At 40.3% G+C, this 144179-nt stretch overlaps 4 protein-coding genes, 1 long non-coding RNA gene and 1 other non-coding gene across 8 annotated transcripts in view; 2 read left to right on the top strand and 4 right to left on the bottom strand.

Moving 5' to 3' along the window:
- PCBD2 (pterin-4 alpha-carbinolamine dehydratase 2) overlaps nt 1–24267 on the bottom strand; it is a 54093-nt gene extending 29826 nt beyond the window's left edge. For all 3 annotated transcript variants that reach the window (XM_027076655.2, XM_027076654.2, XM_027076657.2), the window contains exons 1-2: nt 24042–24267; nt 20936–21067 (exon numbers count right to left, since the gene is read on the bottom strand). In XM_027076655.2, coding sequence (XP_026932456.1) covers nt 20936–21067; nt 24042–24125 — 216 coding nt within the window. In that variant the 5' untranslated portion in view covers nt 24126–24267. The remainder of the gene's footprint in view (nt 1–20935; nt 21068–24041) is intronic.
- A 204-nt stretch (nt 24268–24471) lies between these two features.
- On the top strand, nt 24472–30447 carry LOC128315236 (uncharacterized). The gene is made up of 4 exons (XR_008297805.1): nt 24472–24611; nt 24739–24845; nt 25400–25512; nt 28099–30447. It is a non-coding gene; the product is annotated as an uncharacterized LOC128315236 (long non-coding RNA).
- TXNDC15 (thioredoxin domain containing 15) lies at nt 28138–42669 on the bottom strand. The gene is made up of 5 exons (XM_053221177.1): nt 42201–42669; nt 36178–36671; nt 34009–34172; nt 31013–31143; nt 28138–28701 (listed from the first exon to the last, which is right to left on the bottom strand). The coding sequence occupies exons 1-5, from the start codon at nt 42652–42654 to the stop codon at nt 28505–28507; spliced, it is 1440 nt and encodes a 479-aa protein (XP_053077152.1). The 5' UTR covers nt 42655–42669; the 3' UTR covers nt 28138–28504.
- Nucleotides 42670–56012: 13343 nt separating this feature from the next.
- CA1H5orf24 (chromosome A1 C5orf24 homolog) lies at nt 56013–60568 on the bottom strand. Its single transcript, XM_053221187.1, has 2 exons — nt 60142–60568; nt 56013–58379 (listed from the first exon to the last, which is right to left on the bottom strand). Exons 1-2 carry the CDS (start codon nt 60566–60568, stop codon nt 58339–58341), a joined length of 468 nt encoding a protein of 155 aa, XP_053077162.1. The 3' UTR covers nt 56013–58338.
- On the bottom strand, nt 60141–143103 carry DDX46 (DEAD-box helicase 46). Its single transcript, XM_027076659.2, has 24 exons — nt 142923–143103; nt 138624–138809; nt 135947–136090; nt 130511–130607; nt 129262–129427; nt 127485–127636; nt 126582–126695; nt 125859–126024; nt 124376–124496; nt 123620–123795; nt 122555–122676; nt 120166–120244; nt 118300–118382; nt 107795–107959; nt 107123–107285; nt 93328–93521; nt 90985–91122; nt 90516–90665; nt 85892–86065; nt 84054–84272; nt 83603–83747; nt 76097–76170; nt 65900–74932; nt 60141–60571 (listed from the first exon to the last, which is right to left on the bottom strand). The coding sequence occupies exons 1-23, from the start codon at nt 142937–142939 to the stop codon at nt 74885–74887; spliced, it is 3093 nt and encodes a 1030-aa protein (XP_026932460.1). The 5' UTR covers nt 142940–143103; the 3' UTR covers nt 60141–60571; nt 65900–74884.
- LOC128311737 (U6 spliceosomal RNA) lies at nt 112013–112120 on the top strand. The gene has a single exon (XR_008290261.1). It is a non-coding gene; the product is annotated as a U6 spliceosomal RNA (small nuclear RNA).
- Nucleotides 143104–144179: the final 1076 nt, after the last annotated feature.

The raw sequence follows: 144179 nt of genomic DNA, 5'->3' as shown, positions 1-144179 counted from the left end.
GATCATGACCTGAGCTGAAATCAAGTGTGGGAAGCTTAGCCAACTGACCCACCCAGGTGCCCTTGAAAGCTTGCTGTTTAAAACAAATAGGACGATGGAAGAGACTTGCTCTCAAGCTTACATAGCAGAGTCATATTCGCAGACATTCAGAATTACAATTGCCCTTCTCTTCTACACATATGTATCCACAGCTGTATGGTCAGTAACTCAGAAAGCTGGAGTCTCCCAGTGGAGGACAAGTTTATCTTTTCTACCCAGAGAAGTAAAGTTGGCAAGTAAAGTTTTTAGCTGCTCTCTGCAGACCTATCTGGAAGTGACTTCCCTCTCCAGATAGAGGTTGACTTCCAATCTGTAGTCGACTTAGGGCAAATAACTGAATGATCAAGTATTATAAATTAATGCTATCAGGGCAAGGCATAGGAAACCATATAGCAATTTACAGATCAAAATCCAAACAGTAGTTGGCGCACCTGTGTGGCTCAATCGGTTGAGCATCCGACTTCGGCTCAGGTCATGATCTCAGTTCGTGAGTTCGAGCCCTGCGTCAGGCCCTGTGCTGACAGCTCAGAGCCTGGACCTGCTTCGGATTCTGTGTCTCCTTCTCTCTCTGCCCCTCCCCTGCTCATACTCTGTCTCTCTCACTCTCAAAAATGAGTAAATGTTAAAAAAAAATTTTTTTTAAATCCAAACAGTAGCTGGTTTCCCTTTTCTCCAAAATATGCAAAGAACATGTAGCCTCATTTAGGCCCTCCAAAATAGACATTTTTTTTTCCTAAACAAAGAAAGAGACTCAATTTTGAACTCAACAGCAGAGATGGTCATTCAAAGGTCTAAAACATTCCGAAACAGAAAGTCAATCCACATCTTGAATTATTCCGCAACCCTTCAAAATAACAGATTCAAGTGAGATAAGAACTTTGGCCTTAGGGCAGGAGCCTGGCCCTGGAAGGATGGCCTCCTTCCTCTGTTAAGTCTGAGCAGGTTCCTTCACTTCCTGGCTTTGACCATGACCAAACTGGGTTACAACACCTAACCCTGCAAGGCTGCTGAAAAGCTTCAATGTAACAATTTACATTATCTCACAGGTCTCTAACAGAAAGCGTCTACCACCTACTAGAAGCACAAATACTCCTTAGTTCATAAAATTTTTTGTGACTCTCCAAACTCACAAGGACAACTGATGTTGCTACATTTCAGGTAAATCATGCAACATTAAGAGCTACCTATTCAGGGGCACCTGGGTGGCTCAGCTGGTTAAGCGTCAGACTTTGGCTCAGGTCATGATCTCGCGGTTTGGGAGTTCAAGCCCGGAATTGGGCTCTGTGCTGACAGCTCAGAGCTGGGCACCTGCTTCGGAATCTGTGACTCCCTCTCTCTCTGCCCCTCTCCCACTCACGCTGTCACTTTAGATGTCTCTCAAAGGATAAATAAATGTTAAAAAAAAAAAAGTTACCTATACAGAATGAACTTAAAGCAACATTTTTCGTCTCATCAAAATTTGTGAAAATAATTCCTGGAAAATGTATCCAGTAAATTTTTAAACTTTCCTACCTACAACACCAGCAAGTTATTTTTTTTTAAGTCATCCAAAAGTGCTAGACCGGTAATCACAGAAAAGGGAAAAACAAAACAAAAAACATATCTGGGATTAAAAGAATTGTCTTGAGGGACACCTGGGGGGCTCAGTTGGTTGAGCGTCCGACTCGATTTTGGCTCAGGTCATGATCCCAGCATCATGAGATCAAGCCCCACATCAGACTCTGTGCTGAGCATGGAGCTTGCTTGAGATTTTCTCTCTTTCTCCCCTTCTGCCCCTCTTCCCGATCGCACACTCTCTTAAAAAAAAAAAGACTGTCTTGAAACAGAAATGAATGCCTAATCTATAGCAGGTGAACAGGCCTGTGGCAGTCTCCCAGTGTGATACTTTGTGAAAGCCTGGAAGAATTTACCAAGGGCCCTCAGGACAGCAAGATTCACAGAAGACAAAGTTATGGGTAGCTGAATCTGTGGAGCCAAAATTCTAAATGCTAACCTGTCTCTCATTATTGGAGGCAATTTGCTACAGATGCCACAAGTAGCCCATTTCTTTCTCTGATACTTCAAAACTGCAACCTGAACAACAACACAATCTTTGCTGTTTTTCTGGGAAGTGCACCATGGCATTAGAGTTCATCCCAGCTTACACAAATACTTAGTGGCCAAAAACACCAGTCACTGTTACGAACCATCTGTGTCCAAGACTAAGGAAATGAGGGAGGGGGAAAGTCCCTGGTGAGAAAGGATTTTAGGTAATAACCTGTAGGAGACAAAGAGATGAAAAATACAACTCTCTGGGGCTAAGGGCACTGCTAGGATCACCTATGGTGAACCCAATGAACGGATCTCATGTATTCCAAATACACCTAGATCTATCTAAGTTAAAACAAAAACAAAAACAAAACAAAACAAAAAAACCCTAGGTAACACTGGCCTGGGTACTGTGGGAAATGTACACAAGCACAACCAGAGTCTCTCCCCTCAAGGTGCTCCTATCCTAGACGGAGAGAGACAAAGGTGAGTAGCTACATTTCTCTGTTACATGATCTAATGTGAACTTAGTCACATGCTAATTCTGCCACTGGTTCCTTGTTAAGGTGAGCAAACCATTTCAGTCCCAAGCCCTGGTTGCCTCATCTCTTCTAGCTCTACCGTTCATGGATTCGACAACAAAACAAGGCTGAAAGAACACCACAAACAAGATAACCCAGGGGCTGAAATCAAAGTGGAAGAACAAACAAGAGACTAACGCCTATGGCTACAAAGATCTGTATAAGGCACATGAGCTCGCCTTCCTGTCCAGGCTGGCCTGCACCCCAATATTATCCAAGCCATCCTTACTACGGTCATGGATGACATCCATGCCACTTAATACAGTGGTCATCCTTTGGTATTACTTGGGAATCTCAGCAGAACTGATCCCTCTCTCCCTTTTAAAACATCATCTTCTTTAGGATTCTGTGATACAACACTGACCTGATTTTCTTCCTATTTCACTAATAATAATAAGTCTTTCTCAGTTTTCTGCCAGCTCCTCCTCTTCCCTCCAACTCCTAAAATGGACTGAGTCCTGAGCCCTCTTCTCACCTCACACCACAGTTTCTGCCTAAGTGGTCTCATCTATTACCCTGGCTTTTTTCCACACATACCTGAGACTCTCCAGTTACCCACAACCCAGACCTTTACTCTAAGTTCCTAACTCAGACATAAAACTATCTTCTTGAAGTCTCCCAGCAATTCACAATTAACAATGTTCAAACCAGAAATCTTGATCCCAGCACCCCCATCTCGTTCCCCTTCCACACTTCCCCAGCTTAATTAAGGCCACTTGTGACCACCCAGTTCCTCAGGTCCTAAATCTGGAAATCATTTTTAACACTCCCTACTCTTCTTCCTCACCACCCATCACCACCCCTCCAGAGTCACAGGATCCTGGGTTTTCTCTTTAGAAGAGCTGTGTGTGGCAGCCCTGGTTCCTGCTCATATAAGCTCCTAAATACAGCTCCAACCTCTATAGCATTCTGCTGGCCCTCTGTCACTGCCCCAGTCCACAGTCTCCTGCTGGGTCCACCTTAACAGTGAGATCTCACCTGGATGAATACACAGCCTCCTTACTATTCTCCTCCTGTCGTGTTTGCTTCCCACCCCTTTCCACTCCATCCTCTAAGTTCTCTCACTGGCCCTTTTAAGAAAAGGTCTCAATCCTTCGCCCACCTACCTACTTCCACTTCCAAAAGGAAGTCTTGCAATAGCCCTCACGCTTCCCGTAATACCTCACACTCGCCCCTCTAGTCCTCTCCCCTCCATCTTTGCATGCTACTATCATGGCGCACGTGCGTGTTGTTGCAGATGCTTTCAAGCGCCAGTGCCAAAAAGAGGCAAATGCTACCTTCTGATAAGACTGTGGTCCAAATTCATCACCCAGTTTCTCAGTGTGATGATGAAGGATAGTTATGCTGGTGATTTGAAATGAGTGATGACCACATCAATGGGAAAAGTGTGAACCTCACCAGCAGGTCAAATTGGTGAGGAGTGATCAAGCCTACAATTGATGTACAACACAAAGATCTACAAAAATGGCTGAATAACCTGCTCCCATCTCTTTGATTTCATTATACTGACAACCTCAGCCAGCATCATGGGTCATTAAGAATGAAGGGGGCGGGGGGGGGGGGCAGCGCCTGGGTGGCTCAGTCGGTTTAAGCGGCCGACTTCGGCTCAGGTCATGATCTCGAGGTCCGTGAGTTCCAGCCCCGCAGGCTCTGTGCTGACAGCTCAGAGCGTGGAGCCTGTTTCGGATTCTGTGTCTCCCTCTCTCTGACCCTCCCCTGTTCATGCTCTGTCTCTCCCTGTCTCAAAAATAAATAAAACGTTAAAAAAAAAAAAAAAAAAAGAATGAAGAGGGGCGCCTGGGTGGCTCAGTGAGTTGAGCGTCCGACTTCGGCTCAGGTCATGATCTCGCAGTCTGTGAGTTCGAGCCCCACGTCGGGCTCTGTGCTGACAGCTCAGAGCCTGGGGCCTGCTTCAGATTCTGTGTCTCCCTCTCTCTCTGCCCCTCCCCCACTCATGCTCTGTCTCTCTGTCAAAAATAAATAAACATTTAAAAAAAAAAAGAATCAAGAAGAAAACACAGGAGGGAAAATCCTGGGATCCTTTTCCCAGGAATATAATACAAGTGTGCAAATAAAATGCCTCAATGAACAAAGGGGGAAAAAAAAAGAAAGAAAATGTATCAGCTTCCTTAAAGAGACCTTCCATGATGGCTGTCCTCAAACTTAATTAGGTCTTAACCTTTATTCTTCCTCATAACATCTTTTCTATTGGAGAGGCAGCATCCATGCTAGCAAATGTTTTGAGACTGCCTGAGGTCAAATCGTAAATTCTAGTGCTTACTACCTGTGGAGTTTAGGGAAAGTCCCTCAATCTAAACCTCAGTTTCCTCATCTGCAAAATGAGGAACACAGTCTCTACTTCACAGGGTTTTGTAAAGATTAAGTGGATACATGTAGTGTCCTTATAACATAGTGCCTGGCCCAAGGTTTAAGCATTAAGCATTAGCTACTAGGATTTTCCTCCATGACACTTATCATACTTTGCAATTATATATTCATTGCTTTGTTTATGCTCTCCCTCCACTACTATATCTAGTATGCTCCATGAAAATGGGGACAAAATCTGCTCTGCTCACCAATGCACCCCCAGTGTCTAGCATAGTGCCTAGCCTACAGTAAGTGCATAGTAATTGCTTAGGAGTGCTATGTGCACAAGTGTCAGGAAAAACTTTCTAGAAGTGGGTGAGATGTGCACATACTGGGGTAGGATACGTGGGATGAAACAAAGGAGGGGAAGAACAGTTTAAACAAAGGTAGAAGAGAACTGAACCAAGATGCTGGGTGTCTTGGCTCCAGTTCGAGCATGGCCACTGTTTCGTGTTCCCTCCATCTGAACCTTGGTTTCCCCACTTCTTCAATGACGGGGATGACTAGGTGACCTCTCAGGTATCTTACAGTTCTAATCTCTAAAAGAGGAAAGAGGCCTTCGGCAGAGAAGTAGTGAGAGGTAAGTTTAGGGCCAGACTGTCAGCAGCTTTGAAAACCTGTGAGAAGATGATGTCTTGTAAGATATAACAGGAAGGAAACAGGATTTTCTGAGCAGAGACCAATTTAGTCACAACAAAGCAGCATGGAGAGCAATCAAAGCAGGAAGCACCTAGAAGTAAAAGGCTATTAGAAATCTCCTAAAGGGGACACCTGGGTGACTCAGTCAGTTGAGCATCCAACTCTTGATTTCAGCTCAGGTCATGATCTCACAGTTTGGTTTGTGAGTCGAGCTCCGTGCTGACAATGTGGACCCTACTTGGGATTCTCTCTCTCTTTCTCTCTCTCTCCGCCCCTATCCCACTCGTGCAGTCACTCTCTCTCTCAAAATAAACAAACTTGAAGGAAAGAAAGAGAGAAAGAAAGAAAGAAAGAAAGAAAGAAAGAAAGAAAGAAAGGGAAAAAGGAAAGAGGAAAAGAAAAGAGAAGAGAAGAGAAGAGAAGAGAAGAGAAGAGAAGAGAAGAGAAGAGAAAAGAAAAGAAAAGAAAAGAAAAGAAAAGAAAAGAAAAGAAAAGAAAAGAAAAGAAAAGAAAAGAAAAGAAAATCTCCTACAGGAACTCAAGGGGGAGACCAGGTGAACCCAGAGCAGAGCACAGTCTTGGTGAATGTCAATGAGTTCTTATTAAGTAATCACTAAGATAAACTCTTCAGTTACAGGTCTAGGTGCTTGAGACAAAGGTGGTACAAGCAAGTTGGAGAAAAGAAGGTTGAGTCTGCCTCAGATACTCCAAACCTGAAACAACACTAAACCCAGGGGAGACAGCACAAGGACCCACCTTTCCAATCTTCAGTCCAGCTCACTGAACCAAACTTAGGGCCCTCATTTCCCATCGCGCATTACAAATAAGATGTACCCTCTTTTCCCTGTCCTTGACCTATGCCGCCAGTTAACCCTCCCTTAGCTCCTTCCCTCAAAAAACCTATCAGACCTTTGTTTGTTTGTTTTGTTACCTGTTGACCACCTTCCTCCAATTCTCTCTTCCCTTGCTCTGATAACAGGTCTGATCTCTTTTTCTGTAAGTCCTTCTGTTTTTCAGATTCCACATATAAATGAGATCATACAGTATTTGTCTTTTTCTTATTTCACTCAGTATAATGCCCTCAGGTGGTAAAATTTCCCCATTTTTTATGATTGAATAATATTCTGCTGTAATATATACTTTTTTTTTATTTAGCTTAATTGGTTTGTCTACTTGGTTTGTCTTTTTTTTCCTTTGTTCATTTTGTTCCTTAAATTCCATGTATGAGTGAAATCATATGGTATCTCCTATGACTTACTTCACTTAGCATTATACTCCCTAGTACCATCCATGTTGTTGTAAATGCCAAGATTATGTCTGAATAATATTCCATTGTGTGTGGGTATGGGTGTGTGTGTGTGTGTGTGTGTATATACACATATACACACACATATATATGCATGTGTATATATACATGTGTGTGTATATGTGTATTATGTGTATATATATGTGTCTGTATATATACACACACAACACACATATACAGACATGTATATACCACATCTTTTTCATCCATTCATTTATGAGTGGATGCCTGGACTCCTTCTATAATTTGGCTATTTTAAATAATGCTTCAATAAACATAGGAGAGCAAAGATCCTTTCAAATTAGTGTTTCTGCATTCTTTGGGCAAATACCCAGTAATGCTATTACTGCATCATAGGGCAGTTCTATTTTTAATTTTTTGAGGAAAATCCATACTGTTTTCCACAGTGACTGCAACAGTCTGGTTCCCACCAGCAATGCAAGAAAGTTTCCCCTTCTCCATATCCTTGCCAACACGTGTTGTTTCTTGTGTTGTTGATTTTAACCATTATGATAGGTATGAGATGATATCTCATCATGGTTCTGAATTGTATTTTCCTAATGACGAGTGATGTTGAGCATCTTTTCATATGTCTGTTGGCCATCTGGATGTCTGCTTGGGAGAAATGTATGTTCATGTCTCCAGCCCATTTTTTAATTGGATTATTTGTTTTGGGGTGTTGAGATTTATAAGGTCTTTATGTATTTTGGATACTAACCCTTTTTTGGGTATATCATTTGCAAATATCTTCTCCCATTTAGTAGGTTGTCTTTTGGTTTTGGTGACTGTTTCCTCCACTGTGAAGCAGCTTTTTATTTTGATGAAATCCCAATAGTTTATCTTTGCTTTTATATGCCTTGCCTCAAGAGACATACCTAGAAAAATGTTGGGGCACCTGGGTGGCTCAGTCGGTTAAGTGTCTGACTTCACTTCAGGCCAGGATCTTGTGGTTCATGAGTTCAAGCCCCGCATCAGGCTCAGAGCCTGGAGCTTGTTTCAGATTCTGTATCTCCCTCTTTCTCTCTGTCCTTCCCCCATTCGCTGTCTCTCTCTCTCAAAAATAAACATTAAAAAAAAAAAAACTGTAGAAAAATGTTGCTTCGCAGCACTCTCAACAATAGCCAAATTATGGAAAGAGCCTAAATGTCCATCAACTGATGAATGGATAAAGAAATTGTGGTTTATATACACAATGGAGTACTATATGGCAATGAGAAAGAACGAAATATGGCCCTTTGTAGCAACGTGGATGGAACTGGAGAGTGTGATGCTAAAGTGAAATAAGCCATACAGAGAAAGACAGATACCATATGTTTTCACTTTTATGTGGATCCTGAGAAACTTAACAGAAACCCATGGAAGAGGAGAAGGAAAATAAATAAATAAATAAATAAATAAATAAATAAATAAATAAATAAATAAATAAGAGGTTAGAGTGGGAGAGAGCCAAAGCATAAGAGACTCTTAAAAACCGAGAACAGGGGCGCCTGGGTGGCGCAGTCGGTTAAGCGACCGACTTCAGCCAGGTCACGATCTCGCGGTCCGTGAGTTCGAGCCCCGCATCAGGCTCTGGGCTGATGGCTCGGAGCCTGGAGCCTGTTTCCGATTCTGTGTCTCCCTCTCTCTCTGCCCCTCCCCTGTTCATGCTCTGTCTCTCTCTGTCCCAAAAATAAATAAAAACGTTGGAAAAAAAAATTAAAAAAACAAAAACAAAAAAAAACCAAGAACAAACTGAGGGTTGATGGGGGGTGGGAGGGAGGGGAAGGTGGGTGATGGGTATTGAGGAGGGCACCTTTTGGGATGAACACTGCGTGTAGTATGGAAACCAATTTGACAATAAATTTCATATATTGAAAAAAAAATGTTGCTTCAGCCAATTTCAGAGAAATTACTGCCTGTGCTCTCTTCTAGGATTTTAATGGTTTCTGGTCTCACATTTAGGCCTTTAATCCATTTTTAGTTAATTTTTGTGTATGGTGAAAGAAAGCGGTCCAGTTTTCCCAACATCATTTGTTGAAGAAACTGGTTTTTTTCCCATTGGATATTCTTGCCTCTTTTGTCAAAGATTAAGTGACCATATAATCACATGGGTTTGTTTCTGGGCTTTCTATCCTGTTCCATTGATCTATGGGTCTGTTTTTATGCCAATACCATACTGTTTTAATTAGTACAGCTTTGTAGTAGAACTTGAAATCTGGAATTGTGATACCTTCAGCCTTTTTCAAGATTTTTTTTGACTAATCAGGGTCTTTTGTGGTTCCACACAAATTTTAGCATTATTTGTTCTAATTCTGTGGGAAAAATGCTGTTGTTTGTTTTGTTTTGTTTTAAATAAGCTCCATGCCCAGAGTGGGGCTTGAACTCATGACCCGGAGATGAAGAGTTTCATGTTCTACCAACTGAGCCAGCCAGGTGTCCCTAATGCTGCTGGGTCTTTTGATAGGGATTACATTAAATCTGTACATTGCTTTGGGTAGTATGGACATTTTAACAATATTTGTTCTTCCAATCCATGACTGTGGAATGTCTTTCCATTTGTTTGTGTCATCTTCAATTTCTTTCATCAGTGTTTTATAGCTTATATAGTACACGTCTTTCACTTCCTTGGTTAAGTATATTCCTAAGTATTTTATTATTTTTGGTGCAACTGCAAATGGGACTTTCTTAATCTCTCTGTTGCTTCATTTTTGGTGTATAGAAATACAAAAGATTTCTACACACTGATTTTGTATCATACGACCTTACTGAATTTATCAGTTCTAGCAATTTTTTGGTGGAATCTTCAGAGTTTTCTATATATAATACCACAACTTCTTTACCCATTCATCCGTCAATGGACACTTAGGTTGCTTCCGTGTCTTAGTTATTGTAAGTAATGGGGCTATGAACGTAGGGTTGCAGAGAGCTGAGTCAGTGTTTTCATTTCCTTTGGATATATTCCCAGAATATATGTTATTGGATCATATGGCAGTTCTATTTTTAATTTTTTGAGGATGCCCCACGCTATAAAGAGGCTACATCAACCTATCAGACTTTTAAGGACCAACTCAAAACTCCCCTTCTCCAGGCAGCCATGCTGGAGTATGCCTCCTTCAGTTCATTAGTACTTCACATTCTAGTGCCTGATCAACATTAAGAATTTGCAACTACATGGATGGAACTAGAAGGGATTATGCTAAGTGAAATTAGTCAGTCAGAGAAAGCAAAATATCATATGACTTCACTCATATGAGGACTTTAAGAGAACAGATGAACACAAGGGAAGGGAAGCAAAAATAATATAAAAACAGGGTGGGGGACAAAACAGAAGAGACTCTTAAATATGGAGAACAGAGGTTTGCTGGAGGGGTTGTGGGAGGGGGGATGAGCTAAATGGGTAAGGGGCATTAAGGAATCTACCCCTAATTGTTGCACTATATGCTAACTAACTTGGATGTAAATTTTTTTTAAAAATAAAATAAAATAAATAAAAAATAAAAATAGAAATAAATAAGATTTAAAAAAAAAGAATTTAAGATCAGCTATCTCACACAATTCAAATGTGCCACCTCCCCAACAAAACTGGAAGGTCCTGGGCGGCTGGCTAGCTCAGTTGATAGAGCATGCAACTCTTGATCTAAGGGTTGTGAGTTTGAGCCCTACAATGGGTGGAGAGACTGCTTAAAAATAAAATCTTTAGGGGCGCCTGGGTGGCTCAGTCAGTTGGGCATCTGACTTCAGCTCAGGTCATGATCTCACGGTCCATGAGTTCAAGCCCCACATCAGGCTCTGTGCTGTCAGTTCAGAGCCTGGAGCCTGCTTCGGATTCTGTGTCTCCCTCTCTCTCTGCCCCTCCCCTGCTCGTGCTCTCTCTCTCTCTCAAAAATAAACAAACATAAAAAAAAATTTAAAAATACAAAATATTGGGGCGCCTGGGTGGCTCAGTTGGTTAAGCATCCAACTTCAGCTCAGGTCATGATCTCACGGTTCGTGAGTTCAAGCCCCACGTCAGGCTCTGTGCTGACAGCTCAGAGCCTGGAGCCTGCTTCTGATTCTGTGTCTCCCTCTCTCTCTGCTCCTCCCCCACTCATGCTCTGTCTCCCTCCTTCAAAAATAAATTTTAAAACATTTTAAAAAATACAAAATATAAAATAAAATCTTTAGGGGGGCAGCTAGTGGCTCAGTTGACTAAGCGTCTGACTCTTGGTTTTGGCTCAGGTGGTGTTCTCAGGGTTTCATGAGTTTGAGTCCTGCATCGGGCTCTGCTCTGACAGTGCAGAGCCTGCTTGGTATATTCTCTCTCTCTCTCTCTCTCTCTCTCTGCCCTTCCCCTACACAACACTGTCTCTGTATCTCTCAAAATAAATAAACTTTAAAAAATTAAAAATAAAATAAAATCTTAAAAAAAACACACACAAAAAAAACTGGAAGGACTTCTGGGCAGAAACGGAATCATGTACTTCTTTTACACTGTCCTTCCACGCTCAGAGTGGAGCTAGTCCCTCAGTGGTTGCCAGCTCAAGACCTGGCTACATTCACTGATCCCACCACAGGTAGGCTCTGTGGCTCTTGGTGGGAAGACCATGTGGCTCCCTACCTGACCCTGACTGGGTCTGCTCCAAGTGCCCAGTATGTGTCCACAGCCAGGGCCGCAACGGCTGAGGACAGGGCATTTCAAATCAAACTGATGAATGATATGGTAGAAGGCCACAATCCTGTCTTGCTGGTTGAGAGCATAGGAGCAAACAGATTCATTAGTGGCGTTTGCTGTTTTGATAGGATTGACTTTAACGATACAATAAATGACCTCTGATTGCTCAACAGTGATTCCTGGGTTACTCTTAAACAAGTACAGCTTTGTTTGTTTTAGCTGGTGAATAGTGCCTTTCTCAGGGAAGTGTTGTCAAACCCATTTAAAGTAGAAAGTAATCCAACAGGTAGTCCTTGGAAAAAAGATATCTCCTAGGAAAAAATAAAAGTAAAAACAAAAACAACTTTCTGTATCACAGTAGGATCTAGAAATGTTGCTGCAGGAATCAGAGATGTGAGCTGACACCCACTGTGACATGACCCAGTATGACCAAAAGCAATCCCGCCATCTCAGTCAGCTCCAGGGTCCTTCTGTGAAATTCAATGGATTAGTTAAAATGGCCCATTCCAACCTGGATCAGAAGGGCAAGGCAATATGACGGTTAATTATCTGCAAAACATGGGAGACCATGTACTGGTCTGTTTTGTTTACGAGGGTATAGGAAAAAGAGCAGAACACAAAGAGCTTCAAGCCACGGAAGAGGCCCCTCACCCACCTGTCCACACTGGTGGGCTGAATCCCTCCTGAGGGCAGAGGGCAAGTGGTCACAGCACACCCCCAGCCACAGAAACAGGAGTGTGCCATTGTATTTGCTGCTACGGAGAGCTGACTAGCTGTTAAAGCCGCTCCTTCACACACCCCCAGATCCATTTTTGAAAAAGCTGAATTTAAGTTTCTATGTCACAGCCCTAATGCACCAAAACTCTGAAAGAACTCTTGCTTTGCAAACCTGAACACTGTTTTCAATGGGCTGCTATGCTCAAGAAAAACAGAAACAGAACAGAGCAAGACCAAAATACATTGAAGTTATTATTTAAGGCCTCCTTTAAATTATTTTCTGTAATTATTGAGCCAGCAGTCCATTGTTATTAATTCATATTCAACTTGTTTAAGCGGTCCCAGTAACACAGGCGGAAAACAAATGCCTCGGTAATTTCCTAACTTTTGAGTGTTATTTTCTTGTCAGTTAAATTTAAAGCAACCCATTTCTGACCACATTATACCAAGTTAATCTCATCTAAAGTGCTTCACAAACCCTAACAGCTACGCTAAGGTTTTATACTAATGAAAGCAATTTACATGAATGAAATTTATGTCAATGTATTTCATGAAAAATTTTTTATTTTATAATAATTATAGTAGTTATATGATAACATCTGTTGATATTCACAGTCTAAAGCTGGCAAAGATTTAAACCCACAACCTTTTCCATGCATCATGTACATTATCTGTGAAAAGCAATAAAAAAAGGCAATGAATGCATTAATCATACCAATATCATCTGCAAAGCATAAATCTGAAATACCTTTCACGTCAGCTCTAACTGCTTTTTATTTTTTACACACCTGATTTTACGCCATCTGTAAAAGGGCAAGACAAAGACTGCTGAGGAAATTATATTTCTTGGCTGTTTGACTTTCACAAAATACTCAGGCTAAGTTCTGTAAACAGAAGATTTACTATACGACGAAGAAAAGCGATGCAGTTAAAAGTCCATTTTTATTAAAAGGCGGTGTAGTGGGCACGGCATTTTCACACTGCACTGTGGTGTCACATTTGCATTTTTGACACCTGTTTTACATTTCCCCTTGTCTATTACATGTGTTTTTACAAATACACATCAGGTCTAAACTTAGTTTATGAGATAAACAGCAGAAGCAAAACTCCAAATGATACCATCTTAGGCTCGAATCTCCCTACCCTGAAGGGCACCAACCCTGGTGTCCCAGCCACCGCCTGACAACATCAGCATCATCCTGCCCCTGGCTCCCTGGAAACCCAGGAAAAACTCCAAAGCGAGCACTAACATGGAAATATCACACCGATATTTTAATTAGCTCCTCAAATGTTAGGTAAAGTTTGCTGAAATGTGTCTCTCCTCTCCATTCCAGTGGTAATGAAGGACACTTCCTCAGGTTTCTAGTCAGCTGTGGCTACAAAGCCTCTCAGTGGGCACAAGTTAAGCACAAGCTACTATGTGGGGTAAGCAGGTAGGTTTTCACTCTACCTGGCTCCCAGACACAAACATATTACCCTCTGTGTTAAAAGCAAAGGACACTCTCTAACCTACATGATGCCTCAGTCTCAGGAACATCCTCCTGGGAGTGTTTCCCTACTCTCAACAGGCAGAACAAGTATCCACCTTCAAGAGTGGTCAGATGTGACATTTATATTATTGCAGTGCTGACTCAGAACTTTGACGTGCACCAGGTTCTGGCTTATGATAATGAGCAACGCAACCTGAATTAATTTGTTCACACTGAGAACTGTTAAGATTTTCATTAACAGTTGTCTTTGTTCTGGTATCATCAAGCTTCTGACTTCACTAAGTGTTTCAAAATGTTAACCATGAGCCTATTATCAAAGTCCTCAATAAAACATTTTTATAAAGTAAGTTCAGCAACAGTAATTTTCAAGTGCTCTATGGCAAGAGCAAGCAGGCAGGAGCTCGGGGGCACAGGAAGGGGAACATTTTACAAACCCCAAACTCACATATGGTGCTTAGTGCAGCTGGATGCACGAAATGGGGTTCCCTGGCACCACCACTCTCACGGCCCAGGCCATTCAGAGGGGAGTGGCCCTCCCCACTCCCCACTCTCTTGATGGCAGCAGTCACAGCAACCAAATGTGATGAACGAGATGTCAAAGACGTGAGGCTTGGATCCTGCCTGCAAGCTGTACCTGTGACATGCCATTAGACTGAAAAGGGCCATTTTCCGTAGGTCAAACTGGCTGAGTGTCCGCCAGTTCATATGATTCGTTCTAACAAAATCAAATGCTTCGAGTGCAGGTCCACTGGAGGAAGAAGAGACAAGGTACAGGAGCTCCTCCAGGAATGCAGGGAATCACAGTTCTTTCTCACAAAGCTCAGTTCCTTTCCCCAGTCAACTGGAAACCCCTTGGATCCTCCACCTGGAATTCTCCGTTCGCTCAAAAGATACCAAACCAGGCGTCCCACTGCCACTGCTTACCTATTCCTGATACTAAGCTTCTTTCCATACTGAACAAGGGTGGGAGAACGGGGACAGCCCTCCCAGGGGGTTGTGCTGTCCAGCCAGTCCTGGAGGGCTCCACCTGCTGGCTTCTGGAGAAGCTGTTTCCTGGGTTCCAAAGGCTCACCTCCTGCACCTACTTCCACAGCTTCAAACTGTGCCTCATTTGTAAGCTACCGACTTGTCCACACACACGACAACGCCTAACAAAATTTACCTTTACGGGACACTCACACCCGCATTTCTAACTGACATTCTCTTCTTTCAACACAGTCGCCCCTGCAGTTGCCAAACACCTAAGAGTCAGTTTGTCTATCACTTAGAGGCCTCTCCCTCCTTAAGTCTACATGAACAGAAAAAAGGCAAAACGCCCTTACAAATGCTCACCCCACCCTGTGTGAGTCCAAGCACTCCAAGTATGGAAACTTCCGGCCTCACGTCCTGGAACTGCTATGCTCTGACCCCTCAAGGAGTCTCACCATGCCTGTCACACTGACCACCAACTCTCAACACGCGGCGGCTCAGGGCGACCCACCCCAGGGAAGCACAGCAGCTATCAGCAACAGAAACCTATGGCCACGTCATCCACCGACGCAGCTAGAATCCCTTGGGTATTCTGCATTTATAGTCTCTAAATATTTGCACCTGCCTCAGCTATTAACATGAATGTGGACTACTTGGAACTGACTATATCCTAGAATAAAACTACTAAGAAAAAAAAAAGTTCTAATATATTTTGCTTTCTACTTATTACTATGGTAAAATCTACAATAACCCAAGCTTTGAGCAATACGTTTTTCACCCAGGGTCACTAAAAATCTTTCTGAAATGTATGATTCATTTTCTATGGTAATAAAAGAAATGAATTCTAAAGCAAACTGGTAACACCATTTTACACACTCTGCATAAGCAAACCATTTAAAACCTGTAACACCTAACCTAATGTAACCTTACTCCTGAAGATTTATTTAAGTAAAAAGACTATACAGAGACCTGAAAAATGTTCGTAACCTACTAAGAGGATTAAAAAGAATGTAATTTTACCTGTATGTTCAGCCAAGAGTTTTTTTAAATATATGGTAACACTCAGTGCGGGCTGAACTGTGTTAAGGGAGAGAGGGGACCAGTTCTGAGAGCAGCTCACTCCGTTTACAGAGTTGAGGACACACAGCGAAGCCATGGGGAGGTACTGCCACTGGCAGGAGGGCAGAGACCACAGCAGGCCTCCCAAACTCTCACTAAGGGCGGGGCTGCTTGAGCAAGGGAGACATCATCTCATCAAGGTGTGCCTGGGGCACATGGAAATGCCCACTCGCAACAGAATATTCTAGGCCAACATCCTCATATATCCATTTTGCATCCATGGAGCACAGTATCTAGAAGATAAATTTCTAGATTAGACAATGGGTATGTGCATCTTAAAAGCTGATACACACTGCCCAACTGCCCTTCAGAAAGGTTATACCAACTTGACACCTCCACCTCTTCACCTCCATCACCCACATCACCTCCCTCCTTACCAGCTAGATTCCAAGCTCCAATGTTCTTAATTCCTGCCTTGCACACACCCTTATTTCCCCTGCCCCTCAGTTCCTAAACTGGACTCATTTGTCACAAGTGCAGCCTTTATTAAGCCCAACTCCGTATCTACTCGAAGCCTGTGCCCAAACAGCTGAACATAGCTGGACAAAACACACAAAAATCTTCCCTTGCAACATACGACCATAAATCTCCAGGGACACTGAAAACTGCCCTGAAACCAACCACATTCCCCTAATTAGTGGGCTGCCTTAGCCTGCAAGGTGGCTACCCCACTCTTTTTCCTATCTTCCCAGATTTCCAACACTCCTCCCACTCCTGTTCATTCCCCATTGACAACCTCACTGAAAAAACAGAAACTATCAGAAGAGATGGTTCTACCTCTACTTCCCAGGACAAATGTAGCAACCTACCTGCATCTAATATGCACACATCCTGCCTTTTCTCCTACGACAAAGGACGTACCAGGTGCCCAGTGCCTCTACTTGCCCATTCCATCCTGTGCTCTCTTGCCACCCACGTCTGTGCTCTCATCATTACCCCTGCTAACAGTTCTCAAACCAGCATCTCCACCCTGAGCTCCGATCTCACATACCCAACTGCTGACCCGGTAACACCACTTGGGGACTAATAAGTATCTCAAACCTGCCATGTCTAAAACAGGATTCGTAACTCTGTACCCTGCCTCCCACCCTATCATCCTCAGCTCAGTAAATGACGTCCTTCACCCTCTACCTTGCACCAAAACCGAGGGACCATGCTTGCCTGACCCCTTCCCCCAGAGCCAATCTAACAATAAGTCTTGACTGTTCCTTCTTCAAAGTACATAAGGAATCCTACATTTCTCTCCACTCCACTGCTACCTCCAGAATCCCCCATCACCACTTACCCAGCCTACCACAGTGGTGTCCCAGATGGTCTGCCTATTTCCACTCTGGCCCTCCTACTGTCTATTCATAGCAGAACAGCCTGGGAAACCTTCTTAGAACATAACCAAACCTTGGCACTTCTCTGCTTGAAATCCCAGTAGCCTTCCCACACAGACTAAAATCTAAACTCCTCACCATACAGACAAGGCTCCAGTGCTCTGGCCGCTCCCTCTCCTCAGCCTCATCTCCTACCAGTCTCTCCTTTCTGCTCACTCCAGAACACTGGCTTTCTGGCACTTCCTCAGTCAGGCCAAGATCATGCCTGCTTCAGGAATTTTGTACTCACTTTTCTCTCCTTCAGGAATGCTGTTGCTTTGGCTGAGCTCCTTCACATGATTCAGGCCTCAGATGTCCCCTCCCTAAAGAGGGCCCTCCAGACCAGACCACTCCATCTTAAACAGTGCGTACACTCCTCCATCAGCCTGCATTCCAGTATCCTACTTTACGCTTCTTCATGGCACTTAGCTCTACCTGAAATGATATTATCTACTCGTGTAGATATCTTCTCCACTAGAATGGGAGCTACATGAGCTAAGAATTGTGCCTGGCACAAAGAAGATGTTTAATAAATATTTGTTGAGTTAACATATTACCTTTACAATAAAAATTAAGTTGATTGTTAAAATTTAACTCCATGAACAATTCCTACAATGTGAGTCAACTCTTGGCGGAGAAAGACTAGAAAAGAAGAAAACCTAGATGAAAGGAGTTACAATGGGATTTTTTTTTAATTTACAACATCCTATTATAGTGTTTTATATTAATAAAAACCAGTATCTTTTCTGCCCTAAATAAAAGGTAAGTGAGGATCTAGATATCAGTGCAAGAGGGTCACCACTCTAAACATCACTTGTGAAAAAGAGAAAGGCGACTCCTGATGTCCGGGAGCCGGCCTGGCACTCACACCAAGGCGCTGGGGTTAAACGTGAACATCAACGCCAGACAAGGCCACTCTGCTACTGTGATGGATTCAAACAAAAACAAGACCACCCTGCAAGGTTATGTGAACACAGACAAAACATGAACACTGTCCACACCACAAAATACCAAACACCCTCTTCTCCCAGCTAATGAATGATTTCTTTCCCAATCTCAGCTTTGGCCCCACTTTAGCCTAACTCTCTCTACTGGTAAGATGTATTCGAATACTGGAGCACAGAACTGCCCATTTCTGACAGCATCTAATCAGACTAAACCATCTTTCCAACACCATCTCCCTGAGATGCTCCGCAGCTCCCTATGGTGTGCAATCTCCCTCACTGCAATAAGAAAATAAGCCCGGCATGCTCAACGGAGCCCAAGGTGTGTCCCTGGTGATTCTGGGCCGGTGGGCACCGACAAGTGTCATGACAACAGATGCAATTACAGGCCATTGTACATGCAGAAGTCATAAGAGACCTAGCTGGAAAACTGACCCAAGGATATAATCTCTTGTTCTCTGAATACATTCCCTGACATGGGCTGATTTTCCTGTCATGTGCCTCTTTCTCCCAAAAGCTGAGTGAATTGGGGGGCGGGGGGAGGGGGTGGCAGTTAAATAAAATGTCCCGATGTTACAATTAATCAAGGACACCCTGCCCTCCCATATCTGAAAGTCACCCCAAGCACAGGGTTAGAGTGTGCTGGACCACTGACTCCTGGGCAGAGCCTGAGGCAACACTACTCAAGTACTTTAAGCCACATGTTCAAGCCCAATAAATTAGCCCAGGCTTAAAGAAGTCAGGCTGTACACATGTAAGAATTTTAATAAGCCTGGAAAATGCTACCTAGAGCTTATGCACGAGCTTACTGTACCAAGGGGATTCCCTGCCACCAGCCACGGAGTGCTAAGCCCCTGACAAGAGCTGTCAAGCACATGGGGCAGCAGGGACAGGGAGTCGGCGTGGTCCAGGTTTCCTCAGGAGTTGGAGACTCAGAGCAGAAGGCTGGCAGCCAGATGGATGGAGAGCAGAAAAGGGCATGGAGCTCAGCGGAGCCAACAGCATTTACTAGGAAAACATGTCGGAGGCTTCGTTCGTGGAAATCTGGTCCTCACACACCCTTCCAGAAACCAGCAAACACTGTAATCAATGTCTGCATTTATCAAATGCCTGTTTGTACCCAGTACTGTGTCAGGTACAATAGAGAGTTATTTAAGCAAACATGGTCTCTGCCTTCTAGATGCTGACACCTAATATAAACAAAAACAGTAAATCTGTCCAGAGGATTACCAAACTAACTGAACAAACATGAAATAGTCAAAAGTACTGACCTTGTATAAACGCAGTGGAGTGAAAGCTGCAGGGTAAGTCATGGGAGATGACTCTCTAAAGAGGGTGGGGCCCTAATGGAACAGTTACCTTGTTAAGGCTGAGTCTCCAAGGGGGGAAGTCAGCTTTTAAGAAAAGCTGCAAGGGCTGGCTCTTGGGCTGGGGGAAAATGAGCCATTCAGAGAAAAGGGTGCAGCTTGGGGGTTGATTTAGAGACTGAAATACGCGTACAGAGAGAAAGAAAACTTGACAAGCGTCCAAGAAAAGTAGGGGAAATCAGTCAAACAGGTGTATGTTTCTCAATTGCTTTTACTCTGGCCCTCTTCTGATAAACATAAAAAACTCACACTATCTTTTTTTTTTTTTTTTTTAGCTTATTTATTTATTTAGAGACAGGGAGCACAGAGCCAGATGCAGGGCTCAAACTCACAAACCGTGAAATCATGACCTGAGCCGAAATCAAGAGACGCTTAACCGACTGAGCCACCCAAGTGCCACCCATACTACCTTTTAATATTATTTAGAATTTGAAAGGATGGGAATGCAACCTGGTGCAGCCACTCTGGAAAACAGTATGGAAGTTCCTCAAAAAACTAAAAATAAAACTACCCTATGACCCAGCAACTGCACTACTAGGCATTTATCGACGGGATACAGGTGTGCTGTTTCGAAGGGACACATGCACCCCCGTGTTTATAGCAGCACTATCCACAACAGCCAAAGGATGGAAAGACCCCAAATGTGCATCGATGGCTGAATGGATAAAGAAGATGTGGTATATCTATACAATGGAGCATTACTCAGCAATCAAAAAGAATGAAATCTTGCCATTTGCAACTATGTGGATGGAACTGGAAAGTATTATGCTAAGTGAAATTAGTCAGTCAAAGAAAGACAAAAATCATATGACTTCACTCACATGAGGTCTTTAAGAGACAAAACAGATGAACATAAGGGAAAGAAAACAAAAATAATATAAAAACAGGGAAGGAAACAAAACAGAAGAGACTCATAAACATGGAGAACAAAGAGAGGGTTACTGGAGAGGTTTTGGGAGAGGGGATGGGCTAAATGGGTAAGGGGCACTAAGGAATCTACTCCTGAAATTATTGTTGCACTATATGCTAACTAATTTGGATGTAAATTTTAAAAATTTTTTAAAAATTTTTTTAAATAAAAAGAATATGAAAGGAAACTATATATCCTAATCAACACCAACACAATGGTTTCAGAATCTGATTTTCCAAATGACAAAAACAATTCCCTTCCCATACATCTGAGAATCACTCGGTTAGATGATAGCACCTGTCAACAAGGACAGAGCAACTGCCATTGAATTCTTGAGGAAGAGAGGATTTGGACGCTGGATCCACATGGGACCCCAAAACCAGTAGGATTAAAAAAAAAAAAAAAAAAAGTCACAGCCTAAGGTGACACAAACAGATGACGGCACTAGCAAGAATATGTAATTATTACCTGATTAAAATTTTTGAAGGAGAACTCTTTGTAGATGGCATCTCTCTCATTTAATTCTGACCATCCTGCTGCTTTAAGGTCATGTATAACTTGGTTCCTCTCCTCTGCAGTCAAACAGTGAACATCTGCAGCCTATGAAAAGAACACATTTAATATCTGAAATGTAGAGGTTCAGTTTAACTACAATAAACTCAAAGCTCTTTACCTTATGGAGAGATATAGGAAAGCAAATCTTAAGGGCAACAATTTGTAACCACCTTTGGCTCCTCTGTTCTAAAAAATAAACAAAACAAGGCTAACTATATATAAAATCAGCTGTCTCCATAGAATGTTGTCTCACCACACCTTTTTGTTGCCTCAAACTTCACAATTGTGTCTCTGGTTTATTACAGATACAACCATTAACCATTAACCACTGGTCGTCTTACCAATGACCATTATGGATGGCCAGCATTCGAGGATGTGGGAAACTCGGTAAGCACATCCATGCAAGAAAACCCTGCAAGTCCATTGTCAGGTCCAGAATTAGAACTCAGGGCTCTAAACTCCAGGTCTACTGCTCTTTGGATGGTCCCATGTCACATTAGTAGCAGCCTTCACTGCTTACTCACATGGGTCTTAGCTCTCTGGGTTCACTATCCCCTTTCAGATCTGATGAAAAACTAACCTCCAGAGGGGAAAAAAATAAATGCACACTTAACACAGGATTTTTGATAATAACTTCTGGGAGTCCATAGATCCTCTGGATTATAGGTAAAAAGCCCTAGCCTAAGCAGAGTGAGTTTTTTCAGGGCACCAATAAAACAAATCCCTCCAGTCTGGCCAGAGCAGTGTCCAGTTTGGTCCTACTCACCCTGGTGATGAAATTCACAGACCCAGAGTTCTGTTGGTTAACAGGCCCACACTTCCCATGCTATCTGTTTTTTCATTGAAAGAACTCTAAACATCATGGCCAGAGAAAGAAGAGAAGGACACTCTAGTGGCAAGTCAGAGGAGCTTACTTCTCATTCCACCATAAATGCCGACCAATACCTCCTACCTTACCTATCTGCAGGGCTACTGATGGCTCAGGTGAGAGAGGCAATGTCACCCAGAAAGACAAAACTAATACAAGGACTCCTCATCAAATGGCAACTGGGGGCTGAGTTGAGCCCACTTTCAGAAATCCTGAAATCTTTTATCACTGACATTGATGTGATTAAGATGGCAAAGTAAACAAACTTACTTTAAGGTAACTTATTCTAGGGGCGCCTGATGGCTCAGTCGGTTAATCACCTGACTTTGGCTCAGGTCACGATCTCACAGATCATGAGTTCAAGCTTTGTGTCAGGCTCTGTGCTGACAGCTCAGAGACGGGAGCCTGCTTCAGATTCTGTCTCCCTCTCTTTCTACCCCTCCCCAACTCATACTTCGTCTCTCTCTCTCTCTCTCTCTCTCTCTCTCTCTCAAATAAATAAACATTTAAAAAATGTTTTTAAAGGTAACTTATTCTAAGAAGAGAAAAAACGGTTGCTAATGAACTAATTTTCTTGTTTCTCTTCCTTGCTAGGTCAGCTATCCTTCCCCCAACTAACAAAAGAGAAAAAAATTTTAAGCTCTTAATTAAATACAAACATTTAAAGACTTATTATGAAATCCATTTACTATTAAGAACCAAAACATCTATTTATTAGTTTTACAGTGACCCACTATCGGAGATCATGTAAAAGTCTTATTAGTCACCTAAATATGTTGTCAAGTCAGATCATAATGGAAAAAAATTAAATTTTCTGTGTCCACACTGAGTAGCTGCAAAGAAAATTATTAACCATGCTGGAGGTAATGCAGCAGTCACCTGAAGTCAGTGGAACATGCTGAGCTGTTTTTGTCCACATTCTCTGCCATGCACATCTCCAGTGAAGTCGGTGGTTTGCACTCTGCGCTCACCACAGGTGTCTGCACAAGAAGAGGGACATGTCCAGGACTGTGAAATGGAACCACTTCATCTATAACACAGATGGTCCCCCTGGAGACACACCTTCTATAGAACCCTTTGTGGTGGACTTAATCTTTTTTTCTGCAGGAGATGGGGAGAAGGACAGGGAAAAGCATAGGATTTGGAGAGAACACACTTGGGAGAGAACACACATAGTATTCGAGGCCTAGCTTTGTTCAGCTGGGAGATACTGAACAAATCACTTAGCTTTTCTGAACACTAGTATCCTCCTGTCTGTGATGAGGATATTACAACATCTACGTGTCGACATTTTTTAAAGACTTAAGTGGAAGAAATCTTGATTGTGAAGGCACCCAGCATAGAGCCTAGCACGCGGCAGCCACTCAAATCATGTCTGTTTATTCATTCCTCTGAACCCCACAATTTTAATCATCAGCACTTTGGGAACAGGTAAGCCTCAGCCCACACTTAGGTGTCAGCACTCAACTTGTTTTCTCACCTTAATGGTCAGGAAACAGAGTGCTTATCTTCCTCTATCATCGAGCTATTTTAAATTTCTCTGGTTAAACACCTTCAAACTGCCAAAGGGTTCTAACAAGCAAGCGAAGATGAAATGGCAAATTTAATGCAACATTCTCCCACTAGGTGGTGCTGCGTGTTAAAACTTGCCATCAAGTTAATTTACCCTAATACATTAATTTCTAACTCAAAAAAACTGACGGAACGCCGCGCGGAAGACGAAAGAGCAATAGACTTGTCACGACAAAAAAAAAAAAGATAATTTATTAATAATTCCTCCAAAAACATCACACCCAAACAAATGAGTTAACTCAGCGGGTTTCCGGCGAGCGCGCCCTGCCGGAGCCAGTTCCTGCTCTCAGCGAGCGCACAATCTAGCGGCACAGCGTCTTTCGTCATTTCAAGTGACTCTAAGCATCACATAGTTTTACAACTACTTTGCGTACTTTAACAAAACTCGTCCTCGGTTTCTGTTTTTTTGTTTTGTTTTTGTTTTCCGGACAGCAGTTTTCGTAGCCAACGACGGGATCTGTAAACCAGGAGGAGACGATGGTGCCCCGCACCCGAACGCCTCCCCATCAAGGTCCGAGGCCTTGGGGGGTGGCCCGGGCCCGTCCCTCCGCCTCCCGCACCGCGGGCCCCGGCACTCACCTTGGCCGAGAAGCCTACCGCCCGGCCCCGCAGCATCGCGAACAGGAGTCGCAGCGGCCCCCGCGCCCACCGCGCCGCCGCCATAGCCACGGGTCGAGGGCTGCCCGGCGCGCTGCCTGCGCGCCGTCCGCTGGCGTCCGCGGGGCCCGGTTGGTAGCCGAGGACAGTGCGGAGGGCCCTCAGCCGCCGGTCAGGCCGTCCCGCGGGGCCCCGCGCGGCCAGCCCCGGAAGGCCCCCGGGAGCTCCGAGGCCGCAGATGGCGCTGGCAGCCGACTGGCCGGTGCGGCAGGCCCCCGCAGGCCCTCGCGCTCTCAGGTCCCGCTCCGCGCCCGTCGCTTGGTGCTTGCATGGGATTCGTTTCGCTCCCGTGCGGCAGAGTGGGCCGGCTAGCTTGCGCGCCGCGTTGCATTGGGCGCTCAGGTGTGACCTCCGGATCGGCTCTTCGGCGTCCGCCCCGCTGGCCGCACATTCACGGACAGCCTGTGCCGAGCTCCCTCCTGGGCGGTGAGGCGAAGAGCCAGCGCCGGCGGCAGGACGTCGCGGGCGGGGACAGGAGGCGATGAGCTGCGGGTGGGTGCTCGGGCAACGCTCCACTTGCTGCTCGCGGAGGGCCAGGAACCATAGTGGTTCCGAACGGGGCTTGTAAGGTAGGGAGCCGAGGCTGCGAACGTAAACCCTGCTGTGTCTTTTTCCCTAGCTGCTGAGGCCTTGGCACGCTGGCTCCTTTCTGCTGGCCCAGATACGACAATCTGGAAACCTGGCTCTTAGTGCTCTCTAAAAAATAGCTCATAGTAGGCACTCCAGGTATGTAGTAGATAGATTTACTAATTATTATGTTGGGGGGGGGTATTCTTTTACATAGGTATTTGCTAATATTTTCTTATTCCTTTTTCATGGCCTTTTTAAGTTTATTTTGAGACAGCACACGGGGACGGGGCAGAGAGAGGGAGAGACAGCGAATCCCAAGCAGGGTCCGCACTGGCGGAGCCCGATGCGGGGCTCAAATTCACAAACTGAGATGATGACCTGAGCTTAAATCAAGAGTCAGACGCTTACCCAACTGAGCCACCCAGTCGCCCCAGTTGCCTTTTTTTTTTTTAATGTAATAGCACGTATCATAAAATTCACTTTTTAAAAGCGTACAATTCACTGGTTTTTAGTATATTCACTTGTACCTTTTTTTACCAGTTTAAGCAAATTAATCAGTTTTGCATAGGATTTAGCAATATATGAGAGTCCAATCAGTTCAACTTAGCAGTCGCTAGCAGTTATAATTCCCAATATGGAGTTGTGGGGAAAAGACTTTTTGCCTTAAAATATGCTAAAATTAAGACTTCTTCCACAACCCACCTTTTTAGCTTTTGCCCACTTGACAAAAACTCAAGGGAGGAATCTCCAGACCCTGATCAAATACCACTGGTCTCAAGACATTCATCTAAGACACCCAGGATTCCTTTGCCTGATGTCTCAGGTGGGCAGAGACTGGGGATGGAATTGAAAGTTGCATTTTATTTCCAGTACCTAATTGGGGGAATACAATACAAGTTTGTATTCTACAAATTTGCTTATTAAAGTGAGAACTGCAAAATGAAACTGGTAGGTGTGAGGTAACAATAGAGTCCTCATCATTTTCCTTTCCTAAATCCACTGTAGGAAACTGTGGCATCTCGGGTCTAGTTATGAAAAGCAGCAGTAGTAATGCCAGTAGGACCCAGAGGAAGTGATGTCTACCAGTAGTGGCTGTGAATACTCTGCCTTCTTGTGTAGGTTTCCAATTAGTAGGATTTAAGTTCTTTAGCAAAAATTGAGCACTTCCTGTATAGTGGACACTCTTGGGAAAGGCAGTCTCCTCCTCACAGTCCTTTAAGCCCTACTCAACTAAATAAGAATGGGCCTTGGGCCTAGAATACTTGCTTACCAATAGTCCTAAAGAGCCTATGTAGCCTGGTCTGGGCTTATCACCTTATGTGGGAATATCCTTCCCTGTGCCAGACTCGGTATGTAATCCTTTGTTCAGATTAAGCACTAAATCACATATCCCTGGGGCATGCTCCCCCACCCCGTTTCAGTATTTCACACTCCATGGGTAGGGGTGACTTGTGCTTAGGCACTAGAGTGGCACTCAGGCCTTTGGCTGCTGTGGAGGACCAAGGCACACTACTGGAGCTGATCTTGGCTGTGTCTCTTCTGTGAGTAAAAATGCTGTTCATCCAGTGCTTGTGTTGTGTTTTCCTTGGCAACCGATACTCCATAGTAGGCAGAAGTGTTTGGACTTCTGTCCCTGGTGACTAGCATGATCTTTGCTGTCTTCCATGTAGTTGAATCACGGCCCTCCCCATCCCTGGCATGAGTACCAGTGCACTGTGTTCTGCTAGACAGATACTATGTTTGGCTAGGGTGGTTTAGTAACTCTTGGACCTTCCTTCCTGCCTTCTGCTTCCCTTTCCTTCAGTACCATTGCCTCCCAACTGATCTCTCTACGCTTGAACCTCCTGTCTAGGGAACAGCCCTGCTCCAATTTCCCTTCAAGGCAAACCCAGAAAGATTGTCTCCGCTAAGTACTAGAAGCAAAGCAATGGATCCTTTAGTCATCCTAAGAGCCTTTCCTCAAACTCCAGACTAGAGTAGGGCCCCCTTACATTTCAAAGGTATGAAAATACCTGTATCTTTGATAATCTCCAATCTGGCAGTGTGCCCCTAAGGAATTGAGACAATACACAACCATTAAAAAAAAAAAGTTAAGTAATGCTGAATCTACTCAAAGACCTATTAAGTAATCATGGTTAGGAAAACTACTTGCAACAGTGAAATATTTATTTGTTAAGCAAAACAAAATAAAAAGACCAAAGTGCTAAGTGATGGCTATAGTGTAACTATAAATGGGAAGCAAAGGGGAAAAATGAGAGGGAAATGTATTATGATGGTCCCTCAGGCCATGGCATAGAGGCAGGGCAAGGTCCCAGCCCACCAGAGGCTCCTCCAGTCAGCATGCTTAGGTTTGAAGCTGGGTCCCACCACTGGAAGCTGCCTGACCAAGAGAAGTTACTTGAGGCCTCATTTATTACCCTTATGTAAAATAAGGAAATGTAATACTAGTGTCAGTCTCCTAGAGCTCCTATACCAGTAAACAAAACAGAGTATGTAAAGCACTTAAAATAGTACCTGGAACACACATAGTAATACTCGAGTGTTAGTTGTTATAAAAGATGAATCACTAGAAGTTCTTCTTAAATTCTTAAGTATACATACACATACATGTAAAGGTTCTTAAGTATACATACACATACATGTAAAGGTTCAAATCTCAGCTTCAACAACTTACTATGTGTGTAACCTGGGCAAGTTACTCAATCTCTTTCTATGCCTCAGTGTGTTTATTTGTAAAATGAAAATCATAATGGTACTGTTCTGAACCAGTGTCCTCTCCTGTGAGTGACCACTCCAGCCACAGCTGTCCACAATATAAAGTTATACATAAACTCCTGTCCAGTGTAACATTCTGAAAGGTGACTCAACTACGGTTCCACTTCCATAGAATGTAGGGTGCATTAGAAAATGAAATACTCTATAACACTGTAAACAGTATAAAAGTTAATTATCATTTTGTAGTTAGATGTCATGTCTGAATTTAAGGGATCTTTTGGAAGGAGCTTTCCAAAACGTTGGAATAAATTGTGTGTTCTCTCTTTCCTACATGTGATCTACACTAGAATAGAATCAACTTGTGGGCAAGAACAGTGTTAGATATTTCTTATGGCTCTCACTAAAACTAGCACAGTGCTAAGAACATATTAAGGTTCAGTTAATGCATGCCGGTTAGGGAATTGTGACTAAAATTTGAGTTATGCTTTAGCCTAGAACTGACAATAAATAAGCTTTAGTTAGGTAACAACATTTACTTTCTCCTAACATCTGCCTTATCCAGAAACAGCTTAAAGCACTTCATATTCTTTCAGTGAAATGAGAGATCACAAACACCAAAGCAGTTGACTCTTCCATTTTCCCAACAGTTACTCAGAAGGTCACACTTACCGATTCTACTTATTCTTCCTAACAGAACACTTTCCTGATTACAGACTGAGAGCAAAATTGCAAATGAAAAGAAAAACAACCTTCTTAGACATTTATTTAAGGAATCAAGAGTTTTCTAAAACTGTAACGTGTACTGTCATTCTACTCACCATACCACCTGAACACAGCTTTGCATTTCAAACTGGATTACTCTCTTAAAATATTGGATTATTAAAAACAACAATAGTGAACTCTACCGAGTATTTTTGCATTTGCTTATTGCAGTATTAATTAAAACAATTTATAATTTTTAACACATTTAACAGCTCAACAAATGCATGATTCTTTTAATCTGCCTGAAGTTGTAAGAGGACACTTCACTGGAGAAAATGTATGAAAGTGCAGCATTAATTTCTGAAATTCCTCATCCGACTTCTGCTTTTAGTCCATCACTACTCCGCATGCTCCTGCTCTTGTCCTGGAATGAGCCACCGGATGCTCTCAGTTCGAATGGTAGCATACATAATAAAACTAATTAAAAAGAATAAGGAAAATACAAGCAGCCAGTCCACACTTTTTATCAAAGTGCTGGGAAGAGGGCCTATTTGGTCAGCTTGAGTTACCACCACATTTTTCTTGGCTTCTATACCTGAAAGAGAAATCAGCTGTTTCAAATCAGATAGAAAGCACACCGCTATAGATCTTTCTGAAGTATTTTGCATGGCATGCAAAAAGATATGCAGTCTTAAAATAAACACTACCACTAGTATATCTGGGATGGGTTTCATTTGCCTGTTGGTATAATTTGTACCTTGCCTTTCTCCCACCACATCAAAGAAACAGGAACCCATTCAGCAGTTCAAAGCCTAAACACTCAAATGACTGTGAACTCCTCAGAAGGGTCTTAGTGCATTGTAAGAGCTGTATTTTCTTTTTTGAGACCAAAATTCAACAAGTAACTGGTAAAGCTACTCTCAGGGACCTACAGAATGTTTTCACAGGTTCAGGAATGCTAAATCCAAAAAGTTTTTTTTTTTAATTTTCTTTTTTTTAATTTTTGAAAGAGACAGAGCACAAGTGGGAGAGGGGCAGAGAGAAGGAGACACAGAATCTGAAGCAGGGTCCAGGCTCTGAGCAGTCAGCACAGAGCCCAGTGCGGGGCTCGAGCCCACAAGCCGTGAGATCATGACCTGACCCAAAGTTGGATGCTTAATTGACTGAGCCACCCAGGGGCCCCAAATTCAAAAAGCTTTTAAATAATTTACTGAAAAAATTGTTAGAACTACCCACCATTGAGATCAGTGATTACCAAAGATGCTGTGACCTCTCAATTTCACTTGTGTTCTAGGTTTTCTTAGAGCATCGAGCAAAATGGCTCCCTCTCTCCCTATCAATCTGATTGATAATCAGGGCTCTGGTACTGTAAGACCTGAATAGCTAACTATCTGATAACAAGCCTCTTACTCCTATGAGGTAACTGAGCTCTTGGTTCTTTAGTATAGATATAATTAGATGCAACTTAATATATATGGAAGGCATGATATAACTTATTTTTATTTCCAATGAATTTACTTCAGGAAGAAGTGGGATGCTCCTAATTAAGGCATTAAAGCTTCTAAGGAGCAAATGTTTCCAAAGAAGAAAATTTCTTATTATACAGTCTTCAGACTTATACAGAATAAAAAATAAGGTCATATGTTTTGGCAAATATTAAGGAATTAAAATAGCATCTGCAAATAGATGAATAAATGGAACACCACATGGCAACACAAAGGAAGAAAATACAACCACCTGCAGTGCAGTGACGCCGATGAATCCCACAAACATAATGGTGACTGAAATAAACCAGACACAAAAGAATCCATACTGGACACCTGGGTGGCTAAGTCGGCTAAGCGTCCAACTTCAGCTCAGGTCACGATCTCACGGTTCATGAGTTCAAGCCCTACATCAGGCTCTGCACTGACTGTGCACAGAGCCTGATTCAGATCCTCGGTCTCCCTCTCTCTCTGCCCCTCCCCCATTCATGCTCACTCATTCACTCTCAAAAATAAACATTAAAAACAACAAAAAAAAAATCCCTACTGTATGTCTCCATTAATATAAAGTTCAGAAACAGTAACACTAGTCCACGGCGTCAGGAGTCACGATGGCGGTTATCCTTGTGGGCAGGAGCAGCAGTGCTGGGGAGGGGCGGGCGCTGGTAATGTCCTCTGTAAATCTGAGTCCCAGTTACCCAAGGTATTCATTTTGTGAAAACTCATCACTCACAACACCAATGATTGATCACATTTTTGTGTAAATATTATACTTAAGTGAAAAATGTATGTAAAAAGTTATCTACAGTTGTATGGTATGTGAATTCTAAATCAATAAAGCTGTTTTTTAAAAGGTATCAGTACTCATTAAAATTACCTATTCATGTTAAGCTTGCCACAATGATTTTTTTTTTTTTAATGTTTATTTATTTTTGAGAGAGAGATGGAGTGCAAGGAGGGGAGGAACACAGAGCGGGAGACACAGAATTAGAAGCAGGCTACAGTCTCTGAGCTGTCAGCACAGAGCCCGATGCAGGGCTCAAAACCACGGATCGCGAGATGATGACCTGAGCTGAAGTCAGACGCTTAACTGACTGAGCTACCCAGGTGCCTCGAGACTTTTTTTTTTTTTAATTTATTTATTCTGAGAGAGAATGTAAGAGCGGAGATGGAGGGGGAGGGGCAGTGGTGAAGGAAGGGGAGGGCAGAGAGAGAATCCCAAGCAGGCTCTGTACTGTTGCCGAGGGACTTGATCCCATGAATTGTGAGATCATGACCTGAGCCAAAACCAAGAGTCAGATGCTTAATCAACTGAGCCACCTGGATGCCCCTGATTGAGAGACTGTTAGCAGAACCACAATAGTTCATTAGAAAAGAAGGTTTAAAATAAAATCCCTTCTACAGCATATTATTTCTACATACCTGTCTGGTTAAAAATGAAGATTTTCAGTGTTTCCAATGTTCGGTCTGTATGATTAAATCTAGCCATTGGTTTAGCTCCTTGAAATAACAAGATGTTAGGAACAGCTACGGTGCCAAACCTGGTAGAAAGGCTATGAGAGAAAGAAGTCAGTCAGAAAACCTGAATTAACAGCAGATTTTCTCACACAATTACCTTATCAGAACGGAGAGCAATGAATGACAATGGATCAGCTTCCTGTGACCTATAAAGGTTTTTGATATTCAAACTATATGCTTCAGCTATTTCTGACCTTTTTCCTTATGGGTTGAGGTTGGGGGCATTCCTGTTCTGCTGAGTTGCTTTCTATTACATTAAGGAACTACCCTCAACACAGTTATTCCACTTTTTTTTTAAGTTTATTGATTTATTTTGAGAGAGAGAATGAGAGAGTGAGAGAGCATAGGAGGGGCAGAGGGAGTGGGAGAGACAAAATCCCAAGCAGGCTCCACAGTGTCAGCACAGAGCCAGATGCAGGGCTTGGTCCCACGAACTATGAGATCCTGACCTGAGGTGAAATCAAGAGTCAGACACTCAACCGACTGAACCACCCAGCTGCCCCTCCAGTATTTTTTTTTCTAGTAAACTCTACATCCAACATTGGGCTCCAACTCACAACCCCAAGATCAAGGGTCACATGCTCACATGCTCTTACTAGGAGCCAGCCAGATGCTCCTAGTTATTCCACTATTTAAATTGCTAACTGCCAAAAGAGATCAGACTAGAAAATCCTAATTCATGGACAAAGCACACTGTGTCAATTTACTTAACGGAAGAAATTTCAAACTCTCCAGAATGCCCAGCTCTATCCCTCATACAAGACTCAACTTACAGTAAGCAATTAGTTTGGTAAGTCTGCACAAGGGAATCTATGATCTAGCAGACACACCAGGAAGTTCCCAATTGGGGCAGGATATAATATGATCTGAGTGGTACCATTTCACCTTTACATAATACAGAGTAGTGGTATACGCTCTGGAGTCAAAACGCTCAGGTTGAAGCCTCCGTTCCGCCACTGAACCAGCTGTGTGAACTTTGGGCAGACTGTGTAACCTCGAAGCCTCAGTTTCCCCTGTTTGTAAAATGACAGTATTGGGTAATCAGGATTTCTTCTTTTGTAAACCTGCTGTAACTTAAATATTAACATATGAGGCAGACACATGTCCCAGGCCATATAACAAGTATGCCCTACTCTCCATGATTAAGGCGCTGTTGCAGGCGCTGAGAAGGATGCAAGAAGACGAAGGAACAAAGCAGATGATAAAAGCTGGCAGGGAATGGGGAGTAGGCGGGTGAGACCGAAACCCGGAGCACTAAACTGCTGATGGGAGCCAGCCCTGCCACCTTGTGGGCAGGGGAAGGCCCAAAGTCTGACACTAACCTAGACTGTCCTTCCCATCAGTCTGTCCCCTTGGGCCAGGCCATGTTCATATTTCCCTGAAGCCCTTGTGAGATCACTAACTCACTGAAATTTCTTTCTTCCTAAACAATTTGTGCAAAACATTGGCAGTTACATTACCCTCACTGAAGCTCAGTGGAGCACAAATTTTTACTCAAAATTTTCATTCAAGGGGCGCGTGGGTGGCTCACTCGGTTAGGCATCTGACTTCAGCTCAGGTCATGATCTCACCGTTCCTGAGTTTAAGCCCTGTGTCGGGCTCTGTGCTGACAGCTCGGAGCCTGGAGCCTGCTTAAGATTCTGTCTCCCTCTCTCTCTGTCCCGCACCTGCTCGCACTCTGTCTCTCTCTCTCTCTCTCTCAAAAATAAACATTAAAAAAAAAATTTTTTTTTTAATTTTTACTCAAAAAAGTTTTACTCAACTTCATTTTTACCATCTTGACCATGTTCCAGACTTTCCAAACTGACTCACACACAATCTCCTGTGATCTGCTAAAGGGCATATGATTTCGAGGAGGTGGGGCACACTTGACAATCCATGCACAGTCACAGCACTTGGGGGAAACACATAACATTGTAACAAAGTAGTTCTTTATAACTTACCTCACTGAACATCTAAAAAAGACAAAGCCCATGGAACAATATATAACAAAAGTAAATTTCATTTTAAAGGGCTAAATTAATTCTTTATATTAATTTATTGACTGTCCACTAAGAAACATGCATGCACGAATAAGTGTAAACAAGAGGAAAGAACAAATATCATATGACTTCACTCATATGAGGACTTTAAGACACAGAACAGATGAACACAAGGGAAGGAAAGCAAAAATAATATAAAAACAGGGAGGGGGACAAAACATAAGAGACTTTTAAATATGGAGAACAAACAGAGGGGGTGCTAGAGGGGTTGTGGGAGAGGGGATAGGCTAAATGGGTAAGGGGAATTAAAGGAATCTACTCCTGAAATCATTGTTGCACTATATGCCCACTCACTTAGATGTAAATTTAAAAAAATTTTTAAAAATAAGGAAAAAAATTTTTTTAATGAATAAACATTTAAAAAAAAGAGAGAAAGGAAAGAAGAATGGGGGAGGGAAAGAAAGGAAAGAAAAAAATAACAGAAGTTAAGAAATAAATCCTTAGCCGACACAGAATTGGATGCTGAGTTGGGCTATTAGGAGTGGAAACCTAAACTGGGGTTGAGTCTCAGGAAGGTCACACTTGTGACACTAATTTTGCTAATTCAGTCTGGCCAAAACCCTAAATAATCCTCTGGCCCCTCCACTGCTATCAGACGGAGCCACCTTTAAATTCCACCATGCAGAGAACAATCCCTCCTCTTAAGGGGCCTCCAGAGAGGGAGGCATCAGCTCCCTGAGAAGTCTGACAATCCTTACCACTCACCCTCTCTATCCCTCCCGCGCACCCCCCCCCCCCCCCCCCCCCCCGCTACTCCACACCTACCTGCTCTGCCTCTAACTGAACCGATGATGACCTCCAAATAACCGCAACCCTCATCTGGAAGGATGACACGTAAACTCTATTGAGGGAACATACCTGCTGTGCTGAGATGCATCCAGTGCCAAAAAATGAAGAGCTGGAAATGCCCGGGGCAGAGAATTAAAATGAGGGGCCAAACTGGCAGAAAATCGGCACCACGGGGTGTAAAACAGGACTAGGGTGCAGTCACTACCGTTTGGGTTTAGAAAATCCATGAGGTCCTGTGGTAAAAGGAACAAGTGTCAAAGTCAGCAGTAAATATGCACGTACCTTTTTCCGGACAGATGCCCGAGAAACTGTAAACACCGCTGCTTCCAAGGCGAGGAGGAGGGACACCAACCCAAGGGAGATGTAGGGCATCCCCTTAAGAACCTTTTGGATTTTAAGGGCGCCTGGGTGGCTCAGTCAGTTAAGTGTCCGACTTCAGCTCAGGTCATGATCTTGTGGTCTGTGAGTTCAAGCATCACAAGGGCCTCTGTGCTGACAGCTCAGAGCCTGAAGCCTGCTTCAGATTCTGTCTCCCTCTCTCTCTCTGCCTCTCCCCCATTCACACTCTGTTTCTCTCTCTCTCTCTCTCTCTCAAAAATAAATTAAATGTTAAAAAAAAAAATTTTAAAGGGGCGCCTGGGTGGCTCAGTTGGTTGAGTGTCTGACTTTAGCTCAGGTCATGATCTCGCAGTCCATGAGTTCAAGCCCCGTGTTGGGCTCGATGCTGACAGCTCGGAGCCTGGAGCCTGCTTCGAATTCTGTGTCTCCCTCTCTCTCTGCCTCTCCCCCAATCACGCGCTCGCTCTCTCTCGCACGCGCGCTGTCAAAAATAAACATTAAACAAAATGTTTTTAACGTTTATTTATTTTTGAGACAGAGAGAGAGACAGAGCATGAACGGGGGAGGGGCAGAGAGAGAGGGAGACACAGAATAGGAAGCAGGCTCCAGGCTCTGGGCCATCAGCCCAGAGCCCGACGCGGGGCTCGAACTCACGGACCGCGAGATCGTGACCTGAGCTGAAGTCGGACGCTTAACCGACTGAGCCACCCAGGCGCCCCAAAAAAATGTTTTTAAATAATAAAAAAAAAAAGAAAAAAAATTTAAAAGAACCTTTTGGGTTTTTAACCATATGAATCCATGAAACAGTAGAAAAGTATTATGAAACGACAAATTATAAACTTTCCTGTAAGCTTTCTTGATACTACTAGAGAGCAATATTATTATTTTTCATAATTCAACAATTCAAATACTAAGTAGTCACAGGACACAGGCTACTGTCCCAGCCTCTGACCTGTGCCTCACACACAATCTAATGGCACGATTAAAGCACTGTCATCTCCACCATCATCTCAGCAGATCAAAGTCTGTACTAAGCAGTCAGATGAATGTATTTGGCTGGCCAAAGGCTAGTTCAATTTAAGGGTGCACCATCCCTGCTACCACCCTCACTCAGACTGCTGAAAGTGCACTCTCCTGGCCATGTGTGTGCCAAGAATCAGTCCCACAGAGCACTCAGGGGAGGCAGTGAGGCCAGGGCTGACCCCTGCACTTGGGAGGGGCTACGGATGCTCAACGTACCACACATCCTCATCTAAAATAAGCAGCCACACCTTGCAGAGCTAGGATTTCTTCTCTTACATAAGCAGACTGAACTCATCCTGCTATCTGGCTTAACAATCTTACAGAAACAGTCAGTCGTTATCCCAGTGTTCTCTTTGGAATCATCCTTTATGCAACAGGCTGGAAATGCGTGGCTGGGATGGGGACAATGGTCTCAGCTCTCACTCTGGAGTAAATACTGGAGTCATGTTCTTTGGAGGAAAGAAACTTTTCATTACTAGAACATGTTTCCCAGGAGTATCACTGGTCTAAACAATGCTAAATCACAATTTCAGTAGTTCAGGTATTTTTAAGTTGCCTCTAACAAAGACCTCAGGGAAGAAGAAAACTGCTAGGATTCTGATGCCAAGTGCCTATCTGTGCACTGGGATTTTCATCATGAGGCTTGGTGGTGAGGGCACCCCAAGGTGACTAGGCTTAAGCCACCTGAAAGCATAATCAACACCTGTCATATCTCTTCCTGTCCCTACAAACATCAGAGACGCAAGTCAATTTTCACTGATGCAGCCCCGCTTACAAAAGGATAAAGACTGTGACCCTCCATTTGAAGGTTGAGAATATTAAGCCATAAAACCCACATACTGAAAAGATGAAAAGTGCTAAACCATTCTTTCTTACCTGTGACATATTTAAAATTTTCAGGGTGGAGTTCTCCAATCCAGTCACATTTCTCTCCTCACAGTTCACCTTGGGGGATTTCAGACTCTCGGTGTTATTGGAGTCCTCGGGTGGGGCTGGATCCGTGTCAGCCACTTCGGGCTCCGGGTAATACTCCTCTTCTCGGTCAGGGAAGCTCGCCCCGGCGCCATCCAGAGAGAACAGATGCTCTCGGAGACTGCAGCGTGAGTCCTCCTCCCCTCCGGCCCCGCAGGTGCCGCTGCTCAGCTCACGGCCCAGCCTGGCCTCAGCCTCAGCCTCCCCGGGGATCACGGACAGCATCACCACGTGGTCACCACCCGTGTCCAGCCCCAGCACTGCGCTCGCATCTCCGGCTGATCTGTCCTGTCCCGCCTGGCCGCGGGAGGGCTGCTCCTCAGCCACCGACAGGGCCCCTGCCTGCAGAGCCGGCGCAGACTGTTCCTCCGACGGCAAGTGACTATGTTCCTCTGCAACTAAAACGTGCCAGCATGGTCACAGTCATGTCACTTCAGAGCACATGAACCCCAAAGATTTACAGTTCTCCTGAAATAAGAAACGCTCCCCTATAGGGAAAAACGGTAACCTGTCCATGAAACTATCAGAGGACCACCCCTAGTCTCCAGATCATGAAGGTACTAATCAATGCCAAATATAAAGTGGACAAATAAATACACAGCTTCATGCAAAACCTGAAACCTGCTTTATGGATTATAAGCAAAAACATTCCAGGGCAGACATCCAATTAGGAAAATACAACACAAACACTAACAATTTCATTTGTTTGATGAGACTATCTGACAAAATAATGATGCCTTTATAGAAAATTCCACCACGGCAAAGCATCTTTGCGCACATTATAAAAGCTCTGTGAGACCGGCAGCACAAGGGTCACCATCCCCACCAAATAGGTGGACCAAGCTGAGGCACAGAGAGGTAGTGTAATGGCCAAATGCACACAAGCTAGTAAGTAGCAGAGCCAGGTCAAGGAGTTAAATGTCCTGGCTGCTCCTCCAGATTGGGCCTTACCCTCCCCTCCCCTACATGATACCTCCAGGGTTGCTGTGCCACAAGGCCTGAGAACACTGCATGGGGTGGACTCTCCAGCCAGAGCCTGCTGCCCTTGGGCTACTGCCTGTACGAGTGCCAGGAGGTGGGCTCCTCAGTGCAGGGACAGCAGCAGGGGGGAAGGAGGACTTTCCTCTCACTTTGGAGCCATTAGACAGAGAGTGGGTAAAATGCTCAGGTAAGGGAAGTCTAGGGCAGTCTTATACATCCATTGAGCAATCTCCACTCACTTCTATAACAACGACTCCCACCTTCCAGCTCCCATGAACTCAACAAGAGCTGCCAGACTCTATGCCAGGCACCGACCAGGGGAAACAAATGAGCCCAGCCACACTCAGACAAACTCATCATGTGGCTGGGAAACCACCAGCCAGGTAATGGGCTCTGCCATGCCAAAAGCATGTCCCCAAAGTGTGACTAACCAACTGGCCTCAAAGTTGGGAAGGGGTCTGGGAGCTTCCTAAAGTATGCACATTTGTAAAAGTTCTCCAAGAATATCCCCATAGAGATTTACAGATTCATTCACCAGTTTAAAAACATTCTCTGAGAATTCTGTTTCTGGATAAGATGGGGTAAAAGGGACCAGATTTACCCTCCATATTGAAAAATGTGAAACAGTTTCCCAAAAAAGGCCAAAAATGTGAAACAGTTTCAGGAGACTAGTTAGCAGGCAACGAAGGACAGGGATCACTGAGAAACAGGAAGAGAAATCAGTGAGGACAGCCCTACAAATGCTCCAGCTTACCGCCCGCCCGCCCGAGGGAGTTCCTGCCATGGCTCAGGAGGGGAAAGCAGGCAGTCCAGGAGACTCCTCAAGTTGAGGATACAGTAAGTACTGAGGGTTCAGAGAGACCAAGAGTTTGTGGGACAGAATAAGTGGAGATGGGCAAGCTGCAGAGACAGGATTCAAGACCTGGAGAGAGACCCTCCCCGCACCTCCTCAAGGACACCAGTCAACATCTGCATGTGAGTAAGCTCCCAAAGCTGGGGGAAAAAAACACTCAAAAGGATTAGGATCACACAGAGTTGAGAAAAGCACCTGTTCCCACCAGCTAGACTGGAAAACTTCACAATTCATGGAGAACTGGGGAAGGTACACAAAAATAGAGGGGTACAGGGGCACCTGGGTGGCTCAGTCAGTTGAGCATCTGACTTCAGCTGAGGTTATGATCTCAGGGTTCTTGAGTTCGAGCCCCACATTGGGCTTTCTGGTGTCAGCACAGACCCTGCTTCCAATCCTCTATCTTCTCTCTCTGCCCCTTCCCTGCTTGTTCTCTCTCTCAAAAATAAACATTAAAAATAAATAAAATAAAAGAGACTGCTTCTTTTAAGTTTATTTATTTATGGGGGGGGGTACAGAGAGAGAGGGAAAGAGAATTAAAAGAGACTGCTTCTTAACCTCAACAAGGCAATTACAGTTTGAGCGATGCAAAGGTGAAAATTACTACCTTACTGGCAGAAAGGAAGATGTTGGAGAATAAGGGTAGGGGCACCACGCCAGTGCTGCCAGGGAGCCATAACCTAGGTCAGATCCTTCACACCCTTCCAATTTTGTTCAGAAGACTCTGAACCAGCCACAGGTTTTTCACAATGGTTTCTGAGGCAGGGAGCCACATGGGAAAGGACCAAAAACAGCCAGGGGTTCGAGGGCCAGCAACCCATTCTTTCAATAGGAAATACTGCGCTCATCTAAAAATGGAGAAAATACCACAATACAGAAATTCACAGGGCTCCTGTGCAGATTAAATGAGAAAAGATGTATGTAGTCCCATGCATGTGGTAAGCACTCCATAAATGATGATCATCACCCGCAGTTTTGTGGGTTCAAGGCCTGTGGTGATGATGATGACTGAGGTTTACGATTCAAAGAGATGGAAAGGCACTGTAACTAAGTTCTATGAATTCCTCTGCTAACTACATTCTAGAGTTCTCCCATCCCCACTCACGCCCTTCAGTCCAGGCCACCGCCATTTGTTACCTGGACAATTGCTGTAATACCCAATTGGGCTCCATGGTTGACCCTCTCTTCCCTCTCCAGACCCTGCTCCTCACAGCAACACAAGAGGAACTGAAAGCTAAAGGCAAGTCTGATCATGTCACTAAAACCCTTTCAGTGGCTTCCCCTTGCCTGTGAATGAGTCTACAGTCCATAGCAGTGATACCCAGGCACCACGTGAAGTGGCCACTGTCCACACTCTCAACAGGCATCACCAGACATTTCTGTTCCCTGCACACTCATGATCTCCTCCACCTACTTGTCCCAAGGGCTGTTTCCCTGCCAGGAAAGCCCTCTACTCTCTCTCCTTCTGGCTAATCTGACTCATCTTTGAGGGTTTTCTTTCTGTTTTTAAATTTATTGTTTATTTTGAGAGAGACAGAGAGAGCACAAGTGAGGGAGGGGCAGAGAGAGAAGGGGAATCCCAAGCAGGCTCCCAGAGCCTGAGGTAGGCCTTGAACCCACAAAACTGCAAGATTATGACCTGAGCTGAAATTAAGAGGACACTTAACTGACTGAGCCACCCAAGCAACCCTCATCTTTCAGATCTTACCACTTACTTCACCACTTTAAGGTGAACTTAATCCTCCCAGACCCAGACCAGAGGTGTCTACCATTGCATCCAATCCACCCAATAATGCCATGGGATTCTCCCTGAAGGATTTAGCATTTTCCACTCTTGAAATTTACTTCTTTGTAGTCATTTAATGCCTGCCTTCCCCATCATACAAGAGGGCAGTCCTGTTTCTCCATCTGGCTCACCACTGTACCTCAAATGCCCAGCAGAGTATATGACATAGGATGGGTGCTCAGGAAAAATCTGCTAGTTGACTGCTTAGTGAAGACAGGCATGGGGTGCTGAAGCCAGGAGTTCATTCCTGTGCTTTGACACCTGGATAGCACTGCTACCTCTAGGTGCTAATCTGCCAGTGGTGTCCACTAAGACAAAAAAGCCTTGGATTTTCAGCCCCCTAAAAAGGACACAGCTGGTGAAAGTCCCTCTGTCCTCACCCCATTCATGGCCTGGCCATGATGACCAATGGCCCACCTTAAGGCTAGTGTTTCTTCAGGTCTGCATGCACATGACCCAGACTGCCAAGTGGGCTCCCACTGACTTTAACACTAAGTCCCCTGTGCAGAGAGCACACTCAACTTGGGCAATCTGAAATCAGTAAAGGCACCACCAACGTATGGGTTGGCTGTGAAGAAACGAAGAGCAATGGTAAGGAACTCCAAGGCCAGTAAAGCAGAGAGGAAGCAAGTTACCACCCACAGACTCTAAGAGTTCAGAAACAGAAACAGTCACAGAACCTTGAAACAGTGAGCTTAGCCTTCTAGAAGCTATGACTTTCCATGGACGGACAAAGCCAAGCCGTGATAATCCCTGGGGGAGGGAGCTGAGAGAATCAATATCCTGACCTCACTCTCCCCTCATGCCAACCCACAGAGGGGCAGGAGGCAAGAGAGCCAGTTATTATGCCATACAGGACAGCCACTCAGGCACAGCACAGGGTAGAGAAGACTAGAGAATGATCTGAGAAACAAACAAAAGTTATCCAACACATGCTGTCCCCTCTCTGAAGCTGGTGGTTAAGTGCAGGGACAGGGAGGTGTAGTACACAGGTGTGATCATGAGGTAGGCAGACATGCGCTTGAAACATAGTTCTTCAACTTCCGGATGTTGGAGACCTTGGCAAAAGACTTACTGATGCCGAGTCTCAGTTTCCTGATCTGTAAAATGGGGACCACAGCAACAATTGCTTCATAAGCATTTGAAAATTCAGTAAGATGATACTCATGAAGCACTAAGCACAGCACCTGGCACATAACCAGGGCTTTCATTAACAACATTTGTGTTACTATTCACTCTTCTCCCTGATACCCAGCTACCCTGCCTCCTTCCAGGACACCCCCACCCCAGGGGAAAGGAAAGACCTGCCTACTCCTGTAGTAATTACAGGCAAGGTCAAAGGGTCTGGACTTTAATAGAACTGAGGAGTGGTGTGAGGCAGCCCTGAGGGTTAAGACCCCACTCCTGGCCCCAGCCATGCCTCTGAGGTGGCTGCCTCCCAACCTGAGAATGCCCTGAGAGCATGCCACCGCAAGCAGTGGGTTACCCTGGGAGTCTCCTGTATTTTTCTCATCTGTCCTTCATACAGCCACTTGAGCAAGAGCCGCCTTCTTAGAAGAGTGATCCAGAGACACCTGGATGGCTCGAAGGGTTAAGCACACCACTCTGGACCTCAGCTCAGGTCATGATTTTGCGGTTTGTGAGATCTAGCCCCAGGTAGGGCTCCTCAATGACAGCACAAAGCCTGCTTGGGATTCTCTCTCCCTCTCCTCTGCTTGCCCCCTCTCTCTCTCTCCCTCAAAATAAACAAACATTAAAAAAAGTTTTTAATTAAAAAACAAACAAAAAAGCGATCCATCAGGATGCAAAGGAAAGCGTGGGCTCTGCAGGTAAACAGACAACCTCTGCCATTACCCGAACCTCCAACTCAGGCGTCTCCACCTGTAACACGGAGATACTCTTGCAGCCTATCTCCTAGGGTAGCTGAGAGGACTACCTGAGACAAGGCACTGTTCCGCCTCCTAGGAAGGGCACCATAAATGGCGGCTATTCGTTATGATTTTTATCATTCATAATAAAAGCTAAGGCTCAGTAAACGCTAATACACGGTCACTCCTGGCTGACTGACGCCTGCTGCTGCGGGAGCCGGAACGGGGTCCTCGCCACCCCTGACCCGGAGAAGAGACCACCGGCGTAAAAGGTCACGACGATGCGGGAGTGGGCGCGCCGGCCGCCCCAGTTAGGGCCGAGGGGCGCGCCGCGGGCCCCCGCGCAGGTTTAAGAGCGTCACCTCGACAGACCTCCACCGCGCCCGGTCACTTCGCCCGCAGCCGCCTGCCGCCCCCGGCCACGGCCCCAGCACACACTCACCCTCCAGGCCGCAGGCAGGAGGCCCCAGCACCCAAAGCAGGAGCTGCCACCAGCCGAAGAGACGCATGGCGCAGGGTCGGCGGCTGGCGGGACGACCACCCAGGACGCAGGGCAACCAGCGCACGGCTACGCGCGTTGCGCTCCCAACCCCCAAGAGGCCTGGGGGAGGGGAGTCGGGAGCGCGAGCGCGAGCGCGATTCCGTGCCGCCATCTTGGCAGCTGGCAGTCGTCGCGGGCGCCATCTTGAGGTCGGGCGGCCTGCCTGTGGCTTGTGGTTCGGGGCCTGCGCGGTGGAACCTGCGGCTGTTCTAGAGCCGGACACGTCGGGTGTCTTCGAACTTTCCTGATCCCCAAGTCTTAGACGGGGTTCCAACAGAAGGCTGCGGCCCTCTCGGTACGCGCGCGAGCCGGTCTGGCCGCCAGCAGCACACAATACGCCCGAGTGGCTCTGCATTCCCTAAAAAGGCCCAGAAGCCTCCTCCTTTCAATGCCCCGAATCTCCTGCTTTACTCCTGCTACCGCACCTACAGTTGCCAGGTAAAATACAGGATGCCCAGTTAAATCTGAATTTCACAGAAACAACGAATAGTTTTTTACTTCCTATTCTCAAATGTAACTGGGTCCTGTAATTTTATTTGCTACATCTGGTAACCCTAACCATACGTCCTGCGAACTCTGGGGCAGCGGGAAGATTTTGTTTCGGGGTTGGTTTTAACTAACCCACCTGCAGGGCAATCTTCCCCCTCCCTAATCTACCCCCCAAGACTGGATCCTAGAAGACGTTGGGCCACCTCTAGCCTACAGCCAGAGAGGTCCAGAAGGAAGAAGGCCTTGTTGGCGACGGGAAGTGTGCAATAAAGGAACAGGGATCAGCATTCCATAGCTAGGCAGGGGCAGGAGGAGCAGGGGAGCTAAGAGACAATACCCAGAGGAGATGGAAAGAATGGCTCTCCTTGTCAGCAATTAGGAGCTAGAGCCTCCTAAAATCAATAAAGCAAGCTTTGAGCGGATAGCAGTGCTGCATTAGTGTAGAGTGCAGCTTTGAAACTTACGTTAAGAGGTTGAAAACAGACATAGATTTCAAAGATCTTAACGTGAAACCAGTGGTAGATGAGGCAACGCTGAGAGAAACCTAGGCTTTTTAAGCCTTATGGTGAATCCCAACTCCAACATCCGTAACACTGTGTGGGTCATCAGCAAGTTACCTTACTTTTCTTAAAGTTTAGCTTCCTCCTGGGCTCATTTGGTTGAGTATCCGACTTTGGCTCAGGTCATGATCTCTCCGTTGGTGACTTCAAACCCTACAATGGGCTCTGTGCTGACAGTGCAGAGCCTGCTTGGGATTCTGTCTCCCTCTCTATCTGCCCCTCCCCTGCTCATTCTCATTTCTCTCTCTCTCTCTCTCAAAATAAAAAAAATATTTGGAGGAAAAAAATTCAGTTTCTTCATCTGTAAAACAGGATGAAATCATATAGGGTTATGTAGATTAAATGAGATGCAAAGTGATGAGCATAGTGCCTGGTGCACAGTAACCACATCAGACTGGTAGCCATTATTATTTGGATCATACAGTTCTAGTGTAATAACTATCGTCCCCTTGTTTCCTTCAAAGATTGCTAAACTAGAAAGATGCATCATCAATCTGACCGAATGATTATTCTTACTTTCTAAATAGGCCACCAGGGTTTTGCTGTAGTAAGTTCTCAAGTGCCTGTGGGTCCAGGAGGATCTGAGACAATGGACAACATGGAGGAAAGAGCCAGCAGTTCTGAAGCTGATCACTATAGTCATCATTTGGCTAAACTACCTCCTTTGCCTTGTATGTAATAGCAAACCTTTCTGGGGGTTTTGTTTGTTTGTGTTTGTTTTTTAAGTAAGCTCTAGGCCCAATATGGGGCTTAAACACACCACCCAAAGATCCAAGAGTCACGTGCTCTACTGACTGAGCCAGCCAGGCACCCCAAACCTTTCCTTCTTTAGATTATCCTCTCCCCTAGCCTTCATACCTAATTTGAAGGTGCATAAAAGTCAACAGGACAGAGGATTAATAATAAAAAGGAGAGTGATTTGATTTGTCTTGACGCCCCAAAGTGGATGTCCTGTGTTTACTACTCCCTTTTTATTATGTCCTCTCCCTTCCTGTGTTTGTGCTTTGGCTGTTTGTTTGGACAGGTACACTTGCAGATGAACTGTTGTCTTCCATTAAATACTTTATGTACACTCTAATGACAACACAGTAAATACTGTCAACAGGATAGAAGGCACATTTGGCTGTCTCACCACCAGGTGGCACTTGCACTTATTGTCAGCAAGAAAGTTGCGTTCACATTGGTCTTGAAAGCTCGATTTTACTTCCATTTCTGAGGAGAGACGAGTTGACATCATCCTCTTCCTCTGGCTGAAAGGAACACCATTCGGCCTGGGATTGTTCATTCGTATGAATGATAATTTGATAATAACTGAAATTGTTAATGCATAACTACACAACTGCATGCCTGGTGTTTAGTTTGTCCCTCCTGATAGGTTTGCCTAATTTTTTTTTAATCTGATGAGTCATAAAAGCACATCTCTCTCTCTCTCTCTCTCTCCTCTCTCCGCCCCCCCATGAACAAACAAGTGTTGACTTTTTTTTTTTTTTAGTTTATTGATTTTGAGAGAGAGAGTGGGGGAGAGGCAGAGAGAGAGAGAGAGGGAGAGAAAAAATCCCAAGCAGACCCTGCGCTGTCAGCACAGAGCCTAGCTTGGGGCTTGAAACCACAAACTGTGAGATCATGACCTGAACTGAAACCAAGCGTTGGACACTCAACCAAATGAGCCACCCAGGCCCCCCTGTTTACCTGTAGCAAAACTGTTTTCCAAAGACTGCCACAATAATATCCCTCATCTCACACCCTGTCCTACAAAGTAATTTTGCCATTGCCCCATCAATAGATAGAATCAAATTCCCCTTCTCTTGAATCTGGGCTGGGCCCCTGATTCACATATAACGAACAGAATAGAATAGTATATGAAGTGATCCTGTATAACTTTTTTTTAAATGTTTATTTATTTTTGAAAGAGAGACAGAGATTGAGCAGGTGGGGCAGAGAGAGAGGGAGACACAGAATCCGAAACAGGCTCCAGGATCTGAGCCGTCAGCGCAGAGCCCGACACGGGTCTTGAAATCATGAACCATGAGATCATGACCTGAGCTGAAATTGGACTCTTAACTGACTGAGCCACCCAGGTGCCCCTTTTCAGACTATTTCTACTTAACAGTGTATTGAAGGTTTTAGCCAGGTAAGCAATAAAAAAAAATTAAAAGTGAATAGTTTGGAAGAAAAGAACAACTGTCTTTTTTCACAAATGATACGATCTTGCTTGCAGAAAATCCTATGGAAGCTACTCAAAAAACTGCCAGAACTAATAACTGAGTTTAGGAAGGTTGCAAGATACAAGATCAATAGACAAAAATGTATTTGTATATACAAGCAACAAACAATACTAAGTGAAATAAAGAAAGCAATACCATTCACAATATCATCAAAAACAATAAAATGGGGGCGCCTGGGTGGCTCAGTCGGTTAGGCAGCCAACTTCGGCTCAGGTCATGATCTCACGGTCTGTGAGTTCGAGCCCCGCATCGGGCTTTGTGCTGACAGCTCAGAGCCTGGAGCCTGCTTCAGATTCTGTCTCCCTCTCTCTGACCCTCCCCCGTTCATGCTCTGTCTCTCTCTGTCTCAAAAATAAATAAACGTTAAAAAAAAAATTTTAGAAAAAAACAATAAAATGGCTAGGAATAAATTCAACAAAAGAACTGCAAGTTCTATATATTGAAAATTATAAAACAGTGCTGAGAGAAATCAAGGAAGACCTAAATACATGTAAAAATATACCATGTTATGTATTAAAATATTGCTATGGTGCCACATCTCTCAAAATTGATCTATAGATACAATACAATCCATAACAAAATTATAGGAATTTAACATTGACAGACTTACCCTAAAGTCTGTATGGAAACACAAAGGCCAAAATAGCCAAAACAATTTTGAGGAAGAAAAACAAAGTAGGGGCACTTGGCTAGCTCAGAGGGTAGAACATGTAACTTTTTTTTTTTTAATTTTTCAACATTTATTTATTTTTTTTGAGAGACTGAGAGAGACAGAGCATGAGCAGGGGAGGGGCATAGAGGGAGACAGAGAATCCGAAGCAGGCTCCAGGCTCCGAGCTCTCAGCATAGAGCTTGACATGGGGCTCGAACTCACAAACCGCAAGATCATTGACCTGAGCCGAAGTTGGATGCTCAACCGAGCCACGTAGGCTCCCCAAACATGAAACTCTCAGGGTCATAAGTCCAATCTCCATGTTGGGCACAGAGGTTACTTTAAAAAAGAAGAAGAAGGGGAAGGAGAAGAAGGAGGAAGAGAGAGAGGAGGAGAAGAAAGAGAAGGAGGAGGGGGAGGAGGAGGAGGAAAGGAAGGAGGAGGAGGAGGAGGAGGAGGAGGAGGAGGAGGAGGAGAAGGAGAAGGAGAAAGAAGAGGAGGAAATTCTATTTCAATTAACAGACAAACAGCTAAAGAAATTTTTTACAATCATGGGACAATTAGGGCAATATTAACACTGGATACTGGATGATATTTATGAATTATTTCTTTAAAAATTTTTTAAAGTTTATTTACTTATTTTGAGAGAGAGACAGCACAAGTGGGGGAGGGACAGAAAGAGAGAGAGAGAGAGAGAGAGAGAGAGAGAGAGAGAGAGAGAGAAACCCAAGCAGGGTCCGTACTATCAGCTTAGAGCCCGATGTGGGGCTCGAATTCACCAAACATTAATAAGATCATGACCTGAGCTGAAACAGAGAGTCGGACACTCAACCAACTAAGCCACACAGGTGCCCCAGGAATTATTTCTTTTAAAAATGTAATAATGGTATCATGTTTATGTGTTTTAGAAGGTCTTTAGATAAACATATTGAAATATTTTAGGAGGACATGATATGATTTGGAGAATTTGCTTCAAATTCATTGGGGAGAGGCAGAGAGTTGGTGAAGATATAGATAAAAAAATGTCTTTCTTAATTACTAAAATTTGATGATGGTCATATTGAGTGTCTTTATATTCTTTTTACTAAAGTGTGTATATTTCCAAAATAAACATTTTTACACAAAAATTTTAAAAAGGACTTTTTTTGGTTTGTTTTTGTGATAGTCCTACAGCTGTTTACCCCAAAACACCATAATCGGTTTCAGTCATCAGCCATTCTGTACCTGGCTTACTAAGGATGCATTACTTTTTTTTTAAGTTTATTTATTTATTTTGAGAGAGAGCATGTATGCATGCAAGCAGAGGAGGGGCAGAGAGAGAGAATCCCAAGCAGGTTATGCATCAACAGTATAGAGCCTGACGTGGGGCTTGATCTCCCGAGTGCACGATCATGATCTGAGCCAAAATCAAGAGTCAGACGCTTAACCAACTGAACCACACCCAGTATCCCCAGGAAGCATAACGTTTTATAGTTTTTGTTTATGTTATAGAGGAAACACAACAGCCATGTAAATAGTTCCCATCATGACATAAAAGCCAACATTAAGCCAACATCATGATATATGAATGATCTCTTGCCTGATACTCCTGAGTTTATAAAGAATAAGCATCATAACCTATTTATTTATTTATTTATTTATTTATTTATTTATTTATTTATTTATTTTAAGTTATCTCTACCCCCAACGTGGGGCTTGAACCCATGACTCTGAGATCCAGTCACATACTCCCAACAACCGAGTTAGCCAGGAACCCCAACCCCCATGTTTTCTTTTTGGTGAAATTCATCCCAAACCTAGCCTAAAGCTTAGGACTAGGAAGATGGGTTGTAGTTTCACTTGTTCTGAACCCAAGTGAATTAGGTATCATGAGAGATAAAGCATGTTAACATATTACTGCAGAATGAATAAAAATTGGCATCCCATACTTTAAGTTCTACTTATTAAGGCATGTTTTCTTATTTTTTTTATTAAATATAATTTATTGTCAAGTTGGTTTCCATACAACACCCAGTGCTCATCCCAACAGGTGCCCTCCACAAAGCCCATCACCCACTTTCCCCTCTCCCTCAACCCCCATCAACCTCCGTTTGTTCTCAGTATTTAAGTATTTAAGAGTCTCTTATGGTTTGCCTTCCTCCTTCTCTTTTTTTCCCCCTTTCCCTCCCCCATGATCTTCTGTTAAGTTTCTCAGGATCTACATATGAGTGAAAATATATTGTATCTGCCTTTCTCTGTAAGGCATATGTTTTGTACTGTTGGTTCCTTGAGGGTAGGGACTTGTGTCCTGCTCGGTGTGTGAGCTGCCACACTGTAGAGTAGATGCTCAGTAGTTACTAAGATCTATTGAATATATTGGGCCAGTTGAAAGTCTGAGAAAATTACTAATAAAAAATGTTTTTACTTAAAATATCAAACTCTCTACGTTCAAGAGTACTTGATAAGAAATAACAAGTATTGGTGAAGATGTGGAGCAAAGGGAACCCCTGTGCACTGTTGGTGAGAATGTAAATTGGTACTGCCACTATGGAAAACAGTACAGGGGTTCCCCCCAAAATTAAAATGAGAACCACTATGTGATTCAACAATTCTACCTCTGGGTATCATCAAAATCAAATGATAACACTAACACAGAAAGGTATCTGCATCCCCATGTTCACTGCAGCATTGTTTACAATAGCCAAAACATGGAAGTAACCCAAGTGTACTTGAATGGATGAACAGATAAAGACAATGTGGCACATGCAAGGGCACATGCATACACGTGCACACACACACACAGGAATATTAGTCATAAAAAAGGAAATTCTGCCATTTGTGACAAGGTGGATGGACTTTGAGGGCATTATGCTAAGTAAAATAAGTCAGACAGAAGACAAATACTGTATGATTTCACTTATACATGGAATCTAAAACAAAAAAACAAAAACAAGCCCACAGGTACAGAGATTAGATTAATTGCCAGAGGCAGGCAGGAGGTGGGCAAAATGGGTGAAAAGAACCAGTTACAAAAGAAATAAATCATGGTGATGTAATGTACAACATGAGGACTATAGTTAATACTATATTATATATTTGAAACTTGCTAAAAGAGATCTTAAGAGTTCTCAGCACAAGAAAAATCATGCAACTATGTATGGTGATGGATGTGTAGAGATCATGCTGTACATCTGAAACTAATATAATGCTGTATGTCAGTTATACCTCAATTGAAAAAAAAAAAAAAAGCAAGGGGCGCCTGGGTGGTTCAGTTGGTTAAGCATCAGATTTGGCTCAGGTCATGATCTCATGATCTCTGAGTTCTAGCCCGGCATCGGGTGAGCCCCGCTTCTCTCTCTGTCCCTCTCTACCCCTTGTGGAATTCTCTGTCTCTCCCTCTCTTTCTGCCCCTCACTCACTTGTGCCCTCCCCCCCCAAAAAAAAGGTAATAATTTTTTTAAAAGTAGCTCCTTTTTGCCTCACACCCTCCATCACCTATAAAAACAGTATTTACCTTCACCTACAAAGGGGTGGGCTATTCTAGAATAAACAACCTTTTGATATAGGCAGGGGCCATCTTAATTGGTCATACTTGGCTTGGATATATCCCATCTAACCACCTCCCCCGCCATGCACACACTCCCACGTTCCCTAGCCTAGTTAATAGTGTCACCCTCATTATCTTTTTTTTTTTTTTTAAGATTTTAGTTTTAAGTAATCCCTACAGGCAATGTGGGCTCAAAATTACAACCCCAAGATCAAGAGTTGCACGTTCCACCAACTGATCCAGCCAGGCACCCCAACCCCAACTCCAACTCATAATCTTTGATACTCAATAATGACACCAAGTTTTATTAACTATGTGTCTCAGACCATAATCTGTCCTCTCTTCCCCACTGCCCAGTCCTAATCTTAGTATCTCACCCAAATGAGACTTTACCAGTGGGCCTGCCTCTAATCTTGTCTCTTCCAAGCCAACCTAAACTACAAATGTTAAGTCATTCTCTTACTTAAAACCTTCTAAGGGCTCACCATTGTCCTCAAAATAGAAACGCTAATTAAAATGATTTTCTGTGCCCTTTTGTAATTGTGTCCGTTTCTTCTCCCCTTCTCAACCCTGTTCACCACCACCACTCATCACACAATTATTTGTTGTTGAAGAATATCATGCTTTCCAGGCTTTTGTGTGTTTTGTTCTGTCTCCAATACTCTCCCCTCTTCCACACATCATCCCTCTCATCTTTCAGGGATCAACTTAAATATCATTTCATGGGGCGCCTGGGTGATTCAGTCAGTTAAGTGCCCAACTTCAGCTCAGGTCATGATCTCACAGTTCGTGAGTTCAAGCCATGTGTTGGGATCTGTGCTGATAGCTCAGAGCCCGGAGCCTGCTTTGGGCTCTGTGTCTCTCCCTCTCTCTGCCCTCCCCTACTTGCTCTCTCTCTCTCTCTCTCTCTCTCAAAAATAAATAAAACCATTTAAAAAATATCTTTTCATTTCGGGTACTCTTACAGCACCACTCAATTTACTCCAGAAATAGCATTAATCATATTGTATAATTGTCTGTTTACTTGTCTGAAATTTTCATTAGACTACAAACCAGTTGTCTAGGGCACTCAGAATAGTGTTAGACCCAAAGACAGCACTCAAATCTTTAATGAATTAGTAACAATTGTTCAAAAAGGAGGGGGGGGGCACCTAGTAATGATTTAAATTAGCTTCAAAAACAGCTTGGTTTCATGTTATCTGTAGGATTTTGCTTCTTCATTCTACTCCAATTTTAGGCCCACAACCCTTTTCTATAGAGATGTGGTAGATACTGTTACTAAAATCCATCTGCTTCCATACCTGGACATGTCTGCCAAGTAGGAACATTTCCCAGTGCCTCTTGCAACCACAGGCAGTCATGTGACCAACATTTAGTCCAAGAACTGTGAGAAATTATACAACTTATTAAAAGGGCCTGATCTGTTTACGAATGGATTTTAATTGTAAATTCAAATTCTTTATATAGCAGCACCGTCAACAATAGCTAAATTATGGAAAGAGCCTAAATGTCCATCAACTGATGAATGGATAAAGAAGTTGTGGTTTATATATACAATGGAATACTACTTGGCAATGAGAAAGAATGAAATATGGCCTTGTGTAGCAACGTGGCTGGAACTGGACAGTGTTATTCTAAGTGAAATAAATCATACAGAGAAAGACAGATACCATATACTTTCACTCTTATGTGGATCCTGAGAAACTTAACAGAAGCCCATGGGGGAGAGGAAGGCGGAAAAAAAAGTTACAGAGAGGGAAGGAGGCAAACCATAAGAGACTCTTAAAAACTGAGAATAAATTGAAGGTTGATGGGGGGTGGGAGGGAGGGTAAGTGGGTGATGGACACTGAGGAGGGCACCTGTTGGGATGAGCAGCACTGGGTGTTGTATGGAAACCAATTTGACAATAAATTTCATATTTAAAAAATAAATAAAAAAAATAAAATAAAATAAAATAAAATAAAATAAAATAAAATAAAATAAAAAATAAAATAAAATAGCCTGGACTTCCAAAGCCCGTCTCTCAGGCCAGCTACAATAAAGTGAGTAATTGTGGGGCACCTGGGTGGCTCAGTCGGTTAAGCATCGAACTTCTGCTCAGGTCAGATCTCACCGTTTTTGAGTCTGAGGCCCGCATCAGGCTCTGTGCTGGCAGCTCAGAGCCTGGAGCCTGCTCTGGATTCTGTCTCCTTCTCTCTCTCTACCCCTCCCTTGCTTGCACTCTGTCTCTGTCTCTCTCAGAAATAAACATTAAAAAAAACCAACTGAGTAATCTTGGAAACCATGTTTTGAAAATGGCAAAAGTCACTTGGAGACCAGGTCTTTGAAAGACTGCACAAAACATTTATGTGGTGTGAAATACACTACCTTTGTTAGAGCCACTGCATTTGCGGGTCTCTATTAATAACAAACTATCATTACTGCAAGGGTGCCTGGCTGGCTCAGTTGGAAGAGCAGGACAATCTTGATCTCAGGGTCATGATTCGGAGCCCCATGAGGAGTACAGATATTACTTAAAATATTAAAAAAATTAAATCTTAAAAAACAACTATCATTACTCTAAGCCCTGATACACAGGGTATGGATAGGCAGATAAAATGGGAAACCTGAGATACTCATACTACATTAACTTAATAAAAAAAGTAAAGATTAAAATTTCCAGTATCAGAACAGCATTTTTATAGGGGTGCCTGGGTGGCTCAGTTGGCTAAGGTGTCAGAATCTTGGCTGGGTCAGAATCTCATGGTTCGTGGGATTGAGCCCTGTGTGGGGCTCTGAGGTGACAGTGCAGGGTCTGCTTGGGATTCTCTCTTCCTCTGCCCCTCTGCACTTGTGTGAACGCTCTCCCAAAAACAAACATTAAAATTTTTTTAAAAACCCAGCATTATTATGAAACAAGAGTCATATAAGTATAGAAACTAGGAATTTTCTTTTTATCCCCCAAAGGATAACTCACTTCTTTATGAAAGAGCGAGCGAGCATGCACAAGCAGGGGAGAGGGGCAGCGGGAGACACAGAATCTCAAGCTGAGTGTGGAGCCCTATGTGGGGCTCAATCCTGGGATCGTGACCTGAGTTGAAATCCAGAGTCGGATGCCCAACCGAAAGAGTCACAGAGGCACCCTGAAAGTAGGTATTTTCAAAACAAAAAAATATTTTCCTTGAGGAGAAGGATTGATATACCGTTACCTGAGGCAATTTAACAATACTAGTAAGTAAAATTAATACAAAAATGAGCAGGAAGAAGAACTTGTATCTATTGAGACAAGTCACATGGAGCTACAAGGCAGCAACTGGGATGACTGCTACCCTACATACTTTATTTTTTTTTTAAGTAGGCTCCACACCCAATGTGGGGCTGGAACTCAACAACCCAAAGAGTAAGAGTCTATGCATGCTACTCAGTTGCATAACTGAGCCAACCATGTGCCCCGACATGCATCTTCTTATCCCAAGAAAAGCTAGACCAAGGATAAAGGGATGGATGCTTGACAATGTATCACAAACCAATTTCTTAGTCACAAACCAGTTCCAGTCAGCCCAGACAAAATAGGCAAATGTACTCAAAAACATGCCAAGCTCATACGGAAATAAACAAAAAGGACTAAATAACAAAAAGGACTAAAGATTTTAAGAGTAGTGAAAAAATTACAGAGAAAACAAACAAAAAAAGGCTCACTTTTTCTGTCACTCTCCTTGCTAAGAAGCTACTTCACAGCCCCCAGGTTCTCACAAGAGAATGGCTACTGGCATGGAGACAAAATGTATAGTTTTTCCAGAGTGACATTTATCTTAGTGCCAGTACGAAAATACCTACTACTAAAAGCAGAACCCCATTAAAATTTTTTTCCAATGGTGAGGGCACCTGGGTGGCTTAGTCACTTAAGTGTCCGACTTCTGCTCGGGTCATGATCTCACAGATTGTGGGTTCGAGCTCCGCATCAGAATCTGTGCTGACAGCTCAGAGCCTGGAGCCTGCTTTGGATTCTGTGTCTCTCTCTCTGCCCCTCCCCTCTCCTCCCCTGCCTGGACTCTGTCTCAAAAATAAACATTAGAAAAAATTAAAAAAAATTTTTTTCCAATGGTGAGTAGAAGGTAGTGGTTAAGAGCTGCAGCCTCGCATGGGTTGATGCTCTCTACCACTTACTCGGTGTACAATTCTGGGTAAATTATTTAACTTCCATAGGATTCAAGTTTGTTTTTTTTTTAATTTGCTTTTAAATTTTTTTTAAAAAAATATTTATTTATTTTGAGAGAGAGAGAGAGAGTGTGCGCAGGGGAGGAGCAGAGAGAGAGGGAGACACAGACCTGAAGCAGGCTCCAGGTCCTGAGCGGTCAGCACAGAGCCCAACGTGGGGCTCGAACTCACAAACCGTGAGATCATGACCTGAACCAAAGTCAGACGCTCAAACGACTGTGCCACCCAGGTGCCCGTTTTTCTTTTTAAACCAGTGAAAGGGGTATTCCAATTCCTTTGACATCATTCAATAAAACTGCAGTGATTTAATAAAAGCAGGTAAAGTGTTTATTATTTATGCCAAGTACTATAATAAAGCCATTATTGTTGTACCCTATTATATTTTTACTCCAATGGGGTTTTGTGTTTTGATTTTTAGAAAACATTTATGGTTGGCATTAATTTTGAAGCAACTATCCTTTAAGGGTAACGTTTATCACCAAAAAGGCTACGTTGTAGTGTATTCTGTTTGCCAACGGCTCACCTCTGGCATTTGAGTCACTTTACCTGTGCTACTTAAACACTCTTACAGAAATCAGGCATGAAAATCCACATGTACTTCACAAGATACCGGTGATGCACATTTTGAAACAGGACAGAGTGATGATGAAACCTTCATAAACCGAGAACAACGAAATCTGGGTGCTAAGAATGGAAAATGTATAGTGGCAGCAGACCTCCTTTCATTCTACTAGGACATTCTTAGCAGAACTGTAATATTTTACAATTGTTCCAAAATTCATGCTTCTATGTTGTTATACAACGATCAAATGCCAATTGATTTCTATTTTCCTAAAGGTTGTTTGCGATTCTCACACACCATTGGCAACTAATGGGATCAAATCCACAAGTGTGTTAATAATATTCAAGGTATAAATTCTGGGGGGGTAAATGGAGACTTCCTTCTCTTCAATCTACAAATCTTAGTTGGCTGGCTTTTTCAACTGAAAAGGACACTGATTTGCTTTCTGACAACTGACAGAAAATGAGAATTTTGACAAGTATAATTACAATGAACAAATGAGTTTTTACTGTAAAACTCTCATAAAGATCTACAGAAAACATGGTAAAGACACAGTGAATAACTAAGTAATCCTTTGAGCCATTGAAATGATCCAGTACGATGGTGTAGATCTCTTTCTAGATTAGGACCAGTACACCTAATCACCAGCACACTCTCATGTAGATGTCAGAGTGCTTCAACAATGTGAGGAAAAGCACACACCAAAAAATGCTTTCAAGTATGATCTGAAGAATATCTAATACAATTCAAAAGCACAAAACAGCCATCATTTATTCAGGTTTTGAAATTCAACTTCAAATTTCATCTGTTATTTCCTATTCCAATTTATCCTTCTAAATGAAGGGTCAGCAAATTTTCCTGTAAAGGAATAATCAGAAATATTTTAGGCTTTGTTGGCCTTATGTCATAACTACTCAGCTCCGCCACTCTATTACAAAAGCAGACTTAGACAATCTGTAAACAAATAATGGCTATTCTAGTAAAACTTTATTTACAAGAACAGGCAGTAGGCCTTAGTTTGCCAACTTGTGTTCTACATGATCTACAGGCTTTGAAGAAACTAAAAAAGGTAATTATATGTTCAAAAAATGAGGGGAAAGTGTTTTCCTTTTATATCTCCAATATTTACAAAATATGCACATGCTGTTCTCCCTAAGGTGAACATTAAAACAACAATAAATTAGCCATGTTTAATACCTGAAATTTTTTAAACTAAAAAGATCAACAATACTCAAATGTCAAATATAAGCCTTTGGTATAACTATTAGCCTGCTGCATCTTAACAATGGGAAGAAAAAGCAAAGAATATTGAGATCCATTTAGAAATCAGGATTTTAAATTACAAAAATATAAATACTTCTATTTTGAGAAAAACAAAAGCACAGAGGTAACATTTCAGAAAGCACACCTAAGAAAATACAAGATCACAGCCATGATAAAGATGTATGATTTACCATTCTTTTACTTGATAAATACTGTGCTAATAAAGCAGTAAACGTAGTTGGTTTTAAAGTAATGACTTTATTAATAAATATACATCCATATGATGATGTAGATACGAATCATGAACACTACTCCATTCCCATACACATAATTGCACACGAGTAGCTCAAGTTCATGGACATAAAAACATACACAGTATCTATTCAGACTTTTTACAGCAGAGGACAACGTGCTTATATCAGTTAATTGGTAATTATTTTCTCTGTAATTATATGTGGAAAAAGGAAACTGTGAAACTTAAAGAATCAAAGTGGTCTGATTACTATAAATCACACACTTGATTTACTATAGCATTAAATTTTCCCAAAATTAAATACAATGTATGTGAGAGCACAGATTTATCTATTTGGGGGGAGGAGGAGGGAAAAGCAAAGGAAAGATTTAGATACATCCTAGAGTTCAGAGCATATAGTTAAGCTATAATAAAAACAAAAATATAATAGCATCAAAATATTTTATGTCCAAGGAAAAAAATGTTTTGAACAACTGTTGTGAATGTTTATATTATAAAGGGACCATAAAATTTTACTGCATATAGAGACAATGACTGACAGAGCAGCAGTTATTGTCAACATCCCCTGAATTCTTCTTTTAAAGCTTCTTAGAATAGAAAGTTTTTTTTTTTTTTTTCTTTAGCTCATACACTGGTTTTTCTTATACTGGCTGGATCACCTTTAACCTAATAAATGGATCCAGATAACTGTTTTTTCCTCCTTAACTCAAAGAAACTCTATTACATCAAGAAACTATTACATGTAAATTCACACAAACATCAGTTTGGAATGAGTATTACTTTTATTACTTTAACAGAGATTTCCTTAAAAAGTAAATAAAAAATATCAAGAATATTTTAGTCTAAATGAACACTGATTTTAAAAATGTCCCCAAATATTAAAAACTAATCAGATGCTTATTTTCTTCCAATACATTGTGCCAGTATTTTTAAAATATCCAGTGCAAAACTCCAAAGATAGTATCAAAATCATCCCATACTAAAGATCAGTTATGCAAGGTTTATCTGTGAAAAAAATGAAAACTTCATCTGTATTAGCTGCTTATTTGTTAATATGATAATAAATAAGGCATGTTAAAATATTTTTCAAAGAAAAAAGGAAAGCAAACTTACTTGAATAGCAGATCATTTTCTGATCAACAGTTTTAATATAGAATAGTGAAACCTATTTTGTGAAGAGAGAATTATACAATATAAAATTAGCAATTTACCTTTCAAGAAACAATCACACAGTTGGAAGAAAAGGCCAGTTTTCCCCAACTGATTATATTAAAGTATAGGCAATTGTTTAACATGCTATTTCAGTGTTTATCATGACAAGACAGTGTTACAAAAGATGCACGATGTAGTCTTTATAGAGAAGTAAAAATATTGTGTATTTTAAGACTTCATTCATGTTATCACTCTATGTCCATTCTCTTCAGCATGGTACCAATAAACTGTTCACAAGGAGAAAAGGAAGTGTAATCAGGAGATGCTCACCACCATACAGCTCTAATACTCCAGGTAAACGGTTACCTGAACAGAAAAATCCAGCATTCTAAACAATGTTAACCATTCACAACTGTAGCCATTCGCCTCTTTTTTTCCTGGGACATAACTCCTGATATTAATAAACACTGTTATGAACAGAATTCCTTTAGTTGTTTTCACCATTTCATTAACATGTATACAAAATTCATTATACAATAATACACCTGCTTTATCTTCTGACACACAGCACAGCACCACTGAGAAGATGTGCTAGAGAATGGGGCAAAAGGCAGGGGAATCAACGAAGCAAAGGGCATAGAGAAAGGGAAGGGTATGTACAACAAATCAGGGATAAAAATAAACTGAAAGGGAAATGTCAAATGGACACAGTATAAAACAACATGTAACCAAATCCTTGATAGTGATATATAAGGAGAACATTTAAACAACTGTTTTCAGGAACTCAAAAGAGGATTTCTAAGCAGCCAACTGCTGAACATCATCTTGAGAAAGAGCTAAATGACAGATACATATCACAAAAGTGGATAGATGAACACAGGAATAAAGATGTAAGCATTTGTGTGTGTCAGAAGGTATACTGTTCTGAGTAAATTATTAAAAAGTTTTCTATTTTAAGCTTCTGTAAGGAGAAACTCTTGTAGCAATTTAGCTGCCAGAATGTTAGAACTGATTATATAGTCATCCACTATTGTTCTTTAGGGTTTGTGCAAAGCTAAAATTCATGAGGTCACTGTCTTAGATGCCAGTGCACACAAAGTCCCCACATACAATGCAACACCTCTTACTGTAAAGAGCAGCATAAGTCCAGCTCATTGTGTCAGGCATCACTGGAACACCTGAAGGCTTGCTGCTTTTTTCCTGATAAAAAAGGTATGAAACATGACATCCATTTGCAATCAGAGTTTGCATTAACTGAGAGCAAGCCCAAACAACACAAGATGTGCCCTTTTAAAGTTGTCATTATTTTAAAAGTTTTTGGGTCCTGCAAATCTACATTATAATCTCAAAGGCATTTAAAATCACAAATACATACATTGTAACTTTAAAGTTCATTGGATTTTTTTTCCAAATCTGAAGTTTATAATAGTTTATTTTATTTAGAACAAACTCAGAATAAATAAAATGTATATTAACAAAGAATGTTACTTTCAGCAAGGGGAGAGGAGAGATTTTCTTCTATCCCTACCATACACACCTACCCAGTATTTTTTTTCTTTTCTATCTTTTTCTAAAGCAAACATTGTTGGAAAAAATTTTCTTTTGGATGAAGTGGTCTTACCGAAACCACTGTTAGACTTAATTAAACTAACCAACATATTTTTACACGTTTCATGCATATATGGATTCCGACAGATTTCTTAATATTTGGGTTCTGACAGTCAGAAAACAGCATTTTGTTTTTACCAGTTTTAGACTCTACCTTCAATTTGTGTCCTTTGGTAGATAGAAACCTGAAACCACAGTAAGTGCTAATGCAATGGGACAATTTCTTGGTAAAAAAACAAAAAAAACAAAACAAAACAAAAAAAAAACAACTACAAAACATTTTGAATAAATGAACAACATTAATAAATGTTTTAAGTATAATGCTTTAAAACTAAATATAATGAAAGGCAAAATGTAGTGACTACGGCTACATGCACACCTTAAGAATGATTCTTTCTCTATTATATTAAATATGTTATTCTCAGAATGTATTATATTTCACCAGAAATGTAATGTGCAGTTTTTATTAAAAAGTTTAATTTTTCGGTAAATATGAATTGTTTGTAGTGTTTGGTATATATACTCTTAGGCAATTAAAAAATACACAACATATCACTGCTGGAAGGCAAACACTAAAGAATTCTTTTAGGAATAATGGTTAAATCAATTAATACCATGTAAATCAATAAAACAAAATAAATAAGTTTCTGCTGTTTAAACCTAGAACATTAAAGTAAGATTTTTAACATCTGAAGTCTGTGTAAATGCCAAAGCATACAAATATCTGTGTCCTGTCTCATGAAAAGAAATGTTACAAAAACTCACAGCCATTACCTCAAGTAATCCTGAATCATTAGTTTGCTTTGTTCCATCAGTTAAAAATACCTTAGATATTATTTTTAATATATTGTAGGCTTACTTCACGAATATGAAAAATTGTTTCAGTTGTTTAGCACATAAAACATCGATGCAGAATGGCCTAAAAGTAGTAATGACGTATGAGACACAACCATAACCATAACTCTAAAGGAAAAGCAAAAATGACAGTTAAGTATTACACTTGAACCTATATACAAACACAACGCCACTGCTCATGCCCTGAGGGCATCTGTGAGCAACTGGCAGTTTCTGAGCAAAAGCAGGAAAACAAATCAAATGGGAAAACAAATTGGGAAAGCCCAGGCTACAAAATCATGTATGTCAAAATAAAACCAAGAAGCTTTGGGATTATTCACAACCTTCCTTCTAAACCTGGCCCTCCTTTCCTCCTTCATTCACTCATTGGGTGGCTTGACTTCACTGCTAGTTTCCTCTACCCCATGAACTGCTCTGCCGTGCATCATAGGGTAAGGAAAAGCTGCTGTGCCACAGCCATAACCAAGATCGGCAAGACGGGATAGAGCTTTAATGCTACCTGGAGGTCTCCCTGGGCTGACTTTGTATCCTGCAGCTTTAGTTGTACCCAAAGGTCTGCCTGGACTTGTCTTAAATCCAGCTGCTTTGGTGGTTCCCAGGGGTCTGCCTGTGCTGGTACGGTATCCTGCGGATTTGGTGGTTCCTGAAGGTCGGCCACGTTTACCGGATCGGTTGAGATTTTTCTTTTTCTTTAGTTCATCTTTTATCTCTAGACTTCTGCCACTTGGAGTCTGCAAGTGTGTTTCATTTAATGGGTCTTGCCTCTGACAAGCCATTGGCTTGTGGCTGACTGTGTGGCTATATTTGTTTTGCTGGGAGGAATATATGTCAAACTGATCGGCAGCTCTCATGGCATCTTCACTGAGGCAGGAAGGCTTGCCAGGCCCACAGAAAGCCGGATTACTGCTGGCAACAGGATGCATCATTTTCTAGCAAAAACAAGACAAATATGCATAAATACACATATATAAATATATACCTGTATGACAGCATTCAGTGGTATTGAAAACAGTCTGTCTTCAAAGAGCTATGCAGGCTCCCTAAAATTAGGCTGACAGGCAGGACTCCAGACCACTTATAAACAAACACACATCAGCAGATTCAAAGATAAACTTGTTTTCCTCAACTTAATCAAGGGTATGGAGATATGTCATATAAGGTAACTGAACTCTAATACTCAACTCAAATATAATACATTAGTAGCCATATGTTTCTCTGGTTAGGAAATGGAAAAATGGCAAGCAAAGAATAAATGTGTTATATTTTATTGGCTTTTTGCTTCCAGATTATGAAACCCTAAAAGGATAACAACAAACACAAGAACTTTTATTAACATGATTCTTTTTCTCATTTGCCTAACATTTTTAGAATGTCTCTTATTGGCCTTTTATTTCTCACATATACACTTCTGATCTGGCTACAATTTCCACAAGATACTTCCTCATTATAATTTATTACTGATATATAATTCTGAGTGTGTGCTACACTTTACAAAACAAAGAAATGTGTCAAGCAAAGAAAAGAATCTCTCAAGGTACTGACTCCCTTTAAACTAATCTATCCTCCCACCCCCAAAAAACCAACCAACCAAAAAAACTAATCTATCCAAACAGGAGGCAGTACCAATATAAAAGGTGAATAAAGGTTTCCATTAGCTAAACTCAGTCAACATTTATACAACTGAGACTTATACTACAAAAATATGCGTAACAATCATAATAAAATACTTCCTATTTTGAAGGTATAGTTATCAAGACCAAAAGTTCAAAGTGTAAACACTGCTTTCTCTCTGATCATAAATATGCATGGATCTTCTTCCCTTACAAGAGCCCTGTGACTAATTAACAGTCTAATCTCTGTTTTGTCTTGAGGACATCCCTGTGATTTTTTTCTCTTTATAAAGGATAGATTATAACCACCATTGTAACAAACCAGCCCTTAACAGCCATATCATTTAGACACACAGAAAATGAGTTTATAGAGACTAAAGTTATTATATTTCAATAAGGTAAGAAAATAAATCTATGGGTTCCATTCAGATTTAGAAAAAGAATCACAGGTGTATAGTAAGGTCTAGCCCCAAGTTGTTAGATGTTAGCCTGTACCATACATGTAAAAGTGGACCAAAACTTCAGTTATGAAGGCAGAAAGAAATGGGAATCAAGTCACAGAAATGAATTCTGTTAAATCACAAAATATCTGCTGAAAATCAACAGATAACAGAGCTACTGGGCAGCTGGCTTAAAGCCTTAACTAGAAAGGAAGAGTATCTACAGTGACAAGCTAGTTGTTTATGACAGAAGCCTTACGGACTTGAGATCATAAATCAAGATTGAGTTAAACACAAATATAAGAAGAAACAATTCTTCACTCAATCCCAAGGATATAATCAAAAAGAGGTTATTAATTATCACCTCACCAGCTCAAATTCTAAGTTCAGGTCAGAAATAAAGGGAGATCATCAAGATGTGTTCCAAATGTAGTAATATTAGGTGAAAGTTAACAGTTTTTGAGCATTTTCTAGGTGGCAGGTGGTAAATTTGGCACTTGGCACATCATCTGATTTAATCCTCACCACAACTCTGAGGAACATACTATTATTAGTTCTATTTTACAGAAAATGAGAAATTTTTAGCTACTTGCCAAGGTCACACATTAGGAAATGGTAAAGTCAAACAGGAATTCAGATAATCTGACATGAGAACCAACAATTTCAGCATAATACACAACTATATCCAGCTATCTCAGTAACAGCACTATCATTTGGGTCATATAATTCTTGCGGGGGAGGAAGGTGTCCTGTGTATTTTAAGATACTTATTACAGCATCCCTGGTCTCTACCCACTAGATGTCAGTAACTATACCCTCTTCTTCCTAACAGTTTGACAATCCAAAGTTTCTCCATACCGTGCCAATATTCTCTGGGGGGGCAAAACCCACCCCCTACCATGAGCATCACCCAGCTATATTAAAATGAAAACAGAAGACCCATTTTAAAATATTCCTGTTTAAGTTCTTATTCACCTCTTTAGCTTATACCTCTGCAAAAATCCACAAAATCTTTCTGTTAAGAACAATTACAAAGTCAAACATTTGTTTTCCAAATTGAAAAAAAGCTAATGCTGGCAGATGTGAAGGGACTAACCGCATTCCTTTCCCCTTCAAGTTATAAACTAATTGAGAAATATAAACAGGAATTAGATAGGAATCGAAGCACTAGTTTACTGCCAATAAAGTTGGACTAGAGACCGCAGGCAAATACAAAGAGAAACACAGACCTCTCAGCAGAAGATTTTAAGAGAAAAAGTGACCCCCTTTTCAATTTTATTATCCAGAAATCACCCTGCTGGAAAGAAAGCCCTAGTAAAAAGAGGTAGAAAGGTATAAGTTCTCTTACACAAGTAGCACTGCCAGTAAAGGAAGAAAATGTTTTCTTTCCTACAGTCTATTTCAATGCTTTACAGTTCATACCTTTTAAGTTCCTAATCATTAATTTACCAAAACCTTTCCTCTGGATCTTACTTCCCTTAACTTTACCTTTTCTTAATGTATCAGAACAGTCGCTATATATTAACATTCAGGATATAGAGTCTCAGTTTACATTACATTAGGCTTTCAACGGCAAGATGCTACCATGTATCTTCTACTCAGATATCAATCAACATGGAAGCAAAATACAGTATTTAAAAAGTAGACCTGTAGGGGCTCCTGGGTGGCTCAGTCAGTTGAGCATCCGACTGTGGCTCAGGTCATGATCTCACGATCCGTGGGTTCCAGCCCAGAGTGAGGCTCTGTGCTGACAGCTCAGAGCCTGAAGCCTACTTCACATTTTGTGTCTTCCTCTCTCTCAGCCCCTCACACACTCCCACAGTCAGTCAGTCTCTCTCTCTCTCTCTGTCTCTCAAAGTAAACATTAGAAAAAAATTTTTTAAACAATGTGGTCGTCTGGATGGCTCAGTCCATGAAGCATCTGACTCTTGATTTAGGCTCGGGTTGTGATCTCACAGTTTGTGGGATCCAGCCCTACACCGGACTCCACACTGTCAGTGTGCCAGCCTGCTTGGGATTCTGTCTCTCTGCCCTGACCGTGCATGCACACTCTCTCTCAAAATTAGTAAATAAAGTTAAAAAAATAAAGCATCCTTCTACAATTCCTTTAATCTTCTTGGGGAATTTAGGCATTTGGTTTGTATTATGTTAATTTACTTCTGACACAGCTCACATTTATTGAGAGCCAACTCAATGCAAAACACTATTCTAAGTGCTAGGACACAAACAGGAGTGAAGCTGTTTATCCCAATGGAAAGACAATGAGACACTGACTTAAGGAACATTTTTTTTTCATGTTTATTTATTTTTAAGAGAGAGAGAGAGAGAGAGAGAGAGAGAGAGAGAGAGATGTGTGCGCACGAGCAGGGGAGGGGCAAAGAGAGAGGGAGACACAGAATCTGAAGCAGGCTCCAAGCTCTGAGCTGTCAGCACAGAGCTGGATAGGGGGCCCAAACTCACCAACCTCAGATACCATGACCTGAGCCAAAGTCGGACGCTTAACTAACTGAGCCACCGAGGCTCCCCTTAAAGAACATTTCTAAAGGCAAGTCTTCTATATGTTCTGTATTTGCCATTCCTGCTACTGTCAAGAAATCAGTACAGTATTCTGCTTACTCAATAACTGATTAGGAAGTTGGACAAGAAATTTACTAAGACAGTTACTGATGTAAATAGTTAAAAAGGAAAGAGTTAAAATCAATCCTTTCTACTTTTAATTTCAGCCTTTTAAGATGGGAATCAACAGCATTAGATCTTTGTGTGCATAATCATCTACACACATACACACAAAGAACATACATGTTTTTATGCAGTATTTACGTATACAGGCATTAATTAATCCTACACTTAATAATGTCTCCTACTTTAACTTCAGGACTTGTCACCATATTGTTCTTTCTTGTAAGGTTCTTCCCATGCTATTGTACAGAGTTCAATGGAAGTATGCAGGGCATATTTCTTAAAAGAGCCAGAATGAATACATTTCTAGAAAGTTCAATACAAAGTTTGGACTGAACGAAAGCCAAGAATAACAGAATGGAATGTGTAGACTATCAAAGGTTAACTGCCTTTTAAAATGGTTCACTGAATATATGGGAGTCAACTAAGAGCTTCTATATATTTTAACTGTACCTAAATTAGAATTTTTAAAGCACACACTAAAACTTGCTATCTTTAAGTTGTTTTATCATGTTTAAACCCGAAAGTCCTTGGTTGAGCAGTTCTTTATGAAAGAATTCCTTTCCCTTCTCTTGAATGTGGCAGTCATTACTGCCAACATAAAGAACTCTAACTATTTTTAGTAGCTTCACAAAGCTTTAGTGAAGCTTTCTAAACATGGAGAAAAATCTTCCTTTCAAGAAATCCACGTTCTGCTCTCTTCCAAAGATCAAACATCACATAATTCTCAGAGATCTCTTTCACGTCATTTGGGTTGTAACAATTATATAGAATCATATATGTGTTTATAATTATAAATTGAAGTCCATTTGTGACCCGCGTCACTCAGAATGTCTATTCAGCTAAAACCAAAACAAATGCCAAAGCCATGCATCCTGTCCCACCGCGGAAAGTTTTGTTACTAGGACAGATCATAAATAACAGCATTCTTTGTCTTCTTTCTACCCCTTAGTTGTGCCCCACGGAGCAGTTTCCCCGGTGTCAGAATCCTTATCTAACTTGGAAGTGTTTAGAAATGTATTAGTAGTTGTGCTCAAAAGCGATTATTAATGCATTAGCGAGAACAACTTTGCAAGACACATGTCCACACTAGAGAAAGAGTCCTGAATCCTCCAATAATCAAAATTCATAGCCCGCTCTCCGTGCACTTGGGAGTTCCGCAAGCTGAAGTCCACAGGCCACTGCATCTAGATATCTCCATCTCGAAGCCGGCCGACTTCAATTTAAAGGAGCTCAGGAAGGACCGCTAATTCCGACCTCTCAAAGAAAAGAAAAGGTGACCCCTCCCCCCTGCCGCAGGAGGCATTTCCCCCAATAATGGCTCCACGCCGAGGGACGAACAGACTACGTCCGGGGCCCCTCCTCTCGCTTCGGGCTAGGCCAGAGCCCCTCCTCAGACGTGGGTCGGAGACCTCTTCGCACCAGCTGGCGAGGCCCCTGTTCTGACCGCCTCCTTGCCGTCTACACGAGCTCCCGCCGCCCAGACTCTGCTCCGAGCCAGACTGACAAACCCCGCGCGCCCACCTACCTCAGTCGCTGGTAGCCCGGCCCCTCAACGCGCCCAGGGGTTGCCCATCAGCTGGGAACCTCACGCCCGCGCCGCTCCCTTCCTAGCCCGCCGCCTCTGCACTACGCGAAAAGCCCAAGTGAGAGGGGCAGGCAGCTAGGGCGGTGGCGGCGAAGTGGACGCTGGCTTCCAGCTCTCGCCGCAGCCACCACTCCGGATCCTGCCCCAAACGCAGGAGGAAGAGGCCGCCACAGCCCAGTACTGCGAAGGGAGGCGTGCGCGAGCTCGCAAGAATCGCGCACGCACACGCACACGCACACGCACACGCACACGCACACGCACACGCACACGCACACGCACACGCACACCGCGAGACCCAGTCTCCCGCCGACGACCAGCACGCAGGCTCGGGGAGGGTAGCCGGCAGAGCCAGGCTGCGCTTGCGCGCCGTGGGACCGAACAGGAGGCGGTGCTTAGGACCGCGCAGGTCTGGCTGTGGTTCAGGCCCAGAGCTGTAGATGACCTGGAGACCCACCGGAAGGGATGCAGCTTCCTTACAGGATTTTCATCGTGATTCCAAGTAGATGTTAGAACTACTACTTGACCCCATTTCTCAGATTAAAGGACTACTAAGTGATGGAGTCATGATTTGAACCCTGCTGCCTTGTTCCAAAAAGCGTGCCTTTAATTAATGGTGGCAAAAAGATGAATGCCTAATTGTGTTAGGTGCTGTCTAAAGCATGTTACAAGGGCTCAGCTTCTGCCCTTTAGCTGCTTATGGATGGGTAGAATGAGACCACCTAACAAAATGGGGAATATTCAAATAAGATGAGTTTGGGGCCTCAGACCTAGGGCCATGTGATCATGAAAAGCATTTTGTGGGACATCCTATACTTTTAAAAAAGTTTTTTACACTCAAGACCAGAATTGCCATATTCTTCATTCCACTATCACAGGAAGGGATGGGACAAGTAGTTTGCTTTCAAAATCCTCCCCCCCGTTTATGAAATTTCTGATAGATCAGTCCCCCCTATACAGGACAATTAGCAAAAGGGATTAATTTCCCCAGTTCTTCCTGCTGTGAATTCAGAAAGGAGAGGATCCAGAAACAAAGGCTAATAAGAAGACATTTTATTTAGTAGTGCAGAGACTAGAGGTGGTGCCTTTCCTTTTGGACTATGCAACGAAGACTCTTTGAGGAGGTAATTCTCTGCACGGAATTTTACCTTGAGCACAGTACTTGGCCAGGTGCTGTTGCCAGTAGGAAAATTTTCCTGGGTGAACACACAAACCAGGAGGAAAACCAAATATAATACATAAAACAGGCAAGCCCATTCATTTTCTAGCAGGCATAGTTATGTAACAAGATTCTAAATATTCTCATTACTTCTATAAAATACTAGAAAACAAAACTGATTATACAGGTATAATATCAGTATAACATACTGATTATATATTGCTCATATATAAAAAGGAAAATATGAAGGGTGCCTGGGTTGTTCAGTCAGTTAAACCTCTCCCACTCTTTTTTTTTTTTTTAATTTTTTAAAATGTTTACTTGTTTTTGAGAAAGAGCATGAGAGAGAGAAGTGGCCGAGAGAGAGAGGGAGACACAGAATCCAAAGCAGGCTCCAGGCTCTAAGCTGTCAGCACAGAGCCCGATGCAGGACTTGAACCACCAGCCGTGGGATCGTGACCTGAGCTGAAGTCAGAGGATTAACCGACTAAGCCACCCAGGCACCCCAAACCTCCCACTCTTGATTTCAGCTCAGGTCTTGATCTCACTGTCAGAGTTCAAGCTCCGTGTTGGGTTCTGCGCTCCGGATAAAGCCTACTTAAAAAAAAAAAAAAAAGTACACAGATTTGAGGACATATTAAGTAACTTTCCAGAAAACATTAGGCAAGTCTTCTCTACTCAAGTCCTCTTTTTTTACTTGAAGTGGAATTTCATAATGCATTGTAGCACTCCCATACTGTATCATGACCATTCCAGATCCCTAATTACATTTTTGTGTGGAATGGCATTTGTACATAAAACCACTTAAAAAACAAACTTTCAGGGGGTGCCTGGGTGGCTCAGTTGGTTAAGTGTCTGACCCTCGATTTCCCCTTGGGCACCGGTCCCAGAGTCACGGGATCAAGCTTCACACGGAGTGTGGTGTGGAGCCTGCTTAAGATTCTGTCTGCCCCTCTCCCTGGATCCTACTCTCTCTTTAAAAAACAAAGAAAACAATCAAATTCTCATACAAAAAAGGTCAGATGATTTGCAGACCCAAAGGACAGATAGCTGGAATAACAGATGAAGTCATTCCTGGGTATCAATGCCTTTCTGCTACTTGTGTCCTATAGTACCTTGGGCAAGTCACTGCTCTTCTCAGAAGTTGCCATTTATGTGAAATGAAAACAATGTCCTCCTTACAGGGATAAGGAATGAACGTAGCTAATGGGTAAAGATAAATGTGGATTTATGTTTTTGTTTTTTTAACTTTTTGTGTTTTTTAAGAGAGACAGCGAGCCAGGGAGAGAAACAGAGGGGGAGAGAGAATCTTAACCAGGCTCCACACTCAGCTTGGAGCAAGATGTGGGGCTCAATCCCACGACCCTGCAATCATATCCTAAGCTCAAATCAAGAGTCTGCCGTTTAACTGAGTGAGCCACTCAGGCACCCTGATAGATGTGGATTCAAATCCCAGGTCTGCCACTTATTAGCTGTATGACTCTGAACAAGCAACTAGTCAACTCAACATGTACTTACTGAATGCAAGGTCCTGGGGATATAGGACTAATATGGTCTCTGACCTCAGGGAGTTTGCATTCTGGTGAGGCAGACGAAAATACAAGCAGATAATCAAAATATGTTAACTGCTGATCTGTCATTTTGAGAATCATCTCAGAAATTATGAGGTGCCGCAGTACACACAGATAAAACATGGTCCTGAACGTAGAGGCTTTTTCAAGAGCAGAGCCATTTATCATCACTTCACGTTCAAGAAAATCATACCTTTAAATGTCACACTCTTTAACTTATCTCCCAACATTTCTTCTTCAAAGTATATACCCTTGAAATACAATTTGGATGCAACCCAACATTCTTCATTCCTTCATTCAGCCTGACGCAGGGTAGGCCACATCATATAAACAAACCACCAACTTATAAGATTTTCGAATGATAAATGGTAGCTGTACACATACATAAGGAAAGCCATAAAAGGAGTATTTCTTTAGAGCTGGGAACTAGCTGCCTCTAGAGACCACTGAACTGGGGCAACAAGGGTTCCTAAATACTTTCACTTAAACTGAAAGATACACATAGAAAAATGAATCTCACTTCATAGATTTTAGTTTATCAGTAGCCATGGACTGTCCTTGCTAGCTATATGGCTTACAGCAGTATTCAAAGTAATAGCAATATTGAAAGAGAGCATAAGAAAACCCACACTAATTCACCCATGTTAGACAATAGTACTAACATTTATTGGATGCTTACCATATGCCAGGCACTATCTTTGTATGTTTTAAATGTTCTATTTAGAGAGGAGTGCCTGGGTGGCTCAGTCAGTTAAGCGTCTATCTTCTGCTCAGGTCATGATCTCAGTTTGTGGGTTTGAGCCTGGCATCGGGCTCTCTCTTGACAGCTCAGAGCCTGGGTCCTGGAGCCTGCTTCAGATTCTATGCCTCCTCTCTCTCTGCCCCTCTCCCGCACGCATGTGCACACACACGCACGCACACACTTTCCCTCTCTCTCTAAAATAAACATTGCTTAAAAAATTTAAATGTTCTATTTCACCTCATGCTTACAACTCTAAGATAGGTATTTTCACATCCCATTTACATATGAAAAAGCAGACATTTTAAAACATTTAAGCAACCATGGCTAATGGCTGTTCAAGTACCCCCAATACAGTAAATTTATGTATAATTATGTCTATGTACAGTTGTACCAATATTGTAACCAGTATATTTAAACACAATATGTCATGAAACTTTTTTTTTAAGTTTATTATTTTTCATAGAGAGCCCTAGTGGAAGAGGGGCACAGAGAGAAGAAAAGGGAGAATCCCAAACAGGCTCCACATTGTTAGCACAGAGCCCGACATGGGGCTTGATCCCACAAGCCATGAGATCAAGACCCGAGCCAAAATCAAGAGTCAGATGCTCAAATGAATGAGCCACCCAGGCACCCCATGAAACAATATATTATAAAAGCTACTAACATTTTTTTAAGAAGAAACACAAATAGCTTTAGTATTTTCTTCCTGCTTTCCAAATACATGTCCCACTTTGGAGATCGGAGTGAAAATCCAAGAGCAAAACCAAGTGAAGATTTTCAGTAGTTTTCAAACTTGAATGTGTATCACAGAATCCTACCACCCCAGACACACTTAAATAGCAGCACTCGACCCCTAAATATTTAGAACTTGTGCTCTTTTTGAAGCTCCCAGGCATTCACTCACCTGCTCTTTCATTGAGCTTTCCAAACTGGAGACTTGGGCCCTGGGCTGGCTTAGGTGATAGGGAAGACTCATTTTGCAAAAGTCTACGATACAGTTCTGGGAGTCTCAGCTCACAGAAGACTCTCTCAGGCAAAGGCAAGGAGAGAAAATGCTGCCTTCAAGTATTCTGGACTTGCTGGACCCCCATAGCTGAGAGCCTGCTAGGAATTCAGAAATAAAGGCCATGGACACTTTAATATGCAAGGCTGCTAAAAAGTGCCTGGAGTTGACAAGCTGCTAAAAACCCATCTATTATTAAGTGCCAAGTTAAAATGATATGCTTTTTCTGTGGACAAAGAGCCATTTTTCCATAGTGAATCTTCACATAGTCTTTTTTCCATAATAGGCAAAATTGAAAAGAGTCTAATATTCAAAACATGGACTATCAGTTATCCACATATTAAAAATGTTTAGGAACTTCCTCCTTCTGAAACTCTAGCTTTTACAGTAGTCCTCATAATATCTCAGAGGGTAACTGAGCTCCAGTTCCCTAAAGGGGTTAAAACTTTTATTATTTTTTCTTTCAAATTCACCCCCCTCCCCCACCAAGGTTAATGCAAAATTAGAATTTCTTTTATTTAAAGGATACAGCTTCAAAATCATGAAGTCCTATAACCTGAAGCCATATTTGGAAGAGAATAAGGTCAAGAAAAATAATCAAAAGTAAATTCCTCAGGGCGCCTGGCTGGCTCAGTCAGTGGAGCATGCAACTCTTGATCTAAGAACTGTGAGTTCAAGCTCCGCATTGGGTGTAGATTACTTAAAAATCAAATCTTTAAAAAAAAAAAAAAAAAGGAAATTCCTTGCCAGTCATGTGATTTGATAGTATGCACTTACCTATACATCCAGCTAAGCCAGAAAGTACTTTAAAAGTGAGACCACTGATATTGTAGGGATTTTGCAAGAAAAAGTTTGTTTACAATTTTTCTTCACATTTCTACCTGAATTCCTGCCTGAGGAAATTTAAGTTGATATGGGGCAAGACAGGGAGGAGGGGAAGACCTTCAAATACCTGCAATTGGTAACACTAGAAAATCTTTACCTAGTGAGGGAACTGTACCATCTTTAGCTCTGGAGAGCTCACCTAAGAACAGAACATATGGAAAATATTAAGATGATGATTATACTCCCAAGCTAAACGTCCAACTCCAGTGAGATTTTATTAAGGTTTTCTGATGATTTCATCACCTAAACTGAATAAAAAGCTAAGACATCCCCTCTACTCCTCCACATATATTCACTCTCTTTCTCTTTATATTTACACATTTATCTCTTTTTTTAAGGCTTTTTTTTTTAATTTTATATTTGAGAGAGAAACAGGGTACAATGCAAATAGGGGAGGGGCAAAGAGACGGAGAAAGAATCTGAAGCAGGCTCCAGGCTCCGAGCTGTCAGCACAGAGCCTGATGCGGAGCTTGAACTCATGAGCAGTGAGATAAGGACCAGAGCCAAAGTCTGACGAGCGCTTAACTGACTGACCCACCCAGGTGCCCCAACACACCCATCTTTTTTAAAGCTTAACTTCAGCTTTTCAATGCCAGAAGCAGAAGGCATGAGAAAATGCCAGTAGATTCCAATTCTGACATAAAACTATGTACCAAACTGTGAAGAAATGGGAGCTCCAGATTCAAATCTAAGAGGAAGCATAAGATCTCAAGGATCACACTGGGCTAAGCTACTTACAATTCTTGCCTGCTACGAGAGCTTATTAGCATACAGGAGCACCTGGGTGGCTCACCTGAGCATCCCAACTTCAGCTCAGGTCATGATCTCAGGGTTTCTGAGTTTGAGCCCCACACTGGACTCGCTGCAGTCAGCCTGTCAGTGCAGAGCCCACTTTGGATCCTCTGTCCACCACCACCCCCCACCCCCCGGCCCCTGCCCCTCCCACAGCTGCATTCTCTCAAAAGTAAACAAACATTATAAAAAACCTTATTAGCATCCACCATCTATAAAATGCTAAAAACAGTAATAATTTTACAAAACGAAGTGTAGCTTTTTACCCTAGAATTCAATTACCATTTTCCCCCTAGCTCCTAACTTAAGCATTATTTTCTCTGTCACTAAAGGACCTTAGCTGATGGTTTTATAAAGGAAAGGAGGGCACACAGGGAAAAGAGTTCACACTCAGCTAAGTTACAACTCTGGAGGCTTGGTTTTCTAGCTTGTGATTCTTCAGGCGCTGATATACTATTTAGAAGCAGATCCCATAGCTGGCTTTATGGGATTTATATGTCCCAGGTACTCAAAAGCTGGTTCTGCTCAAACAGAAACCTCCTCACATGTAGGGGTTGCCTGCCTCAAAAGAAGGATTGCAGTCTCCGGCACACTGTGACTGCCAGCTGAACACCATTTGTACACCAACAAGGCTGGTAAGACAGGCTATATCGAACAATAAGCTTTCTAAACAGACTTGGAGACAACTTAACCATCATTGTTTCATTCCATACTTCCATTTGGTAAAAGCGAGTGTCACTGTGGCAAAATGCCAACTGCGACATGAACTATCATTTCACCTATACCCTATGTGTCTTATGCCAAATACAAACACAATCTAAGAGTAAGTGACTTCTTCAGAAAGGTATTTTTGGATAGAACTGTGTATTTTGGGTAGTGAGTTGCTAGGTACAGAGAGTATAATACTTCTCTCACATGCCTACCAATGTAAACAAAATTAGAAAAACAGCATAAAACATCTCAGCAGAGATAATTTTAGGAAAGTGCAAGTTGAATTAACTTTATTTTATAAGGAATTTAGAAAACATGAGCAAATATTGATATTGCAGTTAAAAAAACAAATTAGTCTATACATCATTCAAATTTTAAAAATCAAAGAGTCAGTGTGACACTAAAACTGTAATAACAGAGAAATGGATTTCACTTCAGGACAATATACTATCAGTGGTTTGTTACAACTAGATATACAAACATAAAGGTAGTAATGCTACAACAATGTAAAACTCTGAATCTCAAAGTGATCCAGCAGCCTGAAGGGAGCACCAATTGTCACCAATGTGAGAATGCCACATATTCTATCAAAAGAAACACACTATCACTAGGTAATCAAAATAAGCAAATAAATAAACTGAGGGGAAAAAAGGAGCCCAAGATGCCTGCATTTTAGAGTAAATGGTTTATTTGATTCTCTTGTTACATGTGTTTTGTCTGTTTTTTTCTTCTAAGAAAGAAAGGTAGATATGCAAGGGACCCAAGAATATTTCCCAGTTATATCTATGTTAATTTTTCAGTAAGAAAAAACTTTATATTGAAGAAATAATGATTGATACTTCTTCTCATTTTAACCAGTTAACATACTATTAAAAATGATTTGTTTTAGTATGCTTTGATTTTTTTTTTTCTTTTTTAAAAACTCTAAGAATATTCAGAAACTTCGCTGTCTCTTCGTTTAAGAAATATAGCTATCTATTTAATTCCTGGAATTTTTTTTTTTTTCAAGAAGTGACAATAATACAAAGTTCTAATATACCAGGAGTCTTGAAAAGAATATTGTGTGATCCAATTATAACAATTTAAATTAGAATGTTCAGGAAATATATGAGGGGTCAAAAATATAATTTATGACTTCTTGTGAACTATTTTTCACTGAGAGATGCTTAAATCTAAGTCTATAACACAGGTACCATCATGCTTGAAAATTTTTAAGGAAGAAAATTCACAACCTTTTCAACAACCTTGAAGAAAATGTGGATTAAAATTAGTAGCATGTTTATATGTACAAATGTATAAACAAACACTTTCGGGGGGAAAAGGAAACAATATTTATAGGCTACAAATCACTTCCTTTTAAGGAAGATTAAAAAAGAGTTAGTAGCTAGTCATAGAACTAGAAGCTGTGAGGAGAACTTAAAAGTGATAAATACTAAAACTCTTTGCAGTGTAAAGAAATGCAAAAAACTCTTATACTACAAATCTTTAATTTTACAAAACTGAAAAGCAGTCCAACTATTGCATTTATGATAATAAAAACTGAAACAAAAACTCTGAAACATTTTGTAAAAATTCTATTATAACATTCTTAAATCCAGTTCATACTGTTCCAATGAATCAAGTAAGATTTAAGCTCGGGGGCGGGGGGGGAGGGACACAAAATATCAGAGAATTTTACCTTTTCTGAGGAGATCACAATTTCATTTCAAAAGGATATGGTGAGTAGGCCCCTAGTGACTTGTGTACTTTATTACCGGTGATAGAAAGTCCAAATATTTCCATTTTTTTAAACTTCTGGAATTTTATCCAGACTTTTAAAATATTGGTATTTAAACTTTACATTAAAGGGCATCATACTCTGAAAACAGGCCTGCTTTAAATATAGTTTGATAATTCTGGTGGTACTTACTGAAAGAAGATTTCTTTAGCAAATACTGGTTTCATGTATTTAAAAAAATCAGCAAGACAGAATTTTAAAAATCTTAATTTACAATACATTGTAAACTGCAGACAACTGCCACATGTATCACAGACCAGCACAGGTAAAAAGTTTTTTCGAAATATTTTATAAGACTTTGTATCTTCCTTTATTTGTTGGTTGGTATGAATTTTGCTACAAAAGAAAACAAAATATACAGGGTCAGAAAGAGCAAAGGATAAAAAAAAGAAAAAGAAACAGGTCAAAAAAATTTCCTTCACAAACTTACAAAATTATCAGATATTTAGAACAGAAATTATTAATATTCTTATACTGAGGAAGAAAATAACTCTTCAATAACTAATCATTTGTCTGTGTTCACTGCTCTTTGACAACTGTTTTGAACCAACTTAATGGTGGTGGCATCAAGGTTCTTTTTCTATCACTCCTTGGTGAAATAGTCTTAAAAGCATTTGATTTAAAGGTTGTTTTCCTTCTTTCCTCTTGTTTTATGTATCTTCTACTCTTTAAACTTTTTATTCCCCTAAAGAAAGTTCTGTAAGGGGAATTTTAGAAAAGCTCTCAAAAACACATTCAAAGAAAAAGGATAAAGTTTCCGGTCAAAGGGCCCTTGCCCAATGTACACGTTATAGGGAGTTTATAAGCTTCAACTGGCACTACAACACAGGGATGTGTTTGCCTCTTTTGGGAAGGTGGTCCATAAAAGGATGCCTTTTACAAGGCATAACTACTTTGGAAAATTATTTAGCAACACTTAAAGCTAAACTACACAACACTATAATCAGCAATTCTACTCCAAGTTATATACCCAAGAGAAAAGCATACTACTATGTACAAAAGAGACATGAAAGAATGTTCACAGAAGTTATCCCTAACAACAAACAAGTAAATAACCTCAAAGTCCAATATATAAATTATGGGTATATTCACAAATTAAATACCACATAGCCATGAAAGGGAATGAATTACTGCTACATGCAACAACATGGATTTCCTCAAAGTAATGATGAGTGGAAAGAAATTGGATACAAAAATGTACACAGCAGTTGATCCCACTTATATAGAGTTCAAATATAGGCGCAACTAATCTATCATGGTGAAAGTCAGAATACTGTTATGTTTGGGGGAGAGGGATAGTGACAGGAGGAGTATGCAGGGGGCTTCTGGAATGTTGGCATTGTACTGTGTTTCTTGATCTGGATAGTGATCGTATCAATATGCTTCCTTTGTGAAAATTCATCAAACTTTATGTTTATAATTTGTGTGCTTTTTTTTCTGTATTCATATAATAGTTCAATAAAATGTTTATTTGAACAAGTCCTTGAGGTTTTCACTCACCAGCCGGATCAGTTCTTCTTTTATAAGTCTGGTGATTTCTGCCTTTGCTTTCTGCACAGCCAGTTCATTGGCACCTGGTAGTAAGTGGAAAACATTATTCATGTTACTAGAATTACACTAGATGTTTATCCATGTCATGGAGATCCAGTAGGAAATACTGTAAGTGACTTTCAGAAACATTGTACTGCTTGCCAAGATAGTCTTTCAATACCTGGGGGAAGGTCATCCAATTTATACAATGGCTGCTTATTATTCAGATCACTTTTAGAGTTTCAAATGTAACCACTGGGATCACATTGCAAGTAGTGTTAAGAGTTCTTGCTATAATTAAAAAGAGCAGAGAAGGGGCGCCTGGTGACTCAGTCGGTTAAGCCTCCGACTTCGGCTCAGGTCATGATCTCATGGTTTACAGGTTTGAGCCCCATGTCAGGCTCTGTGCTGACAGCTCAGAGCCTGGAGCTGGCTTCGGATTCTGTGTCTCCCTCTTTCTCTGCCCCTCCCTCCTCACGCTCTGTCTCTCCTTCAAAAATAAATAAATACCAAAAAAAATTTTTTTAATAATACATAAATAAAAATAAAAAGGGCAAAGAAAAGATGATTAGCAGTTTGTCCAAAAGAGACAAACTTTTTTTTTTTTTTTTTTTTTTAAAGTCAGAGGTGCCTGGGTGGCTCAGTCTGTTGAGCGTCCAACTTCAGCTCAGGTCATGATCTCGCAGTTCATGAGTTCAAGCCCCGTGCTGGGCTCTGTGCTGACAGCTCAGAGCCTGGAGCCTGCTTCAGATTCTGTGTTTCCCTCTCTCTACCCCTTCCCCGCTCATGCTCTGTCTCTGTCTCTCAAAAATGAATAAACATTAAAAAAAAAAATGTTTGTTTTTTTTTTAAAGTCAGAGAAACAAAATCTCCATGGTTTATTTATTTAACAAACACTTAATGGGCACTTATTATATTCCTTGGCGGAGGACTGGCCACATTGAAGGAGAAGTGATGACATGGATTATTTTGCAAAGGGAATCACATGGGCAATGATATAGATTAAGAAAGGCATGCTTAATTACTGAAGAGTAAGAAGTACAGTACAATTGGAAAAGAGTGTAAAAGAACACAGCAACATAGCCAAGAGGATGAGGCAATCTGGAGACACTCATTCATATAGTTACTTCAAGAAATATTAAGCAACTGCCACGTATGATATAGCGTGAGAGATACATTATATAAAGAACTCATTCATGCTCTTCATGAACTTGTAGACTATTAGAAAAACAAACTTGTAGAGACAGTACAACAGAACAAGAAGGTCAGAAATACTCTCATCAGAATGACTTCTAAATATCACTCCTTACAAAAACCTTTCCCTCACTTCTCTAAGCAGAGTTAAGTGGTTAAGAGTTGAGGAGCAAATAAAGTACGAAATAGTAAACAAGATACTGAATTCAAGGAAAAACAGGTATTATCAGCAGTGACTGGATGAAATTCAATTTTGAGGATTGCTGTAGGTGAGGTGCTCATGTGACATCTTATTGCAAGTGTCAATAAGGCCAGTGGAAATATGGATGAGAAGTAAAGGAGAGACAGAGACGAGAGAGCCATCAAAGGTAGTATTAAGGGATCTGCAGCCAAGGGACAATGCCAGGGAACAAGTAAATCTAGATAGGTAGCACAGTGCACAACGATAAAAATGAAAGAGCTGGGCCAGGGGCACCTTGGTGGCTCAGTGGGTTAAGCATCTGACTTAGGCTCAGGTCATGATCTCACGGTTTGTGAGTTCAAGCCCCACGTCGGACTCCATGCTGACAGTTTGGAGCCTGGAGCCTGTTTTGGATTCTGTGTCTCCCCCTCTCTCTGTCCCTTCCCTGCTAGCACTCCCTTTCTCAAAAATAAACATTAAAAACATTTTTAATAAAAAAAAAAAGAGCTAGACCAAAGAAATAGACGAGAAATTAAGAACTAGGAGTGAAATATTAAAGAATACAAGGAGAACTAGGGTTGCAATGTAGAGGACTATATGTTTATCATTCTATGTAAGAAAAACAGTTTTCTGGGGCGCCTGGATGCTATAGGTTAAGCGTCCAACCCTTGATATGGGCTCAGGTTGTGATCTCATGGTGGAGGGATCAAGCCCCACATCGGGCTCTGCATTGGGCTCCAGGGCGAATGTGGAATCTGCTTGGGATTCTCTCTTCCTCTGTGCCCCTTGCCTGCTCACATGTGTGCACGCACGCACTCTTTCAAAATCAACATTAAAAAAGAAAAAAGAAAACCAAATGAGGAAACAGTTCCCTTATTAGATGGCAATGATCTTTTTTTTTTTTAAATGTTTATTTATTTTGCGGAGAGAGGTTGGCGGGGGGGGGGGGGGGGCAGAAAGAGAGAGGGAGACAGAACATCTGAAGCAGGCTTTATGCTGAAAGCAGAGAGCCCAATGTGGGCTCAAACTCATGAACCGTGAGATCATGACCTCAGTCGAGCTCAGATGGCTAACCAACTGAGCCACCCAGGTGTTCCATGAAGGACCTTTTTGACCCCAGAGAGAGCACAGGGAGGAGGTCAGGCGGCTGAGGAAGAAAAGGAAGGGGAGGAAGAGAGGAGAAGAAAGAAGAAGAGGAGAAGCAAGAAGAAACAGGTTAACAACACGAAGGAAAGAGCCAGGAGTATGGCTGTGAAGTCACAGCAACATATCTCATCTAAATCCTACACCTTCACCAGCCAGCAACCACAATTTTTTTTTTTGTTTTGTTTTTGAGAGACAGAGAGAGTGTGACCAGGGGAAGGGCAGAGAAAGAGGGACAATCTCAGGCAGGCTCTGCTGTTAGCGCAGAGCCCGATGTGGGGCTTCAAACCACAAACGGTGAGATCATGACCTGAGCCGAAGTTAAGAGTTGGAAACTTAACTAACTGAGCCACCCAGGTGTCCCAGCAACCACACATTTTAAAGCTGTGGGTGCTTGAAAAGAAGAGAGGTGGATGAAAGTGAACAAAAGGGTAGAATCAAGAGTGAAGCCAGACTGAAAATTACAATAAAATGAAATTCAGGAGGAATGTATGCTACTTGACATGGTTAGTGTGAAGCTTGTTGATAGTCTATGCTGTTTTAAAAAGAAGGAAATGACACTATCACCTAAATCCAAGAAGAGTAATTTCCCTCCTTTTGTTAGAGCCTGACCATTTTGACCAGTTTAAAGTTTTGACTTACAAAGCTTCTTTAGGTAATAGGTTACACATGTTTATAAGCTGCCATGGAAAAGAGGCATTTCCTTTCATTGGTCCTAAAACAACTCTGGCTGCTTTTAAGGGATTCTCCACTAGTAAAAAGAGAGGGTCACAAAACAGGCTATAAATTATACAGGATGGCTAGGCACATAAGTCCTTCCTGTTCTCCGTCCCACTGCCTAGTGGGAGGCCTGGAACTGCTGAGCCACACAGAGCCCCCAAGGAGCCAGGCAGTATGGTCCCTCCAATTACAGAACTAGAAACAGATGACACTAGGCTCCTTCCAACACCTGTTTTCATCCTATTAGAGTTCAGTTGATTTGGCTGGAGTTTCAAAAACTAGCTCTTAACACCACTATGGCTCTAGAATCCTAAAGATTCATTTTTGATAAGATTATCTTTTTTACAGAGAAAAAGAAGCTAGGTTAGATAATAAAAATTAGATGTTACTTCCTAAGTATAAGATGACAGTGGGGGGAAATGCCTAGAACCATTCTAGGTGGATGGAAAAGTCAAGAAGAAGCTGTGGGCTTCTCACTTCACTTGGCAGTAGAGAAGGTATGTTCTGATCAAGTTACATGTGAAATGAATCTTGATATATAAATTATGCTAAACAAACATAATTACCTTTTAATTAAAAAAAATTACATAGAGGATCCTTTTTCAAAACAGTCCTATGTCTGATTTACCTCTTTATAAGGCAGGCATTTAAAAGTATTGATTTTGCTTTAAATGACACCCATGATATTCAAGCTTAGAATAAAAGGCTAATTCCATGTATACCAAAAATTTTATCATCAGATTCCACTGGAGGACACTGTGTCTCCATCCCGTATGGCCTAATTAATACTGTGGTAGGAGACCCGTCCAGTTCCAAGTGCAGAAAGATGTCAGCACCCCCATATTACTACACAAATAAGGAAGAGTGTCACATGATTTGCAAACACACAGTCACTGGCAGACCAAAAGTCTTTCAGGATACATAAAAGGATGCCATCTAAAACCTGACTTAATCGAAGTCACAATCACAAACAAAAAAATCCAATTTTTTCACCTTTGCCACAATTTATCATTAACTTTAACAAGTCCGAGGGGCGCCTGGGTGACTCAGTCAGTTAAGCATCCGACTTCGGCTCAGGTCATGATCTCATGGTTCGTGGGTTGGAGCCCTGTGCCAAGCTCTGTGCTGACAGGTCTGAGTGTGCAGTCTGGAGCCTGGTTAGGATTCTGTGTTTCCCTCTCTCTTGCTCCTCCCCCACTTGCACTCTTTCTCTTTCTCTCTCTCGAAAATAAACAAACACTCAAAAAAAAAAATTTTTTTTTTAGTCCGAATGTGAGGGACACCTGGGTGGCTCAGTTGGTTAAAGTGTCTAACTTCGGCTCAGGTCATAATCTCAGCGTTCCTGAGTTCTAGCTCCACATCGGGCTTTCTACTGTCAGTGCAGAGCCCACTTCTGATCCTGTCTTCTTTCTCTGCCACTCCCCTGCCCTCAAAAATAAATAAACATTAAAAAAAAAAGTCCAAAAGTGAGAGTGCAGCAGTGAAAATGGCAGAAGCTGGAACTCCAAAAGCCTGTCCTTCCACAAAACGTGAATAAACTTGAAAAAACTTGAAATCAATTGTATCAGAACTTTGGAAACTAAGCAAAAGTTTACAGGGACCAGGCAATCCCTTACTAAAGGAAAAAAAAAAAAAAAAAGATCAGCAGAATCGTGGCAATAGCACTTTTCAGTGCTTTTACTTACTCTGACCCCATCTCATACCTCTGGCCAGGAAACAATTTCTACTTAGGGTAGATGGGATACACACTGCACATGTGTTTCTGTTCTTGTGGTCTTTATGCTAAGATGCCACCAAAAACAACTGAGGTCACCAATTCAAAGGAAAGTGACTAAACAGGCACAGCACTAATTAACTTTCAGTCACATTTGTAGAATTCTTTGTTTCGGCCAGGAAAGAATCAAATCCTAATATATAAGTAAATCATCTGTACATTAAATTCAGTAAAGAACTTACCTAAAATTATAAAGTCTTCACAAAACCAAAGAAATGGCAAAATATAACAAGAACAAACTAGTGACAAACCTTATTTACAATATACTTTCAGTGGATCTAAATACCTTCCATTGATCTTTCCAACAACAAACTTGAGAGCTGAGCTATCCATTACAGTACGTACCAGCCATGTATGTGGCTATTTACATTTTATATAAACCTGGCTGGCTCAGTAGGTAGAGCGTCTGACTCTTGATATCAGGGTCATTAGTTTGAGCTCATGCTGGGCATAGAGATTACTAAAAAACTAAATTAAAAAAAAAAATCAAACATGAATTCCTTTAAAAGTTTTTAATAAAAATTAAGTAAAATTTACAAATTTCAGTCACACTGGCCACATTTCAAGCACTCCATACTCATCACAGAGAGTTCTATCAGACAGTACAGCTTTTTTTGTTTTTAATTTTTTTTTAATGTTTATTTATTTTTGAGACAGAGACAGAGTGTGAACAGGGGAGGGGCAGAGAGAGATGGAGACACAAAATCTGAAACAGGCTCCAGGCTCTGAGCTGTCAGCACAGAGCCCGATCCGGGGCTCGAACCCACGAACCGTGAGATCATGACCTGAGTCGAAGTCAGACCCTTAACCGACTGAGCCACCCAGGTACCCCCAGACAGTACAGCTTTAAAGAAATCAAATAGAGAATAAGCCTGTCAAATAATACTTGTACCATGAAGACAAGTGGCTATAGGGATTAATCAGATGCATAACTCAGAAAATTTATTAAGTGTTTACCATGTGCTCTGAGAATAGAGCAGATGACAAAGTCATTACATTCACAGAACTCTAGTAGGGGAGACACAAACAAGTAAAAACATACGACAATTTCCATGTGAGGAGTACTGTGAATAAAAACAACAGGTAAAGAGCTACAGAGGGGAGAAGTGGGATGAGGTAAGGCTTCTTTGTCAGAAGGGACATGCATGCCTCAAAGTACCAGGGTGGTGCCTGAGATTATACACCGTGCGGGAGAGCGGCTCCTCTGCAGCCATCAAAGCCATGTAAAGCACAAGGTACACAGACTTTCAGCTTACACAACACCTGGAATAAACCTCTCCACAGCTCCAACAATAGTATTCAACAAATATTTAGTTCATTAAATAGATGAAGTGGATCTGCCTTGTCTATACTTATAAGTCTGTCACAAAGATGTTCAGATTAAATATAAATGAAGGGAAACAAGTTGTCCTAGTATGCAGTGGAGTAATATATTAGAGGAAAAAATCAAAATGGAAACTATATTTTGAACTCACTCATGAATGTATGAAATAAAGTTTAAAAGCAAATCCGACTGCTCTGAGATAATGCATTACTTACATACTTTGTGTTATGGTATTAACTGTCCTCTTCTAATTTTTTTAAAGATATGCAAAAACTTCTACAGGCATAATTTCAGAGGGAACATTTGCTTGAATAAACATTCATTAAGTAGACTAATATATGGATTTACTTTCTAACCTAAACTCTGCCCAGGAATGTTCTACTTTATTAGAAGTATGAACAGAGCAGTCCTTAAAATATTTGTTTTCTTTTAGAGTGATTTTCAAATCTGACCGAACCGTCAAAAATGAAAGAGCTCCAAACACAGATCAGTCACCTTTCTGTATGTAATGTATTTACTGTTTTTTAATGTTTATTTATTCTGAGAAAGATAGAATGTGCACGAGCAGAGAAGAGGCAGAGAGAGGAAAACAAGAGGATTGGAAGCAGGCTCCATGCTGTCATTGCAGAGCCCAATGTGGGGCTCAAACTCACGATCCATGAGATCATGACCTGAGCCGAACTGAGCCAAAGTCAGAGGCTTAACAAGCCACCCAGGCACCCCTTTATGTACTGAATTTTTAAATAAAGACCTTAAATGATATATGAAACTATGTTTTCTTTTTTTTTAATGTTTTTATTAATTTATTTTGGGGAGAAAAAGAGAGAGAGACAAAGAAACAAGCTGAAGGGCGGGGGGGGGGGGGGGGGGAGAGTGAGAATCCTGAGCAGGCTCCACATGGTTAGCACAGAGCTGGATGTTGGGCTTGAACTCACAAACCACGAAATTACAACCAAAATCAAGAAGAGCTAGACGCTTAACCGACTGAGCCACCCAGGTGCCCTGAAATTATTTTTTTCTATAGGTATTCCTTATTTTTATCTTCTTTAGAACTGACCTAACATTCTCTCTGTGCCCTTACATCTATAATCCACTCTGACCTAACTCAAGACTGAAATTTCAAGAACCAAAGATACATACTTTCAATTGCCAAGTAAATTTTCCGCTCTCCTTCCTTAGGTTCTTTGCCAGGTGGGAAATATGTTCCTCTGATTGTAATTGCAGCTTCAGAATATTCACTGATTCTCTGCAGAGCTTCCTTAGAGGTAACTTTCCACCTAGCAGTCTAAGAAAGAAAAGGTGGGGGGAAAAATCACAACAGGATAAAAACCTGGTGTACTGACAAAGAATAGGTTGGCTAAATAATATTAAGATTATAATTAACTCCTTCACATCAATTCATTTAGATCCTAATGTACCTAGAATATGTTCATAAAAATAAAATTTCTACTGTTGTCTCCTTCCCTCATCAAGATAAAAAAGTAAAGTAGCTATTAAAACGTTCAAGGGTTTTAAACAAGGTATTTTTGCTCCTTAAGAAGCAAGAAATTTTACTCCGCAATTTATAAACAATGTTTAAACTGTTACTTGCCTGTGGGAAGTCATTGATCTCTAATTCTTCTTCATATCTTTTAAAAGATTCATTCTGTCCACCATCTTGCCTCTCCTCTTCTTGTTTCTCCAAAGGCACATAATTGAGCTTAGCATTGATCTTTTCAGCAAGTTGCTCTGCAATGGTTTTTGCAGACACAGTGGGAGCCAGGATGGTGCCGCCTCTGAGAATTGCATTGGTGGCCTGTTGCATCACATCCTGCAGTAAAAGAAGACCTACAGTCAAATCTCAAATGAGGGCAGAGACAAGATCTGGGATCCTACCACAAATTTTTCTCTGAAAAGCCACTAACTAATCTTTCTTTTCCTTTTCCTGTTCTCTTTTTTCTTTTCCTTTCTTCCTTCCTTCCTCTCTCCCCTACTTTCTTTCTTCCTTCCTTCCTTCCTTCTTCTCTCCCCTCCTTTCTTCCTTCCTTCCTTCCTTCCTTCCTTCCTTCCTTCCTCTCTCTCTCTCTCTCTTTCTTTAAGTAGGCTCTACACATAGCAAGGAGTCCAACACAGGGCTTCAATTCATGACCCCAAGATCAAGAGCCGGACACTTAACCGACTGAGCCACACAGGTGTCTCCAGAATCATGTTTCTAATGCAGAGTCCTACTCATGTGCAATTAACAGCACATATTTATAACCAATAGTTTAATATATCTATATCTCTTATTTTCATGAAAAAAAATAAAGAACATTCAACTCTTTATTAAAAATTCTACTGGATCATAAAGAATTATGTAACTGTTGATATCAAATATAGTACAATATTCTAAAATCATTTACATATTTTGTGGCTCCTAAGATATTCCTCTAAATTAGAATCTTTGTCTACTACCACCACTGAGCTCCTTCCTGCCATCATAGCAAACCCAAAATTCAATAAATTATAATAAGTGATTGACTTACTTTTTAATTTTATTTTGCACTTAAATCTTTTTAATTTGAACCTAATTTTACTATAGTAAATGTGGACAGAATTCTGTGGGTAATACATGACTCATACCTCACACTTTTCTAACAGTAAGAAGGTGTAGCTATTTGGTTTCAGCAGTAACGAGTTATTAGCAGTAAGAATTCCAGAGGATATTAGATTAGGTGCTACAACCCCTGTTTTCAGAGGAAGTACAGGCTTCAGTGTAGTAGACATTTCATGGTAACTCACTGGCTCAACAAAACAAATACAGAAACCTGAGGCTGTAAGCCTTGATCCACTAGCCTCCCTCTGGCTTGGTCCTCCCAACTTACAGGGTGCTACAGTCCTGAACCGATCCACCTGCTGGACAGAGGGCCCTGCTGATCCAAAACCTCAAAATCTTCAAAACAGTTTTATAATTAACAGACTATTCTTTGGGAATACTATGAAAATTTACTCTTAATTAAAAATTAATAATTTTTAAAAATTAATAAAAAAGCCCCCAAGAGAAAGATGGCATGTGAAATATTTAACACATTTTCCAGTTTTAAGCTCATGTTATTGAGTTATGTAACTACGTATTTATATTTCCAAGGAATTGTTTGTGTGCCCAACACCCCACTCAATAAAAGTGGATCAAGAAATAAAAAGTGAGTTATTTCTGTAACATTTTGGTAAGATCAATCGGAATATTACTTTAGAAAAACTATCTACAGCTAACATGCTTCAGTTAGGGCTTTCAAAATAGGCATTAAGACCTCAGTTAACCATACTAGAAGAATCATCCAAATGCAATATTTAAATAATTCTATATTTAGATTAATGTTAAATTCCCACTAACTCAATGTCTAGGACAATCTGTTCACTGGTGCTGACATAAAAAGTACTCAGTAAAACTCGGAACAAATTACTTAATACCTGAGACTCAATGCCCAAATTCTTCTGAGCATTGATTCTAAGAGCCAGTCTCTTAGCTATTTCTAATTTCTCAGCATTTCCCGCAGTTGGAGCAGGAACACTAGATGTTCCAGGAGCAGCCATATCTTTTACTCTCTTCTTTGAATTAAACATACTTTCAATTTGTTCATCAATCTAAATAAGAAAAAAAGGGATTAATAAAAATTAGATTAAAAATGCAAATTCAGATATATCTACAGAAAATAATAAAGAATATTTCCATCAAATGACTAGAATAAGACAGTTGTATTTATGTTAATTCAACCACACAAATCAACAGGAAAATATATCAGCTATTTGTTAAGAGTAGCATATTTCATTTTAAAAATTCAGTTATCTATGGCAGGAAAAAAACAAAATAGCATGGGAAAGGGAGGAGAGGGGAGGGCAGGGAAAGAAAACAGAAATACAACACTATGTGAACCAGTTAAGCAGACTCCCAAGCGGTCCAGAAAATACATCCGAGTTCAGCAAGTGAGAAACATGTGGTGTCAAGACAGAGCATCCAACAGGATGCAGCTGAGATGCTTCAAGGCTCAGGCCTTGAGGCCAAATTAAATTGCAGTGATAGGTTGGAAAAAGGGCAGTAACTCCAGGTCAGTGGGCCACTAAAAATACAGTTAATAGTTCTCAGGGAGAATGGTACATGTTCCTACAGTGGGGCTCCCAAAATCCTCCCCAAATTCTAAAATGTAAATGGTTCTGCCTTAAAAACTGGTTAACAGGGATGCCTGGGTGTCTCAGTTGGTTGAGCAACCGACTTTGGTTTAGGTCATGATCTCAAGGCTTGTGGGTTCGAGCCCAAAGTCAGGCTCTGCACTGACAGCTCAGAGCCTGGAGAATGCTTTGCACTCTGTGTCTCCCTCTCTTTCTACTCCCGTTTGTGCGCTCTCTCTCTTTCAAAAATAAGTAAACATTTAGGAAAAACAAAAAAACCTCTGGTTAAAAGAATCAGAAAAGAAGGTTTTATTGCTTTATTCCTTTTGAACTAAAAAACAGGAAAAAAGGAAGGTTGGTTTCCCTATCAAAGCAAGAACAATGGGTGAACACCTCAGCTCTCCAGGAGCCACATGAGTCCAACTGCCACTGTGTCACACTGAAGCTTGACATATCTACTTCATAAGCTATTTGCATTTCCTTTTAATAATGCCTTCTGCCCAACAATGACTACTGACTATGCCAACTACAGAGATGTAAATCCCTTTATGTACTTAAGGTAGGCTAATAAGGCCTTTTCTGGTAAAACTCAAATGGAGAGCAGAACTTGTTTAGGGTTTTAAAAATTAACTGGGTTAACTTACAAAGTTCTTTGAAATCAAAACAATCAACTTAACTTCCTTTTACAATACTTGTTATCTAACAAGGAGTTTTAGTTATCAACTAATATAAACTTAATATTCAAGTGAATATCTTTTTTTTTTTTTTTTAATGTTTATTTTTGAGAGAGAGAAAGAGTATGAGCTGGGGAGGGGCAGAGACAGGGGGAGACACAGAATCTAAAACAGGCTCCAGGCTCCAAACCGTCAACACAGAGCCCAACACAGGGCTTTAACTCACAAACTGTGAGATCATGACCTGAGCAAGTCGGACGCTTAACCAACTGAGCCACTTAGGCACCCCAAAAGAATAAAACTTTTAAATTAAATAGGATGGGGAGCCCGGGGGGGGCTCAGTCGGTTAAGCGTCCAGCTCTTGGGTTTTAGCTCAGATCATGATCTCACAGTTCATGAGTTTGAGCTCCATATCAGGCTCTGTGCTGACAGTGCAGAGCCTGCTTGGGACTCATTCTCTCTCTCTCTCTCTCTCAAAATAAATAAATAAACTTAAAAAAAAAGATACATGGCATTAAATTCCAAAACACACAAAATCAACGAGTACTGTGTATGATGCTAGCTTTTATTCACTTTAGTACTTTAAGTTGTTTATAAAAATTAACCAAGGAATCAATCGACATATTTCATATGAGATTAAAAAAAAAAATGTTCAAAGTATCATAAAAAAACTGAGGTGAGTTTAAAACAAGGCCATAAATTCTTCAGGTCATGATCCTGCGGTTCTTTGAGTTCGAGCCCCGAGTTGGGCTCTGTGTTGACAGCTCAGGGCCTGGATCCCACTTCAGATTCTGTGTCTCCCTCTCTGCCCCTCCCCTATTCACACCCTTGTCTTTCTTGCTCTCAAAAATAAACATTAAAAAAAATAATAATAAAACAAGTCCATAAATTCTTTAATACTCTTCCCCTTCAAAAGGAGATGCTCTCCTTGAATGTGGGCTGGACTTAGTAATTTATTTTCAACAGACAGAATACAAGTAGTAGTGCCAGAGTAGAGCTTTACAGATTAATCATAAAAGGCCCTAAGGCTTCCTCTTTGCCATCTCAGATCACTCACTTTGGGAGAAGCCAGGGGCCATATTGTGAGGACACATAGGCAGAGTAAAGAACAGAGGTACCCTGCCAACATCACAGTGACTCTGCCTTCTGAAAGAAAATGGTCCTCTGTCAGTCAAGCCTTCAAATGACTACAGCCCAGGATAATAGCATTACTGCAATCGCAATGAGACCCTAAGCCAAAACTACCAGTGTAACTGCTCCTGATTTGCTAACCCAAAGGAAATGTGAGAGAATAAATGTTGTTTGAAACTACTAGGCTGTGGATCAACTTGCTACAGCATAACCAATAAGTAACTAAAACACTGATTTAATTAAGTTTTAAGCCAGTATGGTATCCTAGAAAGAAATGGCCTAGGATTAATGAGAGATCTGGGGTCTGGTCCTGGCTGTGCTTAACAGTCAATGTGGTTGTGGGCCAAATCCTTTTTCTGGGCTTCCACTTCCTCAAATGATAAGATAAAAATGAATTCCTGATTTCTGAAATTGACTGAGCTAAGGTTTAATAGAGTAAAAAAAAAAAAAAAGTTCTGGGGCGCCTGGGTGGCTCAGTCGGTTAAGCGGCCGACTTCGGCTCAGGTCACGACCTCACACTCCGTGAGTTCGAGCCCCGCGTCGGGCTCTGTGCTGACCGCTCAGAGCCTGCAGCCTGTTTCAGATTCTGTGTCTCTCTCTCTCTCTGACCCTCCCTCGTTCATGCTCTGTCTCTCTCTGTCTCAAAAATAAATAAACATTAAAAAAAAAAAATTTTTTTTTTAAAGTTCTAAGATCAAAGATCAAATATCATGGAGGATTTGTTAAACGAAGTTAAATAAGCTTCTTGACTTGAGGACTTTACACATACTTCAATATGCTAATCCTACTTAGTGGTACACACTAAGATTTTCCAAAATCACTTTATAATGAAAACATCTTCTTCTAAAGCTCAAGCTCCTGGGATTTGGGTTCCAAACAATACTCTGTGAAATCCTGACCTTGCTGAGTCCTTAGGGTCCTCTTTACTCACTGGGTCACAAATAATAACATAAGCTAGGACCATGGTCTCTGAAATAAGAATGGAATGGGTCTCCTCAATTATAAAATGGGAATATTCTTGAGTATCTACCTTGTCTGGCTACTGTGAAGTAAATGAAACAATCCCTGTAAAGCACTTGACACCATGCACAGCACTTAGTAATACTCAAAAAATGCTATTACTGATTTTTTTAAGTTTTATTTATTTTAAGAGAGAGACAGAGACAGAGAGAGCTTGAGAGAGCAGGGGAGGGGCAGAGAGAGACAGAATCCCAAGCAGGTTCCACCCTGTCAGCACAGAGCCCAACACAGGGCTCGAACCTATGAACTGTGAGATCATGACCTGGGCTGAAATCAAGAGTCAGATGCTCAACTGACTGAGCCACCCAGGCGCCCTGTATTATTTTATTTTATTTTTTTAAAGTAATTTCTAAACCCAATGTGGGGACTGAACTCATGACCCCAAGATCAAGAGTCATGTACTCTCTGCCAAATGAGCCAGCCAAGCACCCTGCTAACTATTGTTAATAAGGATAACCTATAATGATTAAATTTTTAAAAATAAAAATATTAGCACTGATGTTGTTAAAGATGTGGGGAGCCAGGCACTCTTATACACCACCACAGCGAATGCCAAACTGGTATTCACTTTGCAGGAGGACAGTCTGAAAATGTTTCAGAACCAAATTAGATACACCCTTTGGGAGAGCAATTCCATGTACACATTCAACCTCAAAACTTAATCTAAAGAATGTACAAAATTAAATGTATAAGGACAAGCAGTGAAGTACAGTTTATGACAGTAAAGTATATTCCAAATATGAACATACGGAAACCCACATATTCAAAATTAAGAATAATGAGAATGAATTTACTAAAATGAGAAGATTTCAACATAAGACTGTTGTTGTAAAGGTGGTTATAAAGCAGTATGACCTCATTTTTATGAATATACATAATATGGGCAGGGCATATGTGAACAGAGAGAGGGAGAAAAGGAGAAAGAGAAGGAGGGAGGGAGAGAAAGGGAGAAAGGGAGAGAGGGAGAGAAAGAGTAAAGGCTGGGAAGGGCACATATCAGAAAGGTTTCCAACAACTGGCTATCTCAACAAATAAACCTGGGGTGGGGGGGAAGCAACAATGTTTCAATCAGCAAGAAGGGGGCTCAGAAAAATGGCACTTACATCGACTGCAGCGTCCTCATCATCTGAATCTTGCAAACCGAGAGCTGCTTTTTGCAACTTCTTCCTCTCATTGGCCAAAGCTTGTTCTGTTTCATCAAACTTGAATCCCTTACCAGAGAACCCACTACTCTTTTTAATTATTTTCCCTTCCTTTCAAGGAAAAACAAAACAGTTAATTTCATACTAAAAAAAAACTTTAATGTTTAGGAATTTAGGAGTAATTAAGTATTTTTCAAGGTAGCACATACCAATGTATCAAAAACATTTCATCTAGCATGAGAACAAAAAAAGAACTCTTCAGTATGATACAAAACATGGAGTTGAAGCAAAAGGGAGGATTTTGTTGTCATTCCTTTTCCCTCTCTAAAGAGATAAAGTTACCTTATCAAGGTTTACAAGTATAAAATATTCAAGGTTTACAACACAATAATGACCTGCATAAAGATAATGGGAATTGGAAAAAACTCACAGCTTTCTGCTGATCTTTGAAATCACTCCAAAGTTTCTCCAGATCAGAAGGCACCGCAGTTCCTGACAATTCAAGAGCTTTAATTATGTCACCAGCATAGCGAGCTTGATCTTCTGTGATAAAAGTATACGCATAACCCTAATGAATGATGAAAAAAAAGAGAACTATTAGACACTAACAAGATGACTCTTACTCAGATCACAACATAAAAGTAGAATCATCTAATAATAGATCTTCTTAAGAGTGACTTCATGGGGCACCAGGGTAGCTCAGTCGGTTAAGAGTCCGACTTCAGCTCAGGTCATGATCCCTCAGTCCATGAGTTCGAGCTCCTGTGGGGCTCTGTGTTAACAGCTCAGAGCCTGCATCCTGCTTCAGATTCTGTGTGTCTCTCTCTGCCCCTCCTCCCCTCACACACACTCTCTCTCTCAAAAATAAATAAACATCTAAAAAAAAAATTAGGGGCTCCTGGGTGGCTCAGTCAGTTAAGCGTCCAACTTTAGCTCAAATCATAATTTTACAGTTCATGAGCTCAAGTCACAAGTCGGGATCTGTGCTGACAGCTCAGAGCCTGGAGCCTGCTTCAGATTCTGTGTCTCCCTCTCTCTCTGTTCCTCCCCTGCTCATGTTCCGTCACCCTCTCTCTCACAAATTAATAAATTTTTTTTTAAAAAATTAAAAATAAAAATAAGCATACCAGAAACTCATTTCTTGATGCATAAACAGAAATTCAATTTTATATAAACGTGTAATTGCATTGTCATACACATTAATTTTAATATAATACATTATTTTTCCCCCTTTCGCTTGCATTCCCTTCCTACACTACCTACTGCACCTCTCTACCCCAACTAACTTGTATTCACTTGCTAGGACACAGCTTCCCACATATTTCTCCCTCTGCATATTTTTTAAGACCAGTAAGAGATATAAAAACATTTGTTTGTGTATGTGTAATGTGTTTTTATATACAAAAATGAAGTCAGCTATATAGCCTCCCTGGGGTTTTCTAAAGCCTAAGATTTCACATTTCCCTAGCAGCTTTTTGGTTCAGGCAAGAGAGTTGGGAGTAGAATGGCAGACCACAATCAGACTGTCTTCACATACACTGTGTCCCTACCAGAAAACTGTTATGAATTGTAAAACATGGTTTAACACTGTATTTCAGGAATATCTAGTCACCACATGACCCATGGCCTGCTTTTGTGCTGTCCATGTGCTAAGAATAGTATCACATTATTTTAAGGTTTGTACGTGCACATAATTTTACACAAAGTTTCCCATAACCACAGAATAACTCAGGTTAAATCAATAAAAGCCATCACTATGTATTAGCTGTGTAAGCTGGGCAAGTAAGTTAACTTCCATGTACCTTAACTTTTCTTATCTATTAAATGGTATTACTCACCTCAAAGGGAAATTGTGAGGATGAAGTGAGATGATTTATGTAAAGCAATGAAAATAGTGCCTGGCATTCAATAAGTACTCCATAAATACATTATTATTATGATTATTATTATTATTATTATTATTGCCTCAGTATGTAGAAATGTCCAGGAATGGAAAATCAAATAGATCATCATACCATCATCAGTGTTTCTTTTTCTTTTTCTTTTTTTTAACGTTTATTTATTTTTGAGAGGGAGGAAAGAGCACGAGTGGCAGTGGGGCAGAGACAGAGAGAGAAAGACACAGAATCTGAAAGAGGCTCCAGGCTCTGAGCTGTTAGCACAGAGCCCAACATGAGGCCCAAACTCAGGAACAGTGAGATCATGACCTGAGCCAAAGTCAGACAACCAACCGAACGAGCCACCCAGGCGCCCCAATCACCATCAAGGTTTCCAACAACAGAATATTCTGCTTGCTGCCTTCAAAAAGAATGAGTTAGACCTATATAGTTACCAGACTATAAGTGAGTTAAAAAACCAAGAAATATACATAGTGTATGAAGCAGGACAGGGGAATAATGAGAAAAAGGGTAACAATTTTGGTAGGAGTACATTTTATAATCCCACATTTTAAAAATAGCAATGAAAAATCTCAAACTATATACATGCATGTAAAAACGTATACAGAAATTTTTAAGCAAGGGAAAAAAAAAAAACTAAAAGACATAAATAACACTATCTGCCTAAAGAGAACAGCTAATTATCAGTAACTTTAATAATACTCTGTATAGAAATGATGAACATCAACTAATCCCCATACTCTAATGATTGAAGATTTTCAAAATGTTTATGTTAACTCCTATTATCTACTCCTTATAACCCTAAACAAACAAACAAACAAAAAACCTGTATTTTATTAATACAATGGAAATCAACTTTAAAAAGTTCTTTTTACTTTATTGCCTGCTCTTCCAGTCCTTCCCGCTCTGTGCACATAATCCTCATAATGGTTGGGGCAGCTGTAATTTACTACAAGAATCAGATGTTTCACATCTAAACCTCGGGCAGCAACAGAAGTGGCTACCAGAAGTTTGCAGGTCCCATTCTTGAAGTCATTTATGATGCTATCTCTGTCATATTGATCAATGCCTGCAAGTAAACAAACAAAAAATGTAAAACAACATACTGCATTTAAATTGTTCACTTCATCTGACACAGAAATAAGTTAAATGCAGAGTAAAGAATAAACACAACTTACAATGACCAAACATCTACCAATTACAATACTGAAATAAAACACTAAGGAAATTTAATGGCCAGATCAAAAGCTACTGCTATTAACTCATTGATGAATATTCCAAATATGTTCTTGTTTTGCCTCCTTTCTTGTGAATATGGATTATAACAGCAGAAACCCCATCTCAGATTCATTAACCTATACTTAACCTATTTATGGGGTAAAACAAGAAAAGGCAGGTACATTCAGCCTACAGTAACAGGATTCTTCAGATCTTTCTCCTTCTCCTATAGGTTATTAGAGCCTTGCTACTCAGTTTTGTCCGAGGACCAGAAGCAACATCACATGGGATGTTGTCAGAAATGCAGAATCTCAGAAAAAAAAGAGAAAGAGAGAGAGAAAGAAAAAGAGATAAAGAAATGAAAAGAGAAGAAAAGAAAAGAGAAAAGAGGAAAGAAAAGAGAAAAGAAAAGGAAAGGAAAGAAAGGCAGGCCAGATCCTACTCCAAACTACTGATTCAGATTTTGCATTTTAACAAGATACTTAGGTGACTGATTACACATTACTATTAAAGTTTGAAATGCACTGGTTAAAAAGCAGTGAACTGGGTCTCTCTTAAATATGTTTCCCAAAGAGCCTCAGGGTGAGTGATAACGGAGGGTATAAAATGCCAAAATGTTCTATTACAAAATACTCAGACCGAAAATTGATTTAATGATGGAGAACCTCTAGTAATTAGAGAAGGGAATGGGGTAAATTCTCAAACCATGAAAAACTCATTTTGGCAGCAGGAGATATTCTAAGGCTTCATATAAAATCTGAGTTTAAAATACACAGAATACTTAGTATCTAAATATATATCAATGCTAATTAATACTATTACCTAAAACTTAAACATACTCCTCAGGACACCTGCCTGGGTGGCTCAGTCAGTTAAGTGTCTGACTTCGGCTCAGGTCATGATTTCACGGTTTATGGGTTCAAGCCCCGCACTGGGCTTTGTGCTGACAGCTAAGAGCCTGGAGCCTGCTTCAGATTCCATGCCTCCCTATCTCTCTCTGCCCCTCCCCTGCTTGCACTCTGTCTCTCCCTTGCTCTCTCAGCAAAAAAAAAAAAAAAAAAAAAAAAAAAAGTGTACTCTTCAATGACTGAATTAAAGAAATTATTTGGATCTAATGTCAAAATAACTAGAATCCAACACCAAACCCAAAAGTCTCTTAAGAAAAATTAATGAAGTCAATACCAATATAAATTAAATTTAAAATTAAAATGTACTAAAACTTTTACTTTAGACTGAGGTATCCTGACTACCTAACTCAGCTACACATACTTTATTCCATGAAGTGAATATAATATGCTAAACACAGTATATGGGATACCTGCCCAGCAGCAATTAACCCTCTTCCTTTTTTTTTTTTTCATGTTTATTTATATTTGAGAAACAAAGGGAAAGAGGGAGGGAGGGAGGGATGGTGTGGAAGCAGGGGAGGGGCAGAGAGAGATGACAACAGAATCTGAAGCAGGCTTCAGGCTCTGAGCTGTCAGCACAGAGCCTGATGTGGGGCTTGAACTCACAAACTGTGAGATCATGACCTGAGCTGAAGTCGGATGCTTAACCAATTGAGTCACCCAAGTGCCCCAACCCTCTTCCTTTTTAACAGAACTCCAAATTTGTTCACCTATCCACCCAACATATGATCACATATATCAAACCAGAGATGAGCCTAATTCTCACTTTTAGGTGAATCAATCCCATTCACTTTCTGTGCTTAAGGCCTCCTTTGTAAAAATTAATGAGGATGAGACCCAGAGAACTATACTTTACACAGGTCATCTCTATCAATACTCAATGTATTAGAAACTGAGAAAGTTTGTGAATACTTACGAACTTGTTTAAAAATAACTTAAAAGCAATTACATATTAAAATTTAGGGGCATCTCGTAACAGAAGATAGTTGGAGTCTCATATCTTCTGCATCCCATCTGGTGCAATAGAACATGCCATGATGCCTTCAGAAAACTACAGTATACACTCCACACTCCACAGAATGAAAGTAAAAAGGCAAATCACGTAGTAAGGTTATTACACAAATACTTTTGATCTCATGAACCCCTTAAAGTCTCTGAGAACCTCAAGGGTGCCAGGGCAAAACTTTAGGAATCATTAGTCATTCTGCTTGCTTACAAATGATTTAGGCATAAGCATGTGATGCAATTTTTACCAAAGAGATAAGAGAAGTACAGACAAGGGATTATGGGGGCGTGGGGGTGGGGGGAATATCCTTATTACTTATATAAAAAACACACAATATCCCTCAATGTAGGAAAAGCTCTTATTGGACCAACCCTCTTGCAGATAGCAACTATAAACTCTGGGCAAAATATTGGGAGAAAAAAAAAACACAAAAAACCTACCTGAAGGCACAAGAGTATGACTAAAAACAAGCAGAAACTGGAATTTTTGACATTTGGAATAATACACTAGCAGTGGTTGCAATTACAGGATTCAATTTATTTACTTTAAACTTTCTGTTTGGGGAAAAGCCTTGGGAAGCCAAGGGGGACAAGTCAAACTTGAATAGAAACTGGAATTTTTGACATTTGGAATAATATACTAGCTGAGGACCAGAAAACAAGCAGAAACATGTGGACCCTAAACTATGCATGCATGGGACAGAATCCAAGCAACCTAGGTATGGCTAAAAGAAATTAACACAGGGGTGCCTGGGTGGCTCAGCTGGTTAAGCATGTGACTTCAGCTCAGGTCATGAAGTCCTGGTCCCAGAGTTTGAGCCCCTCGTCAGGCTCTGTGCTGACAGCTCAGAGCCTGAAGCCTGCTTCAGATTCTGTGTCTCCCTCTCTCTTTGCCCCTTCCCCCGCTCACGCTGTTTCTCTCAGTCTCTCAAAAATGAATGTTAAAATTATTTTTACTAAAAAAATAAAAGAAATTAACAGATTTCAGATGTTGCCCATTAAAAGAAGGACTGAGTTTAAAATAAGGGTCCAACCAAGTTAATGTCTTATTAAAACAAAAGTCTTAAGGAAAATATGAGAATTCAGACCTACAATGGATTATTCATAAAGGGCAGTATACAAATCAAAATTATTAGATAAAAATAGAAATATATAAAACAAAATAAAAAGATAATCAACAGAAACTGACAAGGTGACCAAGATGTTATGATTAATAGTCAAAGATTTTTATTATTTATTTACTTATTTTTGAGAGAGAGAGAGAGAGCAAGCAAGCATACACATGCACCCGTGGGAGAAAGGCAAAGAGGGAGAAAGAGAATCCAAGCATGCTCTGTGCTGTCAGCGCAGAGCCCGGCATAGGGCCTGATCCTACAAAATGTGAGATCACATCCTGAGCTGAAACTAACAGTCAGAAGCCCAACCTACTGAGCCACCCAGATGCCCTAATAGTCCAAGATTTTTAAAGCAACTGCTGTAACTGTGATCAAGGAAAAATTTTTAAATGCTCATAATGAATGGCAGGAAATCTTATGAGAGAAACAAGAAGAAAATATAAGAGAGAGCCAACTAGAAATTCTAGAACTAAAAAAAAAAATCTGAATTAAAAATTCACTGGATAGACTTAACAGCAAATAAATGAGGGCAAAAAGAAATCCGTGAACTTGAAGACAGTTAAAGAAATGACCCAGTATTAATTATAGAGGAGAAAAAAAGGTTGAAAAACAAAAGTGAACAAAGGATCAAAGACATGGGAGATGGTACTAAAGGGCTGAACATACACATAACTGCAATCCCAAAGAGAGAAGAAAAATAGCTCTGGAAAAAAAAAATTAAGATACAAAGGTCAAGAATTTCCCAAATTTGTCCCAAATTGCATCTGAAAAACATAAATTTACAGATTCTACAAGTTCAGTGAACCATGAATACAATAAACACAAAGAAAACCATACTGATACACTAACCATATGACCCAGCAATCCCATTCCTGGTTATCTATTCTAGAAAAATTTTCACATACAACCCGTATTCAAACATTTAACAGCAGCTCTATTCATTTTTGTCTAAAACTGGAAACAACACAAACATCCTTCAACAGATGAAGATACACAAACCGTGGTACATCCACACAATAAATATCTCTGGGCAATAAAAAGAGATGAATTGTGCAACAACTTCAGTGGATCTGAAAATCATTACGCTGAGTGAAAAGAGTCAACTGCATAATGTATGACCTATATTTACAAATATTCTTATAAAAACACATCAGTGGTTGACGGGAGTTATAAAACAGGAGGAGAGTTAACTTTTCAGTTACTTTTGTAGGTATAGGACAAGGGAGTTTTGGGGCATGATGGAACTGTTCTGTATCCCAATTATATTGTTCCCTGTGGGATGGCTGAAGCAGCAGAAAAACAAGGAACAGCCCAGATGTCAAGAGAAATGAACTGAACGAACGGGTAGATTTATACAAAAGAATATTAACAATAAGGGAAGAACTACTGGTAATGCAACAACGTGGAAGAATCCCAAAAACATGCCGAATGAGGCCAAGGACCACCCACCATATGACGGAAACAAGCCAATGAAGAATGGACAACCCAGCACCTAGAGCTATCAAGCCAGTAAGGGTAGAAGCTGAGAAAGAACAAGGGGGAAGGGAAGAGGCGGCGACCAGAACCTCATAAAACAAAGGCCCTTGCCTATACTCCACGGGCATTCACTTTCGAAAGTCCCCTCTCTATAAAGAGAGCTTTCCTACTATTAAAAAAACATTTTCTGAAGCTAAAAAAAAGGCCGAGTAAAAGATAACTTGACACAAAAATGTTGAGAAAGTACGGTTTCATTTATCTGAAATTCTAAAAATACAACAAATATATGTTGGAAAAAAATGTAAAAAGTGGTTGCCTGTGGGGATGAGAACAGGCATTAACTGGGGGGAAGTTCTGAGGTTGTATATGCATAGAGGTTTGGGTTTCACAGCTTATATATATTTGTCAAAACTCATCAAAGAGCACACTTATGATCTGTACATTTTACTACAGTTTACCTATAGTTTGTTTTTTTTTTTAATTTGGGGGGACGGGGCGCCTGGGTGGCTCAGTCGGTTAGACGTCCGACTTCAGCCCAGGTCACGATCTCGCGGTCCGTGAGTTCAAGCCCCGCGTCGGGCTCTGGGCTGATGGCTCAGAGCATGGAGCCTGCTTCTGATTCTGTGTCTCCCTCTCTCTCTGCCCCTCCCCCATTCACGCTCTGTCTCCGTCTCAAAAATAAATAAACGTTAAAAAAATTTTTTTTTAATAAATAAATAAATAAATAAATTTGGGGGGTGCTTGACTGGCTTGGTATACAATTCTTGATCTTGGGGTCTTGAGTTTGAGCCCGACGATAGGGACAGAGTTTACTTAAAAAACATAGTTATTCTAAAAAATAAAATAAAAATTTTTGAACTAGTGTTAACCATCTGCATATTGAAGTGAAATATGCTGATGCTACAACTTTCTTTAAAACATATCAAAAAACTAAGAAATATGATGAGTAGGTAGAATAGACAGATGGCTAAAGATGTGAAAGAGAAATACAACAAAATGTTAGTTGTAGAATCCAGTACTGGATGTTCAAGGCTCTTCACCATATGATTTTCTCAGATTTTTTCTGTGTTTACAAATTGTGGTTATAAAAATAAGAGGGGAAAAAGGCACCTAGACATATGGGAAATAGTCTTCTTCCTCTGTAATCTGTCTGATACAAAAGTGATGGTTAGGGGCACCTGGGTGGCTAAGTCGGTTAAGCGGCTAACTTTGGCTCAGGTCATGATCTCGAGGTCAGTGAGTTTAAGCCCTGTGTCGGGCTCTGTGCTGACAGCTCAGAGCCCGGAGCCTGTTTCGGATTCTGTGTCTCCCTCTCTCTGACCCTCCCCTGTTCATGCTCTGTATCTCTCTGTCTCAAAAATAAATAAACGTTAAAAAATAAATTAATTAAAAAAAAAAAGTGATGGTTAAAACTGCAGAAGCCTTTTTGGTAACATGAAAAAAAACTACTTTAAAAACTAACTTGGGGTGCCAAGGTGGCTCAGCCAGTTAAGCACTGAACCCCTGATTTTGGCTCAGGTCATAATCTCACCGTTGGTGATAACACACCCAGCATGAGGCTCTGCACAGACACAATGGAGTCTGTATGGCATTCTCTCTCTCTCTCTCTCTCTCTCTCTCTCTCTCTCTCTGCCCCTCCCCCACCTCAAAATAAATAAATAAACTTAAAAAAAACACAATTAAGTTAACATGCTCAGGATGGCAGTACAGAAAATACAATATAGTGACAGTGAGCCACTAAATGAAACAATCTGGAGTCACTTCACCATTAGATTTCATTTTTATAAAATAATAAAAATGTCTCATGATTTAAGGCAGTTGGATTAGTTTTTTGTCACTTGCAGAAAAAAGAAAAATGTAACTGATATTAATAGTACAAGTTGAAGGCCTCAACGAAACAGTCTGCCCTATAAAAAAAAGTATATGTTCTCATATACCATAATTTCTCGTAAGTAGAAACCTGTGTGCTGCTTTTCTAATTTCATTATTTACCCTATTAGATGCGTTGGTTTTTTTTTTTTAACTTATTTATTTTGAGAGGGAGCATGAGCACATGCAAGTGGGGGGAGGGGCACAGTGAGAGAGGGACAAAATTCAAAGCCACTTGCTCACAAGGTTCAATCCCATGAACCCATGAGATCATGACTCCAGCTGAGATCAAGAGCTGGATGCCCAACCAACTGAGCTACCCAGGTACCCAAGATGCACTGTGTTTTTAAGAAATTTTTAAATTATTCATTGTTAATGCAAAAGCTAAAAAATGGATGGCTGACAAACCAGAAACTGCAGCCATGGTTCAATGAAAGTATTTTCATATTTCTTTCATTTGTAACCTACTTTAAGGTTACTGCAGGTTATGTGATAGGTCAAAAAGGAGTACTAAGAACATGTTCTCCATTTATTATGTTCATAATAATGCTGACAAACATCTAACAAAAAAGTTAAGCCACAGTAGAATGTTTTGATTGCTGTACTGAGAAAATTGTTTCAGGTTAAGACCAGGAGTGGGCAGAACATATAATCCACTCTCTTACTTCCAGCCTCTGCTCTTCCCCTTCTAGACCTGAAGACACGAAGAACTACAGGTGGCTCTATAGAAGACACAGCATGTGGGGCATCTCCAAGCATCCTTCTCACTATATCATTACACTATGTGTTAGGTATAAAATGCACATTAATTTCATATGCACATTAGGAATTTTATGATTACACCTTTTAATTCTTAAAAAGCCCTGAGTAATTTCTACATTTTTATACTTATATAGCAAATTGGCTTTTATTCAGTTACACATTAAAAGAGCTTAACAACAAGACTCATAATCAAAACTTCTCCCTAGTTTTCCTTCAGAAATTTACCACACTGGAGGAGCCAGGGTAGCTCAGTTGGTTAAGTGTCCGACTTTGGCTCAGGTCATGATGTCACAGTTCATGCGTTTACGCCCTACACTGCGCTCTGTGCTGACAGCTCAGAGCCTGGAGTCTACTTTGGATTCTGTGTCTCCCTCTCTCTCTGCTCCTCCCGCGCTCACACTCTGCCTCTCAAAAATAAACATTAAAAAAAAAAAAAGTAAAAGAAATTCAGCACATTGCTCTACTACAAAATTACTTAAAAAATGTCTAAGCTAATAAATAAATCTTACATTCACAATAAATTTTGTTTATTTGCTTTGAGACACAAGATTTTACATGGACACACCTGTTTTAATCAAAATATTTAAAATTAGAAAGTACTGGGACACCTGGGTGGCTTAGTTAGTTGGTCTGACTCGATTTCAGCTCAGGTCATGATCTCACAGTTCATGAGGTGGAGCTGTACGACAAGCTCTGTGCAGACAACCCAGAGCCTGCTTAGGATTCTCTTTGTCCTTCTCTCTCTGCCCCTCTCCCAATCGCACTCACTCTCAAAATAAACATTAAAAACATTTTAATTTAACTTAAAAGTACAAAACAACAAACAGGAGAGAAAAGAAATCATCTAGGGAAAGAAAGAAAGCTGAGTCCCATGTTTCAAATGTGGAGAAAAACTAAAGTTCTACACTAGAAACTTTGTAGCTAATGGCAACCAAAACATTTTCAGGAATGATGACACTAACAGGGCCAAAATAAAACGTCTATGATAAGTCATTATTGCCTGTTTATCCTAATGATTAAAAGTAGACATGGACATGCTAGAAAGGTAAAAATGTAGAGAGAGTAAAAAGATTAGTGGCTGGGGCATCTTGGGTGGCTTAGTGGCTTAAGTGTTTGATTCTTGATCTCGTTTCAGGTCTTGATCTCAGGGCAGGGAGTTCAAGCCCTGCATCTTGGGGGGAGCCTACTTAAAAAAAAAAAAAAAAAAAGATAAGCGGCAGTATAGGGATGGGGGAGGGAGGGATGAATAGGCAAAGAGGATTCTTATGGTAGTATTTTCTATGAGTGATATAGTATGGTACTATACTGGTGAATATGTCTTTATAAATTTGTCCAAATCCACAGACCGTATAACACCAAGAGCGAACCCTAATGTAAACCAGGGACTCTGGGTGACAATGATATGTCAATACAGGTTCAATGATTGTAACAAATGTACCTCTGTGGTATGGGATATTGATAGGGGAGGAGGTTGTACTTGGGGGCAAGGGATATACGGGAACTTTGTAATTTCTGCTGTCTTGCTGTGTATCTAAAACTGCTCTATAAAACAGTCTACTAAAAAAAGAAATGTTGGGGCACCTGGGTGGCTCAAGTCAGTTAAGTGCCATGGATCGAGAGGGTGAAGCCCTGAGTCAGGCTCTACACTGACAGTGTGGACCTTGTTGGAATTGGATTCTCCCTCTCTAGCTCTTTGCCCCTCCCCGACTCATGCTTTTTCTCTCTCTCAGAATTAAAAAAAAGTTGGGGAAAAAAAAAAGTAAAGGGGTGCCTGGCTGGCTCAGTTAGTAGAGCATTCAACTCTTGATCTCTGGGTCATGAGTTCAAGCCCAACGCTGGGGACAGAGTTTACTTAAAAAAAAAAAAAAAAAGTTTGGCATAAGATAAACATACAGATCAATAAAATTAAATAAAGAGCTCAGAAACCCTCAGATAAATAAATGGTCAATAGATTTTGACAAAGGTGCCAAGACTCTTCAATGGGAAAAGGACAGTCTTTTTACCACATGGGTCAGGGAAACTGAAAAACCACATGCAAAAGAATGCAGCTGGATCCATATCTTGCATCATATATAAAAATCACCTCAAAATGAATTACCTAAATGTAAAAGCTACAATTTTAGAACTCTGAGGAAACAAGAGGGAAAATTTTCATAACCTTGGACTTGGCAATGGTTTCTTGAATTAACAGCCAAAGAAAAGGCAAAAAAAGAAAAAATAAAATGGACTTCAAAATTTAAAACGTCTGCGCATCAAAGAACACTACCAAGAGGGTGAAAGGACAACCCAAAGAATGGGAGAAAATATATGTAAACTGTACATCTGATAAGGGATTGCTATCAAGAATATATAAAGAAATCCTACAACTCAGCAATGAAAAAAAGATGCGAATGACCTAATTAAAAATGGGCAGAAGCCTAAAATAGACAATTCTTCAAAAACAGATATACAAATACCCAATAAGCACATAAAAAGATGTTCAATCTCAGTCATTAGGGAAATGCAAATCAAAACCACAATGTCACTTCACATCTACTAGCATAGCTATTATAAAAAAAAAATAGGAGACAAGTGCTGGCCAGGCTGTGGATAAACTGGAACCCTAATGCACTGCTGGAATTCCAAAATGGTGCAATTTTTACAAAAAGTAGTTTGCAGGTTCCATAAAAAGTTAAAAATAGCCATATGGCCATATGGCCAACAGGACTCAAACAGATACTTGTACACCAGTGGTTAAGTAGCATTACTCACAAGAGCCAAAAGGTAGGAACAACCCAAATGTCCATCAATAGGTAAATGAATAAAGGAAATGTGGTATATACATACAATGAAAAATTATTTTGCTTTTTAAAAAGGAAATTCTTCTTACCATACACAAAAACAAATTCAAAATGAATTAAAAACCTAAATGTAAGACCCAAAACCATAAAAATCCTAGAAGAGAGGACAGTTCTTTGCCTCTCGTGAGGCAAAGAAAAACAAGGGTGCCTGGCTGGCTCAATCGGTGGAAGTGCAACTTTTGACCTCAAGGTTGTGAGCTCAAGCTGCACATTTGGTCTAATTCCTTAAAAGTAAAATCTTAAAAAACAAAAAACAAAGAAAAAAGCAAAACAAACAAAAATAAACTACCGGGACTACATCAGAATAGAAAGCTTCTCAAAAATAATATAAACACAGGGAGGGGGACAAAACGTAAGAGACTCTTAAATATAGAGAACAAACAGAGGGTTGCTGGAGGGGTTGTGGGAGGGAGGATGGGCTAAATGGGTAAGGGGCTTAAGAAATCTATTCCTGAAATCATTGTTGCACCAGATGCTAACTAACCTGGATGTAAATTACAAAAAATAAAAATAAATAAATCAATATAAATAAATAAATGTTCATTTATCCTTAAAAAAAAAAAAAGCTTCTGCACAGCAAAGGAAATAATCAACAAAACTAAAGGACAACCTACTGAATGGGAGAACATATTTGCAAATGACATATCTGACAAAGGGGTAGTATCCAAAATATATAAACACCTTATAAAACTCAACACCCAAAAAACAAATAATCCAATTAAAAACTGGGCAGAAGATGTGAACAGACATTTCTCCAAAGAAGACATCCTGATGGTCAATACACATGAAAAGATGTTCAACATCACTAATCATCAGGAAAATGCAAATCAAAACAACAATGAGATATCACCTCACACCTGTCAGAATGGCTAAAATCAACAACACAAGAGACGACTGGTGGCAAGGATGTGGAGCAAAAAGACCTTGTACCCACTGTTGGTGGGAATGCAAATTGGTGCAGCCACCATGGAAAAGAGTATGGAGGCTCCACAAAAAATTAAAAATAGAACTATTCAGGGGCTTCTGGGCGGCTGAGTCAGTTGAGCATGTGACTCTTGATTTTGGCTCAGGTAATGATCCCATGGAATCAAGCCCCACATTAGGCTCCATGCTGAACCTAAAGCCTGTTTGAGATTCACCCTCTTCCCCACTCACGTGCTTTCGCTCTCTCTCTCTCTCTCTCAAAAATAAATAAACAAACAAATAAATAAAACGGAACTACCCTATGATCCAGTAATCCCACTACTGGGTACTTATCAAAAGAATACAAAAAAACTTACTCAAAAAAAAAGGACACAAGGACATATGAACCCCTATTTTTACCGCAGCATTATTTAAATTAGCCAAATTATGGAAGCAGCCCAAGTACCCATGGACAGATGAATGGATAAAGAAGACGTCTCTCTCACACACACACACACACACACACACACACACACACACACACACACACACACACAGAGGAATATGATTTGGCCATCATAAAGAATGAAATCTCGCTGTTTGCAACAACATGGATGGAGCCAGAAAACATAATGCTAAGTGAAGGAAGTGAGTCAGAGAAAGACAAATACCACATGACTTCACTCATAAGTGGAATTCAAGAAACAAAACAAATGAACAAAGGGGGAAAAAAAAGATAGGCAAACCAAGAACCACACTTTTAGCTATAGAGAGCAAACAGTTACCAGAGGGGAGGTGGGTGGGTGGAACAGGGGACAGGGATTAAAGAACACACTTGGGATGAGCACTAACGTATGGAAATGTTAAATCAGGTGTACAGTGTACACCTGAAACTAATACAGCACTTTATGTTACCTACACTGGAATTAAAATACTTAAAAAAGAGGAAATTCTGACACATGATAAAACACGGATAAGCCTCAATGACAATTATGCTAACTGAAATAAACCAGGCACAGAAATACAAACACTGTATGATTTCACTCATGTGAAGTACCTAAAACAGGCAAATTCATAGGTACAAAAAGTAGAATACACGTTCCCAGGGGCCAGAAGGTGGGGATGGGGATGAAGTTATTATTTAACAGGTAGAGTTTGTGTTTGGAACAATGAAAAACTTCTGGAAATAGATAACGGTGTTGTTACACAGCACTGTTAATGTACTCAACACCACTGAATCACACACTTAAAATAGTTAAAATGGTAAATTTTATGTAACATATATTTCATCCCAATTAACAAAACAAAGGGGAAAACATGAGTGATTTTCAAGCATTAGGAGAGCCTGGGTGGCTCATCTGGTTAAGCGTCCAACTTCAGCTCAGGTCATGATCTCATGGTTTGTGAGTTAGAGCCCCATGTTGGTCTCTCTGCTGTCAGCACTGATGGATCCTCTGTCCACCTCTCTTTGCCCCTCACTCACTGGTTCTCTCTCTCTCTCTCTCAAAACAAATAAACAAACTTAAAAAAAAAAAACAAAACCCAAAACATTAAAAGTTAACCAAATACATACCCTTAGAGCCCTTTTAATTGCATCCACAATGAAACTTGGTGTCACAGACTGTATATTCCAAAGATGACAGCAAAAGCATGGCTTATTCTACATGTTCTTCTGCATAGGGAATGACCCTCCTATCAAGAAGTGGAGTCTATACCTCCATCCCCTTGAATCTGGGCCAGTCATGGGACTATTTTGACCTACAGAATATGATGGTAATGAAAGTTCTGCCAATTCCCAGTATCATCCCTAACTGGCCTGGCAAGTAGCCTTAACTTGCCTTCTCGCCAAGTAGTCCCACAGAGAGATCTACAAAGGGAAGGGCCAGGATCCCTGGCCAATAACCTGACTGAGCTCGGTCAAGAGCCAGTACCAACTTCCCAGCCACATTAAGTAAGGCAAATATGGAAATGGATCCCCAGTCCCAATTAAGCCATGCCAGCAGATACAGCATGAAACAGAAACTAGGTTAAGTGCTGAGCTCTAGCTAAAGCAAAGATTTATAGAGAAAATAGATGATAGCTGCCACTACATTTTGGGGTGGTTCACTACAAAGTCACAGACTGCCAGAACACATCCTTAATGAGGGTAATTCAAACTGTCTCTGTTGCACATGTTCAGGGTTCTAAGTCTTACATATATACAACAATGGAGACATCACACAGAAAATAAAAGGTTACTTTCAATTAAAGCTCTAATGTGAATCATGAAAACCTCCAAGTTGCATGGCACAATGGAAAGAATATAACACAAAACAGAGAATTTTAAGTTCTATTTCTCCTTAGCTGATTAATGGCGATAAAGTTTGGTCAAACCAATGTACTCCTTGTCTTATTTTCTTTACCTCAAAGATGGAATAATAATAATGCTTATTAGCCCCCAGAGTTCTGAATAAAAGAGGAGATAGAAGATACAAACTCTGGTTCTAAACTCAGTACACAGTAAACACACAGTACACAGTACACTGCAGTGCTTGGTCAAATTAAATACTCAACAGATACTTCAGTAAACATTACCTCCATGAAGAGACATGCAAGGATAAGATGCTCTCATTAAATCTTTCAGAAGACCATCTGCATGTTCCTGCTTATCCACAAATATAATGACAGATCCTGATTCTTGATAATGGCCGAGAAGCTCAAGTAACTTCAAGAACTTCTTTTCTTCTTCAATCACAATCTGCAAACAGCAAATCGCACCAAGTTAATGGAGTAAAACTGCAAATACATCTTGTGAACAAAAATACTCATTTTATTTGTGGCAGATGGTGAAATGACAATATCTTGCTGTATTTTAGGACCAGGCAGGAAAATATTGATTTTAATTGATAAACCAGTAAGACCAAAAACAAATCTGTAACTTTCAGAGAGGGGGCTTGTAAATGTGGGCAATCACCTGGTTCTCTCTGCCTCTTGATCTCACACCCTATTAACTAAAAAACAAGAGGTGACATTTCTATTAACAAGCCCACCTCTTCTGGTGGGATGAACTAAAAAGGGCATTTTTTAAGAGGATTTTAAACATGCAGTTCCACAGAAAAGCATATTCAAGTACATCATATAAAATATTAATGGCTGCAGTTGTATCCTATTTAATTTTAGAAATTACCTTCCTACATCACAATGATCCCACAAGAATCACATCCTGAACATCCAGGGAACTGAGGGTTTCTTAAAGGCTGTACCCACCACTTGTTGTTCCACATCTGAGCAAACCACGCTTCTGCCTCCAACCTGCACTTCAATGGGTTTACTGAGGATTCTGCGAGCCAAAGCCTCCATAGCTCTGGGGAAAGTAGCTGAAAACATAACTGTCTGTCGATCGGGACGGACATTATCCACAATGCGCATGACCTAAGGACACAATGCAAATAAATACGGTTGAGTGTAGCCTCTAAAAGTCAATGATGTTAAAATCAAGTAGAAAGAAATTTTGAGAACATCCATTCAGTGACTTCTAAACCTGTTACCTTAGATTATAATTGATTTTACCCCATAATTTTCTCCTCTCAGTTTCCCCCCGTTAAGAAATGGCAACTGTAGTTATCTACATGTTTAGGCCAAAGATGGAGGAGCCATCTGTAACTACTCTCTCTCTCTTTCTCTCATCTCACACCTAATTCACCAATAAATACAGTATTCTCAGTCTTCAAACTACATCTGGGATGAAACTATTCTCCCCTGTACCACTGTTTTCCTTCACTCAGTAAACACATTTTACTGAACTATTATGTGCCAAGCACTGCTCTATTTGGAAATATGCAATAAAAACAGACAAAAACTTGTCTCCATGGAACTTCTATTCTAAGGAGAGTGGACACATAAATATATTATGTATCAAAGGTTGAAAGAGCTACAGAAAGAGAACAATGAAGGTGAACATATGGTTGAGGGAGTAAGATACAGGCACCAATTGCCTCAGTGTCTACAGAGCCCTGGAGAAAATAAAGACTCCTAGGATTCTTGTGATGATTGGTAAAACAAGAAAAAAAGTAATAATGAGTAATATTACTGATGATGGTTTAAAGGTAGATGGTGGTGAGTGACTGGAAACTGGGAAGGGTATTCTTCCAAAGAAGACATCCAGACGACTAACAGATACATGAAAATATGTTCAATATCACTCATCATCAGGGAAATACAAATCAAAACCATGATGAAATACCACCTCACAGGTGTCAGAATGGCTAAAATTAACTCAGGAAACAACAGTGTTGGCAAGGATGTGGAGACAGGGGAACTCTCTCGCACTGTTGGTGGGAATGCAAACTGGTGCATCCACTCTGGAGAACAGTATGGAGGTTTCTCAACAAGTTAAAAATAGAACTACCCTATAATCCAACAAGTGTACCACTCCGCATTTACCTAAGGGATACAAATATACAGATTTGAAGGGGTACATACACTCTGACCTTTACAGCACCATTATCAACAATAGCAAAACTATGGAAAGAGTCCAAATGTCCATTAAATGACGAATGGATAAAGAATGTGGTAGAGGAGTGACTGGGTGGCTCAGTCAGTGATGCATCCGACTTTAGATCAGGTCATGATCTTGCAGTTTATGGGTTCAAGCCCCACGTCGGGCTCTGTACTGACAGCTCAGAGCCTGGAGCCTGCTTCCGATTTTGTGTCTCCCTCTCTCTGGCCCTCCCCCACTCACTCTCTGTCTCTTTCTCTCTCAAAAATAAACAAACAGTAAGAGTTTTTACAAAATAAATTTTAAGAAAGATGTGGTAGGCAAACACAAATGGTAGTGAGGATGAGGAGAAAGAGGATCTCTTTTGCACTGCTAGCAGGAATGCAAACTGATGCAGCCATTCTGGAAAACAGTATGGAGGTTCCTCAAAAAATTAAAAATAGAACTACCCTACGACCCAGCAAATTGCACTACTGGGTATTTATCTAAGGGATACAGGTGTGCTGTTTCCAAGGGGCACATACACTCCAATGTTTATAGCAGCACCATCAACAATAGCCCAAGTATGGAAAGAGCCCAAATGTCCAACAACAGATGAACGGATAAAGAAGGTGTGGTATATCTATACAATGGAGTGTTACTCGGCAATCAAAAAGAATGGCATCTTGTCATTTGCAACTATGTGGGTGGAACTAGAGGGTATTATGCTAAGCGAAATTAGCCATTTGGAGAAAGACAAATATCATATGACTTCACTCATATGAGGACTTTAAGATACAAAACAGATGAACATAAGGGAAGGGAAACAAAAATAATATAAAAACAGGGAGAGGGACAAAAACAGAACAGACTATTAAATATGGAGAACAAACAGGATTACTGGAGGGATTATGGGAGGAGGGATGGGCTAAATGGGTAAGGGGCATTAAGGCATCTACTCCTGAAATCACTGTTGCACTATATGCTAACTAACTTGGATGTAAATTAGAAAAATAAATTTTAAAAGAGCATGAGTTTTACAGTATGTAAATTTTATTTGTCAACAAAACAAAACAAAAAGCAACAAAATGTTTCAAGATGGTAAAAGATTAATCAAGCTCAAGGAAGCTGGCAGTAAGAAAAAGTTGAGAATGAAGCTATTCTCCCTATATGGAGATGAAAGGTGGGATTCCAAAATGAAGAGAATTGATGCAAAGTCTGTTTAAGAAGCAATCAAATCCCAGGGCACCTAGGGGGTTCAGTCAGTTAAGAGTCCAACTTCAGCTCAGGTCATTTTCACAGTTTGTGGGTTTGAGCCCCACATCAGGCTGTGCTGAAGCTCAGAGTGTGGAGCCTGCTTCAGATTCTGTGTCTCCCTCTCTCTCTATTCCTCCCCCACTCGTGCTCTCTCTCTCTCTGTCTCTCTCTCAAAAATAAAAAATTTTTTTAAGAAGCAATCAAATCCCTCAACCTCCACCTATCTCCTACTGTCAGGCCCTTCTCTCACCCTAGCCAAAGACCCAAAGGTTTAGCTGATGCAGAATATAAAATAAGAACATGACTGGATGAGGCAAGGATAACATCCTAAGAAGAAAAGCATTAAGTAAATGCATGATGTTCAATACTGAGGCTTCCACTCTCCCTCAAGCCTCTTTCCCAACCTAGAACAAGAGACAGGCCTTTACAGTCCAGGCTGGAGACTGGCCAATATTTTTCCAGGGACGGTCTGCCCAGTCCAAGAAGTCAGGCAGAAGACAGTCCTCATCTAAATGAAAGTCCCAGCCAGATTACAACAGTGAAACTCAGGATCACTAAGTACTGCTCTGGCACAGAGAACTCTGAATTTTAAGCTGCCTTTTCTCTGTCCCTTAAATGTAAGTAGTTAACTACAGGTTCCCAGACCTCTACAGAATGTTTCTAATCTGAATGCAGAAATCAAAGCAAATAGAAAATCAACTCAGAGGACATAAATCCTACGCAGATAGAAGGCAATCTTTAAAAATGAGTCATTTAAATGAAATCTTGCCATTTGCAACAACATGGATGAACCCAGAGGGTATAATGCTAAGTGAAATAAGTCAGTCAGAGAAAGACAAATACCATATGATCTCATTTATATATGGAATTTAAGAGGCAAATGAACAGGTGTGCCTAGGTGGCACCATTAGTTAAGAATCCAACTCTTGATCTTGGCTCAGGTCATGACCTCATGGTTCATGCGACTGAGCCCCACACTAGACTCTGTGCTAACAGCATGGAGCCTGTTTGGTATTATCTCTACCCCCCTCTCTCAAAATAAATAAACTTTAAAAAAATGAATAAAGAATAAAAACAGACAAAAGAAAAAAAAAGCATACTCTTAAATACAGAGAACAAAATGGTGGTTACCAGAGGGGAGGTGAGCGGGGATAAGTGCAACAGGTGAAGGGGATTAAGAGTACACTTATCATGATGAGCACTGAGTAATATATAGAACCGCTAATAACATACACCTGAAACTAATAGCACTGTATGCTAATTATACCTGAATAAAAGTAAATTTAGAACATAAAAATAAATCACTGAAGGGGCACCGGGTGACTCGGTTGGTCAAGGGACCGACTCTTGATTTTGGCCCAGGTCATGATCTCACAACTCATGAGTTCAAGCCCTGAACTGGGCTCTGTGCTGACAGCACAGAGCCTGCTTGGGATTCTCTGTCTCCCTCTCTTTCTGCCTCCCACACTCACATGCTCTCTGTCTCAAAAATAAATAAACATTTAAAAAAAAATCATTTAAGGGGCGCCTCGGTGGTTCAGTCGGTTAAGTGTCTGACTTCAGCTCGGGTCATGATCTCGCAGTTTGTGAGTTCAAGCCTCACGCTGGGCTCCGTGCTGACAGCTCAGGGCCTAGAGCCAGCTTCTGATTCTGCATCTCCCCCTCTCTCTCTGCCCCTCCACCGCTCACGCTCTTCCAAAAATAAATAAACGCTCTCAAAAATAAAGAAACATTAAAAAAAAATCATTTAAGTGCTCACTTTAGCAGCACACATACTAAAACAAATTGGAATGATACAGAGATTAGCATGTTCCCGTGCAAGGAGGAAATGCATGAAGAGTTCCATTAAAAAATTTTTTTTAATTTTTTTTTTTAATGTTTATTTATTTTTGATAGAGAGAGAGAGACAGAGCATGAACGGGGGAGGGTCAGAGAGAGGGAGACACAGAATCCGAAACAGGCTCCAGGCTCTGAACTGTCAGCACAGAGCCCGACGCAGGGCTCAAACTCACGGACCGCGAGATCATGACCTGAGCCGAAGTCAGCCACTTAACCAACTGAGCCACCCAGGCGCCCCCAAAAAAATTATTTTAAGAAAAGATTTACTCTTGAGTTATATAACTTTGGGGATCCTAACAAGATGAGAAATAAAGGGGATCCTCAGAATGATGGATATCCCAAGACAGCAGCTATATGTCAGACAACAAACCATTACTGAAACACATCAAGAGGCTCTGAAGAAACCTTAAGGAAGATAAAACAAATGGGTAAGTTAATGTGTTTCAACTATTTGATAGGTTTATATACAGAGTTTGGTATTTTATTAGTTTTAAATATACAGAGACCTAAGAAAACCAGCCAACAAACATAAAAAGACAGGTATCCCTAGAGAAAAGAAGACGGTTATCTCTAAAGAAAAAAAGACGTTACAGAGGAAATTTAAAAATAATCAGTTTACTATACTGCCCAGCTCTGAATAGCATTTAGATTGTCATAAGGTTGTATACTGACTCAATTAAAATAGCAACATAAATCTACCGGAAAAATAAGGGATGAAAATGATGCAAGAATGTGAGAGGAGAAAGAAAACAGAGAAGATTATGTTCCCCTGTAGGAAATCAATAATACCAAAAACAGAAAAACAAAAAGAAATAAAAGCACACTCTTTAGATAAATAGAATTAAGTATCAAAATAATCAGCTAAGTGATGGAAGAGAAGTACTGTTAAACCCACACGCACATGTAATTGATAAAACTAAAAAATGTAAAAAAATTAGATCAGGGATTCCTCTCCTCAAAACCCTCCAATACAGCAACTCATTAATCACATCAAATTAAAATCCAAATTCCTAGCCCAGGTGTACATATTCACCACACCGCCCTCATCCTGTACTCTCTCCTACTATATTCCCTCTCCTATGCTCTGCTCCAGGGACACTGGCCAAGTGAGTTCCCAAGCCGGGGCATTTGTCTGGCTCTTTGTAACACTTTTCACCCAAATATTCCCCATGTCTCAATTTCTCACTTTATTCAGTTCCCAGTTCAAAGGTCATCTTAATAGCAAGGCCTTTCTTTAATTTCCTGCATCAAATGATATCCCTTTTGGAATGACTGAAGTACATAAATGAAAAATTAGGAATCACTAACCACACTTGGTTTGATAACATGAATTTGGTAGTAGTATCAGTGCAAGTTCATACAATGGTATTTAACGTGTCAATCTTTTAAGATACTAAATAAAAATCATCAGGACTTTCAGATATATGATCATCTAAACGAGTATAAGGACTGACCACTTAGTCTCAACTTTTAGAGATATAGAAACAAGGATCAAAATACACAATTCATACCAAAGCCTGTTGTGGCTTTGAAAATCTCTTCAAAGAGTAATACATATTCTACCTTCCTAGAATGTTCACAAATAACCCTTCCTTTTTAGCAAATGCACACAGATAGTATCAAAGGAGGAAAGTTTTCTTGAAAACCACAACTCACTCCCTCTCTTGCCCAAGTGCTAAGAGAAATCTTCATGAATAAGCTATAAATCCTGTGCTTCATGGAACGGCGTACTAACTATCACACATGGGAGCTTACATTTTCCTTATGAATACCTATTACTGCTTAGAGTCGTGAAGATGCCCATAGTATGACACTAATGATGACACACGTTTTCAGGGATGACTGGCCTGGGTTTCAATTGCCTTCTTATGCTCACTTGGCTATCACACTGGGGGCTATTGATTAAAAGCTGTTCCTGAAACTTTTCAGTATGTTCCCTCTCTCACAGTACACAGATAATTAAAGTCAGCCATGGTCTGCCAAGTACTAAGTCCTTAAACTTCTCCTTTCATACCTATAGGCTAAAACTCAATTCATCAGTCCAGCTGGTCACTAATGTTTACAAAGGTAGCAATTTCCCCCACTTTTCACTGATTTCAAGTCTTGATCATTGGCATACGCTCCTTTTGAAGAAGTTCTAAAAGTTTAGTACATTCTCTCTTATACTTCTCTTGACAATGTGCAATGCTTTCCTTTACCCTCAAGAAAATAATTTGCTACCAACTTAATGATTTATTTACTTATCAAAGTAAATATCGCTATCTCAATCTTTAAGTCACAAATAGGGTCCTTGAGATGTTGATATGTATGTTGGTAAAAATTACCCTGGACTACAGGTGCCTGGGTGGATCAGTCAGGTAAGTCTCCGACTTCAGTTCAGGTCATAATCTCACAGTTCGCGGGTTTGAGCCTGCATCAGGCTCTGTGCTGACAGCTCAGATTCTGTGTCTCCCTCTCTCTCTCTCTGCTCCTCCCCTGCTCACTCTGTCTCTAAAAAATAAACACTACATAAAAAACAAAATTACTCTGGACTAGAGCATTATTGTGAAATAGGAATAAAACTTGGGGGTGCGGGGAGAGGTCTCAACTGTCATTACATCCCTGATTCTGTTTCCTCTAATGTAAAGGATTACATTAGACTTAAAAATAAGTTTTTGAAAAATGCTCTTTTTTCAGTACCTCTATCTCCTTAGGTAGCATCCATATTATTCAATAGGAGCTGCTTATGCACCAAACCCTTCACCAGTGGCCTGAACACAGGACTGAGAGGTGCTGAAGTATCTAATCATCAATCTAGTGACCTATTTTTTTTTTTAATGTTTACTTATTTATTTATTTGAGAGACAGAGCATGAGGGAGGGAGGGGCAGAGAGAGAGGGAGACACAGAATCTGAAGCAGGCTCCAGGCTGAGCTGTCAGCACAGAGCCTGACGTGGGGCTCGAACTCATGAGCTGCGAGATCACGACCTGAGCTGAAGTTAGACACTCAACCAACTGAGCCACCCAGGTGCCCCCTACTTGTTTTTTTTAAGAGAGAGAGCACAAGCGGTACAGGGAGAGAGAAGCTTAAGTAAGCAGATTCCATGCCCAGTGCAGAAACCGATGTGGGTTCTTACGACTCTGAGATCATGACCTGAGCCAAAATCAAAAGTTGGATGCTTAGCTGATGGAGCCACCCAGGTGCCCCTTCAGTGACCTATTTTTTATGCCAATTTGAAGACAGCCTTCAAAGTTACAATAATCTCTCACTAAACAGTGAGCTCCTTGATGACTGAGGCAAGCATGCTGCTTTGCACTGTACAAGTGACAAACACATTTACTGTCTCACTTTACTACGTGATCGGTATTTTCTTTTTTTTTTTTTTTAGTATATTTTTTTTAACGTTTATTTATTTTTGAGACAGAGAGAGACAGAGCATGAACGGGGGAGGGGCAGAGAGAGAGGGGGACACAGAATCGGAAGCAGGCTCCAGGCTGTGAGCCATCAGCCCAGAGCCCGACGCGGGGCTCGAACTCACGGACAGCGAGATCGTGACCCGGGCTGAAGTCGGACGCTTAACCGACTGAGCCACCCAGGCGCCCCCGTGATTGGTATTTTCAAGAAAGTAAAAACTCGGAGTAAACATCTTTAGAAACTTTAGATTTAGTGATCTTTAGATCACTTCATTTTGTACTAGTCACACGTACGAATAAATTTGTCAATTAAAACATTCCTGACTTTCTTAATAAAAATAAAAAGTAAAACATGTAAATAATCATTTGGTATTTTTTTTTTGTAAATAACCATTTTTTTTTATAACTAATAGGAATATTACTTAACATATTTTCACAAAATATGTATATCCAGCTCCATAATGGCTAACTAGAGCTAAAGATCAAGGTCTATATCTAATCAATTTCTTCTCTTACTCTTTAATTTTACTAAATTAAAAAAGAACCTAGAAACTGTGGAAAAATTTGTCATGGAAAACCACTTTTCAATATTCTGTTAGGGGCACTTGGGTGACTCAGTCAGTTGAGCATCGAACTCTTGATTTCAGCTCAGTTCATGATTCCAGGGTTGTGGGATTAAACCCCATATCAGGCTCAGTGCTGAATGTGGAGCCTGCTTAAGATTCTCTCCTCCCTCCCCACCCACCACCACTCTCCCCTGCTTGTCCTCTCTCTAAAATTATAAATAAATAAAACAATTCACAAAGATCTGCCCAAGTGCCTTTCAACCTGCCAGCCTGTATATGCTAATGTGAAAAAGGAGACTCCTGTACGTTCTGCCAATGTCACTGTATAGCATATACATTTACTATGGATTTACACTCAGAAAAATATACATTAAGCATTATTTGATTTAGTTCCCAATTTTCATGATTTTTTTCAATACAGAATCATGTCTGGAGGCACACTGCCTGCCAACTCTGCTCTAGATAGAAGTCATTGTGCAGATGTGCACTGACTAGCACCAGCTTTGATTCAAATGGGGATGCCTTTACTTGCTTCAACATCCAAATAGTGCTCTATGGCACTGAACCTGAACCAAGCATTTTTAATCTACACAACAGCTCACAAAATAATCATTAATCTAAAATTTCTTCAACGGTTTAGTGCTTAACACATACACTGTTCCTCAGCATTTCTCCCTCACGTACTTAATGTAGATGTAAGCACTAATGGCAAGAAATGACTCACACACTGCATATGATTGGGAAAAGTTATTTTGGCCTCTTTCTGGCAACACTTAATTGATTTACCAGAAAGGCCCAATCACACCACACCTACCTTAAACATTACCATAAAATCTAAGATTTCCCAGGATTGGGAAAGACATTTGAAAGGGATCTAATTCCATCTTCCATCTGTTCATCAATTCCTTCTGCTCTCGTTCCTCAAATGGACCCCCTACCTCTAACCGAACACATGGACGAAAAACATATTCAGTATCTGCCCTCCTCCCACAATGTAAATTGTTTCATCTCCAAATAATGTTTATCCAGTTCTTTCTCACATTATGCTTAGATCCAGCTGACTATAGCTTCCCAACTGGGTCCCAGGTCTACTCCTCAATGATTCTTTCATGTGACAGACTTTTTTCAAACGGTTAAAGGATGCTATCAAATCCTCTACTCCAAGCTAAATGTCACTTATTCATTTAACTACTTCTCACATGGTTCGGGTGTCACCATAATCCTGTTTACTGTTATGTGCTCTTGTATATCCCATTTAGATTGTGATCCCTAAATCTAAACACAACACATACAAGTATATGACAGGCAATACATTTCTGGAGAACACATGAATAAACTGAAAAAAACCAAAGGCCACCTTAACTGTATCCCTTTTAATTTTAAAAAAATTTCAGAGAGAGAGAGTGCAAGTGGGAGAGAGGAGCAGAGGGGGAGAGAGAGAATCTTAAGCAGGCTCCATGCTCAGAGAGAGCCCAACATGGGGCCTGATCCCATGACCCGGGATCATAATCTGAGCAGAAATCAAGAGTTAGACGCTCACCAACTGAGCCACCCAGGTGTCTTTAAAGAATTTCTTAAGCAATCTCTACATCCAACATGGAGCTCAAGCCCACAGACCAGAGATCAAGAGTCACATGCTCCACCTATTGAGAAAGCTAATACCCCATTTCTATTAATGCAGTTTATGATCAAAAATAATCTTTTTTGGCATCCATAGCACATTGATAACTCACATTCCTTATCTCATTAACAAAAATTCCTAAGACCTTAAAGTTCCTTAACATGTATCCCTCTAAGTTTGTAACACTGAAATTTTGTATCTGAGCAAACAGTGTGCATGAGGAATATTAAAATCTAAGGTAGACAAATGCTCTGGCCCTTAGTTTTTACATTTGCAGAATGTAAACAAAATGTGCTATATTGATCGTTGAGGCAATTAAAAGCATGAATTAAAAGAATTTATTTCAAAATACAATAAAAACTATAAAATAGAGAAGCTTAAGCTTCTATTATCAGCATTCCAATTCTAATTTAACCAACAATGGTTTTAGAAATACCTTCTGAACCAGTTTTATGAGGAATTCAGAGCATAATTATCTATCTGAATTCCCATTGTCCCCAACCTACTATATTACAACACAACAAAAACGTGTGAGAAGTTCAGACACCATATTAACATGTTATTCTCATGGCAGGTACAAGATTTTCTAGTTCAAAACACTAAGACACGTAATGATTACCTGTGGTTCAAAACCCATGTCAAACATTCTGTCTGCTTCGTCTAAAACAACATATGTTACTCTTCGAAGATTTGTGACCCGACCTAAGATGAGGAAAAAAAATAAAGACAAAACGAAAACTAAAAATCAGTCACAATTCATTTTATGACCACCAAGAACTTTAAAAAACTGTAAAGGGAACTAAAATGCCTGACTTAACCAGAGGGGTAAGTTAGGTATCTTTAAAGAGTGAACAGAAATTTTGGTCTACAAGATCTTAATCTAATGGCAAATACTTTCTGACAATGGGTATATGAGGCCCTTTATTTTGTCAAACTCGTCTCTTGCATACCATCATAGGGCCTGAAGGACCTGTAAAATTCAGAAAACAGCCCTCTCCAAAACACATCATAAAACTAAGACTGAGATGAAGCATCGAGCCACATCAGCCATTATCTGACAGCATCACCTAGAAAAAAACATATTAGAGATTACAGCGTATGTGTGGAAAGCAAGTTCCAGTGCTAACTATTTTAGACGCAGAAAACCTCCTTTTAATATTACTTTATAAACTACTTTCATATAGTTAGAAGCTTCTACTGGGCATATCAAAATATTAATGAGAAGCTATTCAACATCATTAAGTAACTGAATTATTAAACAAAAACTTCAAATACCAAATGTATTGCATACATACATTTTTCTACACAAAGATATCATAAGTTCAATGTTATTAAATGCTCCCAATGGTTTAAACAGATGCAAGTGGTTTCTTAGGCAGTGGAAAACTAAAAACATACACAGGAAAGTTTTTCTAAAGGATTAACACAAGCCTTTCTATCAAGTGATGAATCAATCACCTGGCAAAAACATGTATAAAATAGTTATTAAATATAAACCAAAAGGACAGATAAGGGAAAAAGGTAAAATTAATCAAGATGAATTTCAGGAGACTTAATCAATGCAGCATTGAGAAAAAACAAGGGATTATTTCATCAGCATTCAACCCAAAACTTTCTGTAGGCTGTACAAGCACAATGATTTATCAAACAATTTCGTTGTCACTTCGTCAACATCATATAGAATTAGAATTAAGTGTATACAGAAATTCAAGCCGAATGCTACAAGAAACATGCATTACTCACAGTTTTTAATACTTTATTATGTATATATTGAACACTGCAATGGAAACCTTTGAAAGCATTTTCTTCAAAAAATAAGAAATGAGCCAAAGTAAATGCTCTCCAATATTTAAGTACTCCATACTAACATTTGCAGCCCCCATTAGTTTTGCAAGGTTGGGAACAGCATTAAATTACCTACCTTGGATGGCTTAAGTCTCGGAAGCCCAGTTCTATAAATCTCGAAGGGCCTTTCTCCACAGAAGTTAAATAATGTCAACAGTTTAGTAACAGTTTTGATAGGGAATAATTTAACAAAGCACAACATAAGAGCTAAAAAACATGCAATATTTACAAAAGATAAAATTTCTTGAAGCTGCAATACCTTAATTTATCCAGTATTGTAATAAAACATTAGCTTCTGTGGAGGAAAAAGTCTGAAGTTTAGAATAATAAAAATAAAAAAAAGATAGCCCCCCCCCAACCCCATTAAAAGCAAAGCTAGACCAAAATTTGATTAAGAATCCATGTTAAGAACCAAAAACATCATATGGAGTTAGTTTCAAAAAAAAATTCAAAGTTAAATTGCAGTAATATTATGAATGCTTGCAACAGTTAGCTGGTTGCAATGTAAATTTTAAGATATTACAGCTTTAAGAAGAAATATAAAAAAAAATGGTGGTTTCTTGTATCTGCTTTGATTTAACAAAAATGTATAGAATTCAAAAACGAGAAATGAGAACAACAAAAAATATCCCTGACTTACCACTGTTAGCTGCTAACATGTCAATCATTCGACCAGGTGTGCAAACAATAATTTCAGCACCTCTTTTCAGCTCAGCAATCTAATAAAAAAGATGAAATTTTAGTCTACTTATCACTAATACTTATTTAAACAGATTTGAAAATAATGTCCAGGGTCACCATACAGCTCCATAAGGTAACACAGTGAAGTCTGATTAGAAGACTCCAAAGCTTCCTGCTTAATTCTTTGGAATGCTGGAGCACGACAAAGGAAAAGGAAGCAGCAACATGACGACAAGGTATTGTAACTTTGAACTCAATGAAAACCAGAGAATTTTACCAATTTTAATTTCACATGATCCCTTAAAAGAAAGGAACATTAGAAAGCAGTAATTAAAGCAATTATATACACCAATGTTTTTCAAGTCGAAAATTGTTTCCATTAGAGAATCATGAGTATCCACAACCAGTATTCTCATTTTCTAATTTTATTTACCTATTCACTTGTTATGTTTTTTTTAATTAGATTTGATTTTTTTTGTTGTTTCTTTTGTTTTTTGAGAGACGGAGTGAGTGAGGAGCAAAGAGGGAGAGAGAGACAGAGAATCCCACAAGGAGCAGAGAGAAAGGGAAAGAGAGAGGGAGAGAGAGAATCCCTCTGAGCTGACAGTGCGGAGCCCAAAGGGGGCTCGAGCTCACCGATACAGGGCTCGAACTCACGAACTGAGAAATCTTGACCTGAGCCGAAGTCTGGTGCTTTACCAAGTGAGTCACCCAGGTGCCCCTATTTTTTATTTTTTACAGATTTATTTATTTTGAGAAAGAAAAAGTGTGGGCAGGGGGAGGGGCAGAGAGAGAAATCCCTGTGCGGTCAGCACAGAGCACGATGTGGGGCTCAAACCCATGAACCCTGAGATCATGACCTGAGCAGAAACCAAGAGTCAGACACTTAACCGACTGGGCTACCCAGGTGCCTCAACAATCAGTATTTTTAAAATGAAATAGAATGGAAAAACCAGAATTTGTTAGAGATCAGTAAACTTTCATTTCACTTCTATATAAATATAACATGCATGCATGTCTAAAGTTATTTTTTGTAAATGTTATTTCTTACAATAAAATGTCATCAGAACAACTGAGGCAAGATAAGCTGAGAAAACATAAAGCATTTAACAACAGCAAATATTCCTTAAAAAGGAATGTGGTTAAATAAATTGAGATAATGCCACTTAATTTATTGCATTTTTCTAGTATCAGAAGACATATTCGTTATCAAAGCCTAAGAAGTCTTTTAAGAAAAAAAGTCGACTTTAACATTGTACAACATGACCTTTCCAAACCTTATTTGATCACACAACCTGGTTTTTTTCCTTCCTCTAGTTAAAGCAAAATTATCTAATAACCATCATTTTTAAGAAGACATTTGGAAAAATGTCAAAGTAAAGAGAGTAAATGAAATGATGTTTAAATAACTCTTGCTGCAGGGCGCCTGGGTGGCTCAGTTGGTTGAAGCATCTAACTTCTGCTCAAGTCATAATCTCAAGGTTTGTGAGTTTGAGTCCTGCATCAGGCTCTGTGCTGATAGCTCAGAGCCTGGAGCCTGCTTTGTATTCGGTGTCTCCCTCTCTCTCTGTCCCTCCCCTGCTCATGCTATGTCTCTCTCTCTCTCTCAAAAATATATAAACATTAAAAAAAAATTTTTTAATAAATAAATAACTCTTGCCAAAAACATTTAAAGATACCAGTGAGACAGGTATTAATGCAAAACAGTCATCACCACCTTTTAAAGATGTCACATGAATTAGAGCCAGTTGGGAAATCAGACGACCTGGTTCTGGGACAAATTAAGTCTTATTAGCCTAAACACTTTGATCAACTTACTTAACCTTTCTCGCCATTTCTTTATCTATAAAATGGAAAAAATATCTGCCTTCCTTGAGCAGAGAAAGACAAAGAGGAATATCAGGAAAGCCAAGGTATAAAAATGACTGAAAATCTTAAAATATAAGATTAACATAATTCATCCTCACTATTATTTTTAAACCTCATCTTTTTTAAGATGAAAAAAAATTTTTTTAATGTTTATTTATTTTTGAGACAGAGAGAGACAGAGCATGAACGGGGGAGGGTCAGAGACAGAGGGAGACACAGAATCTGAAACAGGCTCCAGGCTCTGAGCTGTCAGCACAGAGCCCAAGCAGGGCTCGAACTCATGGACTGCAAGATCATGACCTGAGCCAAAGTCGGACGCTTAACCGACTGAGCCACCCAGGTGCCCCAGTGGCTAAGATTTTAAAAGCAATCATTATACAAATCACTAAAACAAATCACTTTTAGATCATTAAATAATTTAAGAATGGGAACACTGAAAGAAAAAAAATGGAAAAACTGAATGCTCCTTTTATAGTTACCTGCTCACTGATTCCTGTTCCTCCATAAACACAGACCACTCTAAGTCCCAGGGTCTTTGAAAACTTCTTACATTCTTTAGTAATTTGTAAAGCCAGTTCTCGAGTTGGAGTCATGATGACAGCTGAAAAGATAAATATGTCAAAAGCCTAACCACCAAAATTCTTGAAAGGCTATCCTGTACCGTGTTATATTTAACCTCTGAAATAATGTTCAGGTTTCTTAGTATAATTTTTTGTTTTTGTTTTCATTTGTTTTATGCACCTCTGAAACCCTCTTTCAAAAGGTTTGTAATAGTAGAGATTGTGGCGATTGCTAATTTTAAGTAGATTTTAAGAACATGCTACAGAAAGATAAATGAGAGTTAAATGTCTCACTCAAACATCAGGAAAATACTGGGGTGAAAAGAACGCAAATCATTCTCAACTGCAAATCACAGAACAAAGATAATCAAGCGACTCACTGTGCTGCAGAGCCATACCGAGGCTTCCGGAAACAACCTTGGTGTGAAGGGCACAGAAAAAGTAGGAATATATTGTGCCCCGTTTCCAAGAGAGGAGCTGAGCAAATTTTCAAAACCCTACTCACACTTGCAAAACAGATCTCTGCCAAATGAATGAACAAATGAACCTGAAGACCTAATCCCGAAGGAGATGATGGCACTATATATATAGCCTTTTAAGGCGAAAAACAAAAAATGGAAAATATATTTCCTTACAATCTTATATGTTGAGTTTATAGATCCACTGACACTCACTAAGCACAAACCTCAATATAAATAAACAGATAGATGCACGAGGAGTCTACCTGCCGAGTCAGAGTTTAAAAATTGAGCTGTGCCAGGAGAGGCTGTTTTTGTACTTCTGAGGTGTCACTCCAGAGCTCTGAAGATTCTCACTCCACCTGCTGGTAAGGGGAAATCAGCCCCAAAGTGCCAAATTTATAAAGGAAATGTACATAAAGACATCTTTATTGTTATAACAGAACATTATAAAATATCAGGTCTTTCTGATTAACTGACAACAAAGTTGTTACCTGAATAAATAGTTTAATGAAAGGAATTGTACCTATTGGCCCCTCTCCTTCTTCTAATGACCTCTGATCCATGATGTGTCTAAACATGGGCAACAGAAAAGCAATGGTCTTTCCGCTTCCTGTCTTGGCAATACCAATCAAATCTCGTCCAGACATTATAGCAGGAATCGCCTGGGTCTGGATTGGCGTGGGTTTTTCATAGCCATGCCTTAAAAAGCAAACCAAAGAAAGACAAGGTAAGAACTGGCATCTGTGGGTCTCTCCAAGTCCCATAGTAAGGTTTTCCAAAACGCAGAATAGCTGTACAACGAATATTATTTGCCAAAAGGGAATGAAGGACTGAGGCATTCTACATCATGAATGAGCATTGAAAATATTATGTTAAGTGAAAACTGAATCACAAAAGACTATGTTAGTACGATCCCACTTATAGGAAACGTCCAGAAGAGACAAATCTGTAGACACAGTAAATTAGTGGATGCCTAGGAGAAAGAAGGGAGAAGAATGACTACTAAGGGATACAGGTCTCTTTTTGGGATAATGAATATGTTCTAAAATTTAATTATGGTGATGACTGCCTAACTCCATAAATATACTAAAAATCATTGAACTGTACAAAGAGTAAGGTTTATGGTATGTAAATTATATCTGAAAACACTCAGCTGTTTAAGAAAAAAACAGTAAATTTTTCTATGAGAGTAAAAATGTAACCAATGGAATTAATTGGATAAAAGAGCCATTCTGAATAGGAAGACACTGAAAAATGTAGAGAATCACTAACTACTCACTTTTTGAGAGAATTTAGGATCTTCATAGAAATTCCACACTGGACCCAAGATTTAATTGGTTTGGGGCAGCCTTTTCCCTTGACAGTAATGCCTTCCATTTCCAATCGAAAAACATTTACCTCTACAAAACAAAATCCAGATTAAAAGCTATTAAATATTGTTTCATTAATGCCTTCTACTTTTCAATCAAGCATGGTAAAACTAAGAATCTTCAATTCTTGGGGCACCTGGGTGGCTCAGTCAGTTAAGCATCAAACTCTTGATTTCACCTCAGGTCATGATCTCACAGTTCATGAGTTCGAGCCCCGCACTGGGCTCTGTGTACTGACGGTCCAGAGCCTGCTTGGAATTCTCTCTCCCTCTCTCTCTCTGCCCCTCCTGCATACTCTCTCTCTCAAAATAAATAAAGAAACCTAAAAAAAAAAATCTTCAGGGGCACCTGGGTGGCTCAGTCAATTAAGTGTCCAACTTCACCTCAGGTCATGGTCTCACGGCTTGTGAGTTCGAGCCCCACATTAGGCTTTGTGTTGACAGATCAGAGCCTAGAGCCTGCTTCAGATTCTGTGAATGCCCTCTCCCTCTGCCCCTCCCCTACTCAAGCTCTGTCTCTCTCTCAAAAATAAGTAACATAAAAAACGAAAAGAAAAGGGCACCTGGGTAGCTCAGTCGGTTAAGCATCTGACTTCAGCACAGGTCATGATCTCATGATCTCACTGTTCATGGGTTCGAACCCTGCATTGAGCTCTGTGCTGACAGCTCAGAAGCTGGAGCCTGCTTCAGATTCTGTGTCTCCCTCTCTCTCTGCCCTTCCCCTGCTCACACTCTGTCTCTCAAAATTGAAAAAAATGTTGAAAAAGTAAAGGAGAAAAGTTTTCAAAAAAATCTTTTTTTTGTACTACTAAAGATAATTCCACACAAAATCTATAGGACACTTAATACAATTACTGCTGTGACCTAATAGGGGATTAAAAGAAATACCCCGTTTCTATAATCTGTCTTTTATTATGTCTTACACTGAAACATCAATAAAAGAACAATGATTGACAGGTAATACAAACACTTGTTCTCCAAGCAAGAGTTGCCTAGATTATCCTTATTCTACCAATAATTAAACAGATTCACACTGGTTCCTAACCCTCAAATCCCAGAAAGGGAAAGGCTAACAATACTTTATTTGCTAACTTCACATGAAGACTATTCTCAACCCAAAAAATCTCAACTACATGACCCAAACTAATTTTTGCTCATTTTTAAAAATACTTCCAAAGCTACACTGATTCCTCACTGCTCTGAATCTTTGCAGATGAAGTTCACACTCACTAGAATGACTTCTTGCCTTCTTGTTTCTTCTCACTTCTCCAGGTAAGCCATGAAAACTCCTCCTACTCATGCACCAACTTACAACCTACCCACATTCCTCCTAGGCAAAGCGAAGCATATCCTCCTCTGTTCAATAACCAATAAATGAGTAAAAGAATTTTACCCTCTTGAGACATTTTTGCTAATTCTGGAACTTCAACATAAAAGTTTTTTCTGAATGGTTCATATTCAATTTTTCCATGATCCACTGGTTCTAGAAGCTTTCTCTGTTTTGTCTGGTAGCCTGTAAGGGCCGTCTGAAGATCAACTTCTTCCTCCTCTGAAGAATACTATAATTAAAAAAATAATAATAAGGAAAAAGCTAAATCCTTTATTATTTTCTCCTTACGGAAAACACTATTCCTAGCTTTTAAAATCCTCCTCTCCTAGAAAATATTCTTTGGCTTTTACTTTTTCACATTCTGAATTTTTCAACTTAGTTTCTTTTTTCTTTGTCCTTACAGAAAGTTATAATGACAATATAAAGCTAAAATAACAAAACAATTCTAATAAGGCTTTAAAGAAGTTTTGATATAGTTCTCTCTACACAAATCTTTACAATGCATGTTAAAAGAAGAAATTTAATTCATTCTGTCACTTTATTTCTTCTCTTGCCTTATATGTCTGAGGTCAGTGATGAGGGGCAAAGGGGAAATCAACAAGTGGGCATGCAGAAAAAAGTCAAAGATATGAAAATGTTCTACAGACTGGATATTCAGCAACAGCACTGTTGAGAAAAGCAAGAACTCCTCCTAACAGTAGTTTCTAGAACTAAAGAGCACATCTCCACCAAATAAACACTTCTAGGATAGTATAATGAACAAAGTCAAAATTAACAAAGAATTACCTCCATGGCATCCTGGTCATTCTCCATTAGCTCACCTTTCTTCTTATCAGAATCTACCACTGCTTTTTTGGTTGTCACTACAGTGACAACTTTTGTGACTGTTGGCCCAGACTTCTAAAATAAAAAAGGAATATAAAGTATGTTATAAAATTGAGAAGAAATTGTATGCAAATGAAGCACAATGATAACTGTCACAATTTATAATTCAAATGACAAAAGGAGTCTGCTTTCTCCTAATGAATTTGTTTAAATTTTAAAATGTAACATTAACTGGATTATACGATATAAAGTTTACTATATATTTTATATAATACTGTATAATGTAATTTTATATCATTTTACGTAATATATAATGTTATAGAACATATAAAAATGTAATATAATTCACTTAAAAAAACTTCTAAATGGTACTTTTTACTCATTGGACAAGCCAGACACTGTTGAAAGAGCTTAGGATAAATCAATAAAGCAGGTAAAGGTCACTACCATTAGAGAGCTCTCATTTTACAAGAGAGAAACAATAAACACAGTAAAAACTAAATCAGATAATTTGCCAGAAGACAACAAATGCTATTAAAAAGAAGAAAAATACACTGGTAAAGGGGATCAGATATATGAAAGCTGAAAGTGCCAATGAAGTCTGGAGAGGACCTAATGAGAAGTCAGCATAAGGAAAGACACTAAATACAGATGATGGCAGTAAGAGCAACTTTTTGAAAGAACGCTTACAGCTAAAATTCCCTAGTATCTGTGGGACTGAGAAAAAGCACTAGCATTTCTGAGAGAGGGGAGGAATCAAATTTATACACTCAGGCAAGTCAGTCGTAGGTCAATGTGACAAGAATTCGTTATCCAATTAGGAATACTGGAAAAATCTTTAAAAAATAAGAGAAAATGGTATACCTTTTCATTCCCTCCACCACCCTTCACACTTCGCATATTAAACTTTTTTACTTCCTCTTTCACTTCTTCCATGTAAGCATCTAATGGATCTAACTCCTCACCCTCCATTTCATTTCCTTCCTTTTCAGCTTCTGCAGGATCATCTTCATCATCTAAAAGAGCAGAATCACTCTTTTGTACATATGTTTCAAAAGGAAATACTTCATAATCAGAATGCCTCTCACCGTGACCTCTTCCCTCACACCCTCCTTTCCAACCAACCCAGGGACGAAGCAGTTCAAATACTCAAACTTAACAAGTTATTACACTTAGCAAGCATGCATCAATTTTACATAATGATATAAATCACATGATACATTGAAAAGAGACAGGACTAAAAACTTTCTGTTAAATAGTACATTTCTTTCAATTACCTTTTTTTAAAATCACAAAAAAAAAATCGCACATTTTCAATTCAAGATAATCTTTTTTTTCACATATCAAAGATATCATCACCCCTTAAAAATACATTCTCTTCATCTATTTAAACCACTGTGTGAAACTTTCATAGAAGATAAAAATTCACCAGAATTTTCACGGAAAAATAGAGCAAAACTCCATTTCCCTATAAAATTTCACACTCTTCTACTTCACTAAAATCTAAAAGTAAAAATCATATACGCCAGGGAAATAGTTCCCTTGTAAGTTATGAAAAATCAGGAGGGACCTGAAAACATGCCTTTAACTTACTTTCATTACTAATATTCTTATTTGTAATAAAAAAATTAAAGAGCTATTTACTGACTGTGCCCATAAGAACTCAACTCTCCACTCTCAAGTAAAACCAGTGAGGGGCGCCTGGGTGGCTCAGTAAGTTAAGCGTCTGACTTTGGCTCACGGTTTGAGTTCGAGCCCTGTGTCAGGCTCTGTGCTGACCGCTGAGATTGGAGCCTGCTTCGGACTCTGTCTCCCCCTCTCTCTCTGACTGTCCCCCACTCACACTCTGTCTCTCTCTCTCTCTCTCTCAAAAATAAACATTAAAAAAAATTTTTTTAATAAAAAAACAAAAATGAGGTAAAATCAGTGATCCTTACTGAACACTATCCTACACTTTACATTTTAACATAAATATTATTAGAGAGATTTAATATCTCAATATGAACCCAGCAATTCCACTCCTAGGTATATTAACTAAAAAACTAAAAGCAGGGATTCAAATGTATATTTGCATACCAATACTTGCAGCAGCTTTATTCACAACAGTCAAAAGGTGTAAACAACCTACATATCCAATAGACCAATAGGTAAACAAAACTCAGTATACACATACAATGGAATATCATTCAGCCATAAAAAAGGAATGAAATTGTGACACATGCTACAACATGGAAGAACCTTAAGGACATTATGTTGAGTCAAATAAGCCAGACACAAAAGGGCAAAGACCGTACGACTGCATTTATGTGAGGTACTTACAAAAGGCAAATTCATAGAATAGATATTTTGGGGGATAAGTAGGTGGAGGGTAGGGCAGGATGGGGAATTAATCTTTGTGGGCACAGAGTTTCTGTTTGGGATGATGAAAACATTCTGGAAATGGCTGGTGATGATAGATGATACACAACACCATGAATGTACTTAATGCCATGGAATTGTACATTTAAAAAAAGGTTAAAATGGTACGTTTTTCCACAAGAGAAAAAATGCCTAAAAATTTCCACTATGAAGTATTATTCATATTTCTAGAATATTCTACATGAATTGTTATATAGACTACTAGTGTACCAAATGAATATACCATCATCATCTTCTAAACTCCATTTTTTCCCTTGTTTCATCTCTTCAATTTCCTTTTTTAGTTCCCCTATGTTTTCCATGGCCTTTTTACGTTGCTCCTCTCGCCATTTTTCTACTCGTTCTTTTCGCTTCCTCATTTCTTCTTCCAGCTTATTCTGATCAAAGTTCTTGGGGGGGGGGGGGGGGACAAGAGAGACAGTGAGAGAAGGAAACAAAGATTAACAACTTTATTTCAGCAATATTCCAAATAACTTTTTCAAAGTATAAGAAAGGAAAAGGAAAAACATGTATTTACAAACTCCTTAGTTTAGAAAAGATTTAGATCACACATCTTTTAAACATATCCACAAATACACCAGCAAAATGAATTCATAACAAAAAGCATCTTCAACTAAGAAAGCAGACAGACTTCAAAAACCATAATCTAATCTCTTTTTCATTACAGCAAAATACACACAGGAATTCACTTTCTTCCTCAACTAGAAACTAGATAAATAAACACGCAAAATTCCCTAGTTGTCAGTTATTGTCAACTTCAAATCCTCTAAACTCCTCTTAAACTGCCACCATGAAAAAGAAATTTTCTATTAGAAATTAATGAGTAAGGGAAAGCTATGTACCAACATGATTAAAAAGCTTTGGTCATAGGGGGCACCTGGGTGACTCAGTTGGTTAAGTGTCCAACTCCTAATTTTGGCTCAGGTCATGATTTCACAGGTTCAAGAGATCCAGCCATGCATCAGGCTCCATGCTGACAATGCAGAGAGTGTTTGGGATTCTCTACTCATTCTCTCTCTATGCCCCTCTGCCCACCCCACAAAAGAAACAAAAAACATTAAAAATATATTTAAAAACAAAAAAACAACCAGCTTTTGTGTTTAGCCTTTATGTTTAAGTTTCCTAGAAACAGCCTTTGTAAAGGCTTTATCCAGGGACACCTGGGTGGCTCAGTCAGTTAAACGACCAACTCTTGATTTCACCTCAGGTCATGGTATGGCAGTTGTGAGTTCAAGCCCCATATCAGGCTCTATACTGAAACTCAGGACCTGGAGCCTGCTTTGGATTCTGTTTCTCCCTTTCTCTATGCCCCTTCCTTGTTCGTGCTCTCTCTAGCTCTCAAAAATAAACATTTAAAAATGAATAAATAAATAATTTTTTTAAAGTTCAAAATACATAGCAATAAAAAAAACAACAATCTGTGATTACAGAAACAAGCTTGATATTATACAATTATTTGTTAGTAAACATACACCAGCATCTTTTTCTTTTTCATCTTCCTTGTCATCTTTGTCTTTTTTCTTCTCTTTAGAACTTTCCCCACTATCTGTTTTCTCTTTGGACCTAGACCTACAAAAAAAAGAAAAAAAGAAACATCATCTATTTGTATTCAGAAACATTCACATTTAAAAATTTTTTTTTTAATTTTTTATAATTTTTATTTTTGAGAGAAACAGAGACAGAGTGTGAGCAGGGGAGGGTCAGAAAGATAGGAAGACACAGAATCTAAAGCAGGCTCCACGTGCTGAGCTGTCAGCACAAAGCCCGATGCGGGGCTTGAACTGACAAACTGCAACATCATGACCTGAGCTGAAGTGGGACGCTCAACCGAACTGAGCCACCCACACACCCCTTAAAATATTTGTAAAGACCTGCATTTTACTTTTTTTTTTAAAGTTTATTTATTTATTTTGAGAGAGACAGAGGCAGCATGAGTGTGGGAGGAGCAGAGAGAGAGGAAGAGAGAATCCCAAGCAGGATCCACACCGACAGCATGGAGCCTGATGCAGGGCTCAAACCCACGAACCGAACCCACGAGATCATGACCTCAGCTGAAATCAAGAGTCAGATGCTTAAATGACTGAGCCACCCAGGTGCCCCGACCTGCATTTTACATTTAACTTCTGAGAGTCAATTTCACTTTCATATTACGTTAATAAACATCCTGGAAATATAATGAAAACTTAATCCTATAAGTAGCAACAAATAACATTAATTATTAAATATTTGGCAATTTGCCCAAGAAAAAGTGGACATATCACATAAAAATAATTACAAAATTTAAATAGGAGGTAAAATTTGACACACAAAGAAATATACCAAAACATTAATATTCTACAAGATAATTTGGTATGCAATAATGTTTAAAACCCCAATAGACGTGCATTTTCCCCTATGTATGATATCTTATAATGAATAAAATTTCTTATTTTAATGCAATCATTTCAGTCTACTTTTACACCCCTTATAATTGGTGCTTTTAAAAGTACATTAGAGGGGCGCCTGGGTGGCTCAGTCTGTTAAGCGGCCGACTTTGACTCAGGTCATGATTTCATGGTCAGTGAGTTCGAGCCCCGCGTCGGGCTCTGTGCTGACAGCTCAGGGCCTGGAGCCTGTTTCAGATTCTGTGTCTCCCTCTCTCTGACCCTCCCCTGTTCATGCTGTCTCTCTCTGTCTCAAAAATAAATAAACGTTAAAAAAAAAAAAAGTAAAAAAAAAGTACATTAGAGGGGCAGCTGGGTGGCTCAGTCAGTTGAGCATTCAACTTTGCCTAAGGTCATGATCTCACAGTTTGTGCGCGTCGGGCTCTGTGCTATCAGCACAGAGCCTGGAGCCTGCTTTGGATTCTGTGTCCCCCTCTCTCTCTGCTCCTCCCCCATTCATGTTCTGTCTCTCTGTCTCTCAAAAATAATAAAAATTAAAAAAAAAAAAGATTGTTTATGCCATTGCATTTCTAATTTTTCAATCAGTTTGTCAAATACTTTTCTATCCATGTATGCTAAGAACCAGAAAAGACCCTAAGTAGCAACAACAATCTTCAAAAAGAAAACCAAAGCAGGAGGCATCACAGTCCTGGACTTTAGGCTGTATTAGAAAGCTGTAATCATCAAGACAGTATGGTACTGGCACAAAAACAGACCCTCAGATCAATGGAACAGAATAGAGAACCCAGAAATGGACCCACAAATGTATGGCCAACTCATCTTTCACAAAGCAGGAAAGAATATCCAATGGAATAAAGACAGTCTCTTCAGCAAATGGTGCTGGGAAAACTGGACAGCGACATGCAGAAAAATGAACCTGGACCACTTTCTTACACCATACACGAAAATAAACTCAAAATGGATGAAAGACCTAAATGTAAGGCAGGAAGCCATCAAAATCCTCGAGGAGAAAGCAGGCAAAAACCTCTTTGACCTCGGCCTCAGCAACTTCTTACTCAACACATCTCTGGAGGCAAGGGAAACAAAAGCAAACATGAACTATTGGGACCTCATCAAAATAAAAAGCTCCTACACCACAAAGGAAACAATCAGCAAAACGAAAAGGCAACTGACGGAATGGGAAAAGATATTTGCAAACAACATTATTAGATAAAGGGTTAGTATCCAAACTCCGTAAAGAACTTCTCAAACTCAACACCCAAAAAACAAATAATCGAGTGAAGAAACGGGCAAAAGACATGAATAGACACTTCTCCAAAGAAGACATCCAGATGGCTAACCGACATGTGAAAAAATGCTCAACATCACTCATCATTAGGGAAATACAAATCAAAACCACAATGAGATACCACCTCACACCTGTCAGAATGGCTAACATCAACAACTCAGGCAACAACAGATGTTGGCGAGGATGAGGAGAAAGAGGATCTCTTTGCATTGTTGGTGGCAATGCAAGCTGATGCAGCCACTCTGGAAAACAGTATGGAGTTTCCTCAAAAAATTAAAATTAGAACTACCCTACAACCTAGCAATTGCACTACTAGGTATGTATCCAAGATACAGGTATGCTGTTTCGAAGGGGCACATGTACCCCAATGTTTATAGCAGCACTATCGACAATAGCCAAAGTATGGAAAGAGCCCAAATGTCCATGGATGGATGAATGGATAAAGAAGATGTGGTATATCTATACAATGGAGTATTACTCGGCAACAAAAAGAATGACACCTTGCCATTTGCAACTACGTGGATGGAACTAGAGGGTATTATGCTAAACGAAATTAGAGAAAGACAACTATCATATGACTTCACTCATATGAGGACTCTAGATGAACATAAGGGGCAAAAACATAAGAGACTCTTAAATATGGAGAACAAACAAAAGGTTACTAGAGGGGCTATGGGAGAGGGGATGGGCTAAATGGGTAAGGGGCATTAAGGAATCTACTCCTAAAAGCATTGTTGCACTACATGCTAATGTGGATGTAAACTAAAAAAATAAAGATTTTTTTAAAAATTTTAAGAAAACACAAAAAACACTTCTCTGAATCTACTTAAATAACTAAGAATTTTCACTTTGGCTCTTACTAATATAAAGTATTACAATGATACATTTTCTAACGTTAAACTAATCTTCCATTTCTAGAATAAATCCAACTAAGTCATAATTATTTTTTTTACATATGGTTGGATTTGATATAATATTTATGTTTAGAATGAGTATAGCCTATAATTTTCTCACACTGCCCTTGTCAGGTTTTAATATCTACATTCTTCTCAATACACAAAATGAATCGAGAAATGTTTCTTCTTTCTTAAGTCTCTGTTCATCAAAAGTATCATTGCAGAGTGAAAAGACAAACTACAGAGTAAGAGAATATATTTGCCATTCATAAAAATGACAGTAAACAACCATCCAGGATATTTAAAAATAACAACAAAAACTTCCTATGAATCAATTTTTAAAGAAACAACCCAACAGGAAAATAAGCAAAAAGATTTTTAACATACTTCAGAAAAGAAGAAATTCGAATGACAAGCAAACATATGAAAAGATGTTCAACCTCACTGGTAGAGAAATACAAATTAAAACCACAATGATATTGGTATAACATATCTAACCAGTTAGCAAAAATTAGAAGGACTGACAATACCAAATACTAGGAAGGGTACGAGACAACACAATTATCATAATGTTTGTGGGAGTATAATTAGTATAACCCCTCTGGAAAGCATTTGGGATCACCTAGTAAAAATGAAGGTATGTTAATTCTTTTTTTTTTTTTTTTGAAGCTATGTTAATTCTATGGCCATGTAATTCATTTATATATACAGACTAGGGAAACTCATGCACATGTACACTAGGAAACATACATACAAATATTCACAGGGCACCTGGGTGGTTCAGTCAGTTGAGCATCTAACTTCGGCTCAGGTCATGACCTCACAGTCCACAAGTTCGAGCCCCAGATCGGGCTCTGTGCTGACAGCTTAGAGCCTGGAGCCTGCTTCAGATTCCTTCTGTGTCTCCCTCTCTCTCCACCCCTCCCTCACTTGCTCTCTTTCTCTCTCTCTCTCCCCAAAATAAATGTAATAAACTTTAAAAAAAAACATTCACAAGCACCTAAAAGTTAAAACAACACGTACCTCAGTAAAATGGATATATAGTGGTATATTTATGCCGCAGAATAGTATTCAGCAATGAAAACGACCTACTGTTATATGTAACACAGATGAGTCTCAAACAATCACCAACACAGATACAAAAGAATATGTGATTCATTCAGGTAAAGTTAAAAAAACATACAAATCTAAACTATTCTTTTTCCAGATGCAAACACAGATGATAAATAAATAGAAAGAAGTTACTAGTACAAAAGTCAGGAATGGTTTTATCTAGGGTAGTAAAGAGCTAGGTTAGAGAACAGACATGGATGGCTTCTGGAGATACTGACAATGTTGTATTTCTAAACCTTAGTGGTGTTTACATGAGTATTGCTTTATAATTACTTAATAAACTGCATATTTATACTTCATTCACTTTTCTGAATTTATATTTTAACTTAAAATAGTCCTAATGGACATTATTATATGGACCTCAGTAAAATAAAACTAACAAAATTAATGACAGGAAAAAAATCCTCACGACTAATATGAAGAAGGTACAGAAAACAGACACAAATTCATGTATTGACTATCCTTTGACACCACTTTTACAAACAGGAAAAGAATGAACCATTGACAAGAGAAATATAAAGAATAAACATAAATGACACAGATAAAAAAGTAAACATATTATGTCTAAAAGACATAACCAATAACTCAAAATTGAATGGTACTGGCATGTTAAGGAAACATGTATATTTAACTTAACACAAGCAAAGTTCACACCCATCCTGAACAGCAATTCAGTAATACATGTCATGATTTAAAAACTGTCAAATGGGATGCTTGGGTGGCTCAGTCAGTTAACCATCTGACTCTTGATTTCAGCTCAGGTCACAATCTCAAGGTTCATGAGTTTGAGCCCCATATCAGGTCCTGAGCTGTTAGCACAGAGCCTGCTTAAGATTCTCTCTCTCCCACTCTCTCTTCCCCCCCTTCTGCTCCCGCTCTCTCTCTCTCAAAAATAAACGTTAAAAAAAAAGTTATCTGTCAAATCAATGTTAAAAATGTTAAAAACATACCTCAAAAGAAAACCAGAGTTCCTAGGAAGAGGTTTATATAATATATTCCTAACTATTAAAAGTAGATATTAAAGAGAACAATGTATTGAGTGTTAAAACCAATCGAATCTAGTATTTTCCAATAATTTACAAGCTTTACAACCTATTAAAATTCAACCAACAGTTCATCATAGCAGCCAAAATCAGTGGGAAAAAAAAAAAAAAGAAAGAGAGAAAAGGAATAGTGAAAAGTCAGTTCCCAACCTGCAAGACAGATACAGTCCAATGATAACATTACCTATTCTCAGCTTTCTTGCTTTTATTGCCAGGACTTGAGGATCTGGATCGCCGGCCTCGGCTTCTACTCCTGGAGCGTCTCCTGTCTCGACTTCGAGATCTTCTTCGCTCTCGACTTCGATCTCTCTCTCTACTTCTGGAACGCCTGAAAAGATACTTTCCATTCATTCTATGACCAATTAGAGATTCTTTCAGATAATGTTTCTGTGCCATGTTGAAAGAGCTTCTTAATTATTACCATTACTAAAGCCTGAGATTTCAATTAACCATCAAATCAGATATAAATAGGGAACAATTGGGGCACCTAGGTGGTTCAGTTGGTTTAGCGTCTGCCTCTTGGTTTTGGCTCAGGTCATGATCTCACAGTTGGTGAGTTCAAGCCACACATCAGATTCTGCACTGACAGTGTGGAGCGTGCTTAGGATTCTCTCTCCCTCTCTCTCTGCCCCTCCCCAGCTCTCTCTTTCTCTCTCTCAAAATAAATAAATTTTAAAAATAGATAGATAGATAGGGAACAAGTAGGGCGCCTAGGTAGCTCAGTTTGTTAAGGGTCTGACTCTTGGTTTGGGCTCAGGTCATGATATCTGGATTAATGAGTTCAAGTCCCTCAATGGACTCTGCACTGACAGCATGACAGCATGGAGCCTGCATTCAATTCTTTCTCCCTTCCCCTCCCCTGCTGGTTCTCTCTCTCAAAATAAATAAATAAACTTTAGTAAATAAACAGGGAACAAGTAAAGCCAATTCTTAAAAATGGTCAACAAAAAACTGATACTAATTCCAAAATGATATTTGTTGAAAAACATAGCAAATCTGTCATAATAGCTTTTTGAAATCTACGGCCTATAGTAGAAAATCTAAAACCCAAAATCAGCCAAAACCTAAGTATAATGATAGGCACAATGGGGCTATGGGAAGATCACAGACATGAAGAGTAGGAAACAAAAATTTCTATTCTAGAGCTGGCAGTCACATGACATATGGCAGATCAACTCTGTGGCTCAGTTTCCTTATCTATATGATATGGAGACTTTACTTACATAATCTCAAAATCCTTCTTGCTCTAAAACCTCATGATTCTTTTTTTTATTTTAAGTTTATTTATTTTTGAAAGAGCAAGAAAAAAAAGCACAAGTCAGGGAGGGGCAGAGAGAGAGGGAGACAGAGGATCCGAAGCAGGCTCGGCGCTGACAGCAGAGAGCCCTATGCAGGGTTCAAACTCATGAAGTGTGAAATCATGACCCGAGCCAAAGTTGGACGCTTAACTGACGGAGCCACCCAGGTGTCCCTAAAACCTCATGATTCACTCTCAAAAGTTAAAGACATTATCTTAAGTAATCAATTTCACTTAACACATACTTGACTGAATTATATGAAACTGTTCCTGGGACCACATAATACAAAACTGAAGAAATTGCACTATATGCATTCTAAAAGATGAATATTCTCCCTGAGTACCTTTGCTAGTTCTCCTTCTAATGTTTGGAAAAAAATAGGGTTTTTTTTCTGTGATTAGTTCATAACACCTATACAACCCTGTCTTCTTTCCTATTTTAATAAAAAACTTATCAGAAATTTTTTTTGGTGTGGAGAAGATTTTTATTTAAAGACAATGTCTTTCACCTCTTAGGAAGGTTATAGCTGCTTGATTCGTGCCTAAGAAAATGCAAGCACGTAAAATAAAAATTAGGGTGTTCTTTCGTTTAAATCTAAAATGGTTTTTAAGGGGCACCTGGGTGGCTCAGTCGGTTGAGCGTCCGACTTCGGCTCAGGTCACGATCTCGCGGTCCGTGAGTTCGAGCCCCGCATCAGGCTCTGTGCTGACTGCTCAGAGCCTGAAGCCTGTTTCAGATTCTGTGTCTCCCTCTCTCTCTGACCCTCCCCCATTCGTGCTCTGTCTCTCTCTGTCTCAAAAATAAATAAACGTTAAAAAAAAAAAATTTTTTTTAATAAAAATAAAAAAAAATAAAAAATAAAATGGTTTTTAAAAATTGTGTCAAACGGGAGCACCTGGATGGCTCAGTCAGTAGAGCAATCAACTCATGATTTTGGGTAAGTTTGAGCCCCACAATGGGTGTAGGGATTACTTAAAAATACAAATCCTTAAAATTTTTTTTTTTTAAAGTGACAAACAGCAAGTAGGGCTTGGGTAGCTCTGTCCTTTTTCCTTCTCCTATCAGCTTTAGTGGCTGCTCTGAACATAGTGGTCAGCGTTCTTGGGACAGAATTAGAACAGAACCCCCTTGACAGCATATTACCTTATCTTTTACTGGCTTTTAAAACCTCCCTCAGGGGGCTCTGAAGGTTCTCTTTGGTTTGGTTTTGGTTTTGGTTTTTAAGTAGGCTCCACACCCAACATAAGGGTAAAACTCATAAACCAGCAATCAAGAATTGTATGCTCTACCCACTAATCCCAGCTGGGCACTGCCCACCCTTTCTTAATTTTTATTTATTTGGTTCTCTTTGGATTACAGGAAATAGAGCCAAACGTTTCCAAACTTAAAATACTGTTTGAAAGTCTTTGTTCCAGGCAAATCACTTCTTGACCTAATCAAACAAGCTGGAGTTAAAACAGAGTGCCTATAAAGGGGCCGCTAAAATCCAGTCCAAGTCACACTTTTAAAGAAGCTGAATTTAGCTGACAGAGACCAATTTATCGTGAATCTTTAAATTCTTACCTCAGGCGCTTCCGGTCTCTTGACCGAGATCTTCTTTTATCCCTGCTACGAGACCTCTCTCTCCTTCTATCTCTATCTCGGCTTCTAGACCGCCTGTCATCTCCACGTTTACTTCTTTTGTCAGGTGAGCGACTTCTAGATCGACTTCCAGAGCGCCCCCTTGATGCTGACCGCTTCCGATAATGGCTAGAAAGTAAGGTCAAGATTAAGTTTAGGAAACACAGTTAGCTTGTATGATATTTTATTTAATCACATTTTCCCAATATATCTCAGCACACAAATTAAACAATGAAAGGACTTTGTTTTTTTTTAATTTTTTTAACGTTTATTTATTTTTGACAGAGAGAGAGAAAGACAGAGCATGAGTGGGGGAGGGGCAGAGAAAGAGGGAGACACAGAATCCAAAGCCGGTTCCAGGCTCCGAGCTGTCAGCAAAGAGCCCGACGTGGGGCTCGAACTCACAGACCACGAGATCATGATGTGAGCCAAAGTCGGACGCTCAACCGACTGAGCCACCCAGGCGCCCCAACAATGAAAGGACTTTATACACATAAACTCTTTTTTTTTAAGTTTATTTATTTAAGTAATCTCCACAACCAACGTGGGGCTTGAAATCACAACCCTGAGATCAAGAATCACATGCTCTTCTCACTGAGCCAGCCAGGAACCCCTACAATTCTTAAAATCAGAGGGAAGTAATGATTCCTTCATTTATAGTCCATGTAGAGAGGGGAAAAAAAACTATCTTAAAAGGGAAACAAGGACAGTAAAAAGAACAGATCAAACTCCTGCCTCTGGGTCCAAAGCAACTTGCATTCTGGTAAAAAAAAAAAAAAAGGATGACCAGTTAAGTAAAGAAAAAAATAAACAATACATCACCATCACGTGGTGCTAAGGAGAAAAACATATTAGAGTAGATGAAAGAGAGGATGGGAGGTAGGAGGTTTGCTATTTTACAGTAGGTGACTAGAGAAAAATGTGCTAAGAGACATTTCAGAAGTTTGAGAAAAGTAAAAAGAACCGTGTAGATATATCGGGGAGAAACTTTTCAGGCACCACAAGTGCAAAGACCCTGAAGACAAAGTTTGACTGGTGTGTCCAAGGAACAGCAAGGAAGGCAGATGTGGCTAGGGCTGAATGACCAAGAAAGAGTACCATGAAATGAGGTCAGAGATACCATAGCGCAGCCAAACATGCACAGATTTGTAGAGCCTTATAGATCTGAGTAAGTTGAGGTTACTGGAAAATTTTAAGCACAGGAGCAACGTTACATCAGTTTTTAAAGCATTAGTCTGGAGGTACCTGGGTGGCTCAGTTGGCTAAGCATCCGACTCTTGATTTCAGCTCAGGTCATGACTTCATGATTCCTGGGTTAGAGCCCCACATCAGGCTCTGCACCAATAGCACGGAGACTGCTTAGGATGCTCTCTCCCTCTCTCTCTGCCCCTCCCCAACGAATGCATATGTGCATGCCCTCTCAAAATAAATAAACTTAAAAAAAAAAAAAATTTGGCTGCTGGGGGGAGAACAAACTGAAGGAAGCCAAGTGCAGAAGCAAGGAAAACAGGTAGAATGCTATAGCAATCACCCAAGTAAGAGAGTAGTGGCATGGATCAGAATGTCAGGTTCAGAGTTGCCATAGGAAGGGTCAAAATGTAGATATCACGGAGCTAGAGCTGATTGTATTTAAGGACTAATTCAATGTCAAGTGGGACAGCAAGGGAGAAGTCACGAGTGTTGCTGAGATACTTGCGCAGACCAAGCAGAAAGACAAAGTTGCTGCGTACTAAGATAGGAAGCTTGAGAAGTAGATGTGGGGGGAGAGTGGGAAATCAGGATATTAGGCATTCACATGGAGATGTACAGGAGGTAGTTGAAAATATGAGTCCAGGGTTCACCAAGGGAGTCATCAGTGTACAAAGGCTACCTAAAGCGATAAACGTGGATAAGATGGCTAGGGAATGAGTATACCTCATTATCCTTTAAGCACGTGAAATTAAATGTGTAGAAACCCAAGCTTATTTTTTAATGTTTATTTATTTTTGAGAGAGACAGACAGATAGACAGCATGAGCAGGGGATGCTCAGAGAGAGAGGGAGACACAAAATCGTAAGTAGGCTCCAGGCTCTGAGCTGTCAGCACAGAGCCTGATGCAGGGCTCGAACCCACAGACCATGAGATCATCATGACCTGAGCTGAAGTTGGACGCTTAACTGACTGAGCCACCCAGGTGCCCCTAGAAACTCAAACTTACTGCCTTTCCCTCCCCAAACCATTTGTCATCCCAACTTTCAGTCAGTAGGCTCAAAGTATCAATTATCTTCAATATCTCATTCTACACAACCAATAAAACACCAAATATCACCAATTTCACCTCTGTGATTCTTTTCAATTTTATCACCTCCTCAGAGTTCTGTCATGACTCCATATCAAAGTTATGTAGTTAGGGCATTTTAGAAGACCTTTAGAAATCTTCTTGCTTCTACCCTCTTTTCCCTTAAATCTGTTTTACTCATTGCTGCTAAGGTAATCTTCATAAAGCAGAATTCTGACATTATAAACATACACACTCATTTCTTAAAATCTTCAAAGGCTCTCAATTAAAATCTTAACTTCGAAACTAAATCTACAATCCACCCACATTCTGGACCCAACTCCATTTCAGAACCTACCTCCTACCACTTTTCTTCAACCTTTCATGACACCTTCACATGCAGGCAAACTGGGCTCTTCACTTATTTCTCTAACACCTTGATCTTCCCATCTCTGAACCTTTCATCAGTCCCTAAACTAACCTAGAAAACAAGCCAGGGAAGAAGGCTAAAGGGCTGGAAGAGACTTAATTGTGAAGGGCCCTGAAGGCGGGCTGAAGAGTGTGACTTCATCTTGAAAGAACCAAAACAGACAAAAAGAGAGGAATGACATAATCTTTATTTAAGAAGTGTCACTCTGGCTGCAGTGTGAGGAATCTATTAGAAGGGCAAGATCACAGGAAAATAATCAATTTGAGGCAAGTGTAGCAGTCTGAGCACTAAATAATTAGGTCTGAATTAAGTCATAGAGAGCAGGAATGGAGAGAGGATATAGAATCGTATTGGGTTGAGACAGTTAAGAGAGAAAAATGAATCAAATAAGTACACTTGCAGGTTTCTGCTCTGGGTAGCCAAATGAACAGCCAATGCCTTCAAGAAGATTTAAAAGACGCCCCAGGAATTTTGTGCAGATGTAGAAATATTCTTTATCTTTATCCGGGTGATGTTTCCACAGTTTATGGATTTGCTAAATTTCAGCTCTACCCTTAAGCTTTGTCTATTTCCCTGAATGTTAATTATATGTCAATAAACTATTAAGGGTCAACTGGGTGGCTCAGTCAGTTAAGCCTCCAACTTCAGTTCAGGTCATCATCTCACAGTTCATGAGTTCCAGCCACGCAGTTGGGCTCTGTGCTGACAGTTCAGAGCCTGGAGCCTGCTTTGAGTTCTGTGTCTCCCTCCCTCTAGGCCCCTCCCCCACTTGCACTCTGTCTCTCAAAAAATGAAAAAACATTAAACAATTTTAACAAAAAATAAACTATTATTTATATCCCAGATAAAAAGGATCTTTTAGTAACTGCTAAATACAAAGCAAATAAATACTCATCGCTGAGATCAAAACCTCAAGGTCCCAAACCAGGTAACAATCTAAAGTTTTGAAGAGATATCCTAATTCTAGTAAGACCTCCCAATGCACAGCTTTAAAAGGACAGAAAACACGTAACAAAGAAATATGAAATCTATCTGCAAAACAAATCTCCATGCAACAATTACTGTAGCCCACTAAAAGCCTAGTCATGTACAATGTTGTAGGTGATGTAAAAATATTGGTCTCCACGCTCCTTTCAACTGACTTGGGAAAATACCACACAAAGAACTAAAATAGGCAGCAACAGGCGCCAAGCAAACGTGGCAAATGCGAACTGCAAGAAATTCAACTGGGATCACTGCTGCCAGAGCGATCACGGTGGGCTCCATGGAAATGGCGGGATGTGGTGCCCAATCACTGACGCCCTGGAGGGGTGGTCCCACTCCAGGGGCTGGAACCGGCGAAGGCAGTGCTGGGAACCCCGTGGCCGTCACCGCCCCAAATACAGCCACTCCCTCGGCCGGGGTCCCCCAGCCCCTCTAGTGGCCGAGGTCAGCGCTGGCCGCACGTGGGGCCGCCCGGGGTCAGGCCTGGCCCCGCTGGCACCTCAACTCCCGCCTCTTTCCCCCACTTCAAGGAAACCGCCCGCCCGCTCGCCCTCTCAGCGCGCCGCCTCACCGTGACTCCCGGCCCATGCTGCCGGCCGCGGGAAAAGCGGCACCCTTCGGGACAATGCGCAGGGTAACCGGACAAAAGAAGAGGCCGCGCCGCCCTCAGCTAGCCGAGCGAGGAGCAGCACTAAGAGACAGCGGCAGCTCCAGCGGTGGCAGCCATCCGAGAGCAGCCAACGAAAACAGGACGTGCTGGCGCCGGTGGCAGAGAGAAGGGAAAAGCGGGCCGGAAGCTGCTATCTATCCACAGCGACTCCTTTCGGCTGGAGGCCGCACAACGCCGGCCGCGCCGCAAGACGCGTCTTTTGCCGGGTTTTCCCTGCAAGCCTCGGAAAGTTCCTGAGGTAAAGAAAGGCTCCTTGGCTTTGCAGGCCCTGGGAGGGTCTTTCCTGCAAGGGCCACCGACACGCCATAGGCATCCCCCAGTTGTCCCAGGACTTGTACTGCCGTCCCCCTTAACCTGCGCTAAGTGATGGTACAAACATCTCCATTCACAGATTCATTTATACATTCATTTGTATGTATTGTTATGCGTGCTGTATGTCCTAGATCCGAGGAGCTTACAATATAGTGGATACAGACATAACTAAAACCACAAGTAGATATAAGAAAGAGATTACAGCAAAGGAGAGGGGTTCAAAAAGAGATCCCTGAAGATGTGACCTTTGAAGTAAGATGTGAAGACTGAGGAGTTAAGTTGGCGGAGAAGAGGATGAGAGCTAAAAATCTATTTGTAAGATTATAGTGGTTCTCAATATCTTCTGAGCTTGGAAGTTTTAAAAAAATACATGAATGGGGCACCTGGCTGGCTCACTGGGTGGAGCATGTGGCTCTTGATCTCCAGGTTGTGAGTTGGAGCCCATATTGGGCATAGAGATTACTTACAAATAAAATCTTAAAAAAAAAAAAAAATACATGGATGCATGAATACCATACCTAAATTCTGATTTAATTGGTCTGGAGTGCTTCTTGTGCATTTTTGAGCTTCTTTAGTGATTCTGAAGCACGCTCAAGGTTGAGAATGACTCACCTAGCATAAGCACTGTTTTAGCAGAAAGCTGTAATGCTAAAGTTGGAGAGAGGCTCTTATAGTTTACGTGCCTCTTTACTTTTCTACTTTCTTATACCTAAGGATGACAGAAAAATTCTAGATTTTGACTGTGGCTGTTGACGCATGGATGTATACATTTGTCAAAACTCATTGAACTGTAAACCTTATTTTTTATTTTATTTTGAAGTTTATTTATTTTGAGAGAGACAGAGA

The sequence above is a fragment of the Acinonyx jubatus genome, chromosome A1 (assembly GCF_027475565.1).
Source record: "Acinonyx jubatus isolate Ajub_Pintada_27869175 chromosome A1, VMU_Ajub_asm_v1.0, whole genome shotgun sequence".
Lineage (NCBI taxonomy): Eukaryota > Metazoa > Chordata > Mammalia > Carnivora > Felidae > Acinonyx > Acinonyx jubatus.
This window is presented reverse-complemented; position numbering and strand designations above follow the sequence as displayed.

Bases quoted from the DNA above. Each gene is read 5' to 3' on its own strand.
- TXNDC15 (XM_053221177.1), bottom strand. From the start codon at position 42,654: ATGCAGAGCCACTCGGGCGTATTGTGTGCTGCTGGCGGCCAGACCGGC. The intron at 36,672-42,200 runs GTGAGTGTGTGC...GGCACGTTTTAG, and splicing joins TCCTGCCTGCGGCCTGGAGG to TTGCAGAGGAACATAGTCAC. The intron at 31,144-34,008 runs GTATGTTCCCTC...TTTCTCTCATAG, and splicing joins GATGCATCTCAGCACAGCAG to CCTTTCTACCAGGTTTGGCA.
- CA1H5orf24 (XM_053221187.1), bottom strand. From the start codon at position 60,568: ATGATGCATCCTGTTGCCAGCAGTAATCCGGCTTTCTGTGGGCCTGGC. The intron at 58,380-60,141 runs GTAGCATTAAAG...CTTTTTTATCAG, and splicing joins CAGCCCAGGGAGACCTCCAG to GAAAAAAGCAGCAAGCCTTC.
- DDX46 (XM_027076659.2), bottom strand. The intron at 122,677-123,619 runs GTACAATTCCTT...TTATCTTTTCAG, and splicing joins AGAAGGAGAGGGGCCAATAG to CTGTCATCATGACTCCAACT. The intron at 76,171-83,602 runs GTATGTATCTTT...ACTTACTACCAG, and splicing joins AATTTACTTGGCAATTGAAA to GTGCCAATGAACTGGCTGTG.